The sequence below is a fragment of the Elaeis guineensis genome, chromosome 15, assembly GCF_000442705.2.
Source record: "Elaeis guineensis isolate ETL-2024a chromosome 15, EG11, whole genome shotgun sequence".
Classification (NCBI taxonomy): Eukaryota; Viridiplantae; Streptophyta; class Magnoliopsida; order Arecales; family Arecaceae; genus Elaeis; species Elaeis guineensis.
Genome location: NC_026007.2, coordinates 70,080,026 through 70,181,000, shown reverse-complemented (window position 1 = coordinate 70,181,000; position 100,975 = coordinate 70,080,026). Strand labels below are relative to the sequence as shown.

Genomic DNA, 100,975 nt, shown 5'->3' with positions numbered 1-100,975 from the left:
CTTTTGAGTGCACAGAGGAGGTGATGAAACCTCCATCTCTATTTTTTTTTAAGATATTTCACATCAATCTTTAGTTACCGTAAATTAGTAAGACAAAAGATGTCAATGTTCTCATCTATGTCTTCACAAGACTTGAGGTATCCATTTCTACTCGAATCTTGTTGGTTTTGGAGAAGAGAAGCTTTATCTCACTTATAACTAGCAATAATGTACTAGTCCGAACAAGCAGCAGCATCTATCAAGATCAAAGAAAGAAGCTAAAATATGCACTACAACCTTTGAACTTGAGCTTAGAATGCAACCCATCCCTTTTGCACATCAAGTTTGCTAATACCATGCCCTTCTTGATTCCTAAAGCAAGAATCCAAAGCGCCTCAATATATCATGTTGCACTAGGGTTATGAGGACTTAAGCAAACAAAGTGAACAAGTGAAAAACAATGGTGAAAATCAGCACTAGGCACAGAAGAGAAGGTAGATCGAAGAATCCAATTATAGTGAGCCATTGGATCTATAGCCAAAGAAAAGAAAAAATTACGATCATATGAACCATTCTACCACTATATATGGCCATTAGTGATCATAGGATTTAATCAAGAGCCTATTTAGATATTTTATAGGATTGGTTGAAATTCCTACATAATATATGGATTGGGCTGCCTAAGCATGGCTCTTTTAACTAGACACTTTCCAATATCCATACGAAGAAAAAAAGAGCTTCATGGATTTTTCTCTTTCATATAGTCCATAGCTTGAGATTTGGGTTGGGATTTATGGGCCCTTAGAAGATACAAAGAAGATGAGCTAAGAAGTTCAATTCATATAAGATTATCAATCCAATTCTATAGAAATATCCAAATAGATTCTAAGATACTACCTTAGCCGAAAACTAATGGTAGCTCTAAATGATTTTGACCAAGGGACAAACATATAGAAGGACTTCCCATCTTTCTTACTTTAGAAAGGAAATTTAGAGAGGGATACTTTGGCCAACTTTGGTCACACACAATTCACCCTTCCTTTATATCCACACTAGCCAATAAATTTTACATGTTATCCTTGTTATTATTATGATTATTATTTTGATAACATCCTTGTTATTAATCAATGTATGCTCATTTTCATTGAACATATAAGTAAATTTTATATAAAAAAATGACTAAATTAATTATAATTTTAGATATTAAATACATAATTATAAATTTAAAAGATTATCTTTTGTATCCTCGTGAACAAAATTGGCTATGCCATTACCTTAGTTCATCGTCATCATGCATGGTCAAGAATCTGATATACACACTATCACCAATTAACCATGTATGATATATATGATATAAACAATCGAAGACTCCAATTGAATAAAAATTTTAAAAAATGACTTGGTAAAAGATATATTGGTTTTTGAGAGGTATGCTTTCTTCAATATCTCACTCATATAAAGGATTGAATCAAATGATATAAATCAAAAATACAATTATTCCAGTTGTTTGTATTAGAGGGTTGGAGCAGTAGTTTCGTCACTTTTTATGGAGATCCGACCACGACCGTCATCAGGTTCATCTTCTTTTCTGGGAGGTCATTTGCCAGCCTATTCGGGATGATGGTCTGGAGATTCATTCCTTATTGACAAGAAAGAAGGCCTTGATTGTGAGGCATGCGGCTAAATTCTTGATCTAGTCGGATTGTTTGTGGAGTAGGATGATGAAAGCCCGCTACGGCGATTAGAGGTTTGGGTCCCCCATCCATACTCGTCGGGATGCTCTTTCATATGAAGGGAGATTTGCACCCATGGACCCGACGTCATGGACCAGATCAGATGTTTGATTAAGGATGGACGATCGATAGAGGTGATCCAGAATATTTGGATTTTGGACTTTCCTCTCTCCCACTGGCTGACCCTTATTAGCACTGAGGTAGATGACTGCATAAGGGTTTCTGACCTCATTGTTGCTGATGGCTCCAGCTAGAGACGAGAGGAGATCACTCGGCTCTTTGGTGGCCCTCTTGCGGAGTGGATCTTTGCCATCTCAATTTCAGTGCACCCCACTCAAGATGTGAGGATTTGGGGGCGTTCTTGCTGCCTTACAGTTTCCTTGAGGGATCTATCTAGGTTATATGGCCTAACGCCTATTAGGACGATTAACGTTGCCTAGATTTGGAGAGTTCCTGTCCATCTTTGGATGCAGATCTTTCTTTAGAAGCTAGCCTGCAACTGACTTCCCACCCAGGCTCTTCTCGAGGATAGGGGCATGGAGGTTCTAACGTCTTGTCCATTTTGTGGAGATAAGGATGAGTCTGTGGAGCATACTATTCTGCAATGCACAAAGATGAGGGTCATCTGGAGACAGTCTGGTGGTCATCCTTAGGAGACGAGCTCTGATCCCTGGTTAGTTTCCTTTCTTGGCTTGATTCATTAGAGTACGACTGATGGATCGATCGTTGTTGCTGGACGGATGGCTTACATTGCTTACCAAATTTGGTTGTTCAGGAACAGCCTCATCTTTGATGATGAGATGATTCCTACTCATCGTGTTTTGGACATTGCTATCTATCTTGCCTAGAAGTATTACCGGTTTGGTGCTGCCACTCCGTTACTTAACATCCCTAACCCTTGGAGCTCCCTCATTATCCCGGCAGCGACTCGTAGGGCTTTTTCCATCACTTGGGAGCCCCCATCCTCAAGATTTGTCAAAATTAACTTTGATGGCAACATCAGGGACGGAAGAGATGGAGCGGGCTTTGTTATCCACAGCTTTGATGGTAAACTTTTAGCCACTGGAGGCTCCCGCCTATTTGAGCCTTCTGTCTCTAATGCGGAGCTTCATGTTGCCTGGGCAGGGGTCATTTTTGTCAAGCAGCAACTTCATGCAGAGTAGATCTTTTTTGAGGATGACTCTGCCACTGTCATCGCTTGACTTTAAAAGGATGCTAGGTAGTCCGACAACTATTCTCTCATCCGGGATATCTGGACCTCTCTTCGCCACGCTGCTGCAGTCAGAGTCAGCATGTTTACTGAAAAATTAATACTGTAGTGAACTAGATGGCAGCTTTTGTGGCTGGCCACTCTGATGATTGAATATGGAGATAGGATAGGGAAGCTAGCCTTGTGATATTTTTTGTATCTTGATCTGTTGAACTGCTTTCGCGTCAAATTGGTGTGACCGCTTGTTTGTATTAAAAAAAAAAAATAGCAATAGATGTTGGAACAATAATAACAGTGTATATCTAAATCAAAATTATGAGACATGATAAATAGATATAACTCTTTTGAAATTCTCCGAACTTAAAATAAAATCATTAATTTAAAAAAAAAATAAAATTATTAGTTTCAAGAAAAAAAAAAATCTCAGAAAACAGAAATATGCGTGAGCTATGCTAATAAGTAGTGACTGTACTTTGTTGCAAACACAAATAAGAGGCCCCATGCCTTGGCATTACTTTGACAAGCGAACGTCGACGGGACATCGGTATATTAATTAAATTATCTGTCAAGTTCCAATTTTTTTTATCCTTTAAATATAGACCTTTGGAGCCCCAGTCCATCCATCCGAGATGTGGAACTTTGATCACCTCCAAATGGGTCGGAGCACGCGTTTAATAAATTCAGTTATCCTGCTCACCTACAACTTGAATTCGAATGCTCGAAGCTGCAATTGGATTTATGAGCCTTCTATATTTAGGCTGTCCGTTATTTCTCGAGAGACAAGCGAGAAGAGAGGGGAAAAGAGAAAGCGAGGGAAGAGCGGATGAAAGGTTCGATTTTTCTGAAATTTTGGTAAGATTATTGTTCTGAATTTCCGTGAATTTGGCTCAAATCTTCGGACGGATTCGCTCTGACGCGTTGGGGAAGGGAAAAAAATGCGGGGGCTTACAGGTGCCGGTTCTCTTCCTTTTTTTGTCAAAATCGCTGTTTTTGGACGTCCGTGGAGTCTGGGATAGATTCTAGGCCTCAGAGACTCGTCCATTGATGGGCTTATCTGCCACATTTGCGAGGCCCATGGGGTCCTTCGCAGGTTCCGGTAGACAGTTGGTCGTTATCTTCAGTTTTTGGGTGGTTTTTGGAAGAGGAACGGTTGTAATTTGAGTAGGAGTTTGATTCTGATCGCCTTGTTGTTTGTCTTGATGGTTTCCGAGGAAAAAATTGGTCAGCGTTTGCTTATTTGTCCTGTTACTGGAGTTTGAGATTGGTAATGGAATGGGTGACCAGTTTGGTTCTGTTTTTCTTCTTTTGGGGGGGAATTTTGTAGTGGTGGTTGAATTAGAGGCGATTTTTCTGGGGCCCAGCATTTGTTGTGGACATGCCTTGAGGGCAGTTTAATTTCCTGGAATTCATATGGAGCAAGGGTTTGAATGTGGGTTGCTTTAAACGATAAGAGTATCATGATCCTTGGGAGAATCGAGGTTTTCTGTTTGTCGGCATTATACAGGAGGGCTGTCATTTCTGTTAGGATTGGTAGGAATTGAGTTTTTGTTGATGTTTGTGATTTTTTTGGCAGGAAGATTTCAGGGTGATTATTTTTGTATATTTCAATTGAATTGCCCGTTGTTTATTTATAAGAATCAGTTGGTTCATGAAATTTTGATATCAGATTCATCAGGGTTCCATGAGAGGAGCAAGATTAATTGGTGCCTGGATTTGATCATCCAATTGGCTACATACTTTGCAAAAGGTTCTGAAGAAGGCAGAATACAGCTTTTGGTTGGTCTTTTCCAAAAGGGAAGATGAGCTGAATCATTCTCGTTATTGTCGGCATTGTTGTTGTTTTTGTTTGTAATTGAGGGGTTTGTGGATGGGTGAAAATGGGGGTTTTCGCCATTTGGTTTTGTAACATCAGACAAATATTTTAGAATGAGTGAGCTTGGGAGGGTCCATCGTCAATGGAAACCTCTGATAAGGCATTCTCTGAGGTGGTTGACATCCTGAAGTCCTTGATCCCTCGACGGTCTGAGCCTATGAATGTATCAAGGGACTTTTGGATGCCCGATCACAGCTGTAGAGTTTGTTATGACTGTGATTCACAATTCACATTCTTCAATCGCAGACACCATTGCCGTCTTTGTGGGCGTATTTTTTGTGGAAAATGCACTGCAAATTCTATCCCTGTTTTATCTGATGACCTAAAGAGTGGCGGCGAAGAGGTGGAGCGGATCCGAGTTTGTAACTTTTGTTTTAAACAGTGGGAGCAGGAAGTAGCAGCAGCTAATCATGGGGTTCGAGCGTATATTCCAGTTGTTAGTCCTTCGCTTTCAACAACTAGTTTGGTCAGTACCCAGTCCACTGGGATTAACAGCATTGCCACAACCATCTGTTCCCACTCAACTGGACCTTATCAGCATGTTCGATATGGTTCTGGTCCCAGTCGTGGCCAATCTGCACGAAGTGAAACCTTTGCAGATGAGCAGGATGCTCTAGTATCTGGAAGGGGCATGGACATCAGAGATCCTTCTCCACCCACTCAATTAAGTTATGTCATGAAAAGGTATAATTTGGTCGGTAATTTGGTGCTTGCATGTCTTGTTTTCATTCGAGGTTAAGCCTTGGTGCAACAGTAAGGTTGCTCTCTTGTAATCTAGTGTCATGAGTTTGAAACATAGAAACAGCCTCTACGAATGCGGGATAACGTTGCACACATTGGGCCCTCCCTAGACCTCACAGAGGTGGGAGCTTCGTGCACTAGGTCACCCATTTTATGTCTTGTTTCATGAATGGTTTAAAACAAGAACTCATGCCATGCTAGATATCCATGTGGCAAGCATGTTGATAAGCTAGCCAATTTCATAGGCTTGCATAAATGGTTCTTTGGTTTTTTGAGATCACACTGGGTTTGCATGGCATCTTCACTCGATACATTTGAACAAATACTTTCATGTAATTTTTCTGTTTATTAAGATTATAATATCATACATACATACATACATACATACTTACATACATACATACATACATACATACATACATACATGCATACATATATATATATATATATATATATATATATATGATAGGCCCACATGTCAAGTGTAGCTTTTTTTTTTTAAAAAAAATTATGATTGCTATGAACAATCTTGTCTTGCTCAACTATCTTCTCTATGCTCAAATAGTTTCAAAGATTGTTTCAAAATTTTAGAAGTATGTATAATACATAAATTTGCTATTACTAGTCAAAATTATCTGATTATATATGAAGCTGCTTTAGCCCACATTGTAAATAGTTTTATCTGGTGTCTTAGTGGAGGAGACATTTTCTGCTAATATTCTGTGTCTTGTCAATGTTGTTAGCTGATTTGATATTAAGGGAGTACCTGCTTCATTCTCTGACACCAACTTCCTTAACGTTGGCTGAATCTATGAATGTGTCCATCATATTTTTCTTGAATGCTTGATTTCATACTTTTCTTGACTATTAAACTTTGGTGGTGTTTCTTTTATTTCTTCACTGTTTGTTCACCTTATCTTGCCACTTCTATGATACTCCATTTTAATATTAAATAAAGATATCTATTCTATTTTCGATTTTTATGCATCTTAAGTGTCTCCAGCTGATAGCTAATGATGCTTCCTAGTTTTATATTCTCAGTAGCTATAGATAAGCCTTTAACTTTTGCATAAAGCTGCAGTATATGGTATACCGTCTCAGAACTGTCCATATACTAACTGCTATGGTTGAATTCAGCCAGTCTCTTTAGGTTTTCAAGGTTTTCTTATAATTCATGCATCAGTTTTTCATTGCAGGGGTGATGAAGCTTATGATGTGTATGGTTTATGCCCTTCTAGCTTGGAAGCACAAAGTTTTCGGCATTCTGATGACTACTATGGCCAAGTTGAGTTTGATGAAGTTGGCCAGGATTTCCATTCAAATGTGATGCCTCCTGCTGAAGAAAATATTGATGCCAAGGAGGTTTGCTCACCATTGCATGACCACACAGAATTTCATGCTTCTTTAGATGTTGATAAGATGGAGGAAGAATGTGAACCTGATAATACCTATGAGTGTGATGCTGCTTCCATATATGGACTTGAAAAAACAAATGCAGAACCTGTGGATTTTGAGAATAATGGACTACTCTGGGTTCCTCCTGACCCAGAAGATGAAGAAGATGACAGAGAGGCTATTCTATATGAAGATGATGATGATGAAGATGCTTCCGGAGAGTGGGGATATCTTCACTCATCAAATAGCTTTGGCAATGGTGAGTACCGGAGTAGAGATTGGTCAAGTGAAGAGCATAAGAAGGCAATGAAAAATGTGGTTGATGGACATTTCAGGGCTTTGATAGCTCAACTGCTGCAGGTTGAAAATCTTCCTGTAAATGAGGAAAATGATAAGGGAAGTTGGCTGGAGATAATTACCACTTTGTCATGGGAAGCAGCTACTCTTCTTAAGCCAGACACTAGCAAGGGTGGAGGAATGGATCCTGGTGGGTATGTGAAGGTTAAGTGCTTAGCTTGTGGACATCGTAAAGAAAGGTGAATTCCTGATAATATTGAATTTCTTAATGGAACATGACCTCATACGTTCTGTCACTGCTTATTTTGTACTATAGCAACTTTACTGGCTTTTGTAAAGGCACTTCTTCATTTCTTGATAATCTAGATTGGTGAACTACTAATTGGCTTCTGCCTTTTCTGTTAGGACATGCCCGTGTTATACATCTAAGTGATATGGGCTGGTGTTTTAATCGTGAATATATTAAAATTCAGTTGCTGATGTTGTTGATCCGATCTTGTTAAGCAGTATGAATTTGCTGAACTTCTTTACTCATTTTTGTAGCACGGTCATAAAAGGAGTTGTCTGTAAGAAGAATGTGGCAAACCGGCGTATGACATCCAAAATAGAAAAACCTCGTTTCCTAGTTCTTGGAGGAGCTCTTGAGTACCAGCGAGTGACCAATCTGCTGTCAAGTTTTGATACTTTGCTGAAGCAGGTGTGTTTATTGTTATGAATTTCATGTCATTGGAGTTTGTACATATTTTTCTGCTTATTCTCATGCTATGCACCTTGTTCAGGAAATGGATCACTTGAAAATGGCGGTTGCAAAGATAGATGCTCACCACCCCAATGTCCTTTTGGTGGAGAAATCAGTATCTCGGTTTGCGCAAGATTATCTTCTAGCAAAGAACATTTCACTTGTTTTGAATATCAAAAGACCTCTCTTGGAGCGTATAGCCCGCTGCACTGGTGCTCAAATAGTGCCTTCTATTGACCATCTGTCATCTCAGAAACTGGGGCATTGCAATTTATTTCATGTGGAAAAGTTTGTTGAAGAACATGGTGGTGCAGGGCAAGGAGGGAAGAAAATGATGAAGACTTTGATGTTTTTTGAAGATTGCCCGAAGCCCTTGGGTTGCACTGTAAGTCATTTATATATTCCAGGAATTCTATGCTTGCTTCAGACCTTCTATTTTAGGTTCAGTTGGAGGTGACAAATTTGTATTGGTTATGATGCACAGTCTAGCACTTAAAGATAAACATCTGTTATGCTTATCTTCTGGTGTTTGTTAACACAACCTGCTTGTCTCCCCTATCAGCATGTTGCAAAATATGTTTCTAATCATCAGTGGATAAATTAGAGAAAAATTGAAATGGTTATTCTTGTTGGGAATAGAATCACTGTTTAATCTACTTGCAATATATATAGTAACATTATGTGGACCTGCATTTTATTGTTTTGTCTTTCCTGGTTTAGATTCTTCTAGGAAGTTCTGGTTTTAAAACAGTTATAAAGCTGTAATCATCACCAGGTATATATGGAATATTCTACCATTTCATTCAGCAAGACAGTTTAAATTTCAGCCTGATCATTAATGTTTTTTACCCCAATGCTATGGCAAAGAGGCAGCTTCCAGGTCCGTGATCTCGGTACTAGGTACCATATCGGTATTCTACCAACTTGATATGGTACAATCAATACAATACATTATGCACCCCGAGGTAGCTTCTAGCCCCTTCTCATGTTTTGCCACAATACTGCCCAGTAGTATAGGTCGGTTTGGTATGGTACACACCCCATTTTCAAATGGGTATCAGGCGATCTGGGGCTGTTCTGCTCGGTTTGGACTGCGATGAACCAGTTCAACTCATATACTAAACCAAACCTTGGTAATGCATTGGTACCTTACCGATATTGTATGGTACAAGTTGGTATCGCAAACTTCCAAATCTTTTTGAACTTTTTATGAGACATCCTGGATATGTTGGTTTGACTTTTGGACTAGGCTTCTTGCTTTCTTAATCAAGTGTATAATATGACCTATATCATATTATGTCAATACTAGTCCTAAATCTGGCATGTGATATGCAGGTTGTGCATCTTTCTGATAGCATCCAAAGGCCAACATGGATGAAAGATTTACATATTCTGCATATATTCAATTCAATTTATAGTTGGAATGACACATATCTATATAAGTGCATATATTTGTGTATATGTATATGATTGATATCACTCAGACATCTGTACTTATGTGTGTAGTTTTCCAGGATCTCTGCATTGAGCAGAATTTCATAATCTTGTGTGCAATATCACAACCATCTATATTCTATACTATCATTCACATTGCGTTTATGAATAGTTAACTGAAATGCTTAGACCGTATTAGAAATCTTATGTAGCTGGTATCTTTAACCTCCATAGGTTTTGCTTAAAGGTGCCAATATCGATGACCTTAAGAAAGTGAAACATGTAGTTCAATATGGAGTTTTTGCAGCCTATCACTTGGCTTTGGAAACATCTTTTCTTGCGGATGAAGGTGCCTCTCTACCAGAACTTCCCTTGAAGTCTCCAATAGCTGTTGCACTGCCCGATGAACCTTCCACCATTGACAGATCCATTTCCACAATACCTGGTTTTACAGCCCCTGCTGCTGGTAAGGCTCACCATGGTAGTGATGCTCAAAGACCCAATACATCAGACCCATGTCTAGCATTACATAATTCTGGAAAAATCATAAAGGCAGCATCACTATATTCCTGTCAAAGCAATAACTCTGAAATGGCAGATTCTGCCTCTGCATTCGGCATATTATCTGATACTAAAGGGTTTTCCATGGAGAAGAACAACCAGTCTGATCAAGTTGTGGAACGAACAAGTAGGGCATCCATATCTTCTTTATCTCCATCTGATGTATCCTCAAATTCTTCACCTGGACATTGTGCCATGAAAGAGAAAAATAAGGTTTGCTTTGAAGAATGTCATGAGGCTAAAACTTGAGACCTGATGATACTGCAATTGAGCATGATTCTGTTGTCCCAGGCAGCTGTCCTGATACTTTGGAGACCTCAGAGAGGTGTGGTATAATGGCTAATGATACCCAAATCAAGAGCTGCCATATGGTAGAAAAGCAACGTGGCTCATCTAGTTTGGCAACCTCACATCAAGATATTGACCCGAGGCCTGAAAACACATTGATTAAGGAAGAACTCCCACCTTCTTCTGATCATCAAAGTATTTTGGTTTCTCTATCAACCCGCTGTGTGTGGACAGGAACTGTTTGTGAGCGTTCACATCTCTTTCGTATCAAGTACTATGGCAACTTTGACAAACCCTTGGGCAGATATTTACGCGACCATCTTTTTGACCAGGTTATCTTCCCTTTTGTGATTTTATGCTAATATTTCTTTTGATTGATAAGTTGTCTCTATGACTGACACTAGCTTCTGTTGATATCAGAGTTATAGGTGCCGTTCTTGTGATATGCCTTCAGAAGCTCATGTTCATTGTTACACACATCGCCAGGGCAGTCTGACTATATCTGTTAGAAAGCTTCCAGAAATTCCTTTGCCAGGAGAACGGGATGGTAAGATCTGGATGTGGCATAGGTGCTTACGGTGTCCTCGCAATAATGCATTCCCTCCAGCAACTCGTAGAGTTATAATGTCTGATGCTGCATGGGGTTTATCTTTTGGTAAGTTTTTGGAGCTTAGCTTTTCAAATAATGCTGCTGCAAGTAGGGTAGCTAGCTGTGGCCATTCTCTTCACAGAGACTGCCTCCGATTTTATGGGTACATCATGCTTTACTCTTCACTCTTTCCTTTTTCTATCAAATTATCAACCATGACCTTGTATCCTCACTTCTCCATTCCAACTTGGACAGGCTTGGGAAAATGGTTGCGTGCTTCCGGTATGCATCAATTAATGTTCACTCTGTTTATCTGCCTCCTCCGAGGCTTGATTTCAATTATGAGCATCAGGAGTGGATACTAAAGGAAGCAAATGAGGTCTGTTGTGTATGACAAGCAGAGACTTTTCACCTCTTTTTGACAGTTGCTATTGTTCACATTATATTTTATTTTTGAGTAGATAATAATATAACTCCAATATAACAGGTGTCTGATGGGGCAGAACTTCTGTTCAATGAAATTGTCAATGCTCTGCACCAAATTGCAGAGAGAAAGAGTATTAATGGTAGCATGAAAGCACCAGAAATAAGACATCAGATTGTTGAACTTGAAGGAATTATGCGGAAGGAGAAATCTGAATTTGAGGTGATGTGCTCCCCCCCCCCCCCCCAACACCAACACAACAAAAAAAAAATCAATTTGCTGTTCACATTTGGATTGAGATTGTTGATTTGTTTTAGGGTTATCTGCGTAGAGTACTGAAAAAGGAGGCAAAGAAGGGGCAACCAGTCATTGATATTCTTGAGGTTAATAAGCTAAAGAGGCAGTTGATCTTTTATTCATATTTATGGGATCAGCGGTTGATATTTGCTGCTGGATCAGATGGTGGTCCTGATGAAGTTCTGAAGAGTTTCATGACAAGAGATAAGGAAAAGCTGACAGATATGAATCTAGGACTGAAGCCACAAAAAGGCTTTAATAGGTTGGACACTTTTCCTGGAGATTCCACAAACAATAAATTTCTTAATGGGAGGAACCATGCAGTTCACCATCAGGAGGATATCAATGATCATCATGTTCATTATTCTGGTCATCAAAGGAGATGTATAGAACTGGATTCTTCTCAAGGGAAACAAATCAAAACCCATCATTCTACCAGCACAAGTGCAAGTGAACAATCAATTCTTTTAGAAACTGGTCTTATCGGCCGTCGAACCCTATCCGATGGGCAGTTCCCAGTTCTGGTAAATCTATCAGACACGTTTGATGCAAAGTGGACAGGTGAAAATGGTCGTTTCCTTTTTCATGCAAGCTTGTTAGATTCATCAAAGTTGTTTGAAGCTGCTGTTGCTGCTGCTGCTGCTGCATCAGTTTCCAAGGATTCAGAAGAACGAAGTGGAGCTGAAGTAACTCAATCCTTTGCCTCTGCCTTGCTTACCAAGTTGGGAGACAGTGCTGAGGACTTCTCAATCTGGATTAGAATGCCTTTTCTGAACTTTTATCGTCCTTTCTACAGGAATATGGGAAGCACTCCTAGATTTAATGCTCTCAGTGAGTACAATCCTGTCTATGTTCCTTTGTTCCGGGAGTTAGAGTGTCAAAGTGGGGCAAGGTTTCTTCTTCCTGTTGGAGTCAACGACACAGTCATCCCAATTTATGATGATGAACCAACCACTATAATTTCTTATGCACTTGTCTCACCTGAATATCATATTCAGATTTCAGATGAGCGGGAGAGAACAAGGGATGGTGTGGAAACTTTGTTGCCACCCTATGAGTCAGGAAATTTTCATTTATCTAGGTCATTTGATGAAAGTACTTCTGAACCTTACAAAAGTTTTGGATCAATTGAGGATAGCATTTCATCTTTGTCTGGGAGCAGGGGCTCCGTAGCTTTGGATCCACTTATCTATACTAAAGGAATGCATGTCAAAGTTTCTTTTGCAGATGAGGGCCCACTTGGAAAAGTGAAATATACTGTGACATGTTATTATGCGAAATGCTTTGATGCTTTAAGGAGAACTTGCTGCCCATCTGAGTTTGATTTCATCAGGTCTCTCAGTCGTTGTAAAAAATGGGGAGCGCAGGGTGGTAAGAGCAATGTCTTTTTTGCAAAATCATTGGATGATAGGTTCATTATAAAACAAGTTACAAAAACAGAGCTAGAATCATTTATCAAGTTTGCTCCAGAATATTTTAAATACCTCTCAGAGTCGACAGGCACTAGAAGTCCCACATGCCTGGCGAAGATTCTGGGTATTTATCAGGTATATGCTGTTTTGAGCTTGTTCACTCTCATTGTTTGTTTTCTTAAAGTTTTTCCTTGTACTTTATTTTGTTTTATTAGTTATCTCATTTGGTAAATTTCTGATTTGTTAATGGCTTTTCATGCTTTACCTCAAGAACTTGGAGGCAAAGTAGTTTGGGATGAAGCAGACATATAGACCTTTTTTTGACTTGGATCCTGTTATGGCCCTGTAAGTTTGATGGATATTCTTGGTTGCATACTAGAGATCAAGTGTATCATATCATATAGTTCCTTCTATATGTTCGGTATTTTTTGTGCTTGTGGCAACACATATTCATCTTATTTTTGTACCAAACTACGAATTCTTAAGGATTTGAGATATGGCGAGGAACACCTTAAGAAGACTCAGATGCAGAAAAAATGGCTTGAACTTTCTCATGAAACTCCAAAATCAAAGTGTTGTAATTTTCAACCAAACCAATCGGAAAGTAAGGTGGATTTCAGGGCTTGGCTTAAACAATATGCAGGACCTAGTTCACTTGTCATTTTTTTCATTTCTTTCATTGACAAAATGTTTTCTCTAGATTATGAGACAAGCTGGAAGTATAGCAACATTATGTTCCCAAGACATTTAGAACAAGGCAAAGTTTCTGAGACGGGCCTAGCAGTCAAACTGTATTCTTATAAAGTTTTTGACTGCCATATGGTCTAAATTTCTATATTGTTACAATAAAATGATATTGTACACTATAAAATTTATTTTAGATTGAAACTTTTGAAATTGGAGTTGCAACCAGTAGAACTGCTGAAATTGCCAAAACCAAAATCATAGCTGAGCTTTAGAACCTCTACCAAAAAAAGATCTAAAAATTCGTGAAATGAATAATTATCTACTTTCTGTCTAGCCTATGATAGAAACTAGATGGTGGATCTGGAGTTAAATAACTCATACATGGTTAGATGTTATAGAATTTGTTAGTTACTTTTGCAGCAATTCATCTTGCAATAAACGAAGAGAGAACCTGATTGATCTCCTTCTTCTTTTTTCTTAAATGGAGTATGGGGATGGGGGATAGATACCTAGGCACTCAATGGAACTAAACTTATAGATCTCTGATAGGATAGGAGATAGGAATAGGACAGTACAAGGTGCTTATAAAGTGACTTAAATATTATTGTTTGAGGATCTGAAGAAGCAATTTTGATATTGCATAAGTTTTGTTACAAATTTTATTAATGTGTGCAAATTACTTGTATTTACTGCAAATATTTCAAAATTTGTGATCATTCTAGAGCTTCTATGTTTTACATACTCATCCATTTAGAGCTTCTGAAGGTTGAGGAGGCACAACTCTGTGTCTAGTGTGAGAACAGATGGTTATGAAGAAAGTTCTGGGGAGATCTTGTTTCTTTGTCATGGATGATTGTGGTTTTACAGATCATGGATGAATTGGAACAGCTCAGGGAAATGAAATTTGACGGAATGCAATTGGGAGATGAATGGAGATATAAACACCATGGATCTAAAGCCGGTCTGCATGGCATGCATGTTATGTACTGTTCTCAGGGTCTTACCAGCACATTGTACTGCTGCAATATTGGTTGCATTCCAATACTTTTCATGCACCCATCCCAATGTGTTCCAGGCATTTGCCTGCTCAGCATAGCACGATATGTACCATGGTGTCGCCAGGCCAGCATGCAACTGGCCTGTGATATTTAAATCCTTGATCAACCCAAATAAGAACAGGGTGTTTGATGAAGTTACAAGAACTAATCAAGTTGAAGGAAGCTGATAGAGTGGGAAGGATGGTTAAGAAACAAAAAATTGTTTGAAGGAGGTGCATATAGCTTAGGTTAGATACAAATAAATTCATCAGCGATTAACCCTGAAAAAGATGTTGAAAATATAAAATTTCACAATGCATGGCAATGTTTAGTAATATTTAACCAAGGTTGGAGGTATGAATCTTGCATAATCTAATAAAAAATTATATTAATAAGCTTATGTTTTTGGGGAAGTATGTACAAGTGTTTCCATCATTGGTTTTAAAATCCCTGTGGAAGTGCTTTTCATATAAGTCAGTTTCACTGTTTTTATATCCTACATTTTCATCTCCATTTCTCTAGGAGATGTAATTGCTTGCTTTACTCAAACTTTTTATGGCAGGTTACATCCAGGAACCTGAAGGGTGGAAAAGAACTGAGGATGGATGTGCTGGTTATGGAGAATCTCTTGTTTGGGCGAAACTTGACAAGGTTGTATGACCTAAAGGGATCTTCAAGGTCACGATACAATTCAGATTCAAGTGGTAACAATAAAGTACTTCTTGATCAGAACTTAATCGAGTCAATGCCAACTTCTCCGATTTTTGTGGGGAACAAGGCTAAGCGGTTGTTGGAGAGAGCTGTTTGGAATGATACTTCATTCCTTGCGGTGAGTAGAGAAACTGGCCCTGCTGTTTGTTAAATTATCAAGGTGGATGTAGCTTTTATTAAAAGAATCCTTTTCACGTTGACTACATCTTCATTTGTACTCCTAAGTTCAGTGCAATATTGCTAGACTGCTTCCTCTTGACACTGAGCATCACTTGTAGTAATCATCAAAAAGTTGCTGTTTCTCTGTGGAAATTGGTCATACCAGATTGATATCTTAAAATTTTTCCTCAAATTTTAACCATCTGATTTGAACTTCTAAGTAGAATTAAATTTTGTGTTGTCTTCAAATTTCTAGATTCTCTCTAATTATTTGAGTTTGGAATCACTTCAATGATCCTAGCTAGGGCATAACCAACTGGCTATGTACTCTTGGTAAATTATCACTGCAAGTTGATAATTTGCACCATGCAAAATGATCTATGACAATCAAAATTCTTATGAACAAAATCTTTTGAAAATTTTAGAGACTCATTTCCTATGCATCAAGTGATCACTAAACAACAGTTTTCAATAACAAAATACAAGATCTATTTGGAACTATGAGTAGGAAATATGCAAACCACTTGATTTCAATATCCATTTGTTCAAAGATATCTGGGACATGATCAACAGCATGGCTTATTGGCTTATATGGCTCGAAGTGCATTTTCGCATGGGGCATACTACATAGCCAATTAGTTATACCTTGAGAACATTAAAGCCATTCCTTCATGTGTTTCTTTTATGGTTTCAAAATTTGCTATTTTTGTGATATTATTCCACCTTATTTTTACTCCATTTCATTATGTCAAGAAATATCCATTTTCTAACCTTCTCTGGAGTTGCTGCTGAAATAAAAATTATTGCTCATGCTCAACTACAAGTTATTGGTCTCCTCCTCCTTGTTAAAGTTCAATTTGATCAGTGTCTAATATGTATGTCACTAATGATGTTGCAGTCTGTAAATGTAATGGATTACTCATTACTCGTCGGGATAGATGAGGAGAAGCATGAACTGGTACTTGGAATCATAGATTTCATGAGGCGGTATACATGGGACAAACACCTAGAGACGTGGGTGAAAGCTTCAGGAATTTTAGGTGGGCCAAAGAATGTGTCTCCAACTGTGATTTCACCCAAGCAATACAAAAAGCGTTTCAGGAAAGCCATGTCTGCATATTTTCTTGTGGTCCCGGATCAGTGGTCTCCTCCTACAATCATTCCCACCGAGTCACAGACCGTTGCCTGCCAAGATAATCAGCAGGATGATTCGGCCAAAACATAGGATGCTTTCAGTAAATTTCATGATGTAAGTATGGGAACGACCAATCTTTCTGGGGTTTCCTCATATATTACTCCTTTTCCCTCTTCTATTCTTTTTATATCCCTACAGTTAGTAGCTTTATTTGTATTCTTTTGAATATCTGTGAATAATTTTTTGAACATGTAGCACAGTACCAGTTACATACCAGAGAATATTGGCATACTGTTAGATAACCTACACATATGCAATACAGGAACTCATTTATGCTTCATCTTTGACCTTTATGTTGCTGTTGTATGCACTCTAGTTATTTTCTGTTCCCTCTCACTGATTTAGTGACCAGAACAAAGCCACAAAGTTATCTAGGACTCCTGACTTGGATGCTAGAAAGGCATCTTCTCTGGCTGCTCTCATCCCGGGACTGGATTCTTCCTTTGCTCTCCAATCACAAAAGCAATAAGCCCTCTGTCCCAATAGTGATCTCTTTAACCTTCCTCATCTTCTTCAAGACAAGCTAGCCTTTTTACTCATGGCTTCCTTGTTCTTTAGAAAAATTCTGCAAGTGTCCTTATGTCTGCTCGTTTTTGGGTCTTGGAATTCAGTGTTGCACCCTCTTACATAAAAAGATACAATTTTGTCCTTCTTTACGTTCTTCTTGTGCTATACTAAGTTGCCCCAACAATAAGTTTTCCTCAAATCCGATAATCTCCAACCAGTCCAAAGCTGTCTATGGTCATTCTTGATTGCCAACGAGATCCTAGAACTGAATTGACCAGCCTGCAAATTGAGTCTGAGGATGGACAGTTTAATAGTAAGTGATCAATGTTCGCGGATCCTGATTTATAATAGAGAGCAATTAAAATCTCCCACTAAAGAGGCAGGCGATGAGCCTGTAAAAAAGAGAGGCAGGAATTATACAGACTATTCTCGGCAATGAGGAAGCACCATAGGTTATTGTGATAGGCGAAGGTTGGAGAGGATAACTTCTTGAAATCAGGCAAAAAAGAAGAGTTCAAAGATGTCATCGCATGGACATATCATGATCTTACTAAAAGGCATAACCCATTTTTCCTTTTTATTTTCAAAGAAAAATCATATGCAGGAGTTCAAGCGCCAATCCTGTGAAACAAATGCCTAGACAAATGAAGCCGAAGTATGTTGAGCTTGTATGTAAAAGAGAAAAGGAGATTCAATGAATGCTGAGTGTAGGTATCATATTCACAATTAGCATGAGCTATTAGGTGTCCCTAAATAGCTCTTAATGAAAATGATTAGAGTTTTATCTGCATGGACCTTAGAGAACTTAACAAAATTAAGAAGGATCCATGCCTTCCTTTTATTGCTTAAAGATGTGATCTTAGAAGAGGGAATGACATGGATGATGCATGTGATAGGTTATTCTAGAATCGACAATCATATCAACAAAGAGGATAAGTTACCACCTGTGTCATGTCATCTTGGATTTAGGCCTACAACTGGATATCAAGTAGTCCAATTTTTCATTCAGAAATTCTCTGGTGTTGAGCTTTTTGGTCGCTAACCACATGAAGATTTTGTATTTTTCTAAGATGGAATGCAGGTTCCATTGGACAAGTAACACCACCATGATTTAAAAATCTGCAGGAGTTTAAAGTATATGATTCAATTGAGAAGAATGAAGAATCCATTTAATCCCTTCAACTCAAATCTCTCACAAATTACTGAAAAGAGAAAAAAATTGGTGAAAGTAGGATTTATGTTTTTTTTTTTGTTATTGATGATTCATAAACTAAGATGCATAGTCTTTATTTCTAATTAGTAAGGTCCGTCTTTGTATAATTCAGATCCTAGTTCAAATAGGACTAGCTTTCCCAAAATTGACATGACTAGTGGCAATAAATATGAAAAGCTAAAACTTACATGAGATAGATCTTGACTCTTAAATTGGTTTATTTTTTATTGCTCTACCTAATTCTTCCTAAATTGAAAGAATTGCCAAGTCAACATTTTTCTAAAAAAAAAAAATGGTTTGGTCAGCTCGTTTTGGGATTCATATGATGGAATTTAGGCTTAATTATTAGCTACACTATCCATTTTTAGGACATGGTTGCACGTCATGGACCTTGAAAAGTTATTCAATTTGTTTTTAAAAAAGATCATATTGGTTGGATGTCATATAGCCGAGTTATATTTTTTAGAAATTTAACATGTCACTCAACTTTCTGATGTGATGAATCTCATTCTTAGACCTTAGCCAACCTTATCTGTAGTGTTCATATCGAATTTAATGATCCTCCTAAATCAGTATATTTTGTTTACCATCCAACTATAATGACCAACTTTAGCCTCCTTGTTAGCTATGGTAGAATAGAGCTTAGGATATAGGGAGGAAAGATTATAATCTCCTGGCCAAAAATAATAAAGAAAGAAAGAAAGAAAGAAAGAGTAGTTTAGTTTTACGTCAAGATACCTGATTGGCTAGGCAGTCTCTTATATAATCTTATCGTCATATCATTTTTTCATTGTTATAATCTCTCCAGCCTTGTCTCCTTGTTTACCTCTACTCAGGTACTTCATAGAGAATTAAAGATTGGTCTGTCTTCTACCAACTAGAATTGAAGTCTGGAGCCTTTTCTATGTTGATTTTGCTGTGTGTATTCATGAACTAAGTTTATTACTATGAACACAAACTACATCAACAGATAGCCACGCCTGCGCGTTGACAAGTGAACATTCTTAGAATGATTTTGGTCCTGCTATTCATTTGCTCCATCCATATCCTTTCTGAATTCATTCATTGCAAGCTGATCATCTTTATCATTCATTCGATTTGTCATATGACTTGCACATTGCCCAAATTTCTATTAAAATTGCTCACATTGGCTCTGCTATTAGTAAGACTCGGTGTCCTAACTTCGAAATCAGGTCTGTGTGTACAATGTGAAGTTGCATGGCTTTATCATCGACCTCCTTACAAGAGTTGTGATGGGATCCGATGTGTTAGTGCTAGTATGATCACACCCAACCTCCTTTCAACAGTTGAGCTATACTGATTTTAGGGATAGAAATAGCCGAGGATGCTTTCAAGAAGCCATCAACTTAAACCTAATTTGATTATGGTTGAGATAAAACAAGAGGACCAAAAATTTCCTGCTATTTATTTTGTATGGACCAAAACTTGACGCGTCAAGTTAATTATTGTCAAATTAAAAAATATCTTTTTCTTTTGAAAAATTGGGGGGTTGCTTTAGTGGAAAACTGGTGCTAGTAGTGGAATTGCTTTGGTTGAAAAACGGTGCAAGCCTTTGAATATGTACCATGATGTGAGCTTCGCAACTATCTCTTTGTAGATATTGGAAAATAAATATTTGGCTTAGATGATGTCGCTACAGTGGAAATAAATAATGGAGGTTCCAAGAGCAGACATGGAACTTTTTTAAGAAAAAAGAAAAAAAGAAAAGAGAGAGAGAGAGAGAGAGAGAGAGAAGAGGCCTCACATACCTTCTGTGCAAGGCCTTTCATAGCCACTGTGACAGATCACCAACGCTTCCATTGTGATCACACATACAATAATTCAAAAATTCTACAACATCTTATCAAGATTTAAACTTCGGATTTCATTCATGCAGTGGGGTAGAGATATTGATCATTATATGCACCCAAACCAGGATGGTTGGACCAAGCTCATTTCGAACGTCAGAACTTGGAGCTTGGCGTTGTAATTTCCCTTTCCTCTAGCTAGTTTTTCTAACCTTCATCATGAAGCTTAGAACGTGGTTCTAAATAATGACATTTTTGACAATTTCAGCACTTCATCAATGTGCTACCTAATATATAGGACCACATGTAAACTAACATGGAGGACCACATATTAAAATAACGTCGATCCCTCAAAGAGAAAAATCCTATGGTAACTAAGCCTAAATTATTAAAGGTCAAAAGAATGGATCACTAAAGGAGTTTGTGCTGCGCGTGCAAAGCTGACCGCCAAGCCTTAGGGGACCAAAAAAGGTCTAAAGTAGAAGAATGTTTCCTCTTAGTTCTCTCCCCTCATTAGCACACAGGGAAGCCTGTGCAATGATCATTATTATTGTTATGCTTCGTTTAGACTTGATTGTGTCCCTTGATACATGTTAGGCTGAGAGAACCTTTCTCCTTCCCCAAGATAAAAGAGTGCACCACCTTTGTGAAAGCCAAGGAGGAGCCATCTCCAGCTCCTCTCACGTGCAGTACACCACGTAGTGCTGCACGAGTTACCTCATTGCACTCTTCCTTTTTCTTCCTTTGGATGATGTAGCAAATGGCTGAGAGGATAACTTTGTGTGATGTAAATATTAGCATCAGTTTGGGTGGGGGCGTGCATCTTTAATGCTAACAAGATCAAAATAGGATTTGATGCTGGGGCTTATTTATGTTTTATGATTTGTAGCATTGTATTTGTTTCTTTGTTGTGATATGTATGAAGTCTTCTCGAGGCATGATATTTAATATTCTTAGGATCATTCTTTACTAAATATTGGGAGCTAGTCAAATACACGCAATCATAGGATTTTAACAAAAACTTCGATCCAAAGATAGGGAATAAAGTTCCATGAGAGGTAGCAAGTAGTAATTTTCTGATTAAATGGTGATTGGACACCTGGGCATCCTATGGAGTGAAAAATATTTGCTTGTTCGAATTTCTTTTTTCAATTTCTTATTATTGATATTTCCCAGAAGGGGCCTGATCCATGTACGTAGAATTGTTCTGGGAAAGAGGGATTGGGCCTATTTATTTTTTACCAGGATATCTTACAATGTCCAGTCCAAGATGTTCAAGTGTGATTAAGGATAATTCTTTAAGCATGATTTTTTGGAGAAAATTTAAGTATGAAAACAAAGAGAAGAGTCGAGTGCGTTATGTATTATTTATATCCATGGTTCTTTGCCCCATAGTTAATTCGCATAAACTTTCTCTTCCCTTTTTTGCAAGGATTATTTGCAAAGCTTGTTATTTGTAATAAATATTATGTTAGCATGTGAAATATCTTGAGAATATGTAGTTTATGCTGCTTGCATTAACATTGACTGGTCACCAACATATTATCTCTCTCTCTCTCTCTCTCTCTCTCTCTCTCTATATATATATATATATATAATATATATATATATATATGACAAACAGTCTTGGACAATTCTTTTTCTAATACTTAGTTCCAACAAGGTTAGGTGTAATCTGCACTAGCTGGTAGGACGTGCAACGATGGTCACATGTAATAGTAGTAGCTACTAGCCAACCATTGGAAACTAGTGATTAGTCCCAATCAACTCTCCTTTGCGTGGTCCACTTTCTAAAATGGTACCAATAGCCTTGTAAGATTACAGTCGGTGGACCTAATCTCATTTATCTACAATGAGTACAAGTTGGTACAATTCCAAGAACAACTTAATAAAAAAAAACAAAACAAAACAAATAACAAGCAGGCAAACAATATAAAACTTCAACATGGTTCACCTAAAAACCTCACTACATTCATAAGGTGAGCAAGAAATCTACCGCAATATTGAAAGTGCAATGCTTCTTACAAGCTAGTATCCATGGAGAGAAAATAGTCCAATGAATAATACAAGAAAGACTAATTTAAGAGCAGGCCTTGCCCAAAAATCTTCCATAGAAAAAGGGTATGTCACCTGAGAGACTAACTAGATGTTTAGACCCGAGATATGGATTAAAAATAATATTTTATATATATATATATATATATTCTTTGGGTTTGGTAAAGTAGTTTCACAAGAAATATTTGTTAAGGATGTAGGGAGGGGCTACCCCTATTCCATAGCCCAAAATTGGTTGCGAGTTTCACAGTCTCACCAACCCAGAGAAGAGAGAAGAAAAGCTGATTTGCCGACTTCATTTCCACAGGCTAATTGCTCGGTCGCAAGGAGCTACGTTGGGCCCGAGAAAATATGCTTGACTGAGACTGTGGGGTCTTCCTCAAACCTCATGGAATTAGAGGGGAAAAAGGTTTCATGTGTTCCCGTTTTGTGGCATAAAGCTGAACCCTGCTCATGCTAAGTAGGCTTTAAGGCATCTGAACTTAGGCTCTCTTTGGTCACTTTCGCTTGTGTCTTTATTTGCATGTTGAGAAAGTGACTCGGAAGCTGTGGTTATGTCCGGTCATATATCCTTGTAATACAAGCAACTTCCTTTTCCAAACACATCAGAGTGATTTGATTTTTTTCTTTTTTTTTTTGGAAGAGGTACATCAGAGTGATCTTAAAAATGTTGCCAAGGCCTTTGCTTTAAAAAGAAAGATATCTTGCTATTCCTACACTTTGATTGATTGATTGATGAATGAAGTGCAACATATGGTCTTTAGAAATGCAATCCCTATCTGTATACTGAAAATCCAATTGTTAATTAGTTGTATTCAGTTCTTCTTTCTGAAAAATCTTAATGCTAATTCTGATACCACAAGCTTCTAGCCACATTAGACAAAGTTGAGGTTTGGAGATTTTCTTATATTTTTTCCAATCCAATAGTAATTTCAACTTATCTCATAAATATATTGCTAATTATTGGATGTTATCCATGGTAAACTAGTACTGTCTCCTCAGTAGACCATGAGTCCATGACCATCTATCTACTTGAATTGGAGGACATAGGTCATTAAAGAAAGGCTGTTGATCCCGCTTACTGATTTTATTATTCTAATCATGTGGAATCAATTTATCCTAGATATTTATGATTTTTTAAATAAATATAAATGTAACTAAAGATGTATTATGCTCTTATTGGTCCAAGTCTGGCTTCTACTTGCATATGAGAGTAAATCAGGTGTTTTATGTATCTTGTCAATGTGCTATCATTAGCTAGTGATCCTGGATAAAGATTTTATCATTGTAATGAGGTGGAATCAATGAATCCTAGCTATTAACATTTGTTTTAAAGATATAAAATGTAAATTAGACTTATTATGCTCTTATTAATCCTGGTCTGGTTTCCACTTGTTCATGGACCGAATCGCTTGTTGTATGTATTTTGTCAATGTGATATCATCCATTATTGGACTTGGTTTGCAACTTTTGGTCATGAGTGCAAGGTAGAGCAAACAAATCAAGTATGGACCTCTCTCTCTTTGCTAAACTCAATTTGCTTCTTGACTTCTAGCAGAGGGTCATGGTTTCAATGATGTCATCGTTCACAAATAATTACTCTGCCTCAAACCTTTTAGGTCATTATTTCAATAATTGAAGACCATTATTATGCATCATACACGAAGAAAAGCCAAATGAATAATAACTTGAATGATAATATTACTATGTTATAGTATATTTTAAATCATATTGTGCATTCACCCATAGCATGCCACCCCTCCCCACCTATCTCTTTCACGGTGTCTCCCATGTCCAAGTTCTCTCAATGTCACTGGAGTTTGGTGTATATTGCTTCATGATTTCTTCTTTCCAAAGCCTCATCAGAAGATCCATACCTTTCTCATATGGATTTTCTTATTTATTCTTCTGCCACTCTTTAAACAATTGCTTGCAGCATCTTTAAAGTTTAGTTTGGTAACACTAAAGTTGCATTGTATATGCTTTCTCTACCTTTTATTTAGTTTATAGTGCACATCGTTCTCTCTTCTGATATGAATGCAATTGTTCTTGTTTGCAACTTATTTCCTAGAAATGGTTATATTTTTTACGGATTGAAGACTGAATTAATCCAATAAATAGAGAGTTTATAATTTGCAAAAATTAGGCGTATGTTGGGACTATATATGTTGAAAATACTGAAATGACGAAGGGGAGGTATGTTACAATATGGAGAAAGATTAACTAATAATAGTTTATACTTTTGCTATATTTTATGAATTATTATTTGGAAGAAACTTCGGTTATAATTAGGGATTTTTTGACTATGATGTGCTCTTTGCATGTGGCTTACTAATGATTTCAGGCTATTTTTTTAAAAGAAAATCTCAAACTTTGATGCTAGCATCTCATGGTTAACATTATATCATGCATAAGTATGGTCTTAGTAAGATAATATAGTCATAATAATATTGTAGAGACAAACCCTTATGTTATTTCTCTCACCAAATCTTTGTAATGGAGTCCTCAATTGCATATACCCTTCCCTCCTTTAACAGAAGATAAAAAAAGAGGAAAAATAAAAAAAATATAGATTTTAAACTAGATGATATGAAGATAAATAGGGTGAACAATTAATAAGAAGATATGGAGAAACTCTATTTAGGTTCAAAAGTTATGCATTAAGTGTTATAGTGCCTCCTACATTGGAACCCTGGTCATCCCTGCTCAAGGATAAGCATCCACCAAGGAGAGGCAATAAGATGAGTTAGGAAGAAACATTAACAACAAAATAGACTCATCATATGAATTACATGAAAGCATGCAGAAGATGGCATCGTCGTCGATGGATGATAAAGTAGTTTATAAATGCAGTTTAGGGAAGAAGAAATAAAATATGCTTACGACTCAATGTCGAAAGAAGGCACTGGCCAACCTATTAAGAGAGATTCATGGTGGTTGCATTAGAAATTTGAGAGAATCCCATCTTAGTTAGGTTTGCAGAGTTTTGAGTATCAAAGAAGGTATTTGAATCTTCTATGATCTCCCCTAGATGACCTCCCGGTGATCAGCCCATGTGATGATGATGATGGACCACATAAGATATGTAGAGGCAAACCAATAAAAATGCATGGTCCTCATTCTATGCACTGTTTGATTCCTATCCATTGAACCAATCCCCATGCGGCCATGCTGTAGTGGCCACAGGCTATCCAAGCACTTGGAAAAAGCTTTCCTCACTTTGGAGTCTAAAATTGCCTGTCGGACTTATCAGCTAAACAAATCCAACAAAGGATAAATGCTAAATGTGTTACGGCCATCGTGATCAATCATATATCTGACATGGTAGGAATGCATCGGTATAATTCATAAAAAAATTAGCATAATTCATCGGGATAAAACTATTAATACTATATGCAATTTAAATATATTATGAAGTAAAAATATCAACCTTCATAAATTTTTGTGTACACTTGTCACAATTCAGAACCTCATCTAAAAAAGCCGATAAGATCATTTAATCCATGCCATTCTCGTTAGCTTAAAGATCTAAAAATATTCAAAAACCACAAATATCATAATCAATTAGAGATCAATTTTAATAAATCTATATTGTAATATCCTCTAGTCTGTACATATTATAAATCAGATCGGATCGATACTATATATTATAATTCAAAATTTTTTAAAAAAATTAATCAAAAAATATTATTTAAATTTTTTAATTTATATAAGTATCAAAAGTCTCCTCACCGAACAATCAATATGGAAGTAAATAATCCTCGTAATATTAATAGGTATTGATGGCATTACTGGGTCTACAAATCTGGTGCATGGTATATGCAGCCTAAAATGCAAACTAAAATTTCACTTTATATGATTAACTAGATAGATTATATAATGATGCTACATAAATCTTAAATTTGTTATGCGCAAAAATTATAATCATAAAGAATTGGGCCCAGTGTCAGCCTCCAGGTAGCAATCGGAGGCTGATTGGAGGAGATTATCCCAAGTCCAGCATGATGGAGGTGTTGAAAATTTTGCAAAGCGCGGGGCAGGAACTGACAGCGAGGATGTGGCATCGAGATCTCTGCGACGGAAGGAATGGTCGTGTTGAGAGGCCGAACGTTTCAACGACACCCACAAAAAAGACATCGGAATTAACGGCTTTTTTTTCCCCACCAAACAAATATATATATATTTTTTATCCTCATTTTTTCTATTCTTCCTCCTGGGATTTATCACTCTCTCCTCTGCTGCCCCATGAGCCATTTTGACTTGTGCTAAAGCTAAAGGCTATGATGCGACAACCCCCACGAGAGAGAGAAGGAGAGCTGAGAGAGATTCTCTCTACGAGGAGAACAGAGAGACAGTGAGAGGGCATTGTATTTGTTTTGTATGGTGTTGTTGGCTTTTGCTTTACAAAGGTCAGCCACAATTCTCCCACCCTCCCCAACCCTTTGACATGTGCCTCTGTGTGTGTGTGTGTGTGTTTGTGCATCAGACAATGGTGCAGCCTCTCCTTTTCTTTTCTCTCTCTTTCCTCTTTCCATCTTTCTCCTCTGGCTCCCTTGGCTTGTTCTCTTTTCCTTTGATTTTGTACATGCAACCTTTTCTTTTTACATCCTCAGTTTGTTATTTTAAAAATAATATCCTCATCTTTAGCTATGGAATTATAAATATAGTTGCCAATATGCGCCTATGTATATAGAAAGCAAGAGATTTCATGCCACTAAAATCATTTCAGATGATTAAACAATGTTATAATTCACATCCTAAGATAATTGCATGCGGATGCCGATCGGCGCCATGAGGTGTAGAGCATCATCAGTTTTTGCATGTCAGAGCTGGTAGCTAAAATTCATGCTCTATGAAATCATGAAGTGAGCTAGATTATTTTCCAGTAAGAAATGATTAAAAACAGAATGTAACTAATGCTCTCCCTATGTTTCAGTGGAGATAAACAACTTTAATGGATGTCACAAAATATTTTTATATGGTTATAGATGCAAAGGTCCAGAAGCTATGGCATAGGTCGAGATTAGAGATTAGAGAAGACTAAAGAATGTAATCGATATCCTTTCCTAGTGCTTTTGAAGTTAATTGCCTGATACATGTAAAAGGAAAATGGACCAACTGTGCCCTATATCTTAATTACTCCCAGCCAGTGATCTTTGATTGCAATGATCCTTCCTAGATAAGTCCAAGAGCATTTGGTTGCATTGTTCAACAAAGAAATGAGTGGAGCAATTAAATTGTTATTTAAGGCTATCTATACCATTTTTGTTTCTGTTCAAGTGTGAAAACCAATGGAATAGTAAAGAGGAAAAGAAGTCACATTCTCCATTAATATAATAATCTAAATGTTAGCACTCATAAGATGCCCGTAGAACTCTACTATAAATAAATTATTAACTAAATATGTGAGTTAGTGAATGACAGGCCCGTTGGATCCTTTCTTTCCGTCGTTATTATACTTTAGAACCAGATTCAGCTTCTACTATAGGGAATAAGAGGAAGGATTAAAACATGTGGTTAATTAACCTGTTTTTTCTTCCTTTTGTTTAGTAATTATCATAGGAATTTATGATATGATTCCTTGTGATGAGGTGAAACCTACAGTTTGTTTTCCATGACATGCTTTGATGATTCTTTTTTCTTCCCGCACTCACCTAGCATCCGTTAATATTGTTAAATCTCCAACTAACATCAGCTTTAAAGAAAGATTAATTAAAGTTGAAGCACAATTCAAATATCTTAAAGTGTAACCATGCCTCTAGTCAAATTCGTAGAAAGATGCAGCCATTTATCCCAAAGGTGGTCATAAATATTTGCCAGTAAGTCGTTCACAAATGTTGTGTGCGTAGAAAAGGACAAGGGTTTTAAGTCCATAAAAATAATTATCAATGGATGTTCATAATAAATAACTTCTTTTGTAGAATAATTTGACAATTAGGCACCGACAATCAAGTAATCTATGATTTAGTTTAAATCTGGTGGACGATTACCAACCAATTTATTTGTTAGTGTGAAGGAATAATTGAAGAACTTATATTATCTGATGGTGGTGATGCCTATTTTATATTTATCTTTTTTATCTTCATGAGTACTAGATATAATAAATGTTTAATACTCCAATGGATATTCCTAATGTTCTTCTTTGGTCATTTTCCTTTCAATGAATTGCTCTTTGGATGCACATTTTTTTTAAAAAAAAAAGTATTCAAACATGTGATTGAGGAAAAAAAAAGAAGATGATGTCATTGGTCTAAGCAAGCAAACATAAGAGATAATAATTTACAAAATCAATTTTACAATGGCATCATAATGTTACGAAGAAAATAAACCATATTAAAACATTCTTATGTTAATATACCATCCCAATTCTTATGTGATTAAAATATGTGAACCCAAGCTTCTAGCCGGACAGGCGTAGGATAGAAAAAAAATATTATACTATAAACTAACTATAAAAACCTTACGAAAAGAACGAAAGAATAAACAAATAAAAAAACTATTTCTGAAAGAGAAAGAATAGTTTATTTTTGGATACCCATGGCTGGTCAGTGTCAGCGGCCAGTCACATGCACTTCTCTGCCCGGGCCCAAAGGCCTAAACAGACCACCCCCCCTCCTCTCTCTACCTCTTTCTCTCTCCTATGGCCTGGAAGGACCCCCCCCTCCTCTCTCTAGCTCTTTCTCTCTCCTCTGGGTGGTAGCTTTGGGTTGCGGCTCTTCTATTTAGCTTTTCCTCCCCCCTCGGCACTCCTCACTGTCAACGCAAACAAAAAGAGCTCCTCACGAAGTTTCCTCCCTCTCTCTCTCTCTCTCGCCATTACAAAAGGGGGAGGACAGCCCAGTTCTCTTCTCTTTATCGCTTCGCCTGTGCCCCTGGACGTCCATCACACAAGGTGCATACTTGGGTCCTTCTCCATTGCTCGTTTTCCTCTGTTCTCTGGGTGCAAACACTTGTTTTGTTGGTCCAAAGAAGTGTTTTTTTGTGTGACTGCTTGCTTCTGGGCGGTGACTTTTGGGGATATGGGGGTTCAGAACTTGGTTTTTAGGTTTGTGGGAGGTTAAAATGGGTTGGAGGTGAGAAGGATGTGAAAAAAGAAGGATTTTTTCTTCTCCATCCTTTTCTTTGACACTTATCTGCTACTCATGGGCATTTTCGAGTGGAGAAGTGCTTGTTTCTGAGTAAGGGGCTCTGGGATTTTAGCTTAAAAGAATGATCTTGGGAAGTTTGGCAGCATGGGTCTTTAGTTCTGCTTTTGCTGCTTGGCATTAAAGATGTAATTTTTGCTCCTCTTGCACTGTGAGAATGGTGTATCTGTCTGATGGGAATTTGGGTTTTTATAATGAGAAGGACTTTGGGGTGGTCTTGTGGGTTCCTTGAAGATCTGGAATGTTGATGTGCATTTCTATAGTTTCTTTCTTTTTTCCAATAGAGAAGGTTTCTATAAGAAAGTATGTTCAGCATTTTTAGTTGATTTATCTCAGTTTCGGATGTCAAGCATATGGTAATACGTTCAGGTTTATTGCTTAAAAATGTGATTTTGGATGGTCTTGGTGACCTATATTTTGTTCTCCAAAAATTTTGGAACTTAATGCCAAAATTGGATTTTAATGACACTTTCTCTGATTTAGATTGTTGTGTTGATATTTCTGTGCAAAGAGGATAATGTTACAGGTTTGGAAAGCTTTTTTTTTTTCGTTCTTGTTCATGTTTGAATACAGATTTGTCAATTTCTTTGATATTCTTTGAGGTTTCTCTGTAAAAGGTTTAAGAAGATGAAGGAAAACTATCTGCTTTTTCCGTATTTGTTTCCCTATCTGCTGAAACTATAAGTCTGGAATATTTTGATGCTTTTATCATTTATTCCTTCTTTGTGGGTATCTAAGTGGGGCTTCTTGTACTTAGCCTGGACTCTTTAGATTTCATGTTCTTTGATACCTAGGTTCTTCTTGCTCCTGGGGAAGGTGTTGTTGGGCTTCTTCATTTGTGCGTTCTGCTGTGAATAGTAAATTCGCAGCAGCAACTGGATTTTTATTGAATTTTCGAATTTGGTTTGGATTTAATTCACTGCAGAGCAGACGTTCTCGTTGTTCCAAATCTAGTGATCAGATCAATTTAGTATTTTTCTCCTCTTTCCAATCTTAATTTTGTCCAATATTTTTGTTGATGGTTAAGCAAGTTGCTCCTCATGACTAACAGATCACTTGCTCCCTCTTGTTCCTCTGCAGATCTTTCTCCACAACTTCTGAAAATGGAGCAAAAGTTGAGTCCTTTTGCAGGGAAAACCAGGAAGAGAAAGGCGCCAGACGACGCTTATTTGGGCTCTGCCTTCTCCTTAGATGAGCTGAATCAAGACCTGCTCGAAAGGGTCCTTTCCTGGCTTCCTTCCTCGAGCTTCTTTCGTCTTCGTTCGGTGTGTAAAAGATGGAATTCTGTTGCGACCTCTGCAACTTTTCAGCTTGCCTGCTCCCGGATACCCTTCCGAGACCCATGGTTTCTCATGGTTGATCAAGATCTAGACCAGTCTATCGTCTTCGACCCCGCCGAAGCCAACTGGAAAAATCTAAACCATCCGGCTTACCTCCAACAAAGACATGGTTGCAAGCCCATCCCTGTTGCATCATCTGGTGGTTTGGTCTGTTACCGCACCGAGTCTGGCAACTTGATTGTGTGCAATCCAGTCACCGGTGCCTGCCGCGAGCTCCCTCCGGTGGGCCAGTCTAGCGAAAGCCAGACCCTCCATGCTATCACCATGTACTCCTCTCCAAAAGATCCAGCTTCTTATAGAATTGTACTTGTCTCGGGTGAATTCTCAAGCCTCTCTTTCAGAGTCTTCGACTCCACGAAGAACATGTGGGAAGATGAAGTTCTGTTGGTTCAGAAAGCTGAGAATTCCTTGGAATCTAACATGTCCGGTGACGAGACGGTGTATTTTCTTAGCAAAGCTGGAGACGTCATTGCCACCAACATGCAGAGGAGCCCATCTAAGCAATACTCATCAGTTCTGACCATGGATAATGGAGAGGAAGTGGTCTATTTCCTTAGCCAATCAGGGACCATTGTGACCTGCAATCTTGCTCGGAAGACCTTTTCCGAGCACCCAAGATTGCTGCCCATCTTTTCCGAGTACTCTATCGATGTGGTCGAGTGCAAGGGGGAGATGTTAGTAGTCATTCTGTCAGAGTTCCTGGAGACTGCAAGCTTGAGAGTCTGGAAGTTCTCCAAGGGAGACCGCTCTTGGCGGCAGGTCGCAGCAATGCCGCCATCGATGTCTCACGAATTCTATGGGAAAAGGGTCGACATAAACTGCATTGGCAGTGGGGATATGATCTTCATATGCATCAATTCCGGCGACTTCAGCACCTATGTCATGTGTAATGTGGTGGCCAATGAGTGGAATGAGCTGCCCAAGTGTTTTGTAAATGGCCAGGCCAAGGAGTTCCTGTCTGCCTTCTCTTTTGAGCCAAGGGTGGAGGCTTCTGTCTGAATGTCTGGAGAAGTTTGTCTGGCTGTTTGTGTCTTGAGTTATGGTTTGAGATATTATCACAAGCTTTCATTTGTTGTTGTACAATGGCCTGAGGCAGAAAAGATCATCCATTGTGTATGTATCTGTGTTTGAATAGTTCCCATCTTTCATGTCCAAGGGAGTGTTCATGCTAGTAGAATCTCTTTAACAGCTTTTTTTCCGAGGAGGAAAAGCTAGCACTTGCTTTGGAAGGCAGCAGGGTTTCCACCAAGGCATTGGCAGGTACAGTTTAAAGTCATAAGTAGAATCAATGTGGGGATTTCCTCTGTGTCATTCCTCCTGGCAGTGCGGGAATTACTTGAGTGAGAGATGTCTCAGTTGGCACTGAAAACTGAAAAGCGGCTACGGATTGTGATTTCAGGCACAATGTGTTGGTCAGTGGAAGACCTGCAATGGAGAAATTATGAGGTGGACCAAAATTATTAGAGGGTTTTTGACTGGAAGCTGCTTCCACTGTGTGTAACTTTTTTTCTTTTCTTTTTATATGACAGATGCCTTTTTGAATAGAAGTGTTCTGGATCCTTGTCATGCTAACATATCCGCCTATCCTGCTTTGATCTGATAGTTCAAAAATTGTGTAACTTGTAATCAAAATTTTATAAATGATTTTCAGAATTTGTTTTTTCTGTAAAACTATTTGTTCTAAATAATGGAGTTTGGTTTCACAAATTTGTGCATTTGATCTTTAAAACTTATATAGTATTTATCACATAGTTGCGCGAGCATGACAGATTGCGTATGCTAGCAAGATTGGGACTAAAGTGGTGTCCTGTTTAATGGCAAAAGAAAGTCTCATCTCGTTGGAATGGGAAAAAAAAAAAAAAGATAAGGATTGGAGTTGCAATGAATCTTAATTTTGCAAAAAATTTCAAAAATTTTTAATGGGAAAATATTCTGACGGATTTCCTTCCATCCTTTGATACTCATGGATGCTGTTTTCAATGCTTTACTCATTCAACTTTAGGCTCCATCTAGTTGTAACTCAACCCAGCAATAGCACTCCATACAAATATATTGTTATTATTATAGTTGTTGTTCTTATTGCTGCTGCTGTGGATGTGACCCACCGATCAAATAGATCTCTTTCATTAGGGTGCACCTATGGCGACTTGATGAAGTCGCACTAAATATGGATCCAGAGCCACTGACTCGACTACTCATGTAGATAAAACCTGTGACGGACATTCACGACTAACAATCTTCATCTGAATGTTGACTGACCGAGTTTCTCCCTCATTAAATGGCCAAAACGTAGCCCAAAGATCTAAAGACCTAACAAACTTATAGATTTCAGCTAATAACGTAGGGGCTCAACCTCCATATAAAAGAGGTACGAAAGAGATTCTAAAGTAAACAAGCTAAATTAGGAGGAGAATTAGGAGAAAAGTACTCTATCCTTCGACATCCTTTTTGTTTTTCCTCTACTATTTTCAAAGCTCCGACTAACTTAAGTATTGGAGGATCTCTGTCCGAACACTCCGACGAATATGCACTTTCTTTGCAGGTTCTCTTTGGCATCTTAAATCTCGGACGACATCTAGTTCCAACCACATCAGCACCCTCCTAAAATTTTGCAGCAATAATTATTATTATTATTATCATCATGATCATCTCAACTTGTACAGAGCCCATAGGCTATTTAAAGAAGAGGACCAACTTAGCCTTTGATTGATAAATTTAAAATTAAAGTATGGACCGCCATAACATCTCTTGTTGTCATCTTAGGAAGAAAAATGCTAGTTTCTAGTTGACTGTAAAAATTGAAAAAAAAAAAATTGGTAATTCACCTAGCAGAAAAAAAAATAAAGATACCGTTTATTTAAAAAAAAAAATATTTAAGCCCGTCTATTTCTCATTAAATTTACTTTTTGGTTTGGTGAGCATTAAATTTGCTTTTCAATACAAAGAAACTATATAACAAACCCACTTTTTTCTCTCACTCTCACGACAACCTAACAGAAGCTAAATGTGCAGGGGTGCACGTGTGCGTACGCATGTGTACATGCCCAAGACTTAACCCAAGCTAACTCGATGAGGCCCACGTCAAGAAGCAAGCTTGGGTCGTTCACAGGACATTCAAGTAGTTTCACTCTCTAACAAAAAAAAACAACGGAAAACAGTAGCAAAATAACAATGTTTGTTTTTGTTTAGATGCCGGTCTCAGTAAAACAATAATATTTGAAATATCATGGAAATTTGAATTGAAAAAAAAAAAACATTTTGGTGAAATAATGAAATGGTAAAATGATAGTTCCTATTACCATTATGTAACAGTAATGCAATAATGTGGGACAATTATGTATATATAAAATTAAAAGGGACTCCGTGAAACCAGCGTAGTGATCATTATTTAGAACCATAACTTTGTGTAATGCAATTATATGTGTGTTTGCATATATCTATATATAGACAACCACATCTAAACTACCACAGTTTTCTTCGTTCAAAAATGTGGAAATCATTATTAACGTATTAATGACTTTTGGTTGTAGTTTCTACTATACATAACTTGTTGTTTTAGATGAGGTCCTGAATTGTTACAAATGGTATTCAAGCAATCTTATTTTATAACTTATGTTAGCTAGCATGGGGCTGATCATGGTCAATCGTGATGTTTATAATTGGATTTGACTACGTATAGAACCTGGTCCTAGAAGTTAAGTGATAAACATGGGAAATATATCTTAACACAATAGATGTCCTCCTATCAAGAGGGAAGTGTTCGATGAACGATCATGATCCGATCAACCAAAAAAAATGGAAACAGAAGATTCAAACATAGGAAATGAGCCCAGCCTACAAGAAGGGACTAACCTAGCCTACAACGAATGCAGATGCACAGCCCAACCAAATAGAATTGGGTTATCTCAATATAGGCCCACTAACTGCAGGCCTGAGCTCAGATGAACAATTTGAAACATGGGTCTAGGCCAATGTAGATTGGTTGTTTGATGGAAGCCTTCTTGAAGACAAACAGATAGTTTTAACTCGAGAACACGTTGCTGAGTTAAATTTTTTATATATGTTAGCGTCATTATCTCAACATATGTACATATATTTAGTGAGACTTTTAAAGTTTAATGTAAAAGTAGAGATTTTTAGATGAAAAGGAGACGAGGCCGACAAAAGTCGTACACTAATCTTCAGAAACAAGACATTGATGTTGGATAGGGGTGAAATAGAAGTTTTCTTTTTCCCTTTTTGGGCTGGTATAAGTGGGCTGACTAAGAGGCCACTTCGCTGGAATGCCTTCGTCTTAGCTTGATGCTAACCTGTGACATGTCTCCTACATGGGTGATGTGGTGGCCATCCCGGTGGTACGGCACTCTGCACTCCTACAACCTCATTGCATGCATGCACTAGGTGCAATTGGATCATGCAAATCCCACGGTGGATAACACGCCACACGATGCTTTATATTTCATCGATTTTTGATTGCGCGTTCTCTACCGTGCATATGCTCTGAGATTTGCCTGATTCACTTGCACCTAGTGCATGCAATAATTTTTCGCACGACAAAGCATTTATTTTCACAAAAAAAAAAAAAGAAAAAAAATTGCATCAGATTACATGCGTCCGCATGCACACGCCTAGTCCTATAGAGAGAGAGAGAGAGAGAGAGGGCAGAACCAGGTCGTGTTCAGAAGAAGCCTTGGATCGACAAATCCTGACCGAACCTGAGCCAGCAGGCCTTATAATGAGAACCGATCTTAAAACTTGGGCCACCCGTTGCCCTTACAGACCACCCAGCCCACCTGTCAGAAACCAGCATATGGTCTCCAAATCTTGAGAATGCCCTAAATCTTTCCACTGTTATGGAAGGAAGAGAAACCGTGACCTATGCTGCTTCAGGCCCTACTCCAGATTTCATTCTACTGTTGGCCAATTTTTGTTCAAATTGACAAAAAGATATCCTCTTTCGGCCTAAATACTCATGAATTCATTTTAGGCTTGTAGTGCCCAATTAGATGATGATGATGATGATGACGACGACGACGAAAACCATGAGAAGGATGATGATGACAATAATCAATATCTCACACTATATTGAAAAGCATAAGTTGGGCTTTTTAGGCTTCACTTGTATCATAATACGAGAACAAGTAATCTGTTATTGGCGCATATATATATATACTCTAATAATTATAGGTAAAATTGGAAGTACAATTTCCAATTCAATTTCGCCATGCTAAACCTATATGAAAAGGGATTTAAATGTTGCTAGACTACCAAGAGTCCAACAGGATAACTCTTTTCAAGTTGGGATTTCTAGGTTTTTGTGCGTAACATATCCTCCAAAGATCCAACAAAACAAAATATTGAACAAATCTAGTAAGTAAAGCTTAAACAATTTCATGAGAAAGGTAATAAGCATGTAATTCACACTTAACTTTCAAAAAAACTTGCCCTTTACTCAAAATCTTATAGCCATGCACATTTGTACATGCATTATGACAAGCCACACTAAAAGAGAGTACATTTAAATTATACGATTCACACAATAGGATACTATTTATGCTATGCAAGGACATAGACATGCACATGCATGCACGCATGCTCATGCAAGCATTCACGGATCCTCATGCACGTGCTCAGGCAAAATACAATATCCTAAAGCCTAAACAATGGCAATTAGCTTAATTCAAGTACATGACACATACTAGAATTCAAATTTAACAGCTAGAAAGGCAAAAAGTCGTCGGGAACTCCCATGCCATGCGCCAAAAATGTGGACTTGAGACTCTCATCTCCTTGCCGTGCCATTTGGCTCAAGGAATGCAAACTAACCGGGTCTTAATAAGATTTTAAGAAGCACTGAAGGAAAGGACAAAGAGGCAATCCAACGCCAGGGCTGGGTTTGTCACCTGGTATGCCTGTAGATGCCGCCATACTGACTGCTTTGCTTTTTAATCTTTGAGTGGTTGTAGGATTCTGATCCTTCCTCCTTTTCTTCTTCTTTTTTTTTTTTTTTTTTTTTTTTTTTTTTTTTTTTTTTTTGGTTGTTGTGTGTGTGCGCTTTCCCCTACATCCATTGCACTGCAGTCGAGCCTTCCACAGCCTGCAGCCAAATTAAGACCAGAAGGACAACCTCACATGGCATCCTGCTGCCATCCTCCACTGTTTGCTTCTTTCTTCTTTTGGCAGTACGTTCTTTTCTAAAATCTCCCTCCCTTTCAAATTTCAATCAAACAACTCTCTCTCTCTCTCTAAGATGGCACAGAGCTTAACTCTTGTGAATCTCGACAACCAGAAATTTACATGAAAATGAGAACACAAGTTATCTCAGTCAAAGAAGCACAAATATCAAGAGAGCTTGGCAATCTACCACTTGTTGTGGTGAATGGATAAGTTATTTGTAGCAGTGTTTTAATTATAATCAATGACCAGAGATGAAATGCTTAATCACTAGGTGCTGAAGATAAAATAACAGTAGATTGGAGGGACAGACAATGTGTCCAATTAATATAAAAAAAATTCAGATTACAATATAATATTGCTATAGAATAGCAGTTGTCCATTTAATAAGAAAATGTTTAGATTGCAATATAAGACTGCAAAAGAATAGGAGTTGCAATGCAACGCAGAGTTCCAAATGACTCCTGAATTAACGCCTGTGGTGATTGTTTGCGAGAACAGGTTAACTCCTGCACCCTAAAGCAACATCTTCAAGGCCAATATCTCAGCTCTCTGTGGGTGACCAATATCAACGAGAACCCTGACAATAAAATGCAATGATGGAAAAGAACCTAACTCAAACATCCAAAGATCTGTGCTCAAACAGATTAAGGTATACTGATATAAGAAAAATAAGATTACATATTGTTAAACACTTCATTATAATGTTTAGTGGTTAAAAAATATATGAGATGGTCATTGACAGATCTTACAAGCATGATAAAGCCAAGGTGTGCAACTTTAATTTCATTAGAGAGCCCTGTTCCTTCGATGACAGGAAGAAACTTGATGCCCGGCCAAAGTGCCCGTATTGTTTATCGCAATGTACAAACCACCGATCTAATCTGTCCAAAGGAAAGGGTTAGCATGAGTTGCCTAATTTGCACATTGTTGCCTGGCCTAGTGATTTTAGTCACAATGAAAAGGATTTAGCTCACTAAAAATGATAAGATTTCCCACAACAATATTTCCCCTTGTCACACTTTCTTTATCCCAGAAATGCCAATCCAACGGCAATAGCAGCATCTGTCTGTGATCCTCATGAGGCTTATAAAAATACAAATTTGGAGTCCATCAGACCAGCTTTCTTCCCTCGAATAAAACAAGAAAGAAACTGACCAGATCCAGTCATGAGTGGACCCTTCTGCTGCCTTCTTAGGCTCTGGAAACATTTAAGGAAAAGAAAGGGTTCTGGTTCTGGGTATTGGGATGGAAAGGAAACAGTCTTCGCTATGTTTGTTTTAGAGGGGGTTGTTACAGGGAAAACAGCCACAGGATCTGTGGCCAGAGAAATGAGAGCTGTGCTGTGACTTCATCTTCTGTGCTTGCTCTGAGGCTTTTTGCAACTGATGTGAATGCTGCAGCTGGGCTGCTGCTCTCCATTCCTCAGCTCTTCTATGAACAATTGCCATTCTTTTCATCAGCTTCTCTTCCAAACTAGATCTCATCTTCTGTATCTTCACCTACAGACATAAATAACAAATCCGCACTATAAGATACATAGAATCCATGATTACTCTGCACCAATGAGAAAATTTTGGTCACAGTCAGTAGATTGGATTGTCTAAGTGGCACCATCACTTTGGCATATCCCTTCTTAATCAGTCCAAGGTCAACAGTCAATAGTCGTTTATCACTCTACCAATGAACATTTGTCACATGAAGATGCCTACCATTCAGAACATCAGATTTTTCGATACCATCCGCTAGCTACATACACCACACTGAGCTACACCATGGAGGAAGGAAAGTACATGAGTTGCTAGTAGCTGAATATACTACTCAAAGGGATCCACAAAGCAATGCATTACTTTAGTAGAAGGAAACAAAACATTGAGTCATCTAAAAAAAGCCAAATGATGTTCTCATACCAGGACCCTTCACATGACCTAGTAGCTCCAAAAATCTTATTGACTTTGAAGAACATCCATCCAAATTTTCTGTCCTCATAAAGTTGTTAGCATTAGTCTAAAGGAAACTAAAGAGAGTTTAATAGTACATGTGAGTTGGAGGGAAGTGGAGGGAAATGCAGACACGCGGGAAAAGGAGAGACAGCCATAGAGAGAGGTAGGGGCTCGAGGAATAGAAACAACCGACATGCTTTCCAGCTCTTCAAAATAATTCAAAGCTTAGCCAGATATCCAGCAAAAAGACACTGCAAACAAAGCTACAATAAAGTGGTGAACAGCAGTAGACCAGTCCATCCTGTACTTAAAACTATTTAAATAGAAGGACATGGATATTTGTGTCATTTTGGAAAAGACTGAACACAGCCCCAACTTTCATCAAATTTCATCCTGGTGGCTTTCTCAAAATTAAAAAAGAAACATCCTGATAGTAGTAGGATAGGTCCATGATCAGATGTAGAGAAACCATTGTCCAGGAGGGTTAGAAGAACTAGTACATTTGGACCAAAAAAAATTGGATCTTTGAAGGCACCACTCTGTATTCACACTCACCACCGCTGGGCAAAGGCATATATATAATAGAATTAAGGATGCATGGAGTATTAGGATCACCATCCTAGCATATGCATCGTATCTGACATGGGAATGTCAATGCGAATGCCAGAATCAAAAGAACAAGGTTGGAATTTACCAACCAGTATACATAGTTCTCGGATATTCTATAGATAACCATCTGTGTCAAAAATTTTGTTCAGGAAATTGTTGAATTAAAACCGTGAAGAACTCCTGGATTTGTATTAGAAATTAGATCAGTTGTTAAGCATTCTAAAGATCTAAGATATTCATATTTTTCAACATAATAGTAAGGTGACATTATTAAGATCATATTTTGATTCCATAATAATTGCAAATTTATAGCAAAAACCATTTTTATAGGGGGGGGGGGTGTGATCTCATTTTTCTCAGGTTTAAATCATATTGGCAAAATCTTGAAAAGTATCAAAGTGTGAATAACATAAAATGTCCCTCCAAGTTGATAAAGTTTTTATCTGTGCATTAATAATTACTATAAATCAAAAGAGGAGGGATTTCCATCAAAAAAGTCAAAAGAGGAGGGAAAGTTCAAAAGTTAAAACTTTAAAATAAGTTAAAAATATAGAACCATTAAAAAAAAAAAGACAAATTTTCATCACACTACCTCCAACTTTCTAGACTGTGCTTCTGCTTTAGCACTCTCAAGATTTACCCAGGCTTGAATTTTTGCTTCTTCTCTTTGATATCTGGAAAACAGATAAAAAAAAAAAGAACTTAACATGACCCTGAGAGATTGGATCTTTAAACAACAACAATACAAGATGTTGCATGCCAAAACAAGATCATACTAAATTTTATTTAAGCAGTTCACCTGATGCAGCTCTTGCTCTTCTCCTCCTCTTCCCATGCTAAAGCTCTGGATTCAGCAATGCTCTTCCTCCCACCACTTGTCTCAAAATGCCTCAAACTCTGTGACACCTCCACTTCCTCCTCTTCCCTTGAGCTCCAATTTGAAACCATAGAATCATATTGAGAACTGAGCTCAAGCTTGGCAAAGTGGCAGTCCTTGAGTTCAGAGATATCAATGCTGGTGTTGCAAGGCAACAAAGGTCCAGACCTGCTAGCTGGAGTGTTGTGTCTTGCCGGTGAAGAGCTCTTAATAGGAGTGTGGCATCTCGACGTGGTCAAGCTACCTAGAGGAGTCATCTCTGTTCCAACATCTCTGCGAAGAACCTCGGCAATTACTTCGGTCGCCGCATCTTTCATGGGTTCGCAGAATGAGCTTCTGAACAGAAAGCTTTCTTTAGTGGGCTCCGAGTGTCGAAAATTTTGGAAGATTGGTTCTACATTGTCCGTAAACTTATCTGCAGTGAAATTTTGTAGAAGTTTACAATTTGAGGATCAATGATCAGTTGGGCAAGATAAGAAACCTTAAACTAGTGACATATTCATTTGGTAAAACTTGGGATAGAGACACAGGTAAGTAGAGGGAGGGAGGAAGAAAAACAAAGTTCATACAGCTTGAGATAGCCATAGAAGCTTTCAACATTTTGTTCTACGAGTCATTGGGAAGAGACAGTGCAAAGAGTACTAATAGAGGTGAGATGACAAAGTTATACAAAATTCGCAACACATTGAAATTAATTCCATTGGCAGAAAAGAGTGTGCAACGTGAGCAAAATGAAGAACAGGTATTCTAATCTTTCGAAGAATTCTTTTGAATTAAAACACAGCTGAGAGCTCCCATTATCCAAAGAGGAAAAAAGTTTATTTGTTCCTACCATTTCACAGGAGATGTATATTTTTTGTTTGCGAACTAAACAAGAAGCAAAGTTTCTTGGTATCAACCTTTCAGAAGCACTTCTGATGAGGCTCCATGAAAAGCTACATTTGCGTCTAGAGGCATCACTGTCCCATGAAAGCTTGGGACAGGGGCGCTTGGGGCCTTCTCCAAACTAAGCCTCGCCTTCTCTGCAAAGACATCACCTTTCTGCTGAAAGACATCATTTTGCCTGGAAACTATTGATGGTTCTTGTGGTTTTGGTGGATGGACTGGTGATTCATGGCAGGAGCTATTGATCAACCACTTCTCTGCATCATCCCACTTGGAAGGAATGCTTTTCCTGGAGAGATGACCAGGACTAGAGCCGAAGACTAGCCTGCCAGGAGTGGAGGGAGTCTCCAATCTTCTCTGCCCCACCGAGCTCACCCCTTGTCTTCTCCTCTGAGATGAGACCTCAAGGAAGCCCCTGCTATCACTGCTGCTCTTGGTGGTCATTGGGAAAGCCTTCACAAATTCTGAAGTCTCCTTAAGGTTGAGGTTGCAGAGAGGATCAGAGAAGGTGTCTGCAAATGGATTCTCTTTGCTGGTGCAGTAAAAGCTTGAGTCCCCTTGAAGAGAATCCTGGGGGAAAACAATTCAAAATAATCAATTAGCTAATGCCTTGAGAACAAGTTGAAGAGAGTGAGACCTTTACCCTCTTGGTAGATGGGAAAACAGGTGAAGCTTGCAGGTATGTTGGGGCTTTTAGGTCCATGGCGGAGAGGGTAGAGGTGATTACTGACTTGGGGGTGGAGGAATCTCTGGTTTCTTCACTTGGCTTCCTGAGTTGAATCATGTTTTCAGGGGAAAGCTTAGCCTCTTTTTAACTTCCCTCCCTCTCTTTCTCCCTCTCTTTGGCAAATGAGACCAGAACAGCAGCTGCTGCTTCTTAATTGTGACCCAAGTGGCTTTTCCCCAAAAGTTACAACAGCAGCATTCCTTTTGTAGACACTGCTAAAGCCCAGGAAGAGAAGGGAGGTGAACAAGAGATTGTATTAAAAGAAAAAAGCTTTGGGAGGTGATATACTGCAAAAAGGGTAGTCTAAAGGCTTGGGAAAGTTTCTTGCTTGGCCCTCAGATATGGTCCAGAGGAATATGATAACCAGCCTTCTTGCTTGCCACCTTGAAGACTGCAAGTATCATTGCTTCTACGCTAATGATCTATAATATAACCAGGGCCCAACTTAAAGTGATGAGAAAAGGTAGTGATCAATATCACCATGCACAGAAATAGAGAAAATTAATGGTGTGAATTCATTTAATAAACATGAATCCTTTAAGACAGTCTTCTGAGTGAGTTGTTTGAGTTTGCCTGTATATAAACTAGAAGACAACGCGGTCTCCAACGTCTATCCAAGGAGGCAACCTCATTTTGTCTACCAAATCCTCAAAGTCCATGAGTGAGATGTCCAATGCATTTTGGAGGCTCGAGAGAACCATGACTGGATTGGCTGCTGAGTTTACTCTTTAAAGCAGTGGGTGACACCTCACGGAAATATAATGTCCTTTTTGCACCCAAAAAATTAAAATAATGTCCCTTCGGTATTTAAGTGCACTTAGTTACAAAGAACCTGCTTCCTGTTTACAGACTATGATAGTGCAGACAGTCTAATAGATGAGCTACAGTTTTTGTTTTCACCACCAAAAAATCAATTATAACAGATCCATATTGCAATTTTTGTGTATCAAATTGAGCTGGCTCATTATGGAAATTTCCTGAACAATAATAATGAGATAAGTGGAAAACTAGGAATTCACAATCATAGCCAGTAACACAACATGATCCTCAAGTATGATCCTTAACTTATTTTGTTATCCAGTGTCAATCATACTGTAAACTTATTTTGTAATCCAGTGTCAATCATACTGTATGAATGGTTGTGATGGATGGCAGTTTCGTCACTAGGAAAAATGAAAGCAAATTCACACCCTCCTTGCTCCTAAATCTACTATAGCTACCAAAGAGGGGTAGGCTGTGCTGGAAGCTTAGTTGCCAAATGCACACAAAACAACACCTAAGCTCGCAGTCGTAAGCTGTGCTGTCTATAGGGTAGGGACAATCTAAGATACAGATGGCACCTGCTTCTGAAAAGCCCAACAGAGTTACAATGAAAGTGACATGGGAAGTAGAAAATGGGAACAGTGGTAACAGTTCTTAGTTGTGTTTCTTGATGTGTTGTGGAATCTTAAACCAGCAATAGTATTTGTTTCCAATGTGAATAATATTAAATCAATCTCCAAAGTCTTTAAGTCTAAATGTCTGCATCGACATGCATGTAACATCAAGCAGCAATGACACACTTTTGAGATTTAACCATCTCATAACCAAATGAACAGAACATCAATATGAACATTGAAATAGAAAGGCGAGTATATTTTAAACTACAAAATAGCAGAATGCATTGAAGCGTTGAGTACAGTGAAACATACAAAAATTACATTCAGAAAGTCATAGATATTCAAATCAACCCATGAAGACTCACCCTACACTTACATTTACAAACTTTCCAAATTTGGTATGGATTTGAACAAAACTAAGCTGCTGCTAGTTGGCTAAGCAGCTGACATGTGTATTAGCACATTTTGAATTCAATGGGTTGATGAAGTATGGATAAGATGACAGTTTCACTGATCAATCCTTTACATCTGTAACACCTTCTGAAGATATCTGGAACCGTGCTTCAGCTTCTGCCAAACATGGCGAGCTTATTACTTTACAGATGCGCTCCTCACCCCTTCCCTTGCGAAGAGCAAGCCTGGTTTATATGACAAAACAAAGAATTCAAGGAATGCATAAAGATAAAGGCACAAAAGGGAGAAAGATCGTTATTTCATCTCATTGAAGGACCTTGTTGTAGAGGCATGTGCCATGATGTTCCCGCCAATAGGTTTGATTTGTGGCCCGGCAAAAATTGCAGACCCATCTACTTGAGCAACAACTTGATTGGTGATAACTACCGCAACACCAAACTACACTCAGAGATAACATTAAGGAAATGAGCATGCAGAAATAAAAGAAGTTAATCCTGCAAGTAGATCCATCTAATGTAGTAAGGCTGATGATACATTCTGCCTTCAGAATTGGTTATGCAAACCCTACTGAAGGGACCAAACCCGACAACAGAGTTTGCTTGAGCATTGGACTGCAAAAAATGATCCACCTCCCACCCCTTCTGACAAAATAAAATGAAATAAATAAGTAAACTAAATTGATGCCTATAACCTCATCTGCCAACTTCTGAAGGCTCCTCAGGAACTTTGCCAGATGCATTTGCCTTGCCGACAGTTCTCCCCTTCCAGAAAAATCTGTTCTGTAAAGAGCCGTGGCACTGTCCACTATCATAAGAGCAAACCTACAAAGTATAAACCCCAAATCAGCAATATCCGAGAATATTTTAGATGTTATGTTTTTGAGTACATATAATGGAACAACTTTTCAAAGCTGAAATGATACGTGAAGTGTAAGAATCTTCAAGTTACTTAGAAGGCAAAAATGATAGGACAAATTGATAACCAGTAGTTAATATGGAGTTAATAAAAAAAAATCATAAGACATGAAAATTAAGGGTCTGTTTGGTATTATTGTTGCTTTTGTATCTTTGCTTCCCTACAAGTAGGTAAAATCCTACAGAGACTGATGCTCCATATAGCATTTGCATGGCACTTCTGCCAGTCCTCGCTATAATTTTCACTTTTTTAAGTATACAAATCTGTGCTGCCAAAAGCTCTAAAGGTTTTAAAACAATTTAAAAACAAAAGGGCTTCGTCATGCATACTTGGTCAGTTTAGTTCAATTTTCTTGGGTTTTTGAAAATCAAAGCAGGAAACAAAAAGCAATAACAAACGGGCCTAAATTTTCTCCAATCCAAATAACCTAAGACGACTATTTTCCTGCATTTCAGAACGTACATTATAATGCAATAATAATGAAAAAGTCCATCGTATCACATGCCAGCTAGCAATTATCATTTCCTTATGGTTATAGTGATGGTTTTAGAAGTCATCTAAAGCTTTGCCATCATCTGAATACATAAGTAGGACCTTGCATATTGCCTCCGCAATCTTTATCGCCATTCACCTATTATGACATCTATTGATTTCTATCTGCACAACCACTGCACTTTCCAAAATCCTCCCATGAAATCAGTGGCTTGAAACCAAGCATTTTGGAAAGTAATTACTATCTCACAACCAAACTATCTAACCATGTAAACTACTCATTTTACATGCAGAGTCAGCACATAATGGATATATTCAATTAAATATTTCAGGACCACTCTTTACCCTTATATTTCTATAATAGTTGATTAGCTATGCACTCCCTTCAGGACAACATGTAATGAATTTTAACTACTAGATAACATATTCAATCATAATTCGATACATGGAAACATATTGAGCTATTTCTTCTCTAAACAATTGTTGAATGGAAAAAAGGGGGGAAATTTGTGAATGGCCTCTAATGATTGAAAAAATTATTACACATCAACAAGGGAAGCAAGCATATCAGATTAGATGGTTCTACAACTTAATATTGAATGTCTGAATCCTAATTAGTGAAGCCATATGTTAAGGAAATATATAGGAATGCTTGCATGAAGGTCAAATATAAGTACATCACAGAAAAATAGAGTAGGCCAAGAGAAGGAAAATGCCTGGTTTCCACCATCATTGAAGCTGCTTCCAGCAAAGCCTTGATTGATGGTCAGTATTATATGCTCTTGCATAAGCTACATTCTCCAGAACATCAGCACCATTCAATCCAAACCTGTGAATGTTGAGCATATGCTCATCAATAATCCAGTGTCAATAACTGAACGCTTTATATTGTTGCAATGACATCAATAATACCTATCTGCAATCTGCAGGAGTCTTTGTGGCCTGAAGGTGCCCTCTGCATCAATATACATTGCCTTCCCTTCACCACCACCTTGATCCAATGGGAGCTGAAAATAAAATTGCCCAGGATTAGGTCATCTATTCTCTCTCTCTCTCTCTCACACACACACACAGAGAAAGTAGAACATTAGTCTCAAGAAATAGTAGCTAAAGAACAAAAAGAAAGAAATCAAGTACTTTAAAAAAACCTAGAGTGCGAGATACATGGGTGCAAATTTCAGGAAGCTCTCCCATCTTTGTTTCCAACCAAGGCTCATACATATGGACTCTTAAATGTTAACACACGTTGATTAGGTTATCAAGTCTAATATTACATGTCTGACTTAGACACAAGCACACATATCAATGCCAAAATAAATTAAAATTACCATGGAAAATTAATGAATAATCAACAATAACATGCCGAAATCACATAAAGCTGAAACCAGAGTGAGCAATGAAAGATTTCTTACCTGACAAGTGACACAAAGAGTGTGGCACAACTGGGTCTTTCCAGAGCGAAACTCGCCATATATTTCAGTAATGGACCCTGTTTCAATGCCACCTGTTCACAGCTGACCGCGGTAAGTTAAAGAAACATAAGAAGTATTTCTAACAGGTTAGCCATCCTGAGTTACTCTTTCACAAAGAAAAAATCTAAAATTTATCAATAAGAAAAGTACCCTCTAAAATCTTATCAAGCTCACTTGAGCCAGATGTGATTTGAATGATTTCAAGCCTTTGCGCATGAAGCTGGCTAGCACTAGTAAAGCCCAAAGGAACCAGCTTTGAAGCTGTCAAAAAAATGATCCATAATTATTTTTGTTATTCTTATTGATGATGTAACTCATTTGTAAGACAAAATTGTGCAATTACAAAACAATAACATGGAAGACAAAGATGGATACCTGCTTCAATGATCTTGTCAACTTTTGCCTCACTTAACCCTTTAATTTGCAAGATACCTTTTCTTGGTGAATATGCAACAGATTCCACAGTACAGAGACCAGCATCCTTCAGCTTTTTTACATCGAGGGCAGCTATCCCAGATGCCTAGGTAATACATAATGATAAGACAAATAAATATAGCCACTATTGAGAAGTTAAAATACCAAACTATGACGAAATGTTTCAATCAACAGGGATAATTTTATGTGGCATGAACATTTGGAATGAGTGGGATTTCATATACCACAATTCACATGATAAACAAATGAAGCTTTAAGCTTATCTCTTCCATTGCAGATCTTAAATCTGCATAAGGAGGCAGAATCAGATTGACTTATGGCTATGTTCTACCTAGAACCTATTATATAATGTTCTATCTGTCGTGAGGCAGGTTTCTCCTATTGTTTCAGACCATAGGAATCATAAGAACTCTACTGAAATGGGTAAAAGATAGACCCATCAAGCATACATGCAGTAGGACAGCAATGGGGGTTATCCTTTTCTTCCAGTATAAAACTGTAATACAATTTGCACTGCAACAGAAGAAATCTAATCCAATGTATCCAGCACCAAAAGGAAATTGAAATGGCATCTTATATGAAGAACTTGTGCTTTCATATTTGAGCTAGTATCATCTCTGACACATTGTATAATATTTGTTAATGCTACCCAAAATATAACAGTTTTTGATGCCTGCAAATTAGTATATTTAATTGCATAATAACAGATAATCTGTGTTAGCTGAAATATTTGGCATGCTTACTGAATGACTGGTTCATGGAGTTACTGAAGATGTTACTTCTATGTTGGTTATTGAAAATTTGAAACTACTTGGTGCATGACAATTTCTGTAGATATATATGGTCTTTGATTATGAGTAGCCCCTCACTAGCATCAGTTACAAAAGTTCAGCTATGTAACCATCTAACTGAACTTCCTGAAAACCCTACAATTGCAGGACTTGTCCTACATGACTGTAGGACAAGTTGCAGATTGCAGCTGAAATAACAATGCTGGAGTTGCATGATTTAGGTATCCTTATGTCTGTTGCAATTGACAAAGTGCTATACCTTGACCTACAATACCAGCTACAAGCAGAACACAGCAGATAACTTCAATTGTGGTACCCAAAGCAACAATCCCTGCTACAAAAAATCCTGGCAAACCAAGAGGCTCTAAATGCATAGATATTGTTACAAGTTTTTTTCTTAAAAATCAATATTACTCTGTGTTCATGCATACCATTTAGAATATTCAGAGATCGGCATGCCAAACAGTGAGAAGAACTTGAACAATGGGCACACGTCCAAGTTATTCTTCTCAGTGCAAACCTAAAAATCAGGATCAACCAATATCTGCTATTACACTCATAATCAAGTGACGTTTGGGATTAACATGGAGGAAGTGAAATCTTTAAATTTGGCAGAAATTCAAGATGAAGTCCAGAAAACATCAAAGTTTGACAACCATGAGGAGGCGCCTTTCTATACTTCTATAACAAAGATAGAAGGCATCGTGAACACAGTTATACAGTTACTGCTTAAAATTCAAGAATAACTGGAGATGGGTCAATAACTCAATGAAGTTTGTGATTATTTAACAATATGGTTGACCATAATTTGCTCAACTGGTTAAACTAGTCAAAACCATATCTGTAGATAAATAAAAACTTGGCTTATGAAAACCCTATCTCAAGTTTAGTAGCCAAAGCCATGCAACTAACAAGAATTTTTGACAACTCACTTCAAGGTAACCGATTCTCTTTGGATGGACTAAAAAGCCATTCCACATGCAAGAAATTAGGTAAACCCATTCATTCAAAGAATTAAACAAGCCAGGAGAACTATGAAAGGACATAAAAGAAAAGAAATAGCCATAACTGGTGCTAGATTATTATGTGGTCAGCAAATCAAGAAAGAATATCATGGTCACACAAATAAGAAATGTGTTCAAGAAAATGGGAAAAAAACACTATTGAAACATATAAAGGAAACATAATGCAGCCACAAAGATTCGGATGAAACCAGTCAAGATCTCTAGGTTTCTGAATCACACTCTATAGCGAACTCAGTATAAAAGATCGCCGATTTAGTGAGCTGAAACCTACAGAGAAATCATTTTCCCTAGCATATGATAAAAGAAGAGAAGATGTGCGCATGTAATCAAGATGCTTGCAGCTAACGTAGACCGAAACCTGAAACATCCTTCTCACAAGATACGATTTTGCCTTCAAAAGCGAGGGGAAAACCCAACCCAGAGACCAAAACGGATGTACCCATTAGCATGCGATGCTGGTGGGAAGTACAGATATAAAGATTAAATCTTGACTTTGTAAACATGACATTCCTTCCAAAAGGGGATAAAAAACTCATCTAAAGAGAAATTGGGCGATCCCCGTTTGCCTGCAAGCACTGCTGGTTATCAAGATGCAGAAAAGGCGCGACCTTAATAGGATCCAGTGCAGCGGAATAGAAATCTATGGTTCTGTTGTGGAAAAATAGGGTTTTAGGGAAAGTGCAGGTGGGTTCTTGAGAGGGAGATACCTGGAGCTGCTCGATAGGGAAGGGGCCGTGCTGCATGTCTTCGATCTCTTGCTCTTCCTCCACCATTTTCTGGCGTCTCTGCTGCTGCGCCGCCATGGCTACGGACAGAGCGAGAAGGGGGAGGAGATGGAGAGGGAGAAGAACAAGGATTCAAACAATTCTAGGGCGCCAAACGCCTACCAGAGATTCACGAAATGAGTTGTCCCATCGGGTGAAAGATAAAGATGCGAAGCTGGAAGTCATTTTTTCCAGAGTCACCAAATATAAGATCCCTGCTTTTGGTCCCTCCATCATGTTCCATATTGGGCCGGTCACGAGCTTTCACTTCGATCTATCTCCTCGCGAACACTGTTATAACGTATTTTTATCTAGAAATCTAGACCAACAGTCCCAAAATTTTCTCTAAAACTCCAAACAAGGTGCTCAGAGCTCCACCTACTTTCTTAAAAGTTGGTCAGCCAGTTTTTACGAGTCTAAAGATCCATCTTACTGGTTAGAAAGAAAGCTGTGATTACAAGACGTGCAGCTAAATTTCTCATTTAGTCTGATTGATTGTGATGCATAATGATGAGAGGGATCCAGGTCCATATTGATTGCCAATTACTCCTTGGATTTATTTTCATACCCCTATAGTGGTGGCCTAAGTCAAATGACTAATTGGTATAGGACTTCGATTGATATGAGCCGGAATGCTTGGATTTTCAGTTTCTCCCTCTCATGTTAGCCGATTTATGTCAGCATGGAGATGAATGATGACTCGCAAGTACGTTATTTGATCACTATCTATCTCTTTGGTGGTGAGCTTGCTGATAGGATTCTTACTATCTCTATCCCTATCTATCGAAAATTTGAGGGTGTGCTGTCGGTCTTACTACCTCAAGGTCCCTGCTAGGGACCTCATAGCGATGAGTATGCCATTGCCAAAAAGGATGATCGAGATTGCTTAGATCTGAAGAGTGGCTATTTATCCAGAGTCAGATTCTTCCTCTAGAAGGTTGCCTAGGACCGACTGCTGACTTGGACACTTTTCAATGACAGAAATATAGAGCTTTCGATTGCCTACTTAATTTGCAGGTTGGAGGATGAGTCGATGGAGCATATACCCTGCTTCATTATCCAAGGACATGTTTGATTTGGGGGATGATGAATGGCTAGCCTTAGGGGGCAATAAATAGCTCCTGGCTTTCCTTCTTCTTGGATGCAATCTGCTGGAGTATGACAAAGGGCCAGTCCTCGGATGGTAGGATGGCGTATGTCGCCTTTCATATTTGATTATCCAGGAACAGCTTGGTCTTTGATGCGAGATTGTGCCTGCATATCGAGTATTGGAGAGAGCCTATTGTCTTGCTAAGGAGTGCAACCATTTTAATGTTTGTCACTCCAAGTTTTTGAGACTTCCTTGCTGCGCATGTAGCAATTCAGATGGTTCTTTTGATTTCTGGGAGCCCCCTCCATCGGAGTTTGTCAAGATCAATTTTAATGGTAGTATTAGAATGGCAGAGATAGTGCAGGCTACATCATCTGGAGCTCGAATGCCAAACTACTGGCTGCTGGAGGCTCACACCTTTTTGAGCTATCGATCTTTAAAGTAGAGCTCCGTGCCGTTTGGGTGGGCATCATCTGTGTACCATAGAAGCTGCGGGCAGAAAAGATCTTATTGAGGGTGTCTTAACCACAGTCACTGGTTGGATATAGGATGAGATGAAGTATCTGAAAGTTTATCTGCTGCTCTGTGACATCTAGAGGTTCCTCTGTCATTCCATTGCGATGACTATTCGACATGTCTTCCAAAAGACGAATAACATCGGATTGCTTCCTCTGTTGCCGATCACACTGGAGATTGGACTTGATGTCAAGGTGATGATTGTCCAGAGATTTTGCATGATATTTTGTATTCTAATTTTTTAGACTGTACTTATATTTGAATGGTGTGATCATCCGCTTATACCAAAAAAAAAATCCATATCAAATTAGTAGAAATATTTATATACCTTAAGGATTTGTTTGATTTGGACTTCGGTATGGTGGTAATGGATCAAGTTGCTGTACCAAGTCTTTATACATTTTAAACTTACCATCCAACTTGCTAGTGGGTCTAAAACGTCTGACCCAAGCCCGACCCAAGGTCCACCAGTGAAGCCAGGCCCTGACTTAGGGTTCACCTCAAGTGCAAGTTTGGCTTTCTCAATCTTTGTTCTCCCAAAATATATGCAATTTGATTAGTTGATCTAGAGGTTCATATCACTCTTTTATCTAAAATTATATTACATTGATTTTTACATATGTTTTCGTAATCAATTATTTGAGAAGTCTTGACCTCAGAGCTAGATTTGGGCTCCAATCCTGATTAAGCTTGACTTAAGTTTGGGCTTCAAAGTAGAATCGGGCTAGGCAAAGTATTGATATGAGCCCAACCTAAAGTTCCCTTGAGATTTATTTTTAAGTCCAAACCTGATTTAAACTGCTTCAAGCCTAATGACCTTGCATATGGCCCTTTTCAAAATGGACCCACTTCGATAGGCTTTGGGCCAGTTTAGGCCCACTTTGAACCAGGGACGGCTCAACACATTAGAAGGTCTAAAGCTAAATACTAAAATATAATTTTTTTTCTATTGAACTTTATATAAATTTTTTATTGAAATTTTATTTTTCTAACTTTTTAGATGCAAAATTGTTAATTAAATTTTTATAATCAAGTTCTTCTAATATTTCTTTTTCAATTAATAATATAGCCAATCCATTTAATTTTTCTTGAACATTATTGATCTTAAGTAAAATTTTATTAATTTTAGTTTTGAAAAACTTCTTTCTATCGAAGCAACGCTTATTAAAATTATTAATATTATTTAAAAGTAATATGTGCATTTGAAAAAGACTCGAGTCATTTTATATGATTGAGTATGTCCATTGGATTGTTATCTTCCACTTGTATAATTTTTTTAAAAAATTTTAGCTCTGAAAATAAATCTAAACCATCAATATCAGAGTAGTTATTATATTTTAAAGAATATTCAAAATAAAGATAATATTCTTTAAACTATCATTATCTAATGACTTCAATTTTTTATCATTAAATAGAAAATTAAAAATATTTTATATATTTTAAATTGTTCAAATCTATTTTGGAGTAAAAAAATTGCTTGATCTACTGTATATAAAAAATAATCATTTTTAAATAATTTTCAAGAGATTTTGTTATTTCATTGTCAAGATTCTTATCAAATTATTTTTTTTATCAATGATACGTTTATCATAAAATTTAAATTTATTTTCATTTCAGATACAATTTCTTTAGATAAATTACAGTGGATGCAAATCTATTTTTGCTATATTTTTTAAAAGAAAAATAATTTTTTAGTTATTTTATAGCAATATCAATATGCATATCTTTTGATTGTAAATTTTTATTAACCGAGTTAACAGCAAATAATATATCATACCAAATAGTCATACCCAACAAAAACTCAAAATTTTCAAGCTCCTATGTTGCTAGATAATTAGCTTCACTTTTAGTTTTAGGATATTCACTAACTTCTGCTAATTTTAATAAAGCATCTTTTATTTATAGAGCTTGGAATTTTATTGTTTTAACACTTTCAATATGATTTTTTCAATATGTTTGTGATAATGATTTAAGGTTAGACCAGATATATTATCTTGCAAAATTTTTCATCATTTAGTAGAAGAAAAAAATAGTGAATATATATATTGTGCTACTTCAAAAAATAATATAGCTTTAATGCAAAAATTAGCCATATCATAAAGTACTAAATTCAGATTATGACAACCACATAGTGTATAAAAGGATCTAGAATTTATATCTAAAAATTTTTTTTGTACTCCTTACTGTTTGTCCTTCATATTAGATCTATTATCAAATTCTTGTCCTCTTAAATTATTAATATCAAGTCTAATATATTTTATTTCATCTACAATGGCATCAAAAAGATCTTTTTGGTTGTATCAACTACTTTTAAGAATTCAAAAACATATTTCATAATTTTGATTGGACTTGATGAAATATCCACATATCGCAATATGAAAGATATTTGCTTTTTATGACTTACATCTGGAGTGCAATCAAGTATTATTGTAAAATATTTTGCTTCTATAAATTTTTTACTAATTTTTTTTAAATTTTATTTGATAATAAATTTATAAATTTATTTTGTACATTATGTTCAAGGTAATGAGTATGAATTTTATTATCTTTAATGCATCGAATATGTTCTTACATCATCGGATCGAATTGTATTTCAATTAGATTAAAAATTTTCATTATTTTCTTGATAGATTTTTTTTATTTTTTTCACGAAAAGTCAAATGATCTTTATCAAGAGTTTTTACTATAGCAAGAATTCTTAATAATATTTTTTTCTAATTTCTTCATCTCTATTTTTATTGGTTTTTGAATATTTTTATCAATTATTTTATTTTTCAACAATCTTATTTCTAAATCAATCCATGAACTCATATTAATAATATGCTCATTACTCATCTCATAACTTTTAAGCTTGGCACTAAGATTTCTCCAATCTCCAGTGCCAATATTAGCTAATTTACTAATATTAAAAGTAGAATTAAATAATTTATAACAAAAATAAAATACTCTATCCAAATTTTTTGAATAAACTAGCAATCTTTTTTCATGCTTCTCTCCGTTTGTCAACTTTTGAATATAATATATAGTAAAAAAAATCTTGAAAATTCATCTTTAAAAAAATTTATATCATTAACTTTAATTAGATATTTTTTTACTAATAAATCTTTCAAATCTGTATCAATATTTGTCCATTGACTTGGATCATAAATATTTTTAAGAATGCAATCATTTAAATTAACAAATTGGTTCTGTTCACCATGACTTTGAGAATCATTTTGAATCTCTTCATTGACTTCTTCTTGTTTTAGTATTTTATTATCATGTAATTCTAAAAGATTATTAACTTGTTAATTTAAGGAGCATTCATCAATATTTTTTGATTTATTATTTTTATTATTTATAAAAAATTATCAAGAGTTATTTTTTGAGATTATATTAAACTTTTAATTCTTCTTTTTTTTTAAGCTTTGGATAATCAAATTCATATTTTTAAGTTGACATATTTAAATTCTTATTATGAATTATCAAAAAATTTAACTATTACAATTATCTTATATTTTTTTAAATGGCTAATACAAGATCAACAATCAAAATTTTTAATTCAATGAATTAAGTGTTAAATAAAATAGAAGCAATATAATAATATAATATAAATTCTAAATTAAATAAAAAAAATCTGCAAAGGTTAGAATAATAATATCTGATTGTTAAATATTGATTGAAAATGAGATGAATAATCAACTAATTATCTTGTACTGGAGTGCAGACTGCAGAAAATATGAGTTAGAATCTTAGAAAATATTACCAATGAGAAGAATAAAAAAATAAAAAAATATTATAAATAAAAAAAATATTTTTTTATAAAAAAAATATAACTGTTGTGCATGTATCTATTGATTGAGAATTGGTATCATTAATCACAACAGATCAAATGCAACTTTATTTCTTTCACTGCATCGTTGCCATGTGTCGTGACTCGAAAATGAAAAAAAAAAAAGAAATAGACCGTCACGTGGAGACTCAAAGCTTTTTTGCCTTTCTTGCCACCTCTCAGCCATCGGAAGTCCGAAACCCCCCACCGTCGAAAGCCTAGAACTCTGTCGCCACCGAAGAAGCCCCTCAAGCCTGGAATATCCGTTGTCGGAGACTGGGAGATGCCCTTCAAGCCCGACTGCTACCATCGAATGGGTTTGCATCCTCTCCATCGACGACGGTGCCGCCGATGCCTCCGATGGCCTCCTCACCGATGTCGCCCTCACCCGTCTCGAGCCTTCCTCTGCAAGCTCTTCGACGACCCCACTGTCCATATTGCTAACTTCTTCATCCGCAGCTCCGACGGGCACCCACTCTTCTCCGCCGATGATGCCTCTACCTCCTCACCAAGAACCATTCTCGAGTCCCGTGAGGCCATGACTCCCATCTTGCCATCTCCAGCGAGAAGACGGCCCTAATAGATCATAGATGTTAGGGGTGGACGGCTTCTATCTTGATGTCTTCCATCTCGCCGCTCCCATCTTTTGTCTCGTCGTCTCCATCTCGATGCCGTTTATCTTCTGCGGGTGGACGGTTGGTTGCAGTGGAGATGGGTGGCGGGGGGTCGAGGGCCTAAAATATGTGGGGGCCTAAAGGCCTTGCCCTTGAGCCGGCCTTGCTTTGAACCCTACCCCCACTATTATAAGATCAGGTAATGTTACATATGCATAGCCTTATCCTTGAGTTCTTATATTTGGGAAGTTATAATGGGTAACCTTACCATTGCGTCAAAACTCATCTATTTTTTATTATATATATATATATATATATTTTTTAATTATTACTTAAATTTTTATATAAAAGTGATGATGAATGCCCAACAAAAAATCGAGTAAATTTAGGATGTGTTTGGTTGGTCATTAAAAAATATTTTTTTTTTATTTTAAAAAATAAAATTTAAAAATAATGTTTGATAATATCATGAAAAATAAAAAATTAAATTTAAAAAATTAAAATAATTACTTAATATGCAAAATAAAAATTTTTTACTTTCTAAAATTTATTTTTCTGCTTTTTTTTCTTCTCCATATCTAAAACACCAAATCAAAAAGTAAAAAATCTGAACCTTTCTCTCTCGTCGAGCTTTTCATCTCTCTGTATCCTTCTCCTTCTTTTTTCGAACTCTTCTCCCTCATCGAGCTTTCACCTGCCATCTTCAAATATTGCTTTTTACTCTATAGCAATGTAGTTATCAAACATATTTTTTATTTTTTTATTTTTATTCAATAATAAAAATTAAAAAAATAAAAAATATTTTTTAAAAATTAAAAATTAAAAAATATGGCCAAACGCACCCTTATTTTAGGTTTGCTTTCTTATATTTATACAAGACTTCAACAACTTAACGAGTTGACATTCTTACATATTAATTTATAATTAGAGCACTTTTGCATGGAAAAATATGGCAGTCATCAAATTTCTCCCCTGTAATTATAATCATCCATAATTTTCTCCGACATGAACTGCATGAATTGAACTTGCACTTATGCTCGACCAGCATCCTTCCACGTTATTTTCATATTGACAAAAATACCCTCGCTCGGCAATGACACTGCCGGCCAACTCCCAAAGTCCTAAGCTGCCTTGCTTCTCAAGTAGCGGCCAAGCTTTATGTCGCGGAGCGGATCCAAATAAAACTTCTCCACTGCTCTCTCTTCCTGTCTCCCCATACTCTCTCTCCTCCGCCGATCTTTAGGGTTCGGGCTTCCAATCCTTTCATCCGATATGTTCCTCACCAGGTGAGCCCTCCTCCACTCCAATCGCACCCATCTCTTCCGTAAAACTTCGTATAACATTTGATCAAACTAATGATCTGCGGGTTTTGGGGTTTTTTTTCGGTTCAAGGACGGAGTACGACCGAGGGGTCAATACCTTCTCGCCGGAGGGAAGGTTGTTCCAGGTCGAATACGCTATCGAGGCCATCAAGGTAGCGCCTTTCCCCTTATCTGGGTCTAATTTCTTGGAGATTTTCAAATTTTTTACGTTTTTTATTTTATTTTTTTTTGTTTAGTTGGGTTCGACGGCGATTGGTTTGAAGACGAAGGAGGGCGTGGTGCTTGCGGTCGAGAAGCGCGTGACCTCCCCCCTGCTGGTATCCACCCGATTGGGTTAACCTCTCTTTCTTCAAAGGATTTGGTTCTGGCTGTAAATTTTGAATCCTTACTGACTGAAACTGTTAGATGTTGTTATTTTTGAATTTCTGGTGTGAGATCGTTGGATCGTTACTTGCATACCGGTTTAATGTTGTTTGTACTTTTCTCTTTTTCGTATTTTAATTTGGAAGCCCGCATTTTGCGCAAAAGGACTCTGTAATGCCAGTATCGTTCATCAAAAAAATCTGATAATTAGGTTAGCTCTCTAATGATCTAATCTGAGGGTCATCCTCTTGCTTGAGTTCAATTGCGGACGTTAAGGTCTACTATTTTTATTTTTATTTCGTAGTTTGCTGTGTGGTAATCAAAAAGATGCAACTTGTTTTCTGATTAAGATAGAGGTGCAATACCACTACGTTTTTAGTTTGTCTGATAATTGCCTTTTACTACTATAAAAAATATAGAATTTTGCAGCTCTTTGTTTTCTTCTGGAAACTGATGTCCATGTAAAGCAAAGTTTCGTTGGTTATTCTGATCAAATATCTAAATAGAAGGGTGAAGATGCCATTAAGTGAGCATCTGGTCTTAAATAGTGAAAAACAGAGACATATGCCTGAAAAGAAGACAAAATTTGCAGGTATGACTTCTTAGAGTGTTGCCTATATTACCTTTGGAAGTTTAGATCGTGTTTTAGGTGCTTTAAATCATCATATTCTTAATTCTGTGTGCAGTATCTTTTAAATGTCTGTCATCCCATCTGATCATTTAGATGCCCCTTATTTTTCAGATGCGTCTCCATTGTAATCTGGTTCATGCTTATTTCACTTTAGTTGAGAATTTTTCTTGCTTCATAATCTGGGAGAAGAGTTCCCGTGTTTAGGCTGTTATGGAGATAAATCTGTTCAAGAGTTTCTTTCCCTTCGAAGAAACCAGAGAACTTCACACAGTAGAAATATGAAATTGTTGAAAAATAATAGGAGTGCAAATGGCTCTTTTGTTCAGAAATGGAATGTTGCTCATATTCCTAGGAATTCTAGCTCCCGGGCTGTGTGTATGCATTGGTATCCTAATTCTTGGATCTCTGAATCCGAGAAATAAGAGGGTTAAACTGTTTGTTCCCCAAATTGGACAAATGTTGCTTAATTTTTTTCTTTAAAGTTAATATTATTTGAATACATTCTCATTCGATTCTTTGAAAACTGTATTTTTTCCAGCACTGAGACACATCAGAATCAAGATAGGAGGCCAATTGCATCTATCTCCTAATCTGTCTTGGGTTCAGCTGAGAGTAGTCGGCTGCAATCCATTGAGTTCTACCCATCTTTATGATAATCTTTTCGGTCTCTCTCATCAACTGCTCATGTTCGGTAGCTGTCCCTTTTGTCCTCCCATCATAATCTTTTCGAATTAATGCCTTTGTCCTACTAGGCAGGGAATGTGGACGGTTTAGTTTGATTGTGTGGAGATCACATGGAGGGGCATTGACATCATGGAATTGTGAGAACACTACCACGACAATCTTCTTCTACTATTCAACACGACGCACATGAAATTGGTGATAAGCTGTTTCTGGAAGAAAGACAAATCCAACAGGAGCAACATATATGGGATTTTTTTTCCCTTGTAACTAACTTATAAGGAGTTCCTCTTCCTCCTCCATCTCCAATGGTGGAACAAATGGGCCTGAAGGGTGGCATTGGTTACTGAAAATAATAAATGAATTTTTCAGACGTATCCTTTGGCCCTTTCAATCTTACCTTTGGCCCCTCCATAGGCTTAAGACATATCCATTATGGATCGAATTTTGCCAGATAGGTTTATCCATATCTGTATCAATATTTATGTGGCAAATACGAATATGGATATAGATGTTAAATGGATAATGGTGTTTGTGTTTATATATGTTCTGAACAGTTACAGGTATGAATATGAATCAAATATCAATCATATCCATTTAGAAGAAAAATGTATATGGATGTAATTCAGAAATTATGTTGAGCTGAGAAAGTTTAAGAAGGACAACTAACATGAAATATTGTATGAAAAAAGATGATAAGAATGGAGTTGAAATTTAATTAAATACAATGTTGGCAAGCATATAGATGTTTCCAGAGGAGAATAGCTTGTACTTGTTTGCTGAATTCAGATAATTAAAGGCCTTCTCCCTGGTCACCACAAATATGTGCTCATCTATGCCAATATTAGGCAAGCCTTTATTCTCACTTTCAAAAACCTAGGTTTGTTTTTCCACTAAGTATTCAGATGTTTGAATCGGAATCCCCCCCCCCCCCCCCCCAAAAAAAAAGCCCCTAGTTTCTGGATATCCAAATCAGGAAAAAATTTAGAAACCATATCCTCTTTGCATTTGACATTTTTTCCCCTTTGTATCTGAATCATATCTAGGTCTAATTGGATATTGATCTTTATATTTGAAACCGACCTGATATGAATCTAGTCAGATTTTATCCAACCCACTCTCAGCCGTATCTCTGCCCCCTCCTCCCACAAACAAATTTGAAATAAAACAATTTTTAGTTTGGGTGTCCCCTTTCTCGACATGATAAGGCTCTTGAAATGTGTCTGTTCTTCATTATTTAGAGATTCCACCTGCTACCTATAACTTCCGTTATGTAGTTTGAACACAACACAAAAATCCCACTCGAAGGAGTTATGTAGCTGAAGTAGAGCTGTGCCTTTGCTCCATGCCTTAGAGCCTAAAAGGGGAGCAATAGGAAAGCTCAAAAACAGTTGGGCGATTATCGTGTGTAAGATTTGTGTTTCTAAAGGTTTTTTTTAAGTTCCTTTTGTTATGTGTTCTAAATATGATGGTTTTGCTAAGATCAATGATAAACTGAGGGAGGCCATCTAAATTGGTCTCAATTTTACTTTATTCATGTTGTATGTCCTTTTTTTCTTCCTACTTGCTTCCTTCCTTTTTGCCCTACTTATGGCTTTGGATCACCTTTGTTTCTTTCTCACAGCATGAATCACCGAATTCTTTTAACTATATTGTCACCAGCTTTGCCAAGAAAGATCATTGTCTCCTTTGCTTTCCTGCCCACTCGTTGTAAGAATATAACATAAAATAATTTGATATACACAATTTTCTTTCATGCTTATATTCATATGTAGGGCAAAATCAATTTTTGTTCTTCACTATGTTATTTGAATTCAGGTCCTAGTGGGATGTCCCATGGGATACCGAGACGGGATACCATCCATATGTCGGGAAGGGCCGTCGCACTAGCATCCCACTATCCCAATCAGGATGTCTTGGGACATCCCCTGTCCCAAGAGTCAGGATGGGGCGAAACGGCGGCGCGTCCCGTTCTATAGGTAAATCGGGACAGTCCCGTCCCATGAGATGTAAAACCTTGGTTACTTGTGCATATTCCTAAATCAAGATGTAGCAATAGATAACCACTTCTTTGCAATATGTGGAAAGCTATCTTGTGTTTAATTATACCAGAGCATTGAGGTAATAATATATATAAAATGTTGTTCTGTGACACCATTAACTATAAGTTCTCACATTAGATATCAATAACAATGTTAAGAAACCTGATTCCTCCATGCTTAAATCAAACTTTAGTTAGTGCATGGTAATAGGAGAGGATGTGTGATTCTTGGCTTGGCCCTTGTCCGTCTCTCCTCCAATTCATCAGTTTTGAGCAGATCATGCTCTTTCAGTGATTCAAGTTGTCTAGGTTATGTTTAATTTTAAATTTTTTTCATTTGTTTATAACCATTAACCGTCAGAACTAGCAAGTGCTTGGGAATTCATGTCTTCTTTTGAAATCACATTATACTAGCATTTGTTAGACTATGACACCACCTATCCTTGCTTACATATTTGGCCGTTTTTGGCTTCTTTTTGGCAATGCTATTTGCATGTGATATATTCATCTTCTTATTTTAATGTGCTTGAGTGGTTGGCTGACCTGAAGTAGTTACCATGAACATATCTGGTATCTGTATCATTTTTATATTCTAGAAAGTAATGTTTATAACAAAGTATATCATTATTAATTTTGGGCCTTCTCCCCAGCTATGATGTTATAATAACTGGATCAGTGCAGTTATGTTTGACAGATTCCCTTTGTAGTGTATTTAATGCAGTCTTGTACGCTATTCTTTCTCAGGACCCTTATATAACTCTGTCATTCATTTTTTTACTTGAAAATCCATATAATTTTTTAAACGTACTCTTTTTGTTTGATATTTTGTTGACAAACTCAATGGAAGCTCTCCCTTTTAAGCTGTGTCAGAATACAAGCTTTGTTTCCAACCATAAGTTCCTTCTAAATAAATTACCATAGACACTCTTCTACAAGTTTGTAATTAATTTTATTTTAGATTCCCTTGGACCATTAGAGACAACTATATTTTGGGCAAACACAGGATCAGGTGGGCAACGTTGCTTGGACATCCTTTTTCTGCATCTTCTAACAAACTTGCAGTTCCTACTTCCTAGTGTTTAAGCGGGACCTCATCTTTTATTCTAGTTTTCAAGATCATGTTTTGGACTTATGGTGGTCTATTTTTGCAGGAGCCAAGCAGTGTGGAGAAAATTATGGAGATTGATGAGCACATTGGTTGTGCAATGAGTGGATTGATTGCTGATGCACGAACTCTTGTTGAGCATGCTCGCGTTGAAACTCAGGTACCGTTAAGGTTTGCTTGTGAGCCCTATTTTAGCAAGCATTAATTACTAACTTTAAGTACTTTGTTCATCAGAATCACAGGTTTTCTTATGGTGAGCCAATGACTGTTGAGTCGACTACGCAAGCTCTATGTGATCTTGCTCTTCGATTTGGTGAAGGAGATGAAGAATCCATGGTTAGCATTGCTAAACCTTTTACATCCTGTATGTTTCTTTTTGTATTAAGCATGGAGATGGTAAAATAAGGTGCTTCTAGGAGTTGCATTGTCATCTGGAGTTTCTTCGAGTCAGCACATACTTGTCATCTCTGTGTGTGTGTGTGTGTGTGTTGGGGTGGGAGTGGGGGTGTGATTCACCTTGTCAATTCTATCTGTTGCTTGCACTAATATTGAATGCGACAAAGTTATGGGCAAAATACATCTTCAGAACAAACTCTTCAGAAATTTCATTTCTTCTTGTTTTTGCAACTTCCAGTAACATCGATATCTTTGGAAGTTCTTTATGCTACTTAAAATTGCTGAGCTTGACTACCAGGGGGAAAAATAACAATAAGTGCTCTACCTGGCAACTCATCTTCTAGTTATAATGGCATGCTCATGCTGTAACTGTAGTGACCTGTTTTAGGAATGTGGCAACAATGATGTCAAGCAAATAGTTCTCACTAGTTGGTGGCTACTTCCACATTTATGGGACAAGGCCTCCCAGTTAAGACTCGACTGAAGGCTTTAAGCTGCCGAAAATCAATACTCTACATAGGGCAAATATGTGGCTTCCAGACTTTTTTTTCTTCAACATTAGTTGCTATTAGTTTATTGCAGTCGATTTGCACTTCGTAGATGTAATGCCAAATAACAAACTTCTTATTTTGACTACGAAAAAAATTACTAACAATTGGTTTTTTTGTCCAGTCACGACCTTTTGGAGTGTCTCTTCTGATTGCTGGTCATGATGAAAATGGGCCCAGCCTGTAAGTGCCTGCTACTTTCAGTGACATGAAACTATTTTTCACAACTCTTTGATGAATCAAATTCTCATTTCCAATTATCAAGTAGATGTCCAATACATATATTTTGCTGGTCTGTCTTTGTATGCTTTCTCCTGATGAGTGAATTTTACAAATTATAATGCATCAAATTATTTATGCAGGCTGCTTATGTAATGGCCATGGATTATCATATTTAACAACTACTGGAACAAACCTTGTTTTTTTTCTTTAAACCCTTACTTAATAGTTGTCATTAATTTTGAAGTTTTGCTGATGTGGCCAAATTTTTGTTATTCATGTTGAGGATAATTGAACAGTTTTTACTTGCAATCTGCTGATCAAACTTAATTCTGCGAAAAAAGAGATGCGGGCAAGTTACTGAACCTCAACTTTCTTTCAATTGTCAGCCATGATCCTCTTCTGGATATCTGGAAGATTGGTAACCCTTCTGGGTGTCCCACATTTACAGTGAGAGGAACCAGCTAGCAGAATGGCTGGCTGGTTATGGTCTGAATCAAGGGAACAGTGATTGGGGTGATTCTTTTTCTTTTCAGTTGTTGGTATGTAGACATTTATTTTATGGTGGAGTTTATTCTCAATTACACGCCCCCACTTCCCGTCGCGCACCACCAAAGGAAGTTCAACTTTCTCATAATACTCCTAACTCCTAAGGTAGTAGTCATCCAATTAATTAATGATGACAAATAATGATGATGATTGACAAACCCTTAAGAAATAATAGGGTTAGTGCCGAAGTAATTGCCATGTAGGGGCGAGGGCCACCAGTCTAGGTGGCAGTTTCCTTGTATGATTCTATCTTTCTTTACTCTGGCAAGGTTATGGGAATTATGCCTAAATGTCACCTCTTGAAGTCAGATTTTTGGATCTATGAGTTCTTGCATCTGGCATTTTATGAAATTTTGCTTCAATGTTCAGGCCATCCAGTCTGGGCGTGATAGTTGTCAATCCAAAAATGCAACTTCTTTATTTTGGGCTCCTGCATTGGGAGACTGATAGTTGAAGAATTATGCTGTACAGGTACCACACAGACCCATCTGGCACTTTTTGGCAATGCAATGCAAAAGCAATAGGGTCAGGTTCAGAAGGAGCTGACAGCTCTCTTCAGGAGCAATACAACAAGGTCAGCAAGCTAGCTGTCTAGGTTTTAAATTTTGATTGCTTGGTTGCAGCAAGGAAAGATATGATAGAAAGAATTCATTGTTTTGGGTCTTCCAATTATATTGAGCTAGATATCTAGTGTACTGTTTTCAGTCACTTTAAACTAATTTCAGTGGTACATAGTTTTTGATGGTACAAGCTGCTGGTGCAGGACTTGACCCTTCTAGAGGCTGAAACAATAGCTCTTTCTATTTTGAAGCAAGTGATGGAGGAGAAGGTAGAATTGCTCCTTTTTAAAAAAAAAAAATTAAATTTTTAGGTATCTTCTTTTATGTACATAGGAATTTATAATTTGGCTTCACTTGTTGGGCTTGTGATATTTTGCCTTGAGCTGAATCAATTCCTTTATTAGCAGTGCCCAACTCAATAAAATTGGGCTTCTTTTGGGTGGTTGATTATTTCTTTTTCCCTAACGATAGTTGTAATTATTTAAACAGGTTTGTTAAGATCTTGCTAATGATAACTTCTGTGTTGTCCAGGTAACTCCAAACAATGTTGATATTGCCAAGGTTGCTCCAACTTATCATCTATACTCCCCTTCTGAGGTTGAGGCTGTCATTGCTCGCCTATAAACTATCCATATACCTTGGTGTTGTCTGTTTGCCTTCTCCACCATAAACGTATATTTGTTACCAACATTTTTATTTTGGAGAACATTTTTGCTGCTGCTGCTGGTGGTGGTGGTGGTAGAATGGCAACAGGATCTAGTCTTGTTTGATGGAAGAAACTTCTTTTAATACATTAGCATGCAATGTTTGATATGGTAGAGTTCTACAGAGTTCTACCGCCAATGCTTGAACGTCTTTTGTTAGTCAAGTAGCACTAGCATTGACCATACTGATGATACAAATAAATCCCTTCATTAGTTCTCGGTTTGCATGACGCTTTTCTTAGAGGTCAGTGATCCTTTAACCATGAGTCTTATGCAAGACAGGTTTCTGTCTTTTTTCATAAAGAAACAAGTTTTACAGAAAATCAGTTTTATCATAATGTGTTTAGAAATCTTACTGACCTTAAGAATCCCCTCCAAAGATCTGCAGGTCATATACAATGGCCAAAAGGCTACCTGCTTGATATTTACCTTCTCATTAGGATCTCTTTCCCATAAAAAGATGAAACTAATACTCATCCAGAAAGAAAAGCTGGTACCATCTCTCTTTTCCTCTAACTAGAATTGATTGTTCTACGATCCGTTTGAGACTACGTAACCTCTTGCCGGCACAACCCCCATATCAAGCTTAAAATGTGCGTGAGTTTGGAGAGGCTATGCCCACCCTCTGTCCTACATTCATCTCATCTCATTCATGCCTCAGGTGATATGCAGAGTAGATTTTAGTTCATCGAAATGAAATAACCTGCATAGAAGCATCTTTCACAACCCACAGGCCACCGAGAAGCCTGTAAGTTTTGTTTGTTCCATAAAACAAAAGACAGTGAGTGTGCACTTGCTCCATCCACAAGAAGGGTGAAAATAAGGATGGATGTTCGCTTATTCTGATTCAACTACGTCATACAACAAAAAAGGGAGATTGAAGAGAAGGCTTAGTCACGGAACTCTCCCAAAAATGATTCATGGAATGCCTTGAGACGGGCGATGATGGCCGGGATCTTATTCTCCTGGGGTAGGATTGTGCATCGGAAATGCCATGTTCCAGGTACCTGTTCCCAAGTTAAAACAGAAAAGAGTAGCGTTAGTACCACAACCCAACTGAGTACAGGTACAAAAAAGGAAAAATCAGCAACTTTTTGACATCAATGTATCCAATATTAGCTGATAACAAGCAAGAAGATGTTCATAAATTGAGCATAAACAAGTTCACCTGCCCAAAGCCAGAACCGGGAACAACAACAATTCCGGTGGCATCAAGAAGACGGCGAGCGTAGAATGCATCAGGGGCTGCATTAACTGCGTTGGCAGCTTCAATTGCCTTCTGAGGCAGGTGAAGACGGGGGAAGAGGTACATTGCTCCCTCCGCCTTGTTGCATGTCACACCTTCTAAGCTATTGAATGCATCCTCCAAAGCCTGTGTCCGATAGAAGAAGAGGACAACAAAATCTCCATAAGCTCAAAGGAGCCTTTGTCGCATGACAAAAGAAGAAGTGAATAACATAGATCAAAGGTTCATTTTCTGAGAATGGAAGTTATCAGACAAAAGCCAGCGCATGTTGCATGAATCAAACATTACAACTTTTTCCTGGACAATTAATCAGTAGATCTTTGTCGAATTCTCGAATTCTAAGAATGGTTAAAACTAACCTTCGCACGCCTAGCTAAAGATGAAAGGATCCCATTCTTTTCTGCAGTAAAGGATTCATATGATTCATCTCCAACCTGCAAATTCATCCAAGATGTTGCTCTCAATTACATACCAGACCATAAAGGGAATGACACTTTCATGCACTCGTTTGTGTGCATGGTGTCCTTTCGGTGGTTCCTTTGAGATAAGAGGTTTTCAAAGCTTAATCACAGCCAGATGCTAAATAAGTTGACAGCAACAGTATATTAACCTTCGGTGTATTCATAACAAGGCTTGCAAGGATCTGGCCAGAGATGTTGGAACAGAGGTTTACTGACGCCAATTTGTAAATCTGTTCTCTCACATCCGCACTGAAACCGGTTATCTCCATGTAGCCTCCCCGTTTTCCACATTCCCCATAGTATCCTGGTGGAAATGACAACAATAATTCTTGTAGCTATATGCCAAAGATATTCAGGACAAAGTTGAACACATTTCTTGATCTAACATGGGGACCCATACCTTTGGAAACTGACTGAAATGATACTAAAGAAAGATCTTTCTCGCCATATCCCATTGACCTTGCAATCTTCTTGAAGGAGTTGAATTTCTTGTTTTCAACATATATATTTTCTTGGTATACCTGTATAAAGTTTGACAGTGCATCAGTAACCGGGGGCACTAAGTTCAATAACACTCTAGTCCTGAAGCACATATTGTAAGCTGATTCTGGACTTTGACATTGCTTTAACTTCTAGAAAGCATTGGCATACATATCTCACCTCATCCGCTAGAAGAACAAGGCCTTCTTTCTTGCAAAACTGCACTATTTCCCGCTGGTTTCCCTCTGCAAGAACCTGGAGAAATAACACTATAACAATTGAATTGAAGAAAAAAACCTGTGCAAAAAACTATCATAATACTACCGTAGAAAAGTAGGGATAAAAGAGTCTCTCTGGTGTAACTAACATTTAGCCAAAACCATTAAGAATTCTTCTAAATACTTGGAAGGATTAAATGTGCATGCGTATGTAACATTTAGCACCATTCTCCTGCAAAATGGTGGCTGCAAAGTAGTATCAAAATTACCCTTTCAACTCAGTAGGCAAAATGCCTTTATTACCACCAGATGTTTCAGAAAACTAAGAAAATGCACACTTTTCCACTCCAAAGGTTTCCATGGTAAGCCTCCCCCTCCCCAACCAAAAAAAGGTATAAAAAAGTATAGAAAATATTCACTATAAACCTGTCCAGTGGGATTGCCAGGATTTATCACCACTATTGCCCTAACAGCAATGCCCTTGGATCGAGCATCTTCCAGTTGCTTCTTAACCACAGAAATCTCCAGTCCCCATCCTGCTGCTTCATCAAGGTAATATGGGACCTGAGACAAAATAATTCTCTTGTTTAGTTCCTCTTCATACATTCAAAATCCTGAAGCAAATTCTGGATCTTTCTAACCTAAATGAACTGCCTTGACACCAGAAGAACATCCTTAACAGCATAAGACAACCATAAAGAACCCAGAATCTAGTCAAATACATAAGCACTTATATGGCTATATTATCTTTTAATTCAGGAATACAATGCCAAGAAAGAAGAGAAACTTTTGGTCAAAACTAGACTTATTGGCAAGGTGACTGACATATCTTTATGATATAAGTAACTAATATATAGTTAATTTCAATAGCTACATAATGAACGCACAAGAGAGCCACCATGCAGAGCAATTGAGGCAGAGTACAATGGGTACTGAGGTATGGGGCAGAGAATGCCATCTTTCTCCGATCTTATCAATAACTGCATCATCATGTGGACCTGAGAGGGGCAAAGCAAAAGAAATAAGCAGGTAATGTATCTTCACTCATATTAGAAAAGAGAATATCGTAAGTATCAAAGGTCAAGTACTGCAGGGCTTGCTCCATCTGTTAGGAAAATGTCATCTGCATTGGCAGGGAAACCATCACGGGCAGCAATTCCAGCAGCAATAGCATCACGTAAGCCTTTGATTCCCTGGAACAAAAAGAATACAAAAATCCTCAAGGTCATGGGGTTAAAAGGAGAATATGCTTGCGAAATTTACCAAGCATGTTTTACCTGACTATGACTATATGCACCTGTTGCCCTACCAGGAATCAAATCCAGAATCTGCCGTGCTCGAGCTATAGCATCCGAGCTGCAATGACATATAGAAGTTCAGGTGTGATAGCATAAGGAGTTTCTTCCATAATGTAAAGTCATAAGTTGGCAAAGGGCTATAAATCCTATGCAAGAACATGAAACAGTTAATAAACAAGTAGAAATGGTATACAAAATTTGCCTTTTTTAGTCGCCTAACATTCCTAATATGTGTTAAGGGTATCTAACATGTCATCAGACCAGATGCTCCTATACAGTAATAGTAAAAGGACTCAGAAACCAAGTTTCCTACAAACATATGTTCAAAAAAAAAAAAAAAAGACAAACATTTGGTTTCTATGAATTCATGTCAATATCAGGTTGCTTCCTTGTTTAATCTAATTGTATGAGATCACCTTTTTACAATGTGCAGTTTAAGAATCCTCCTTATGCAAGAAATTCCCCAATAAGCCCCTAAGCTAATATTCTCTATCAGCCAGCATGGAACATTGACCACGTTTCTTTTGATGCCTACCTAGTTCTTAGTCTTTTGGAGCATCTAGCTCATGAGATACTAAGATTCTCCTTGCCACCACCATTACTAGGATTGAGATCTTCATTATAGCTCAAACCTGGATGATGACGCAATTGAGGAGCTCTGTAGCTCACTGCTAGACAATTAAAAAGGCCAAATGAGGAGATGTACGAAAAATGCAATACATATTCCACTATTGTCTTAAGATCCTAATCTGGGATAAGGTATGTACTGATATGCATATAGATTAAAGAGGAATATATGCAATTAATCTGTAAAAGAAGATGTTATCTGCAAAAAAAACTCATTTTTGTTATGGTATATGACCAGCAGGGAGAATTTTCCCTTATCTTTCCCAAGAACCCAAAACCTCCACCTTCCTGCAGGGAAAATCCTTCATCTTCCATGTAAAAGAATAACAAGAAGAAATGAAATGAAAGGAGAAAAAACAGATCCTTAAATTATGGATAAAGAACATAATGACCCTACATAATTAGTCATGCCCATGGTTAATATTTTCACACAGGACCATGTGGCAAATCACAATATAAAAAATAGAGATTTCTATAATATAACCCCTGACATTGCTTGTGAATAACATTGGTTATAACAAGCTTAGCTCATGATGCCAATGTGTTCTGATTATGATTCACACTTACCTGAATAAGGCATGAGCTTCACTTTTGTCCAATATGGATGGATGGTCACATAAGGCAAGAACCTGAAATAGAACACATTAGTTTTAAGAGAGATTGAACCTCACTGGTAGTCAAAGTTCAACAGAATACTGACCTCCCGGAAAAATGTAACTGGCTGCTGACCAAGAGACTGGGGATTGCCGATATTGCAATAAAGTATCTGCCAGAGCAATTGGGCATTTAAAATGAAGTATTAAAAAAATTTAATGAACTCAAACATACACAACTTGTGACAAGTTTCTAATACAAATGTATTTTGAAAGCAGAATGTTACTCTAAAGACATTATAATACATGATACAAAGGAGAACACTACCTATTAACTGACATACACTAAAGGGAAATTGGATAAATACACACCTCATCAAAGGGATAAGAACCCGGCTTTGTTTGCAGCTCTTGTTGTAAGCGCTAGGAAAAAAGTAGACAGATTCTTAAGCAGATAAGAAATTTGAAGATAAGTGCATTCAGCAGAATAATTAGCTTGACTTTTGCTATATTCAACCAATATATATCTCAAATTCCAAAACTAGTGATGTACTAAAACCATTTGCACATAAAACTTTTCAGATTAAGCAAACATAAAGAAATTAAGAAGATATAAGCTGCCAAAAATTATAAACAGAATCTGATTAGTCACAAACACCAATATTCAGTGCAGCATTGCCAATGTTCCTGTACCCTTCATTCTAAAACATACTAATGGGACAAGTTCCTGAAAAAAACATGATCTTCCATCCACTGTAAATTGTACTTCTTGTACTGAAGAGGAGAATCCTAAATGATGTGGAAAATAAGACATGTAACATATCAGATTGCAAAAACATAAAATTTCTTTGATTAGCAGTGATGGCAAGGCATTTAAAGAACAAATTACTTTCATTACCATGGCTCCACTTTAAAAAGGGGTGGATATCTGTATATCTGAATATCTCCAGAAAGAATAAAAAGGAATGTTATGCAATTATATTCCCGATGAGCAACAATGAAACTAGTTGCACAGTATATATAGATAATTAGACAGGACATGAGAGTAAAATTAGTGTAGTATAGTCATGTCGTTATATTTGAGTGTTAGGATTGGTAGGAGTACAAAATTAGAAGTGATAAATACTAGAGTCATACCAACAGAGCATAAAATCAGAAAATAGTTTGAAATGGTTCAGCCTTACAACTTACCTGGCGCTGAGAGTATCTCAATTTATATTTGAAATTAAAAGAAAAAGGAGAGAGAAAAGGCAGAGGGGGAGACCAAGACATAAATAATAGGAAGAATGGACTCTAAAAATTGAAGAAGTTGACTGGGAAATTCAGTTTACAATGCACCTTGATGTAGTTAAAGAGACTTGCCATAGCAGATGTTCAAAAAGCATCTGTAGTAAAGGGAAAATCTAAACTGTGTTTATATTTTGAGCTAAAAAAATAATTTGAATCTTCATTTATTGCTAAGTGGCAGCCATTATATTAATAAATAAGAAGAAAGTTCTATCATCAGAAGCTCAGAACATTTTCGAACCATACAACTGAGCCAACACATTTCTGGCCCAATATCATGTATAATGATTATTTTTTATTATACATATATACCACAATATCCAATAAAAATATAGAAAAAAATTATGGAACTTATATTGCCAAAAACCCTAAGTACCTGGGCATGGCTGACAATCTCTCCACGGACGGCATACTCACATTTTAAAACCTGAATGAAGGAAAATAAGTGTATAAGCGTATAATAACGGGTTATGGACCAACCATGTCGTTGGGGAAAAAAACCAAGCAATGGAAAGCAGCAAGGAGGCATACGCCTCAAAACTCTGGATAAGAAATGGCAAGATTTCTCTTATGTATAAAAGGAAATAAAACGGAAAAAACTTGAGGGAACAAAAAGAAATTAAAATGAACCACCAAATAGCATACTTGCATATCCAAGACTAAAATCGTGAGGATCCATTCGAACGTGTGTGTTTGGTTCTTATGCACCGAGTAGATCTTAGATACTTATAAATCTAAATAATATTTTGGTTGATTTTTTTTGGATGAGATCCTGTTAAAAAATAATCACAGTAAATACTGAAAAAGATCATAAAGCTGACCACATAACAGAAGCGGTACAAAAGTACAGAAATGACTGACTGAGAGCCCAGACAATCCAAAATGAGTAGAAAAAGGCCAGAGCAACTAATTAAAACGGGAATTTTTCTTAATGGAAACTAACAATAAAGAGGGCAACTTCTGCAACATACTAATCCAAGGACATGGTGAGGAACATCAATTCCAAGAAAGAGGGAATCGAAGCTAAGTTGAAAACCACATTAACTGACGAAAAGAAACGGTTACCAATACAAAAGCACTCATGGCACAAAACCGATGAAATCATAGAAAATAGAAAGAAATCGCATGCAGGAACAGAAAAAAGGAAAAATAAACATATCAATCGAAGGAAAAATAAAAGGAGGCCTAAAATATTTGTTCAAGTTGACGCCAGACCAGAGGCACAGGATGAGGAGGAGGAGGAAGTCATGTAACATATAAAACCCAAAATCGCCCATAAGAAAAATTCATCGGCGGTTTCATTAACCCAATCCTACTATAGATGATAAAAAGGAAAAGAAGAATCATGCAAGGAGAATACCAAAATCGAACACCAACAAACGATCAAAATCGAATCTTTAGCAATCGAATCAGCGAAATAGAAAGTAAAAAGAAGCCATCTTTGAGCAGTGGATCCAAAATAGCATAGAGAAGAAACGCCTATCAGACCAAGCCAGCAGGAAAGAACAAAGCTCAGACCACGATACGCGAAATCATCGAGAAAAGAAAACGACGAGATCAAGAAGGCATCTTGGTGGATCGAACCGGGAAAAGATGGCACCTTTGGATTGATAGAATCGAAAGTAAGCGGAGGAGATTGAGTGGAGCCCATGGCGGAGGACGCTGCGGCACCAGAAGAAGAGACAAGGTGAGCAGAGTGACCGAGATCAGAGCTGAAACAACGTTCGTCCGTGGCGAATCGGCGCATGGTGAGGCGAGACGGCTTTTAAAGTCGACTCGTCGCGACTTCGAAGAAAAGTTATGGAACCGTTTTTTTTTTGGGTAAAACCAAGTTGTGAAAGCGTTCGCCCGCAGGAAAATTTCAGAAGGACCATAGAATAGTAGGTAATCTTTCACGAGTCTCGGAGTTAAACCGGCTTGCGGAGCCCACAGAGTGGTAATCGGCGTGCGAGAGAGTTGATTACAGGGCACAAAGCACAGCCTTTTTCTTTCTTTCTTTTTTTTTCAATGATGTGATAAGAAACGTGTAAGACTTTGCCACTGGTGAGTCATGCGCCAGTTCAAACGGAACTCGAAACATCTCAACCCGGCTTGGTTCTGAACTTTACGCCCGGCAGACTGGATTATATGGAAGTACAGCATGTCCGATTCTACACTTCACCGCCAGATGGGGGGATTAAATGCGGCATGTTTTAATTTTGGTTTTTACTTTTGGTTTTGCAACTTTGTTTGGGTTGTCCAGCTTGTGTATCAGGATGTTTGGTTGTTGTTATCGATGTCGTAGCTTTGAACAATGTGACACCTTCATTTGAATCTACCTCGATGCTTCTTTTTCCGATCAACAAAAAAGGAAAAAAAAAAAAAAAAAAAGAATGGTTTAGGCTTAAAACTTTAATCCGCCGATCACACAAATGGTACTCGGAGAATATTTGACCTGTAATTGAAATCAAAATTAAAATTAAAATAAAAATAAATTAAAATTAAAATTAAATTGATCAAATCATTCAAAATATTTGATTTGTGATTTGAATCGGAATCGAAATGGATGATTTTTATTGATGTTGTTTGATGTATATAAAGATAAGAATCGAAACCAACTCAAATTTTTATTTTTATTTTTAATTAAAATTTTTAAAAATTAATATTAAATAAAAATTAAATATAATAATAATATTTTTAATTTTTTTAAAAAAATTAAATCGATAAATTGAATAATCGAACTGGTTTCTAGCGATGAAAGATGGACCAATCCTCTCAAATTAGCTCCAAGCTGTGCCCCCTGTCTGCGATCAACGAACCCAAATCAACCCCCAGTCCCACCTACACGGTGGCTTGAATAGGCCCCGCCCATAAGCTCCGCACCTGCCTCGTTGCCGTCGACCCACTAAACCCATCTAGAACGACAAGTTCGTCTTCCTCCTCAACAATACCATCTTTTGCTCCGACACTGCCACCATCACTGTCAACATCTTCGCCGTCCGAACCCACTTCCTCTCGAGCTCCGACACCCTCATCGGCACCGCCCGCACCCTTCTCTCCGCCCTTCGCCCCTCCACCACCATCTGGTTCGTCGCCATCCAGGTCCATCGCTCTCAAGGCATCTTCAACCTCGACGTCTCCCTCCTTGATACATATGTTCGCTCCTTTCCCATCTTCGTCAAGCTCGCCTCTGATGGTGCCCCCTTCACCATCGTCTGCAACAACACATCCAAGAACAAGAAAGCACGACCCTCTATCGATCGGGATGGGGCCGCGGTCCAATCCAAGCTCGACCAATGGTGGTTCGAGTTGCCATCGATTTTTGATGAGGAGGGGATGGCTCTTGAGGCCAAGCTCGCCAAGTGGCGAGTCGAGCTGCCGCCACTTCTCAAAAAGGAGCAGGCCATCGACGGAGGAGGCCGGGGCAGCGGACCATTGGCGAAGGAGGCTGGCAGGGTCGGTAATGGAGTTCTTCAGCTGAAGAAGGGCGGACCTCTTGATGCCATTGACAGACGATTTTTTTTTTAATCTCGTTCTACTGGAATGAGATTTTGACTTTCTTGGGGTGAATCCGGATTCGATTGATGAAGGAATGAATCATTTCCATTCTTCTTTGGAATAGGAATCGGAATGAAATTCTCTCCAATTAAATAGTTAGAATAGGAGTCATCCATTCTAATTTTCATTTCAGACTTTAATTATTCCAACCAAATATTCCTTCAGTTTACATTTATCCAACCTAAGCCCATAAACATAGGCGTGTATGGATATGACACGTGAGACATATATGAGATAGAGATGTATGAAGTGGAAGCATGACACACCAGCCATCATTCGCTCTCTATAAGAGAAATAAAGAAATTTTTTGTACACCATCCATGGCATAGAAAATCCGACATGGAGAGCACCATCTTATCTGATTGAATCATGTAGCCATTATTTTTTAATATATATTTAATATCTATAATTTTATTTTTTAATTTGAAATTTTGGATGATAAAAATATTTTTTTCTGAAAAAATTATGATATTTTATGTCAATATTATGATATTTTACGTTGAAATTATAATTTTATGCACAAAATATCATAATTTTTTCACATGATGTCATAAAGAAGGAAGAATATTTTCATCATTAAAAAATTTTATATAAATTTTTTAATGATAAAAATGCTTCTATCAAAATTAATATATCTTATAAAAAATTATGGTATTCTGTGTATAAAATTATAATTTTAATATAAGATATCATAATATTGATATAAAATATTATATTTTGATTTAAAAAAATATTTTTATTATTTAAAATTTTAAATAAAAAAGTAAAATTATATATATTTAATATATATTAAAAAATAATAATTACGTGGTTCAATCAAACAAAATGATGGCATAGTGCTCTCCACGTCGGATTTTCTGCACCCAGGCGGTGCACAAAGAACTTTGCAAGAGAAATAATAGGCAGAAAAGCATGTGGCATGGGCCCGCATATAAATGTAGAAAACTTTAAAAACTAGTGTTGTGCGGCTAGACTCTGAAACTTTACCATTATGTATGGTAAATACGCTATTTTGGCTTTGATTTCTTGCTAAGAGACCTGAATCAGGTTGTGCTGCAATGTGTCAAATGTAAATGCCAACCTTTTGATTTAACGCAAAGAGATTGCTTTAATCAATGCTGTCTTGGATGAGTTCATTAATTTAAATAATAATAAAATAGTATACAGGTTGTCCGTGAAAAATAAAAATCTCAACAAGTCTGTAGTTATTTAATAAGACTGCAATCAAAAACCGACCTAAATCAGGGGATTATGTCAATAATATTTGCTTAAACTGGTTGTTGGTTGTGAGAGAAATATTCAAGTTTTTCTGTCTCTCTAGATTAAAAATCTAGTAGCTCTTCATCAGAGCCATTTAAGTCATACTTTTTCTTGATTCATAAGGCCTCGTTGCACGGGACCTCACGATTTTATCTTTTTAAAAGACATCTCACGGGAAAGATAAAATTTCAATCCATATAAGTCATATTTTTTCTTGACTTATAATCGGTATGAGATTAAAAAAATTCTCTCTATACTATAATACTATTAATAAAATAATTAAAAAAATATCAAAATTATTGCATAAGAACAGCATCGTCAACCTAATATAACTGCATTGGAAGGGTACGAAAACACTGGGTTATACCAAAGCTTGCTTTTAATAAAAATAATTGAAAAGTCTTAAAAGCATCACCAGTCTCATATAACTGATAAAGAATCATGCCATGTCAATACTATCACCCACATATTCAACCTTGTGCATCATTTTACAGCTCTCAAGAAAAGAGACGAGGAATGGGTACATCAAAAATTGAATACAGAGAGAGGAAAAAAAGAAAAAACCCATAGAGTCGCTAGATTAGATTGCTTCCCCCTTTCTCCTCGTCTCCACATCTTCCGTTCCCCATGGATGCCCACACAATTATACCTATCACACAGTAGATTCAAACTCGATGCCTTTAAGAGGTAACCAATCACCAGCCTGTATAAAATTATCAACCTGATACTTCTCAGCCTCATTTCTACTAATCGTGGGCCTGTAACCGGGCCATCTCACACGGCCCGTCACATTGGATCCAGGCCCACTATTCTGATATTCAGCGTAGTATATTGTATCCGGTGGCACAGTGTCATCAGTCCACGGTAGCCACCCCAGTGGGTCCACCATCCCCCCGATCTCCGACCGCATGATGACCGTCGTCGAGTAATCCTTCCATGGCCTGCCAAGGTATGTGGGGACTGTTACATTGCCATGAGGGGAAATGATGCATTGTTGGATCACCATGCCGGTGTTTTCATTCGGGTCGGTCCGGCCTTGGGCTGTGATTGTGTTCTTCTGATCGGGCATTGGTTGCCTGGGCCGGATGGAGCAGCTTTGGAAGATGGCAGCAGCATCACCAAAAATGAAATCGACAGTTCCAATTATGACACATTCGCGATAGAATTGCCGAAGGGAGTGTACATAGAGGGTGTCTTGATAAGCATCGAAAGAGCAGCGGTAGAAGACAGAGTGGTCGGAGGTGGCCCGGAGGGCGACGGCCTGGTGACTCTCCGGGCCGGCTGTGTTCTTGAAGCCCATGTCCCTTGCCATGAAACCCCTTCCGACAGCAGCTGAGTAACAATAGTAGAATAATATGGATGAGTTGCATGGACTTGCCTCAGTAATTTCTTTTGTCACAACAGAAATTTCACGTAAGCTACAACAATCTGTGTGCCTAGATTTAGACCATTGCATGCAAAAAAAAAAAAAAAAAAATCATTAATTCAAAATATGGAACTCACAAGGACCAACAACTGTTAGGACATGCAGTTGGTAATTGGGATGCCCTTAGGAGATCCAGCATTCAAATCCTAGTATTGCTTAAAAATTTGAAGCTCACAAATCTACGGTGAGTGAAAGCTAATTAGGACAATGATGCCATTCAGATCATATATAGATTTAAAAGCGATTAACTCTAAAGCACTTACTGAAAGTTGCCGTTAGCTTTGTTGAGTTTATGATGGCATGACTTAAATTTCCTGTTACAATCGTCTTGTACATACCATCTCCAATCATCGTCACGTTCCATTTATCCTTGTCCACGGACACAATTTCCTCATACACACCCTCTCTGACGTAGATCACAAATGGATAGCCATTTTTCTTGGGTACCAAATCCAATGCCTCTTTGATAGTCCTAAATCGTCCGCTCCCATCCTTGGCCACCGTCACATTTGGCTCCAACCGGCTCGACTCCTCCTGCAAGAAAGCCCTCCTTTGCGAGGATGACAGCCATGTAGGTGGGCTCTCCTGCAGCAACCTTCGATTATGAGCAAAACCATCGGAATTCTCCAGTCTCGCTAGGATTTTCGTCGCAATCGCAAGGCTATTGCTCGTGAGCTGCGTTGCACTCGCCATCGCGGCCTTCATCGCTTCGACCACGTCGCTTGCTGCGCCCTCGAACCCATCCATGCACGTCTGTTGATCGGTGATCGCCGCGCTGAGCCATGTCCTGAGGTCGCTGATCTCCGACGCGGCCAAAAACTTCTCCCCGGTTGCTGCTTGCAGCAAAGCGAGCGAATCATGGAGTCGATCGATAGCGTCATCGAACAACCCCTTGCAATCTCGGACGGCACCCTGGAGGCTCTCGTCTTCCATTTGGACCACTGAGGAGGAGGAGGTGGAGAAGTTCTTGAGTGCTTCGATTGCGACTTGGAGGGAGAGCTTGAAGAACTCTTTGGGATTCTCGGTTGTGTTTGAGCCCTTTGCGGATGAAATGCTGGAGTCGCAACAATCTGGATATCGGGTGGCAGCGCATAACGCCTTTATTGAATTGGGAGTAGATATTGGAGATGGTCTTTGGGTGGAACTGTTACTGTGTTTGTTTGCCACTGCTGCTACCGTGATGCCAATGATGATAGCAAGGAGAAGGAATGTGGAGATGCTGATGATGGTGAGTCGCTTTCGGGTTTTCTGACGGTAGATTCGTTCCTCAAACTCTTTCATCCTTCCATACCCACTGAAGGAGTTCATGGAATCCATTCCTCTTTAGTTCTTCATAGTTGTGTCTTGGTTAGAGCTAGGGATGGGGTCTTATGGAGGTTTAGGGGGAAAAGTTGATGACATGTTAGTCCTGACCATAGATAATTAATAGCATGAGGCAAGACTAATTAAGGATTTGAACTATATGACTCTTCTAGTGGCTAGTAACATTATCTGGATTAAGACTTTTAAACAGGGGCTTGGTAGTCTTCGCAGGCGGAGGGAGCATAGATGCAGTGGACTATTGGCAGAAAGGGAATGGACAGGACGACAGTGGGAAATCGGCAAATGTGTATGCACCCATTTGGCAATATTGCAGCAAGTTGCTTGTTTCTCTAATTACATGTCCAGCTCCTTTCCTCGTCACCGTGGATATATAGCAATGTAATCTCTTGCAACCAAGCCACTAGCGTAGTTGTTTTGCAACACGACAAGTGCCACCCGTCTACGTACTTTTTTAAAGTTAAGACGGTGTTTACTTAAAACATGAGGCTTTAGGTTATTTAGTTATTTATTTTAAAGAGAATACTCAGACTAATTCAACTCAATCAATTCTTATCGACAAAGACTAAGTATATGATGGTAAAAGGACAATTGTTGTTGACTAAATAAGGAAAATTGCGACAATAACTTGAATTTTGTAGGAGAGTTTTACAACCGGCAATGGTTTGAGTTAGTAATCAGAAGATTGTCAAAGCAGGTTTAGCATTAGCTATCCTATGAATTTGACCCTGTAAGGCTGTCGTGGTGTAAGTAGGATTAGAATTGGACTGAACGGATCCTCTGCGGTACTAAAAAATATCTTACAGTGCTGTACATACATTGGAGATGTCAATAAAAAAAAAGATGATTATGCGATATTTATCTAAACTATTCAAATATTTTTGGATTTATCCATTTTTTTTTCTTAGTATTTTAACACGCGTGCGTAAGCACGTACGGTCACTCATCTTTTGATGGATATTTTTGAAATATGCACAGCATCTTACGGTACTTTTTGAGTACCGCAGAAGATCCATTATCAAAATTGGACCCTCTAAAGCCAAGCCAGACTCCGTGAGCGTCCAAGGTAGGTCCCAAAATTGCTTTAGGCGCCGGACTTAGACCTAAAATGTCTGTCCAAATATATGGCCAAGCCTGCCTGAGCTTGAGCTTGGGCTTGCCGCACACTCAATTGGGCCCAAGCCGATTGTGCCTGTTTGGGCCTACACGCTGGGTGGAACATGAATTGTCAAGTTTTGGAGTAATATTCCGATTAGAACAATCTAAAATCAAACCTATACTCTAAATATATATATATATATAATATTATATTTCAAATATTTGGAGTACAGCTCCGCTCTTGAACAATATTTTTCAAGAAAAAATAAATATTTTATCTATCACTTAACAACGAACTCATTACGATTGTCTCGCAGATTACTCCAATTTCTAGTGAGATTTATTATTAACTCTGTGCCTTTCTTTTTTCTAGAGCGCGACATTCTCAAAACACAGTGCGAATATGCCACAAAATCTGTGACTCTATCACGCGCTCCGATGTGATACCGAGGATCTTAACCATCCAAATCCTGTAATTAAATTGAGATACGCCCTAGTGATTGTATCCCTGCTCTCGGGGAAGGGTTCCAGTGCACGTCAAATATATTTGGATCCCGGTGGTTATGAGAAAATATTGGTTGCATAGGTGATACCACATCATCGTTATGACAAATCAATAAAAAATTAAAAATAGATGAAATATATGAATACTGTAGGATATTATCCACAAGAATAGATATAATATATGTCAATCGATGAAATATAAAATTTTTTATTGATTTATTATAATTTGATATGGTATCACCACTGCAAGTTGCAATATTTTTTCTGTGGTTATGATCTATCCATGGTCTCCCTTTCTCTCGTGCACCCACCAACCAAGCGAGAAGGTATTCGTGGCCTTCTCTTGGCGAAAAGTGTTGAAATGAGCTGTGGCGAAAAGTGTTGAAATGAGCTTGAATGAGCTGTAGATTCTTCTGATTAGAATGCAATCTTCTAATTAGAGGAAAATATATTTGTATGATTTCTAAATTGAGCTCCTGAAAATTAATAAAAAGGACTATTTTGGTCCTAGAGAATGTATTCATTCTTCCTCCGAAATCCTTGTCTTCACCTTCTCTTCTATTTTTTTTCTGTTTTTCAACATGGTATCAGAGCACTCTGTTCCATGAATACGCTCTATTCCGTCTCATCTCAATCCCTAAACTTCTTCAACTACCGACCGTCTGCACCTCTTCAGATCTTTTCAAATCTTTCTCGGATCCGGCATCTCCCACACCCTGAGTCTCCATCGCTACCACTGTTGCCTCCACAGCTGTTGCCGTCACTACCGCAGCCGACGCTTCCGACGCTGCTGTCACGACCGCTACTGCATCTCAAATCTTTTCTGGATCCGGCGTCTCCCACACCTTGTTGCTGCTTCCGCCACCGCCGTTGTTGCTGCTTCCGCCGCCGCCGCTGTCGTCACTGCTACCGTCGCTACCGTCGATGCCACCGATGTTGCTACTGCCGTCGACGCCACCGCGTATCCACTCGTGAACCACGAGATTGAGAACGGAAGCCGCTGACCCCCTTCTCATTTCTTATTAGGTATTGTTTAATACAAAAAAAAAGCTGGAGCACCTATACTGCAGTCTATTCTACTACCACATGTGCCTCCAATCATAGGTGCTGGATCTTGTTCTGGAGCAATAATGGATCATCTTTTTTGGAATTTCTGAATATTATCGAGGTGCCTTTCATGCAAGCAGATATTCGATATTTTTTATTTGTCATTTGAGTTTATCTCAGATCGTTGGTGAAAAAAATTCAAATACCTTTTCCTTCCTCAAGATTGTTCTTGTTTACTTGATCATTTAAGTGTTTTGTTTTGATAATGAGTGATAGAACTCCTTTAACCATGGAGGATTTAGAAAAGTTAATGGTTAGGATGATGAAATCTCGTATCTCGAATAGTGAGTTTTCAAAGATGACCCTAGAAACTAATCCGGTCAAATTGGATGGGCCGGGTACCTACTTGAGTTGGACGTGACATGTTCGTTTAATTTGAGAGTCTCATAATCTTGAGGGGTTTATAAGTGGTACTGCAAAAAGGCCAAAAGAAGATAGGATAGCTGTTAGACAGTGAAATTCTAATAACTCTCAAGTGGTAGCATGGCTCCTTGCCTCTATGGTATCAAGTGTTGCTCATACGGTTGAGGCACTGACGAATGCTTATGAGTTATGGCAAGCTGTTGCCACAACTTATTCCTATAAAGGCAATAATATGCATGCCCATAAGATCCAATGAGAGCTTCGGGACTTACTCAGGTTCCCGATCTTTAACAGAGTATGTTGGAGAATTAAAAAGGTTATGGAATGATTTTGATTTTTATAGTTCCTTTACCCTTACTCATCCTGATGATGTTGATGTGTTCTGCAAATGGATAGAGCGTCAGTGCCTTGTGAACTTTTTGGATGGACTAAACCCAAAATTTGAGTATCGACGCTATTCTATTTTTAGTACACAAGAGTGGCCAACTCTTGATGAAGCTATTTCTTTAGTTCTTAGTGAAGAAACTCGATTAGCCATTATGGCTTCTTCTACGAACACAGCTATACGATCTGCACTTGTAGTATAGCCAACTACTCTTGGAAGCTCTTCTCCTATCAATTCTGCTCAAGAAACTCAGCCTCGATCTCGTGGGGTTAAGATTTGTGACCACTGTCATAAGTCGGGCCACATCAAAGCTTATGCTATGAGCTGCATGGTCGTCCAACTAGAGGCCGTGGTCATGGAGGTGGTCGTTCTGGTAGAGGTCAAGATCAGTATAATCAGGCTCAATTTTTTTCTATGGAGATTTTATCAGTCGAAGAAATGCAACTTTTGAAAAAATTCATATCTTGTGTAAATATTTTTGAAAGTAGCACTTTCACAGAAGATTCTTCAAATCAACCAACCAGTTCTCTCTATCAGGATAATTTTGCCCAAATAGGTATCGATGATCAAATTCATGCTTTTAACTATAGTAATTTTTCTTCATGGATAGTTGACTCTAGAGCATCCAATCATATGACTGGATCCTTTAGAGATTTTGTATCTTATATTCCCTATTCTGGTCATGATAAAGTTCGTCTTGCTGATGGCTCCTTTATCCTTATTTCTGGAAAAGAATCTATCAAATGTACTTTCGAATTATCCTTATCATCTGTTCTACATGTTCCTAGATTTTCTATCAATCTCCTATCCATTAGTGCTATTATGAATGATCTTGATTGTGCCGTAACTTTTTTCAAAACATATTGTGTCTTTCAGGAGCTAAGGACAGGGAGAAAACTTGAGACTGGCACAATGCATAATGGGCTCTACTATTTGGAGGGAGGAGTGTCCGAAGGCTACTCAGAAACCAGTTTGACAGTTTCATCTTCACAAGAGGAAGACCTGTTGCTCCAGCATCGCAGGCTTGGTTATCTTCCTTTTACTCTCTTAGCTTGTATGTTTCTAACTATTTTTGAATCATATAATAAAGAGAAGCTTGTATGTGATGCCTGTGAACTAGCTAAACACACTAGAAGTGCTTATCTAGGCTCAGGCCAGCGTAGTAAAGTAATTTTTGAGATAGTTCATTCTGATGTATGGAGACCCTGTGGGACCACCACTATTTCTGGTTATCGGTAGTTCGTTACTTTTATTGATTGTTTTAGTCGTTGCACTTGGATTTATCTATTGAAAAATAAGAATGAAGTGTTTCAATCATTTAGAGATTTCATAAAATGATTGGTACTCAATATGGAGCAACTCTTATGATTTTTCGCTCTGATAATGGGACAGAGTATCTTAATAAAAATTTGAGGAGTATATACATAATAATGATATTATACATCAAACGACTTGTGTTGACACACCGGCTCAAAATAGAGTTGCTGAAAGAAAGAAGAGACACCTACTTGAAGTGACAAGATGTTTGATGTTTTCTATAAATGTTCCTAAGTTCTTATGGAGAGAAGCAGTGGTAACTGTAACGTATCTAATTAACCGAATGCCACTTCAAACTTTGGACTATAAGACACCTCTTGAATGCCTGCAAGAAACTAATTCTTTCATAATTCTCTCCAAGGTATTTGACTGTGTTTGTTTTGTTCGGGATCATCGACTTTCGGTTGGCAAGCTTGACGCTCGTACCCTCAAGTGCATTTTTTGTTGGTTATTCCTCTACTCAAAAAGAGTACAAATATTGGTGTCCGACTGAGTGAAAGTTGTTTATCAGTATGGATGTAACATTTCGAAAGTCTGAGCCATTCTATATATCTTCTGTGTCCTCTTCCTCTCCCATCACCTCTGAAACTGGTCGAGAGGGGGAGTTCTCTGGAGGGAGTCTTATTACTGTGGATGTTGGTACAAATGGTGGATCTGATACTCAAGGAGAGTTTATTTCTATTAATGCTAGTTCTGACATTCAAGGAGAAGCATCTAAAATTACATATGAGATTCTCTCATAGTCTGTTACTTCAGTTTCATTTGATTCATCTCCTCTCTCAGAGTCTATTACGCATTCTCTAGTCTCCAGGTCTTCCTCTCTTATCCCGACGGTTTCATCTTTTACGACGAATGATAATTCTCCTGTATCTCCCATTCATTTTACATTAGATAATGATGATCTAAATATTTCTATTGCTTTACGTAAGCCTACTCGTCATGCTGGTATTCCTGCTCGACTTAAGGACGGAGTGGGGTACAAACATGACATCACTAATTTTGTATCCTATGAGTCTCTCTCTCCATCTTATCAGAGTTTTATAGCTTCTTTGTCCTCTGTCTCCATACCCAAGAACTGGAAGGTTGCTAAGAAAAACCCCAAGTGGAAAGCCACCATACTTGAGGAAATACGATCACTAGAAAAAAATAATACATGAAACTTGTATCTTTGCCAGCTGGTAAATAAATTATGGGATGCAAATGGATTTTTACAGTTAAGCAGACATCTGAGGGTACTGTTGAACGATACAAAGCTCGTTTGGTAGCAAAAGGATATACACAGACTTATGGCATCGACTATGATGAAACTTTTACACCTGTTGTAAAAATGAACTCTGTTAGAACACTTATATCATGTGCTGCTAACTTTGGATGGGATTTGTTCAGCTTGATGTAAAGAATGCTTTTTTCATGGAGAACTTCAGGAGGAGGTATATATGGATATTCCTCCAGGATTTGCTACCGCTCAGATAGTGGGTAAAGTATGCCAGTTACGATGCTCTCTTTATGGTCTGAAGTAGTCACCTCATGTTTGGTTCGATCGCTTCCGACGAGCAATCATTTAGATGGGGTATAAATAGAGCAATGTAGATCACACACACTTCTTTCGGCACAACAAGAGTAAGATTACTGTTTTAATTGTCTATGTTGATGATATTGTGGTCACAGAAGATGATTTTGAGGAGATAGCTCATTTGAAGACTCAGCTGGCGCAGGCATTTGAGGTGAAGGATCTTGGACATCTTCGATATTTTTTTGGGATAGAAGTTGCTCGTTCTTTAAAAAAAAATTTTTCTCCCAAAGAAAATATATTCTAGATCTTCTTACAGAAATCAGTATGTTGGGATGTCGATCTATTGCCACTCTTATTGAACAAAATCATCGACTAGTAGCCGATACCGGTGTCCTTGTTGATCGAAAATATTATCAATGATTGGTAGGACGTTTGATTTATCTATCTCATACACGGTCTGATATTGCGGTCGTCGTTAGTGTGGTAAGTCAGTTTATGCATGATTCACGTTCAGTTCATATGGATGCTGTGATACGGATACTTCGTTACCTCAAAAGCTGTCCTGATCGTAGTTTGCTTTATTCTTGTCATGGCAACCTACGGGTGGGGTGTTATACAGATGCTGATTGGGCTGGATCATTGATGACCGTCGCTCTACCTTAGATTACTGTACTTTTGTTGGAGGTAATCTAGTCACTTGACAAGTAAGAAATAGAATATAGTTGCTCGATCTACTACTGAAGCAGAGTATCGAGCTATGGCACATGGTGTGTGTGAAATTTTATGGTTGCGGATCTTGTTATTGGATCTAGGTCTTTATCAGTCATCGCCCCTTATGCTATATTGTGACAACAAGTAGCAATCATTATTACTAATAATTCAGTACAGCATGATCGGACGAAGCACATTGAGATCGATCGATATTTTATCAAGAAAAAGCTTGATGTCAGAATCATTTGTATGCCTTATGTGCGATCTGCTAGTCAACTAGCAGATATTTTGACCAAAGGCCTTAGTATGCATTCTTTTTCATTTATTCGTGACAAGATGGATCTTTATGATATCTATAACCCATCTTGAGGGGGAGTATTGAAATGAGCTGTAGATCTTGATGAAATGAACTGTAAATCCCTCTGATTAGGAATGCAATCTTCTAATTAGAAAGAAATATGTTTGTATAATTTTTAAATTGAGCCCCTGAAAATTAATAAAAAGGATCTTTTTGGTCCTAGAGAATGTTTCTTCTTCTGAAATCCTCGTCTTCACCTTTTCTTCAATTTTTTTTTATTTTTCAATAAAAAAGTCACGAAAACTTGCGCATATAACTTTTTTTTTTTTTTTTTTAAGAAAAAAGAAGGTGAATCTCAAGATTAAACAACAGACAGCCAGAACCATCTCAACTAAGACCACCCAACAATTTGGCTACGCAGAAGTCGAGTTGTTTCTCCTTCACTTGCTCATGCTACATGACGTACTGACTCCAACGAGACAACCCCCCAGTGGTAGATCGATCAGCGATAGTATAGATCCATAAGAGCAGTAGCTCCTCTGTCGGGAATCCATCTCTCGCCCTCGAGGAAGTTGGCAACCGTAAAATTCTTTGCCGTCCCCCGGTCGATGACATGGAATCCCGACCACTTGACTCGGTCCTTGACGTTGGAGCCCTCGCCCCTGTTGTTGTACTCCGCGTAGTAGAGGGTCTTGAGGGCGAAGTCCCGATCCCAGGGCAAGTAACCAGCCGGGTGGATGAAGCTACTGATCTGGTTCTCCATGAAGATGGTCCTGGAGTACTCCTTCCAGGGGCGGCCGAGGTAGCTCTCCACCTTGTCCTCGACCTTGTGGAGGCTCCTGTCGGCCTTGATCTTGCAGTGCTGGATGACGAAACCGGTGCTCTCGTGGATGTAAGCGCGGCCGTGGGCGGTGACGATGTTCTTCTGGTTGTCGAGGGGGCGGCGGAGGAGGAAGAGGCAGTTCTGGAAGACGGCGGAGGCGTCGCCGAAGACGAAGTCGATGGTGCCGGTGATGACGCAGCCGCGGTAGAACTGGCGGTGGGACTGGGCGTAGAGGGTGTCTTGGTACCCCTCCATTCGGCAGTTGATGAAGATGGACCGGTCGGATTGCACCCGGAGGGCCACCGCCTGGTGCTTTCTCGGGCCGGCCGTGTTGCGGAACCCCATGTCGACGGCCATGAACCCCTCTCCGGAAGCAACTGCCCGATTGTAACGTGTTACTAGCTAGGCTTTGAGAGAAAAAAAAGTCACATGATTTTTTATTTTTTATTTTTTTTTGAGAAGAAAGATCGCATGGTATTATGTCACGTCATTTTTAATTTTGTTTTGCTACTGCTGGCAAAGTAGTTCCTGTTTGAGAATATTTTTGATTGATGTCTATAGTCATCCTCAAGTTGATTGACCATTTGCTGAAAAAACAAAATTGATCGACCGACCAAATGTGGCGGTGTGCGAAGTCTTGGTGCCGTCGACGAAGTTCTTGTTTCCTGTTACGATGGTCTTCTTAGGCCCATCACCGTACATCGTGATGTTCACATACTTGCTTGTCAAATTCACTGCCTCGTCGTAGATCCCCTCCTTGACGTAGATCACATACCTATTTTTATGAAACAGATTAACATCCACATTAATTAGCCTGATCATCATATCCATATGAAATGATATACAAGATTAATTACCGATCGACCCCTGGAATGGAGCTAGCAGAGAGAACACTCACCTTCCATCGTATTTGGGTGGTATTTTATGGATCGCTTCATTGATGGTGCGGAAATCCCCACTTCCATCCTGTGCCACCGTTACATTGGGCAGGAGCTTGACGTTGAGGTGCTCCCTGAGCAACCTGCGATCCCCTTGAGAAACCCACGAGGGGTATCCTCGCTTCATGACCGGACTCTCGTCCACCGACAGGAGGCGGCGACCGGATTCCGGGACGGTGAACATCATCAGTAGGTCGGACACCTGCCCCATCATGGCGAGCGCATTGCTCGTCAGCTCCTTGGAGGTCTTCATTGCACTTCTCATCTTGTCCTTGAGCTCGCCATCCGGGAACCCATCGACGCATGTCTCCTGGTAGAAGAAGACGGCGCTCAGCCAGCTCTTCAGGCTGAGGGTCTGCTCCGGGAGGCTTCGAGGCTGGTGTCGATGATTTTGCTCAGCGTCTTCTTGAGATCCTCTTCGGAATCCTGGTACATCTCCCGGCAGTCGTCGATGGCATCCTGGACCCGGCTGTCGTTGGTTTTGAAGAGTCTGGATTGGGAGAAGGACTTGCTAATCTCGTCGATCACCGCCACGACAGCAGCCCGGAGAACATCCTTGGGGCTGGAAATGCCGGTGGTGTTCACGATCCCGGTGAGGCTCGTCTCGCAGGTCTCCTTGTAGTCGGTGGTGGCGCACATCAGCTTCACCGACCTGGTGGGGTTCGCATTGTCCCGGTGTCCGCACCGACATTGTCGTCAGCCTGGTACATGGTGGTGGCCACCGTACCGACCACCAAGAGGAGGAGAAGGATGGAGGAGGAGCCGGCAACAGCCATCTCCTTCCGCCGCTTCTGTTCAAAGTCGTAAGCCATGTTTTACCAGGGAGCAGGAAGAGGATATGGACTATTGGGCCGGGCTGAAGGGGTTGGCTGCTCCTCTCCTTCTTCCCTCTTCCTTGAGGAGAGGATCCACCAAGTGGTTTGAGGCAGAGAAAGAGAGAGAGAGAGCAAGAAGGATGATGAAGAAGGAGAGGACGTGCAGGCTTCTCTCCCACAAGGAGGGGTGGGGAGGGCTTGGAGGTGCTATACATTTTCATGGTCTTTGGAAGGTGTTTCCAGTTTTGAAAGTTAGTTAGGGGCGGGAGCTAATTGGATGGTGGACCTTGTAGCCGTTGCTCCACGTTTACAGCCAAGATGCATCCATTCTGGACCCCTACCCAAGTACAAAATTATCTTTAGCTAATCTTCCAAACGGCATTCATATCCCTGGCAAGGATAGCGTACAACTTTATAGCCTTAATTTATACAGCATGCTAATGTGTTAAATTGTTGACGAGTTAATTGGTATCTTATTAAACTGGAACTAGAAGGTCGGTTTGGGTATGTATTTAGCAGTTGTACATGTTGGGGTTTGACAAAATGGTGTCGACGAACCGATGTAGTGTTTGACCAACTGTGGAGCTCATAAAACCATCCAACTTGCGATGGTTTATCTTGTCATGACCTTTTGTTGTGGTGTTAATGTACCAATATAGGGTTTGACAAAGTGTTGCTAAATATCAAGCACTCTCATTTGAGGAATGTGACGGCCCAATTATCCAAAGGTGTCGCTCATCGTCAAACCCTAGCTTGAAATAAACTAATGTTTACTTACATGCATGGCATCCGACTAAGTCCACCACCTCCAAAATATACTAGAAGGAAATAGAGCATCTCTCAAAGCAGCTCAGGATGTGTTTAGGCAATTATATTGGATGCGAACGAAAGACCGTGATGGTCTTTCATACGAAAAACTGGACTCTACACCTTCAGTTTGCGAGAGAATACAATTATACTAAGAGGGAAAATTATTAGATGAATGGTTGTGGTCTCGTTAATCATCTAATGGATGACAATATATCATGGGCTTTTGATTTGTATTTTCTCTCGATCGCTTGTTTAAGCTTTTATGATCAAATGCCATTTGTATAGATTTTTTGCTTGATTGAGTGGGAGGATATGCCATCCTTTCCATTTGTAAAATAAAGAAGTACAGAGTGGTCACAGAAGAGTGACCTTAATTGCAGAGATTGTTGGGACCACCAGAGGCTGTCCCATGACATTTTTTCAATGCCTGTGGTGTATCAAAAAACGTACTAGAATAGTGTGAGCCATGCAAGGAGGGCCATTTCTATAGATTGATAAACATCATTGAACCTCCAGTTAGTTCACCTTTTCTATTTCTCCGCATCAAACAAAGAGAGCTGAAACTAGGAGACGCGCACATAATGTAGGGTATGTTTACAAAAGGGATAAATTAAGCAACATGTTGGTAATAACTGGTATTTTCATTCCCAGAATATAATATTCATACTTCTATAGGCCAAGTTATGACCATTCACCCCGAAACAAAGATTTTATTGTGATATTCTTGACTACTCTGCAGGATACTGTGGAATTTTTCTTTCTGAATTTCTGATAGTAAAGATGCTCAAAAAGGGCCCTATACATCAAGAGCACGCCACATCGCCTCAAGCGCGTGGGTCAAGTGGCGGGTGGAAGAGCCCAAAAGAATTAGAGCAAGCCGACGTAAGGAAGACATATATATTAATTGCATGAGCCCCTTCTAGGAAAAATTATTGGTCGGTCCTCGTTCATCATGCACCACTAATAATTTATTTGTTGGAAGGACAACAGAACTTTGTTGTAAACGGCCGATCGACATGGAACACAAAAACTGTAATTAATTCTCATAGAGGAAAATAGAAGAAGGGAGAAAAACTGAAGTTGATTAACTACTATAGATGCAGGTCAGATCAAAATTCCAACTCAACCGGATGGAACACAATAAAAAGGATTCATAACACTCTTATTGCCAGGCACGTAATGCAAATATGCATATAGAAGAAAACTCCAGTATAGTGCATTGAGACACCACCACAACGGATCAAGATGACAGACCCAGGGAGTAGGGAAATCCAGTAGAACCCAACCAATTCGAACCCCCAAGAAGGTTCCCCGGAGTAAACTGCTCTGCTTCTCTGACATCGGTCAAAACCCTGTATCCGTTCCACTTGACCCGGCCTGCGGTGCCGGCACCGGCCCCGGTGTTCTTATACTCCCCGTAGTACAATGTGTCGAGCGCGAAGGGTCCATTCCACTCGTGCCACCCGGCGGGATCGATCACGTCACCGATGTCCGACTCCATTATCACCGTCCTTGAGTGTTCCTTCCATGGCCTCCCGAGGTACGACCGAAACGAGCTCTTAACGGGCTCGAGGTCGGGGGCGGCGGCGATGCGGGAGCGGTGGATGGTGATGCCGGTGGGCTCGTTGGGGTCGTCGCGGCCATCGGCGGTGACCATGTTCTTTTGGTTGGGGTTGGGGCGGCGGAGCTGGATGTCGCAGTCCTGAAGGACGGTGGCGGCGTTGCCGAAGATGAAGTCGACGGTGCCCTGGATGAGGCAGCTGCGGAAGAAGTGGCGGAGGGAGTGGAGGTAGAGGGTGTCCTGGTAGCCGATGAGGTCACAGTCGTAGAAGGCCGAGAGGTCGGAGCTCACGCGGAGGGCCACCGCCTGGTGCTTCGACGGGCCGGCCGTGTTCTCGATACGGAGGCCGCGGGCTTGGAACCCTGTCCCTACAACGGCTGCATGGCCCATGCAACGTATGTGAAATTCGGACTAAAAGAACGATAAAAGGATGTACAGGCAGCAGCTACGCAAGTGAACATGTACCCTTATCGTAGGTCAACAGGCAGGGTGGGGCCGGGGGGCATGCATGGGTGTCGGTGACTCGGGTGTTATAGTAAGCTAGTGAAGTAAGCATTTTTTTTTAACATAACTATTTAACTATCTAATTGATAACAATTAAATAGGTAATACATAGAAGCTATTTATTGATAATAACTAGCTATTAATTTAATTGATGCATGGTTTAAACATGGATGATGTAACAGGTGGATGACACTGGCTGCACATTATGTATCACTGTTTTTACTTTTCTTAAAGAAACTTTGCATTTAATTTTTTAGATGACTGCCATTTTATGTTCAGCCCGCAAACAATCAGCATGCTATATTTGGTCTCTATGCAATTAATCATGTTTTTGTACATGATTATATTTATTTTTTTATATAATTGTAAAACAACATGCTTGATGAAGGACTAAATCTAAAGTATCAATCAAAATTAAGAGACGAGATCTCGATGATCCCCCGTCAATATTGACTGCGATCTTCGTGCGTTGCAATATAATCAGTTTTCTACTTTTTCTTATATAATGCACCAGCTCCCAACACAAGAAAGTAGCACCCGCTGCAGCCCGACTTTGTCAAAAGTGGAATGGTTAATTCCTCATGTTACGCACATTAAAGTTAACAATCTCTCCGGAAGTTATGGACTCATGCAACCTAATCTGTTTCCCTTGTTCACTAATGAGTTGACAAAAGCACCGTCTCCCTTTCTAATCCAGCCATTTGTCACACTCTTTCGGTCTCTATTTTTGATTGGGAACTGATTACGAAAAGAAAAAGGCGGCCTCATATAATGCGGGGTAATAAGTGCATGTTGGCCTCAAATGCATTCAACAAACTGTTTATTTTATTAATTCTACACCTTATAATGGGCATCCTCTCACAAAACAAGGGATTATGATTCTTCCTGAACTTTATTGCATGTGATCTTTACTTTCTTTTATTAACCTTCTTTTACAGGAACAATATTCTAGAATCTTGTTGAGAGAACTTTTCTAGTTTCTGCAGTTGTAAAGCAAATTGTGGAATTGAGTCACGAGACAAACGGACCTTAGCATGGTTCAGCCTATGCTCTCTTTTTTATGATCATTCTTTTCATTTTTTTTTTTCCTTTTTTATGGTAAAATTCATTTTTTCCCTTTAACTATTTTCATCTTTTAGATTTTGTTAACTATTCTGTTAATAATAAAATTTTTGATTTAGTGCATCTTGCTTGGGCCATTTTAATTCACGGCGGCCCGAAGCCTGGCACCAAACCCTACCCCGGCCCTTCCAACTTTAGCGAGGCCCTTGAAAAGAGAATCTCTCTGTGCAACGTCACATGGAGGGGTCCACAAAAATTTGTCGCATGAAGAGCTGGCGAGAAACGTGGAGCACGACCGTATCCGGATGTCTTCTCCCGTTCCGAGATTTCGCCGGCATGCTCACGTCCGGTCCCGGACCAACTGGCAATGGTTTGGAATTATTGGCGTCCGACGCCACAAAACGAGGATGGCCAGCAACGCGTTTCTTCAGGACAAAGTTTCTCTTTCCTTATCTTCCGGTGCTCACACAGAGGCTGCCGATCTGGCACTGGCACCACCGTGTCACACCTACTCTAGATCTATCATGTTCTGGTCCCACTACTAGATCAACTCAATTAAAGAACTCCTTATATGATCATGCTGAAAATTCTATAGAATTTATAGCTCGAGTCGGGATAATCAGCAAATTTCTAGAATTACCGAATAGATTAAATCTATATTTATAAATATCTAGAAGTAACTTAAGTTGGAGTGAGCTGAGCCGAATTTCATAAGACAAAGTAAAATGTGAAGGAAAAAAAAAACTTTAGATTATAGGCTAAGCAGATTTTTTTTCTTTATCTGGAATGGAAAAATTTCGGTCCCAAAATCAAGGTAAATGCAAGTTCAAAGATTTTATCAACTACATCCATCGTCCACAGATTTATAAATTATATAAAAATTAAAATGGATTTAATTGCATAGAGGCACTAAATGTAGAATGCTAACGTTATAAAGGACTAGGAACGAAATGTAAGAGAAATCAATCAAACGGAGACGCACAAGGAAAGGTAGATGAAAGCGATGGTTACAGTAGTGACTGACCTAAGGTGGCGGAATGGAAGGTGGTGCTCCCGTCCATGACGTTCCGGCTGCCGGTGATGATGGTGGCCGTCCTCCCGTCTCCGATGAACATCAAATTCGTCTTCTTCTTGGGCACCTCCACATTCTCTTCATACGTCCCCGCCTTTATTCGTATCACCCACCTCGTCGTGCTCTTTGCCGGCGCCGCAGCCACCGCCTCCCCCACTGTCTTGTAATCCCCGCTCCCGTCCGCTGCCACCACCGCATTCACTTGCACCTCCCCCGCGGCCTGCAGCAGCCGCCTCCTATCCTTCTTCTCCATCCAATCCGGGAAACCCTCCTCATCGACGTCGAAACCCGACATCCGCCGTCCCTGGTTGAGTGCCCCGCCGTCCGCCCCCGCCTCCGCCTCCGCAGCAGCAATGTCGGCGTCGATCATGTTCTTGATCATGGCGAGGGCGTTGCGGCACATGCGGGTCACGTGCGTGAGCTCGGAGCGGATCTCGCGGCGGAGGCGGCCCTCGATGTCCTCGTAGGAGAAGCCATCAGAGCACGACTCCTGGTTGGTCATGGCGGCGCTGACCAGAATCTCAAGGTCGAGGGCATGCCGACGGAGGGGCTTGCCGGCGGGATATGCCCGGAGGTCGGCGTCGGTGAGGTTGAGCTCGTCGAGTGATTCGTCGAACATCTCGAGGCAGTCATGGAGGGCAGTACGCTCCCGCGTGGTGAGGTTGGGGTAGGACGCGGAGAGCCGCTCGACGTGGCGGAAGGAGCGCTGGATGGCGGTGATGGTGAGGTTGATGGAGGCGTGGATGACGTCCTTGGGTTTTGAGATGGTCTGGATCAGTGCCGGGGTGGCGGCGACGGCGGAGTAACAGAGGTCGGGATAGCGGGTGGAGCGGCAGGAGGAGCGGAGGATGGCATGGGAGACGGTGGGCTCGTGGGAGGTGACGGCGCGGCGGGCGAAGAGGGTGGAGGCCGTGGCGATGACGGCGGCGAGGAGGAGGAAGGAGGTGAGGAGGAGGAGGAGGAGCTTTCTCCTCTGCTTTGAGTTATCAAACTGGGAGGCAGTGGAATCGGAATTCTGGTGGGCTGTCATTGCGGTTGGAGAGTGGAGATCTCAAGAATGGGAGGAGTGCGTAGGAGAGCATGGGTATTTGAGCTGAGAAGAAACTGTTGTTAATTGGAGGACATAGATCCTTGGTTGTGAATCGGAGGATTCACCTTCTTTCCGACGAATCCACCGTTGGATCATCCACCGGACAGCTCAGCGTTTCGAACTCCGTCACTAAGCCCCGACCGTGGTTGTCTTTTTCTTTTATTTATTTATTTATTTTAAATTCTCCCGTCTGAAAACGGTAGCGTGCGTTGTTATCTCTTTTCCCACTTTTAGGCCGCGTTTCGGTCTTTTTGCCCTTTAAAAAGTTAAGAAACAATAATTCTCTTTCTATTTTTTTTTTTAAAATTATATATATATATATAATAGAAAGTATGCTTGATTTTTTTTTTTTTTTGAATAAAAACCGACGATGTGGCCAATTACAAAAAAGAGGGAGGGAGGATGAGGCCAGTGATATATTGCCAAGAATGAGGTGGTAGAACTCACCATCAAAGGGAGTGATAATGAGAAACAACATAGACATAGGCCCGATGATGCGGCTGGAGAAGAGAAATCAAGTGGAGAGCTGGCAGGGAGTTGATTGGATTGGGTGGGGGTGATGGGGCTAAGCTAGATTAGCTTGAAGAAGAGATTGGAAGGAGAAGGGCAAAAACACACTTTAAAAAAAATGGAAGTAAAAATTTTTCGCTTTCACTTCCTCATGAAAAAATGGAAGTTGTCTATAAAATAAAAATAAAATAAAATAAAATCAAACATATTTTCTACATTGAATTTTATATTTTTATTTTAAAAAAAATAAGAAAAAAAAAATCAAACAGACCTTTAATCTTTTGTTTTCTATAAGAATGGACTAAAAATCTTACAAAAATTGGATCTGACTCATCTAGCATATATCTTCTAAACAATGTGCATAACTTATATCCAATATTACCAAATGTGACGTTTGGCCCACTCTATATCAATTGGATCTCTTTTGGTTCATTCCTATGATGAGTTTTTTTTCTACTTATAAGATTTGGATTGAGCTTATTCTAAAAAAAATATGTAAATTTTATGAAATGGAACTGGTCAGTGTTATTGTGAATCTTATGGATTGCATAGGATTATCCAAATAGACTATTAATAGCTAAATTTACTAAAAGATAATAATATTTATAATTGATTTGGTAAAAAATAGATTAGATTTTTCTTATAATCTTTTATACATATATATAATTTTTCTTAGACAAAATTGCCTCTATGTATTACTAACATCATGTTTTTCTATATCAATGCCCAAAAAGAGTTTGGATTATGCATATTCTTGGGTATGCAGTTTGCACCGTAGAATATTATGCAATATTTTTTTTTTTTGAATAAAAGGGAGGCAAAAATAGCAACCAAGTTTTTATTGAAGATTAGAAAAAAATTATAAGAAAGAGGAAAGAAGATTTAAAAAAATTATAATATGATTATATATAGAATATTATTAAATAAAAAATAAAGAAAAAAATATATTAGCTTTCGCGAAGATCTCTAGAGATATTTTTAATCTTCATTCAATTTTTTTCAAAATTTGAAAGAAGATCTTGATTATATAATATAGACTAATCATTGAAAATATGAAGTCTTTTTAATGTTACAGCTGCCGCTATAGATGAATGTTTGTGCAATACTTGACGGTCACCATTAGAAGATGTATGGCCATCAAGTGAGGTGGCTTTATATATCATAAACGATGTATTTTATTTGATGATTATACAATGGAAAACTCTATTGTGCAAACAGTGCACCGTAGAAAATCTTGGGTCATAAATATGGTTTCCCAAATCATTGCAGCTTCACGCGGTGGGAAAGGCCAAGGAAACAAATGTTCTGGAAAGAAGCATCATCATTGTTGGAAGGAGTTGTGGTGGGCCCTCTGGGTCACGAGGATGCCACCCCCGATGGCGGCAAAGAGGAGCGGTTGTTTAACGAGATTATGTAGGATATCAAAGGCGCTGGCATGGTCAATTATCTAAGCACAAATGTAGTTGAATACCACGCAATCAGGAGTGATGGTCGTGAAGGAGGGCGGCAAGAGCTTGGTGGATGAGGTCGATGATGTTCGTAAAGGCACGCAAGGAACAGGACGGGAAGGAGGTAGTGCTCTCCCATTTTTTTTTATAGATAAAATATTTATTTATAAATTTATTTTTTAAATAAATATTTTTTAGATAATATTTAGATAAAAAAATAATTTATTTATGATCTTTTACGTATTAAAATTTAATTTCGAAATCTGTTACCAATATTCTTTTATATTATTATTTTTTTGAATAAATTGTTAAAATATATCTATATTTTGCATAGCATCCTTTATGTTTTTTAGGTTTAGAGAAAATGGACAACTAAATTATTTGATATTGAATGATGGAGGTTTGAAAAAAAAAGATCGGACATCTTAAAAATAAAATTAAATATTTATTTTATTGACTAATTAAAAAATAATTTAATCATCTTCCAGATGGATAATACTCTCCTTCATTATATGGATAAATACTATCAATGAAAAGTAACTTATCTATCTTAAAAAATTTAAAAATATAGATAAATTAATTAATAAAAAAATGATTAATTTTTATATGATATTTATCTATCAAAAAAAATAAATTTAAAGAGAAAAAAAAAAGTGATGGCGCAGAAGAGAGTGCATTAGTTGCAGCGGTGGCGAAGGTAGAGCAAACACCATGATTGACAAATAGGGTGGCGATGTCAATAATGATGTGCATGCTGTTGCGGCCAATCCCCTCGTCGCTTGGTCGTCGGGAACGAGCGCCTGCAAAAGAAGTCCGCACTGATCGGAGGTGACTCTGGCGGGGACCCTCCGACGGTCAAGTCAGAGAGGAGACTAGGCAACAGTAGAAAAGAATCAAGGAGCTCAACGAGAGAGGGTGAAAGCGAGGGTTAGAGAGGAAGAGTTCAAGGGTTCCGAAAAGACCTCCTACAGCATTGTTGCCTTCCCCGATTTATAGTAGAGCGCGGCATGGCGCCATCATTAATGGTGCAGACAATGGAGGAATTGTCAGATCGTCGAAGACTGTCAGAGTCACCGTGAGGTTGTCAAATCGCTAGGGTTGACCCATGCCTTAAGTGGGATAATGCCCCAAGGCGGCTGTGCCGCGCGCTGTTGTCAGGATTGACAGTCTCTCGCAGTCGTATGGCGTTCAAAGGAGCCGACCGACTATAGGTCGGTGGCTAGTTGAGGGGTGTCGGGTGGAAACCCGGGGTCCCTCCGTCGGTCAGTCGGGCGCGTCGGGGGAGTCGGGTATCGGGCTCCATAGTTCGGCCGATTGAGAGTGAAGAGGGTCTACCCGACCGAAGTATACTCGGTCGGTCGGTGACGGCAGCCGTCGGTCGGCAGAGTCGGCCGCTGGTCATGTAGGCCCGACGGTGAGTCGACGTGAGGGGAATCGGTCGGTGTATCCCAATAATTGCCCCCCTCCACTTCTGAGTCGGATGGTGCGCTGGCTAATGTCTTTGCGTGGGCGGCAGCATCGGGCGAAAGGAGTGGATTCCCATCGCATTAAGTCCCGATTCTGACGACTGTACCACTGGTTGATCTGGTGTCAGGCGCCTCATGAGTGTCAGGCGACCCGTCGGCGTCAGACGTCCCATCGGGAATAAAAACTGCCGCTCCCGCCGTCTCTTCGAGAACGCGAATCGTCACGACTTTTCCGTCGCGTGGCGGGGAGCCATTGGGCCGAACCAGCCCAGGCGGATAAAGGTGACGTGGCCCAATCTGAGGGTAGGTACGTCGAACCGTCGGGCCGGAGAAGGGCCCAGATGTGGCCACGTGCCACGATCTGGGAGATCCTCGTTGGTCGTGCTTCCATCTCGACCGTCGAGAGGCACTATATATACAGGGTCGCCTGCGTTCGGATTTTCACTTTCTCCATTCGCTGTCGAAACTCTGCCAGTGTGGTCTCCTGTCCCAGGTAATTGTCTCTGTTTTTCCTCTTCTTAGGAGTATTCCTTTCCCTCTAGGAGCTTTCACCGTTGGCCGTCTCCCTCCTTGCTTCCTCATGGTTCTTTTCCCTCTTCTCCTTATCTTCTGTCTTCTGTTCTGGTTCATGGCTAGAACATCTCCAAGAGGAGGTCGGTCGGGGAACCCGACTGACGACCCTCGATCGACTCCGGAGGTGGAGGTCTCTTCACTTTCGGAGTCGAACGTCGATCGGCTCCGGGAGCAATATTGCATCCCAGAGTAATTTCGGCTATTCGCCCCTGGGGCCAACGGTCGGATCAACGACCCGCCTGAGGGCCAGGTGGCCTTTTACGTCGAGGACCTCCGGGTCGGTCTTCGATTCCCGGTACCGGAGTTCGTCCGGAACGTGTTAGACTATTACGGGCTATGTCCGGCAAAACTTGCACCGAACTCGGTTCGGCTAATAGTCAGTTTTGCCCTGTTGTGTCGGCTTTTGCCGACTATCCCTCGAATTTCACTCTTCCGAGCCTTTTTTGTCCTCCGACCCCACCCTAAAGTCCAAGGGTGGTGGTACTTCAATCCTCGGAAGGGGCTCTCTTTCATCACCGATCTTCCATCGTCGATTCATGGATGGAAGAACCAGTTCTTTTTTATCTCTTCTTCTATTCCTTGGGGGTTCCCTACCCGTTGGGGGGACCCCCGAACCCAACCGAATGAGAACAGTCGGGTGGAGGCCGGGGATCGGGAAGACTTCCACTGCCTGAAAGATATCTCGGTGTCGAAGCAGAGGGAGCTCGTCACCGAGCAGGCCCTATACGATGCCGGTCTCAGCCCGGTCCCGCGTTTAGGTTCGTTCCCCTTCTCCTTCCCTCTTTCTTCTTTCCTTCCTCTTTTTGGTGCTGATCATCTGTCGCTGTTTGCAGACATGCCACCGAGGGCGAGATTGACGGCGGCCGACGTCCGACAGTACGCTACGCAGAAAAGGCCCGCGCAAGGGGCCGAGCCATCGCGGCCTCCCAAGAGGCCTCGGGTGGCTTCGCCGAGCGAGCCGGCTGCAGCGGAGGCGGAGCCTGTCATTGCACTGTCGGAGCTGACGGTGCCTGTCGAAGTCCCATCCGAGGGACCATCGGTCGAGGGAGCAGCCTCGCCCGAGGGACGGGCGGCCGAGGAATCGGTCGAGGACGTGCCGGCTGCTCAGCCGACAGAGGAGGTTCGGGAAGAGGCACGCGAGCCCGAGCAACCCGCGTCCGCTGCTGTCGCACCTTCGGGAGAGACTCAATCGGGCTCAAGCATGCCATCCTTCTCTGAAATCAGGGCCTGGATATCCGCCTGAGGGAAGGCCCCGATGGCGTCCGACGACGACAGAAGGTCGGCTGGTGGTGGGGGGTCGACTGACTCCCCACTCCCCGAAGGAGCGTCGGCCCTGGCCAACCATGACTTGGCCAAAAGGCTCTGCCAGGTGTTCATCCTCTCGACTGACATTGAGACCATGAAGAATCAGCGGATCTCCGACATGTTGTCCTCGTTCTACCCGACTATGATCCGGGTAAGTCTTCCTCTTTATTTTCATTATCATTTTTTATAAGCTCGATCTTCTGATGGTCGGTTTTGTCTTTCGTAGCTGATTTATAATATATCCGAGCTGGAGGCCGAATACCGAAGATTCGGTGACCTGCGGGCGGCCTGGAAGGACAAGGCCATGGTCGCCGAAGCGATAAGGTCATACTGGTCGACTAGCTACAGCAGTCGATCGATCGGGAGGCTCAGCTTGAGGGGGAGATCTCCCATCTCAACGAGGAGGTTTCCTGACTCACAGGCACCTTGGCAACTTCGGGGACCGAGCTGCAGTCGGCCCGGGACGACGCCAAGCGGAAGTCCCGCACCGTCCGTCGGCTGCGTCATGAGAGGGACAGCTTCACCAAGGAGCTTAAGGCTGAACGTGAGCAACTTCGAGTAAGCCTCGGGAACCTCGCTAAGGCCGAAGAGAATCTGTCCATCGCTTAGGCCGACGCAGACATCGCGAGGGCGGAAGCAGAGTCGGCGAAGGAAGCCATGGGTCGGGCTATAGAAGACTTCCGCGACTCTGAAGAGTGCTGGGAGGAACTTCTGGAGAGCGGCTTCCTCTCATACCGAGTGGGGTACGAGGATGCTCGAGAAGTCGTCCGGAGCTTATACCCGGAGCTCGACCTCGGCAGCATCGTTCTACCAGAGTCGGAGGCCCCAGCCGTGGAGGAGATGGCTGGCCCATCGTCGGGAGGTCACACCGCCGTAGTGGAAGCCGAAGCCGACGCGGACCAAGTCATCGAAGGTCGGGCGGCTCCGATTCCCGAAGTGGCTTCGACCCCCGAAGCCCAAGTGGATTCGCCGACCGCCCCCAATCTTAGCCAAGTGGAGGAAGCCGATTCCGAGGGCTAGTCGGCCTTTTGTTGTTTATTTTATTATTATTATTTTTTATCATACTTG

At 39.1% G+C, this 100,975-nt stretch overlaps 9 protein-coding genes across 18 annotated transcripts; 3 read left to right on the top strand and 6 right to left on the bottom strand.

Moving 5' to 3' along the window:
• The first annotated feature begins 3,534 nt into the window (after positions 1–3,534).
• On the top strand, positions 3,535–17,041 carry LOC105058586 (1-phosphatidylinositol-3-phosphate 5-kinase FAB1B). Its single transcript, XM_010941553.4, is given in 12 exon segments — positions 3,535–5,479; positions 6,733–7,467; positions 7,772–7,925; positions 8,008–8,352; positions 9,636–10,206; positions 10,209–10,582; positions 10,671–11,002; positions 11,095–11,218; positions 11,327–11,485; positions 11,581–13,107; positions 15,259–15,525; positions 16,465–17,041. Coding segments are annotated over 12 exon segments (5,517 nt in total). The 5' UTR covers positions 3,535–4,877; the 3' UTR covers positions 16,792–17,041.
• An 11,931-nt stretch (positions 17,042–28,972) lies between these two features.
• LOC105036568 (F-box only protein 13) lies at positions 28,973–32,500 on the top strand. 2 transcript variants are annotated; one of them, XM_073249569.1, is made up of 2 exons: positions 28,973–29,236; positions 30,570–32,500. In XM_073249569.1, the coding sequence occupies exon 2, from the start codon at positions 30,593–30,595 to the stop codon at positions 31,826–31,828; it is 1,236 nt and encodes a 411-aa protein (XP_073105670.1). In that variant the 5' UTR covers positions 28,973–29,236; positions 30,570–30,592; the 3' UTR covers positions 31,829–32,500. The 2 variants fall into 2 exon arrangements, with proteins under 2 accessions (XP_073105670.1, XP_073105671.1); XM_073249570.1 differs by lacking the exon at positions 28,973–29,236 and adding an exon at positions 29,243–29,792.
• A 4,807-nt stretch (positions 32,501–37,307) lies between these two features.
• Positions 37,308–42,561, bottom strand: LOC105058585 (uncharacterized). Of its 8 annotated transcripts, XR_012137294.1 has the most exons (7): positions 41,961–42,560; positions 41,332–41,887; positions 40,355–40,847; positions 40,148–40,229; positions 38,914–39,197; positions 38,716–38,771; positions 38,436–38,505 (listed from the first exon to the last, which is right to left on the bottom strand). XR_012137294.1 is itself a non-coding variant. In XM_073249654.1 (6 exons), the coding sequence occupies exons 1-5, from the start codon at positions 42,099–42,101 to the stop codon at positions 38,727–38,729; spliced, it is 1,317 nt and encodes a 438-aa protein (XP_073105755.1). In that variant the 5' UTR covers positions 42,102–42,561; the 3' UTR covers positions 38,369–38,505; positions 38,716–38,726. The 8 variants fall into 8 exon arrangements, 5 of the variants coding, with proteins under 5 accessions (XP_073105757.1, XP_010939854.1, XP_073105754.1 ...); XR_012137292.1 differs by lacking the exons at positions 38,716–38,771; positions 38,914–39,197 and adding an exon at positions 37,308–37,583 and having other exon boundaries at positions 37,756–38,505; positions 41,961–42,555; XM_073249654.1 differs by lacking the exon at positions 38,914–39,197 and having other exon boundaries at positions 38,369–38,505; positions 41,961–42,561.
• A 1,097-nt stretch (positions 42,562–43,658) lies between these two features.
• On the bottom strand, positions 43,659–50,048 carry LOC105058584 (DNA repair protein RAD51 homolog). The gene is given in 10 exon segments (XM_010941550.4): positions 43,659–44,061; positions 44,154–44,275; positions 44,529–44,658; positions 45,961–45,997; positions 46,000–46,073; positions 46,157–46,251; positions 46,657–46,748; positions 46,867–46,977; positions 47,092–47,236; positions 49,675–50,048. Coding segments are annotated over 10 exon segments (1,026 nt in total). The 5' UTR covers positions 49,771–50,048; the 3' UTR covers positions 43,659–43,937.
• Positions 50,049–56,904: 6,856 nt separating this feature from the next.
• LOC105058583 (proteasome subunit alpha type-5) lies at positions 56,905–65,020 on the top strand. Its single transcript, XM_010941549.2, has 9 exons — positions 56,905–57,048; positions 57,155–57,236; positions 57,321–57,401; positions 61,952–62,065; positions 62,140–62,241; positions 62,974–63,032; positions 64,089–64,191; positions 64,381–64,446; positions 64,709–65,020. The coding sequence occupies exons 1-9, from the start codon at positions 57,035–57,037 to the stop codon at positions 64,799–64,801; spliced, it is 714 nt and encodes a 237-aa protein (XP_010939851.1). The 5' UTR covers positions 56,905–57,034; the 3' UTR covers positions 64,802–65,020.
• Positions 65,021–65,559: 539 nt separating this feature from the next.
• On the bottom strand, positions 65,560–72,853 carry LOC105058582 (alanine aminotransferase 2). 2 transcript variants are annotated; one of them, XM_010941546.3, is made up of 15 exons: positions 72,692–72,853; positions 71,468–71,518; positions 70,177–70,227; positions 69,912–69,977; positions 69,779–69,840; positions 68,564–68,642; positions 68,375–68,479; positions 68,174–68,284; positions 67,713–67,850; positions 67,249–67,323; positions 66,989–67,109; positions 66,738–66,892; positions 66,487–66,561; positions 66,050–66,253; positions 65,560–65,888 (listed from the first exon to the last, which is right to left on the bottom strand). In XM_010941546.3, the coding sequence occupies exons 1-15, from the start codon at positions 72,836–72,838 to the stop codon at positions 65,772–65,774; spliced, it is 1,557 nt and encodes a 518-aa protein (XP_010939848.1). In that variant the 5' UTR covers positions 72,839–72,853; the 3' UTR covers positions 65,560–65,771. The 2 variants fall into 2 exon arrangements, with proteins under 2 accessions (XP_010939848.1, XP_010939849.1); XM_010941547.4 differs by lacking the exon at positions 72,692–72,853 and adding an exon at positions 72,610–72,642.
• A 3,484-nt stretch (positions 72,854–76,337) lies between these two features.
• LOC105058824 (pectinesterase 3-like) lies at positions 76,338–78,631 on the bottom strand. The gene is made up of 2 exons (XM_073249115.1): positions 77,578–78,631; positions 76,338–77,220 (listed from the first exon to the last, which is right to left on the bottom strand). The coding sequence occupies exons 1-2, from the start codon at positions 78,629–78,631 to the stop codon at positions 76,541–76,543; spliced, it is 1,734 nt and encodes a 577-aa protein (XP_073105216.1). The 3' UTR covers positions 76,338–76,540.
• A 7,598-nt stretch (positions 78,632–86,229) lies between these two features.
• On the bottom strand, positions 86,230–88,691 carry LOC105058581 (probable pectinesterase/pectinesterase inhibitor 13). The gene is given in 5 exon segments (XM_010941545.3): positions 86,230–87,130; positions 87,368–87,528; positions 87,652–88,060; positions 88,063–88,350; positions 88,353–88,691. Coding segments are annotated over 5 exon segments (1,707 nt in total). The 5' UTR covers positions 88,504–88,691; the 3' UTR covers positions 86,230–86,432.
• A 1,657-nt stretch (positions 88,692–90,348) lies between these two features.
• On the bottom strand, positions 90,349–94,669 carry LOC105058580 (pectinesterase). The gene is made up of 2 exons (XM_010941544.4): positions 93,468–94,669; positions 90,349–91,254 (listed from the first exon to the last, which is right to left on the bottom strand). The coding sequence occupies exons 1-2, from the start codon at positions 94,543–94,545 to the stop codon at positions 90,557–90,559; spliced, it is 1,776 nt and encodes a 591-aa protein (XP_010939846.1). The 5' UTR covers positions 94,546–94,669; the 3' UTR covers positions 90,349–90,556.
• Between the last annotated feature and the right edge of the window lie 6,306 nt (positions 94,670–100,975).

Excerpts from the sequence above, each read along its gene's own strand:
- LOC105036568 (XM_073249569.1), top strand. The coding sequence starts at position 30,593 with ATGGAGCAAAAGTTGAGTCCTTTTGCAGGGAAAACCAGGAAGAGAAAG.
- LOC105058585 (XM_010941552.4), bottom strand. The coding sequence starts at position 42,101 with ATGATTCAACTCAGGAAGCCAAGTGAAGAAACCAGAGATTCCTCCACC. Across the intron at positions 41,888-41,960 it reads TTTTCCCATCTACCAAGAGG|GATTCTCTTCAAGGGGACTC; the intron begins GTAAAGGTCTCA and ends GTTTTCCCCCAG. Across the intron at positions 38,506-40,147 it reads CACAGTCTAGAAAGTTGGAG|GTGAAGATACAGAAGATGAG; the intron begins GTAGTGTGATGA and ends TTATGTCTGTAG.
- LOC105058583 (XM_010941549.2), top strand. Across the intron at positions 62,066-62,139 it reads ATGCTCGCGTTGAAACTCAG|AATCACAGGTTTTCTTATGG; the intron begins GTACCGTTAAGG and ends TTTGTTCATCAG. Across the intron at positions 62,242-62,973 it reads AAGGAGATGAAGAATCCATG|TCACGACCTTTTGGAGTGTC; the intron begins GTTAGCATTGCT and ends TTTTTTGTCCAG.
- LOC105058582 (XM_010941546.3), bottom strand. The coding sequence starts at position 72,838 with ATGCGCCGATTCGCCACGGACGAACGTTGTTTCAGCTCTGATCTCGGT. Across the intron at positions 70,228-71,467 it reads AGATTGTCAGCCATGCCCAG|CGCTTACAACAAGAGCTGCA; the intron begins GTACTTAGGGTT and ends CTTTTTTCCTAG. Across the intron at positions 66,254-66,486 it reads CTTTAGCTAGGCGTGCGAAG|GCTTTGGAGGATGCATTCAA; the intron begins GTTAGTTTTAAC and ends TATCGGACACAG.
- LOC105058824 (XM_073249115.1), bottom strand. The coding sequence starts at position 78,631 with ATGGATTCCATGAACTCCTTCAGTGGGTATGGAAGGATGAAAGAGTTT. Across the intron at positions 77,221-77,577 it reads AAAGCTAACGGCAACTTTCA|CTGCTGTCGGAAGGGGTTTC; the intron begins GTAAGTGCTTTA and ends ATTGTTACTCAG.
- LOC105058580 (XM_010941544.4), bottom strand. The coding sequence starts at position 94,545 with ATGACAGCCCACCAGAATTCCGATTCCACTGCCTCCCAGTTTGATAAC. Across the intron at positions 91,255-93,467 it reads CTTCCATTCCGCCACCTTAG|CCGTTGTAGGGACAGGGTTC; the intron begins GTCAGTCACTAC and ends TGGGCCATGCAG.